The 107,824-nt window shown below is 40.9% G+C and overlaps 4 protein-coding genes across 10 annotated transcripts; 2 read left to right on the forward strand and 2 right to left on the reverse strand.

Moving 5' to 3' along the window:
* Window positions 1-8,649: 8,649 nt before the first annotated feature.
* Window positions 8,650-19,263, reverse strand: cnih2 (cornichon family AMPA receptor auxiliary protein 2). The gene is made up of 6 exons (XM_082549706.1): window positions 18,341-19,263; window positions 16,355-16,423; window positions 12,569-12,616; window positions 9,045-9,157; window positions 8,823-8,966; window positions 8,650-8,697 (listed from the first exon to the last, which is right to left on the reverse strand). Exons 1-6 carry the CDS (start codon window positions 18,419-18,421, stop codon window positions 8,670-8,672), a joined length of 483 nt encoding a protein of 160 aa, XP_082405832.1. The 5' UTR covers window positions 18,422-19,263; the 3' UTR covers window positions 8,650-8,669.
* A 14,604-nt stretch (window positions 19,264-33,867) lies between these two features.
* slc8a4a (solute carrier family 8 member 4a) lies at window positions 33,868-61,514 on the forward strand. 5 transcript variants are annotated; one of them, XM_082548059.1, is made up of 9 exons: window positions 33,868-34,341; window positions 34,705-34,780; window positions 37,292-38,707; window positions 38,854-39,371; window positions 48,073-48,179; window positions 49,946-50,064; window positions 54,506-54,605; window positions 55,986-56,258; window positions 59,713-61,514. In XM_082548059.1, exons 3-9 carry the CDS (start codon window positions 37,367-37,369, stop codon window positions 60,090-60,092), a joined length of 2,838 nt encoding a protein of 945 aa, XP_082404185.1. In that variant the 5' UTR covers window positions 33,868-34,341; window positions 34,705-34,780; window positions 37,292-37,366; the 3' UTR covers window positions 60,093-61,514. The 5 variants fall into 5 exon arrangements, with proteins under 5 accessions (XP_082404185.1, XP_082404186.1, XP_082404189.1 ...); XM_082548060.1 differs by having other exon boundaries at window positions 34,710-34,780; XM_082548063.1 differs by lacking the exons at window positions 33,868-34,341; window positions 37,292-38,707; window positions 38,854-39,371 and having other exon boundaries at window positions 34,724-34,780.
* Window positions 61,515-66,894: 5,380 nt separating this feature from the next.
* On the reverse strand, window positions 66,895-70,524 carry LOC309716350 (zinc finger MYM-type protein 1-like). The gene is made up of 3 exons (XM_082550095.1): window positions 70,220-70,524; window positions 69,915-69,968; window positions 66,895-69,486 (listed from the first exon to the last, which is right to left on the reverse strand). The coding sequence occupies exons 1-3, from the start codon at window positions 70,244-70,246 to the stop codon at window positions 67,183-67,185; spliced, it is 2,385 nt and encodes a 794-aa protein (XP_082406221.1). The 5' UTR covers window positions 70,247-70,524; the 3' UTR covers window positions 66,895-67,182.
* A 2,237-nt stretch (window positions 70,525-72,761) lies between these two features.
* On the forward strand, window positions 72,762-99,576 carry LOC309715559 (uncharacterized protein). 3 transcript variants are annotated; one of them, XM_082548770.1, is made up of 6 exons: window positions 72,762-72,916; window positions 73,007-73,158; window positions 88,247-90,369; window positions 90,726-91,028; window positions 96,130-96,389; window positions 96,720-99,576. In XM_082548770.1, exons 3-6 carry the CDS (start codon window positions 88,263-88,265, stop codon window positions 96,726-96,728), a joined length of 2,679 nt encoding a protein of 892 aa, XP_082404896.1. In that variant the 5' UTR covers window positions 72,762-72,916; window positions 73,007-73,158; window positions 88,247-88,262; the 3' UTR covers window positions 96,729-99,576. The 3 variants fall into 3 exon arrangements, with proteins under 3 accessions (XP_082404896.1, XP_082404898.1, XP_082404897.1); XM_082548772.1 differs by having other exon boundaries at window positions 72,764-72,916; window positions 96,130-99,576; XM_082548771.1 differs by lacking the exons at window positions 72,762-72,916; window positions 73,007-73,158 and adding an exon at window positions 76,304-76,348.
* The last annotated feature ends 8,248 nt before the right edge of the window (window positions 99,577-107,824 follow it).

The raw sequence follows: 107,824 nt of genomic DNA on the forward strand, positions 1-107,824 counted from the left end.
GATCTTAGCTCTGTGACGTTGCAGCATAGAAGTAGCCTTCAGAAGATTGGTCCACTGCGGTCATAAAGGGATGGACATGGTCGGCAACAATACCCAGGGAGGCTGTGTGCTATGAACCCCCCCACCAGAGTGGATCCACATTGTTTCACACCAAATTCAGATGCTACAATCCAAGTGTAGCAGCAGAAATCCAGACTCATCAGACAAGACAACATTTCTCCAATGTTTTTGCAATCTTCTGTTCACCTTTGTTCAGCCTGTGTAAACTGTAGCCTGTTTCCTGTTCTCAACTCAGCGGAGAGGTGCTCGGTCTGCTCTTCTGCTGCTGTAGTCCATTTGCATCAATCTGGCCCTTCTTCTCAGACTTTCCTCCACATTTTCTTCCAGAGAACTGCCGCTCGCTGGAGATTTTCTGACCGTTGTTTGCAAACCACGGAGATGGTTGTGTGGGGGAAATCAAAGCATATCAGTGGTTTCTAAAATACTCAGACCAGCCCATCTGGCACCAACAACCTTTCTTCGCCATTCTGATGCTCAGTTTGAATTTCACTAGCTCTTCTTAATCATGTCTAAATGCACTTAATTGGGGCCAAGTGATTGGTTGATGAGATATTTGTATTGATGCGCAGTTGTAGAGGTGTACCTAATGAAGTGGCCAGGGAGTGTAATTTTTAGTAGTAAAACCACAGCAGCTATTAGGAGCCACTTGCTATGAACATGTCTGTTTTTAGCTAGCTAACCTTTTAGAACCTGTTATCATCTTGTTCAAATGGATTCTCTTTCCAGGCTTCCAAGCTACAATAGCAGATGTTTGCCAAGCCTCTAGGCTTTTTAAACATTTGTTAGGCTTCATCTCTGAGCTCGCTCTGTTTCAAATTATTCTAAAGGAACAAGTACACGGCAGATATTAGTACCAGTAAATGCAATCAGAAGCTGCTGAAATGGCCTCTGTCAGCACTAAAGCAATAATTACTTCTTCTTGAGGTTTTGCATTAGAGTAGCTTCTTTTGCTGTGGAGGTGACAGGTGGCCACATTATTGCTGAACTGATGCATCACTTTGAGAAGAGGTTTTTTTGTTTAGGCAATCTCAAAATCTTTTATGACTGTGCGATGATCAGCAGTTTGGTTTTTATGGCGCTTCAATGCTTGAGCTTGTTTGTTGCCCTTTTTAAAAACAGATTGAGACGTCTATTCTATTAGGCTACGATGCAGATTCGTCTAAAAATAATGTTTGTATTATATTTGACCTATTCCATTATAAATCACCCTGCATTTACACTAGCAAATGATGTTTTTCTCACATGCAGTGAGGCGTGTGCGTACAAATGACAGAGCACTCTGCTGATGCACACCTTCGTTTTTCACCTTTTAAACCCATTTACAGTACTGTTGGCCTCTGGCCTCGCCTACACAAGCTATTTTGTGTTGTTTTTCAAATGCTAAGTGCTAATTAGGAACGGGCTTCTATACTGTGAATGCGTGTCTACATGGTGGCTAGACTCATGCTGAATTATTACATAAGCTTCTTAGCTTTTTATAGGATATGCGAATATTTGTGTGCATGTGCAGCATGTACTGTGCCTGTTGTTTTTGTTCTTTTTAAAATTTTATTACATATTTTGTTCATATGGTAATTATAAGGCTGGATTACACCACAGATACCTGTGCATGTGACACAAAATAATAACAAAATATAACTTCAAAAAGTAACTGTAGTCAACCGCAAAAAGTGTTCATACATAAACCAACGAAATGACAAATCTCACCTGGAATGTAAACTCTAGCTTTGAAGTCAGTAAGTTCAGGTGTGGCTATTACACCAAGCCGCTTCTTATTAATATATATCAGTAATAAATATGGCTGACACCTAATATAGTGGCTTATAAATTCAGATTCAGAACATTAAAAACCAGCCAAATATCTTTTATTTCCTTTTTTTTGTTGTTGTTGCAGTAGTTAGCCACACAATAAATGACAAAAGGTAATTAAACTACTTTAATCACTTAATATATGTCAGCTAGGTCTGTCACACAGGCACAGAGAGGCAAATAGTTGGTGTGTGCAGACAAATTGGCATCTTCCATGCAAACTGTGGGTGACTCCAGCAATCTGCTAATCTGATAATAACCACAGGGACCACCACAAGGTGCAGAACAGATTTCCCCTAGCGACTGCCAGCTGTCTCCAGCAACTGCTCCCCATCCTTTTGGGAAATACACTTTTTGTCCCCAGTGACCGGTCGTTGCCAAGGGGTTGCTGACCATTTTCTAGGTCAGTGTGACTGAGGACTACCAGCAAACTACTGCAATTAGCTAAATCCTAAATCCCACCTGTTTTAACTTCTGGTCAACACCATTTTGTATAATATAGTTGTTTATGGTCATTCAACCTGGAGTTCGAATGTAAATGCAATGTTTGTATTTAGCCAAGACTACTAGATATTAATGACACACCTCCATCTTTTATATACACTCTATTGTTCCAAGCATTATGTAATACAATACGATGTCTACTTTGCAAGTCATCATCACACTTGTGACTGACAAGTCTCTATACAAAATGAGTAATTAGCCCTTAGATTAGGTGTTCAGTTTTAATAAGAACTAAATGCTTAACTCTTTAAATCAGGACGTCACAAACCATCTCATGGCATTATTATATTACATTGTATCAGCTCATGATTTCTTTGACATGATGCCGTGCAAACACACTGCCATCTTTAATGAATATAATGACAACTGACATATGTGGGTAAAGACTTTGTCATTCTTCACTTCCCGTAGCGCCAAATTATTCTGTAAATGCTTGTCACTTTGATTCTGTATAATCTGTGAAAAGTTGCTTTCCCTGTGTATTAATTAAATGCTATATAGATATTTCAGGTGTTAAACTACACTATCAGCATTGCAGTAGTCATCAGGATTAAAATTAGACTGCCATTCTCATTACCAAAAGGAAAAAAAAACTCTCAGCCTGAGGGCTTCATCCATTTAAAATATTCAATTTGATCTGAAAATTGAAAATTAAAATTAGATATGAGCAGACGTGGCTGATTAAAAAGTCTGTTACAAGCGAGTAATACTCTGTTTATAAAGCGGCCTTAAACGTGACCCGGGAACTTTCAGACTCGTCTTAAAGCAGTCTCACATAACAGTGAAGAGGGGAAGACAACAGCAGCCAAGTCATGACTTTCTAAGGCCAGTTACTGAAAATGAAGTTAGTAGTTAGTTTGATGAAATTTATTTATATAAGTGAGACAGCAGCTGACAGAGTGAGTCACGCTCGTGTCTCTGTCTGGACAGACGATGCACAGTCCAAATAAAAACATAAGTGTGAACAGGTTTGACACATCCTTGGAAACAAAAAGAGACTGCTAAGACAGCACATCTGCTCCTTCCACAAACTTAGGACTTCAGAAAAAAATGCAAAAACATCATGCTAATTTTGTAATACATCCATGATATGCAGTGACAAATCTGGTTGATTGATTTTCATAAATTTCATGGGGGCTTATGTCAGGAAGGGCATCCGGTGTGAAAATCCTCCAAACCAAACATGCGGAGGTACCCGCTGTGGTAACCCCTTGTGTCTAAGGGAGCAGCTGGAAGTAGCTTACGTTTTCATTTGTTGTTTTGAGTTTTCAAACATATAAAAAGGTCTCACTGCATGCGCAGAGTGTTTATGATGAATGTCAAACCAAAATCATTTTGCATTTTACAGGAATCCGAGTGTGCATTCAAAAAAGGGACAGTCAGTAACTACATATTTTTTATTCTTCTCCTTTTTTCTTTAATTTTTCTTAAATTAACCCCCACCCCCCTTAAATTTGGTGTGCACCCCTTCACCATACCTATCGTTTCCTTATGCATGCATGCCTATAGAGCCAGAATAACATGCACCAAGCTTGAATTGTATAATAATGAATGTGCACAATATGTATGTGTGTGTTTGTGCATGCACCTCCGAGCGCGCGCGTGCTTGCCAATCGTGCATGCCAATCCTGACGTTTTCAAGCCCATCAGTTGTTAGCCAGTTTCCATGGTAACGCCTGGCTGAGAGGTGCACAGACGTAGGAGAGAGGGGAAAGGAGTTGAGACAATTATGGTGGTGGAGGGTGCTGAAAAAAGGAAGAGCCCGAGATGATGAGTGTGAAACAGTGTGAATCGTGGGATGAGAGGGAACGAGAAACAGATGCATGTGCTGTGAGTGAGCGGGTTCAGTGTGTGTGTGAATGTTGTATATATGCGCGCGTGTCAGTGTCTGTGTCTTGGTGTAAGCAAGTGTCATAACTGCTTATATGAAAGTGATATGTATGTAGTGGATGTAATAAATATAAATGCACTGGGCAGTGAAGCAGTGCTGCCAGGCATGTGCACCAACTTCTATTGGATTTTTCTGTGTTTTCAGCTTCAGAGTGAGTCAACAGGAATTTCTAATACAGTTTAGTTTCCATGGTGACAGCGGAGAATGATCTGTCCTCTTCAAACAGAGGGGAAAACGCCAACTTGAAGCCTTGTTGTTTCTCTGTTTTCTGTCTGAATCATTATTTAAACAAGTGATAACCTGGCAAACCTTTCAGACTCTACAAATGAGCCCCAGAGCCAGTTTAGACCCACACTCAGTGTTTTAGGTTGTGTGTCTTTTTTCTCTCCCCCTCTCTCTCTGAGGAATCACAACTTGTGAATTTTAAATGTTATATAGCTACAGTGACATTTTCAGAAGTGATGATGTCTCTCTGTGGAGACGAACTCTGTCAGCTTCATTTTATTATGTAATCTAATAGGCATCCAGAGCTCTATAATTTGAAATGTTAGTATTCTGAAGGTGCAGACGTTAATGAAAGGCTTTAATCCTCTCTCTGCTGCCCTCCAGTAGAAGCTTTTTCCACATCAGTATTGGTATTTAGTTATTCTGGTGCCTTTAGAGAGGTTGGCTGAATGTCTCTGGAACCACTTCTAAATGCAGCTGTTTTTCAACAGCTTCTCAATGAGGCAGTTCGTCTCCTATCCCTCAGTCTAATGCACCACTCAGTGTCCCCATCATCCTTCAGTTTTATTTTTTCTCTTCTAGCACATCTTCGGAAGAAACATCGCATTTCTGTGACAACTCTTCACAGATGGACAAATAAATTCTGACCCTCAACAGGCAGGAAATGATCGACATAGAAATGGACATTTTGGCATCGTTGTTTTATTAGAATACGGCATGGCACGGCTGTACATCATAGTGTAGCCTAATATCTATATATATAAAGTCATCCACCAAATTTACTGTAGCGTACGTTGATGAGAAATGTATAAAAGACAGATACAAATAATTATACTCAAATACAGTTTTCTAAAAGGCTTTGTTCACAGCAACTACATGACATTCAACCAAGCTGTATGTCTCCTCCCCCCTTTTTTTCCTCCTCGTGTTCCTGTGCTTTAGAAGCGATTGTCCAGACTCTACACGCTCACACTGTAGTTTTGAGGTCTCAGTGTCCTGTGATTACTTTTGACATTATTTGGAACAGCATACACCGTCTTGTCTTCAGACACACTGACAGCCTACTGAAATTGCTTCAGTGCTTGCGATTCAGATCACACAGGCAGTTTGATTTGCTCTGCGTGCCTTGATTTCAGACTTAGATAAGGCTTTGTTTATATTTATGTATGTGTATGTCCTGAACATCTACAGTGCAGCTACATTAACGACACGGGTTATTAATGGTTATAAAACATGTTTTTTTCTCCTTTAAGACTAATATATGATATATTTTTTGAAGAAATTAGGCTTCCTGTAATGTAGAGCATACTGTATGTCAGTCAATGAAGGTGATTTTAGAACTGTAAGTACGTTCTGGACACTTCATGGATTTATATTAATTATTATTAATTTCTGCTTTTCTTCCACAACCTTCCTCCCCTCATCCCAAAAAGTCACGGCAGATGGCCGCCCCTCCCTACACCTGGTTCTGCTGGAGGTTTCTTCCTGTTAAAAGGGAGTTTTTCCTTTTCACCGTCACCAAAGCGCTTGCTCACTGAGGGTCATATGATTGCTGGGATTTTCACTGTTTTCTTTTTACTATTGAAGGGTCTTTACCTTCCACCTATAAAGCACCTTGAGGCCACTGTTGTTGTGATTTTGAGCTATATAAATAAAACTGAATTGAATTGAATATTAGGAATTAAAGTCATCCTTTCCAAATTGCCAACACATTTTGTGAAAATTAACAAACCACAATTCAGCTGATGTGAGTATTCCAGTTGTAGCAAAGGCTTGGTACATTTCGTTCCCCCCAGTGTTTCAGCTTGACAAATGTGCATGGGGCTAATGTTTTATGAATCTGATAAACACAGTGCTGTTGCCGGAAAAAGTGCTGATGCAAAAATGTTTCTTTCTATAAGAAATATTGCATTTATTCCTGTTTTGAGGGACATTTGCTAAAACTACAGTGAAAAATATAGGCTTGTGGCTAAGTAATACAGGCAGGGCAAGAAAGCGTGAAATGCTGATGTACACAAACATTTGTATTGAATTTGCTGAGCTTAGCAAAACAGCCTCAAGCACTGGTATACAGTGCAGTGTGGGCGTTTTCTAAGGAAAACATAGTTTTCATTAGAAATAAATTTCATATATTGCTAACACACACTGGAAAATTATACTGTTACTTTTATCACTGATCGAATGATCAGGGAGTTTTTACTTCCCACTGTTGCCAAGTGCTTGCTCATAGGGGGTCGTTTGATTGTTGGGGTTTTGTTTCTATTATTGTAGGGTCTTTACTTTGTAATATAAATGTGACTTCTTGTGATTTTGTGCTATCAAAATAAAATGTAATTAAATTTATTTAAACAGATCTACTATTTAATTATTGGATAAATGTCATGACAGTTTGTCAATTTTTGCTGTGAATCCTTCTACGTAACAAGAACTTCAGTAGGCTGCAGCAGCTGAGACCATTATTTTAAGTGGGCATTCCTTGACAGTAAGACGTGGTTAGTCAGGGCTGGGGGCAAGGTAACTGATTACAGCCAGCCATGTCTAGCAGCTGAGAAATGCCCACCCGTGTTCTCCGGAGACTCCTTACCTCATTTTTTCCTATCTGAGCCCACAGTTTGTCTATCAAACACCACCATTTAGTACACCTGGAGTTGGTGTATGGCAAATATCACAGCTTGTTCTCAGGCCCCCAGAGTTTCTGTTTTCCTACTGATATCACACATCTGAACCATCACTTATCTGCAAACAGATCCATCTAATGAACACATGGCGGCAAAGGCCAGCCGAGGAAAGGCTTTACTGTTTATAAATCTTGGTCATCAGCAAGATTGTGTGTCTCTTACGTCTGTTGCCTTTGCAGCTGTATGTTTGTCGATGTATTGCGATGCTGTCGTTGCACTCCTTAAACAGCTGAAACACTGTCATAGAGTCGTTATTGTCTCATCTGCCACTTTTGTCCCACTCACTGTTACAAACACTGAATAACACTGGATCGATATGTCTCATGACTCAATTTACATTGCTAGATTACTGTTATTAATTGCTTTTTTGTACATGAGATGACTATGCTATGCTATTCTACCTCGAATCAGAGAAGAGTTGCTGTGCTAAGATGGCTATAGTATAAATGCAGATGAATAAGAGTAAACATCACTGGAAAGAGGAATAAGGTGCTTCCTGCACACTAAAAAACACAACAAAACTAAAGTTTTTTTCTTTTTTCTTTTTTTTGAGGAAAAACAATATTGTGCCAAAGAAAGTAGAATTAAAGATAAGGTTTGAGAGCACAAAATACTGCAACTACTTTCTAGTCTCATCATTTTTCTTTTGACCTTGATTTTATATTTGGCACAATGATTTTCAGCGGTAACATTTTGGCATGTTTGAGCTGAACGCTCTTTGGAAAGCATGAACCTAGCATATAGCGTAAAATATGCCCTCTGGACACACCTATTTTGAATGCACAACACAAGCATTGACCCTTAAAGTCAAACTTATTTAAGTCAACCCTGGATAATTCCTTGCTTTTTTCTCATTTCATTTTATTTTCGTTTTACCAATGTCTGATTTGACTTTGCATTTGGCAGAGACTGGCATCAGGCAAATCTTTATCCTCTGTCCTGGTTAAAGGTGTCTGTGCAGACTCCAGCTCATGCCAGGTTCGTTAAACCTCTTACACTGCTAACCCATTTCCTGCAACACGATCAGAGTAACGGTTTGATGTCAGAGTTTCCATATGCAAAACAATCCTGCTTTTAGTACATTGTCAAAGTCAAAGAATACAGACATAATTTTTCATTTTCCAGTCCCCAAGTGTTTGGAGATTCACAGTGAGTTGAGCGACTGGATTATTAAGAGCAGCGTGGGGAAAATCCAGCCCTTCAGAAATATTGTTAAATTGTATAATGGGTCAAAGGCAACACAAACACCTGCGTTTCAGTCCTTCAAGATTTCATCCGGTTGTCCGACGGCAGTATCGGGTGTACAATGATACAATCGAAAAGAGGCTTTTTCGAAAAAATTCACATTCACTCAAATTGTTCTTCGTGCTTAGTCCAAGGTTAGACTTCCAAAGCCCAAAGCCAGAAAGGTCAGAATACATGGAGAAAGTAAAGGTTTGTGTCTCCGTTTGTTCTCCAATTTTTCTTTTACAGTTATTTTATTTCTTCATCTCTCCTGTTTGTTAGAAGCTCACCAAGGCGTAGACCATACTACAAGAAATAGTGTAGGATGATAAATTAAAATTAATTTTACAAATTTATGAATCGTAACACACGTCTAAGGATTCCTTGAAGTGTCATTATGAAATGAGAAACATTGTAAATCTCCCACTTACCTGTAGAGATAATAGAAAAATGAGAGAAGATAAAAGCCCAGCTTACACCAGGACTCTTTCTGACAGTAGTTGAGAATGTCGGCGTTCATCACGCTGACAGGATCATACATGACCTCTGAGCCATCAGCGGGCCGATGAAAAAACCTGAAAAAAGCAGGAGGTTTGGCTCACTCACCCATCAGACCAACACAAACTAGTTACACATCTGCTGTGGGACCATACCTCCACAGATGGTAGAAGAGCAGCGGGATATTTAGGCCAAGTGTGACCCACTCTCCAGCACACATGAACATCAGGCAGAAGAGACCGTGGATGGAGTACTCTGGTACCACCAACTAATAAGAAATATAAGAAGGACGGAAACTGAAATGATTAAGTGATAACACTCCAACAACTCTTTAGAAAACACTGATGTGATAGAATTACAGTGTACAAGACCACACTGCAGGGCAAACACTTTCACACGGAAGGTGTTGCTGTTAGTCAGGGCTAGCTGCTGTTACGGGTGCAAATATATGTTCACTTGCATGTGGACTCTTTTTTATACATTAGTAGAAGGTGATGTAAGTTGCTGACCTTTTTTTCTTGTGATGTAAAGTCTAGCGTTTGGTTGTTAAAATACTATTTGGGAAAATCTGAGATGGGGTTAAGACTCAAGATGGCAACAGGATAGCAACAAAGATGATAAAACTACATTTACTGTGAAAGGACAAAAACTTTTGGGGGGCAACTTGAGGGCAGCAGAAACAAGCTCTGAACACTTACTTATCAACATTTTAGTGTTTCATGCTGGGCAGGGAGTGTGTTACCACTTTTCAGAACTTTTCTCTGAAAATAGCTGCCTGTAGCAGCCAAAAGCAGTGCAATGAGAGCACTGAGAATGAACCGACGCTGTAATGTCTAGGCTAAATGAGGCCAGCTTGCAAGCACCAGAAAGTTCCTTAAGTGGCCACTTGAAAGTTGTTCTACAAGTCAGTGAGTAACCATATAATCCTACGTTAAAGAGCTTTCTTGTTCCAAAAAAGAGTTTTGGTTGCTATAACTAATATACCCCTACAAAATGACTACAGGAGGTGAATTTTTCTTTATTTGGCTTTTCACCTTAAATCTTTTAAGCTTTCACCTGCGCTAATTCAGATGTCAGACTCGGGCTTCAGTGTGCGGGAACATTTTAATAGAACTGTTTTACAGATAATGCTGTGGCTTTGTACTTCAGTTTTGGTGAGTGAAATTCTAGTATTTCATATTTGTTAGAAGGTTTGTGTATCTGTGTTTCTCATTTTAACTCATACAGTCTGTGGATGTGCCTTGCTAACCGTGCTAACAAGCTAGCATGGTTAGCCCCACCAGTAACCCCTAGTAGGCTTCTTGGTAGTGATGTGCGATACCACTGATTTCCTTTCCGATCCGATACAAAGTAATATTCAGGGTGGTATCGACGATACTGATCCGATACCGATACTTTGTACAAAAACTTATTTTATTTATTGTAGCTCAAATTATAGCGTCATAATGATTACAGGACATCAGAGTACTTGTTTCCAACAATGCTTAGTTTTAATATTACTCTTATTTCTCTTTCTGGGTCGCAAAAAAACTTTTAACATATTTTCAGGTGAGAATGTAGCTGTGTAAACTTCAAATATCTGAGCCCATCGACACATTGTTTTCAAACCCCTGCGGTCTTTCGCTACTCGGGTTAAACATGATATATAAGTCACTTAGATAACTTAAAAATGTTATTGTTTGGCTTTTTCAGTGTTTTATTTGTTTGTGAGTAAATCAGTTTGGCTGAGATTAAAGTTATTAGATTAGATTAAATAAAATGTAACTTTATTAATCCCTCAGGAGGGTTCCTCGGGGTTTTCACACAGCTGAATAAACGTCAAACAGAAAACTGATTAAACAGAAGTGTGAGACGGTCGAGAGTTTACGCCAGTGCCCGGTTATATTTTAGATAGCAAGGAGCAGACGGCAGTTTCACTCCACCGAGGGAGCTCGTGCCGTACTACCTGGCTTTCTTTAGACCGCGAAGGCCGGGCCCTCAGGTGGAAGCAGCCTCTGAATTTGGACACCCCCACTGTTTCCGGACATTTAACGTATTTTATCCGATAAATAAACACTGTAAAATGTATTTATTCCCCCAATAGCCTTTGTCTCCCTAGTGTGGCCACAACACCTCACGTTTTTGCCACATGTATCGCAAACCACGTCTCAGTTTTTGTGGAGGTAAAATAGGTTCGCACATGACTCCAATTACGCTCAGCCATTGTTGTGAGTGCGCACGCCAAGGGGCTGCAAGACAGACAGCCTATTTCGCAAATGACTATGAAAGGCGGAAGAGGAAGTAGTTCCTTTGAGTGTAGACAATCCGAATGTTAGAGTTTCTTTCCACTGTGTTCCTGTTAATGATAAACTACAAATTTACCCTAAATTACTAAAATATCGATATTTTAATGTGAGAATCGATTCTAGAACATAAATGATTGGTATCGGAGGAATTGATATTTCAGGATCGATCCGCACATCACTACTTCTTGGTTGTGGGGTGACCTGCCTGCAGCATTCAGGGTAGTTTTGCCAGTGTCTTCTTTTAGTGTTTTACTGCTAAAGACCTGTTTCTTGCAAATTTTATTATAACATTTTTATCTTTAAGATTCTTAGCTTAACACCAAGTTTTGTTTTAACTTTTAATTATGTTCATTTCAATTTATTCTTTACACATTATCGCTTTTATAAAGTCTTGCATGGTCTATTTTAAGTGATTAATAGTTTAATTTTTATAAAAATCTATTGTTTGTTTATTCTGTTTTTGGGAAGTACTTTGTAGTGCTATACAAATGAACCTTATTTAATGTGAACTTAATGTAATAAGAACTATCACATCACATACACGTAGCAATTTGATCTCGATGCTAGTTCAAAAATATGGCTGCAAAATAACAACTTACATTTCTTTGACTGACATCATAACCCTTAGCTGGCTCCATCAATCATTACAATCTGTTTCAATATTATTTGAATATTTTTAGTGGAACCAATTTCAGCAGTGATTGGTTGGAGCAAATATCACTAATACATATGTAGTCTAATTACCACGCTAGATTAAACCTGTGTAGCAGTTAAGGGTAATTGAAATTATATTTCCACTGCAGCAATAAGAGTTCCTTTTCAATAACATGGTGGTATTGTAATTATGCATCAGTGGCATTTTATTTTCTTGCACTGAGCAGCTATATAAAGAAAAACGTAAAAAAAACCCGAGAAAATGGTAACAATTTGAACCCAGGGCAAACCTTCTCAGAAAATGCTCTTTACTACATTAGCATATAGACCCTAATACTACAATTAGTAGTAGTAGTAGTATTAAATTAAACTCTTGTAATTTTATATATTTTTATTTATTTATCCATTAACTTTGAATCAAAAAAACCCAATGGCACTGGCCATCTTCAAGCACAAGCATGTTTAAAATGGCCTCCACAGTGTGTGATCTTTCACGGACACAAAGTTCTTTTTCTGAAAGCCTTGAAATAAAAAGCTGACAACATCTGGGCTGTATCAGTGCTCTCCATCACTGTGTGCCTGTAAAGAGGTAATGGCGTGTTGTGGGGACGGGCTACATGTGAAATGAATCAGTGTGTGTCATGGTCCTCACAATGAAAAAAGACAAACGGTCATGGCTCTGTGAAGCCCCTCTGCTTTAGTCATCCACCACCAGCAGATGAAAAACAGCTATTACTCACCCTGCGAAGCAGGTTGCAGATCCTTTCAATGTTGAGAATCCTTTCTCTCTGTGGAGAGGATATAAAGAAAGTCCGGTCAACAATATTACTGTCAATGCCTAACAGAAATAGCTGTCTCATAGCAGAAACAATAGACGATCATAGACTGGAGTGAATATTTATTATTATTATTTTGGAGGATTTTTTAAACTGGACAGATATTAAATATAGTGATAAAATCTAAAAACTGGACCTGATGGCTAGTTTTATGTTAGCATTCCTGCTTAAATATCAGTATTATGGGTATAGTGATACTGTAATATGCAGCTGTATATTACATTAGATCACCAGGCCAACAATAGTACCATGGAAAAATACACTTACCAACTGATAGTAATTAATTAACTACCTTCTTTTTTAAAAAACTAAAACTCCCGAGTTTGTTTTCATCATACGTCTAAAATACATATTTTTACACTTTGGTGCAGTTTTATCATAGATCTGTTTTTTAAATTTTTATTTAAGTTAGTTTCCAGAGTGAGTTTGCTCATTTCACTTTAGTTTCTATTGTTTAATAATTTTAAGTTTAATACAGTTTTTCGGTTCTTTTTTTTAGCCGCAGCTTTTTGTTGTTATACATGTGGTGTCTGTCAGAAGTTCAACACAATACGATACAAAACAGTATTACAATATTAAAATACACAGACCCACACACACAGTTGCGTAGACATCCCTGTTCTAATAAACACACACACGCAAGTACTTCTTCATTCTGGTATTGTTGGTTAATTTGACCAAAATGATACATTCATATGGATTTTTTTAGTGTATTTTAGTTTTATTTATTTATTTATTTTTGTTTTTTAGGCCAGTCTTTTATTTTTATTTATAATAACCTTGGTTTGGTGCAGACAGGACTTTTCATTTGGCTGTGGACTATAAGGCCATAACCATGATCTGGGCACATACAACAGGTACAACTTTTGCATGAAATATGAGTTAAATATAGGTTTTATTAATGACACTAGTGACAGTCCTGATCTAGAGCCTTAATGAATGTCATTAATCATACCTGTGCCCACCTATGGCAGAAATCAGACTTGTTCTTTTTTATGAAATTTGAGAAACACAAACTGTATATTATACTTGAATAAATTCATTTTCAGTTAATAATAATAATAAAATACTTACAATGGTGTTGATTTGTTTTTCATTTATGTGGCTGAAACCTATTTGAGAAGTAAATCTCATATTGCAGGGAAAAAACCCTGTGCGCACATCTCCCACCTTATCTTGTAAAGCTATCAGCTCAGAGTCTCTGAGCCATTATAGAAAGCTCAATTATCAGTTTTAAAATTAAAGCCATCCGTCTTTGAGTACATGAGCCTGACATCAGATATTCGGCTCATGCAGATGTTTTCTTTGGTTGTCCATTGATTAGTCAGCAAGGCAAATTAGATGTTTTGCTCTACTTCATTTGCCCCGTTTATCCGTTTCCATCAACAGAAAGTTATTGCTTTATTGTGTAACCATAATGTCTATAGTCAGATAATTATCACAGGGCTGTTAATTTGCTTGGCTTCATTTATTTTGTTAAATATAATACATCAAGTGGATAAGCATGTCTAGTCATTCTGACATATTGAGGCATCTATCTTGGCTACCAACCGGTGATATCGGCTTAGTGTAGCTGGAGCAACATCCAGCTTTTATGAGTCTGTGGACATAAATTAAAACTGGTGACCTGAAAGGGAAAAGTGGATTTTGCCCTGAATTAGACACAGGCACTCTACCTTCACTGTTGTTAGTATGCTCAGTGTAATTTCCTGCCTTCTTTCTTTCTTTCGTTCTTTCTTTCTAGTCCTTCCTCCACAGTGCTGTTATTTAAGGAGCGAAAGTGCCAGCCTAGCTTCTGTGCATCATATGGTTTATTGTTGTCGGTGTAAATCATTGCGCTGCTCAGATTTTACAGCTCGTAGCCTCCCCGAGGTGGCCCTATTTGTGTCAGGTCATCCAATTTGCTCTGAATATTTAATAGTTCCAATAAAGAAACATGACTGAGGATGTTAATCAAAGGCAGCGGAGACATTTCACAATATACACAATATACAGAAGAGATAAAGGAGCAACAATTACAGGGCAAAGAGTGCTGTAGTTAGATTGGTAATCTAATTAAGCCGTTATTATCAGAGACGCAAATGAGTGATCTCCCTGACAATCTGCCTCATAACTTTTCTAGAGCTACTGGCATAAAAGGAGGCCTGAAAAGGAATAAATTTTACCACTATGATGTGTTTAATTTTGTTGTTTTAACGGGGGAAGTAGCCATAGAAGGGCTCTTTATGGATGGGGTGGTTCTCCCTCTGAGTGTTACTGTGATTAAAGGCTTTACGCAGAAACCTGATTCAAAAACAGATGTCTAGCTTCTTCCGCTCTGTCTTTCTATCATTTCTTTCTCTCTCTTCCCGACAAATATTGACTGCTTTTGTCCTTTTTTGTACACAACCGCACTCTAGTGAACATGTGTTGCTCTCAGCTAACCACAAATATAATTGCTGTTTATCTTCCATGGCTGTTGCCTTCGCTTGTCTTCTGTTTGTGCAGCTTATTGATTTTGGGGAGAGACCGGCAGTGTCGCGTCCTGCCAGATCCAGTTATTTCTGAACACATTTGAAACGGTGACATCAGACAGCGTGTTTAGGTTGTCACCAGTCCTACAGAGTGGCCTCAATACTTATCTCACTGCTGTGAAACCAGAAAAGTTCTAATGGGGATTGTTTGTCAGACAGCTCTCCATCGTTGTCCCGAGGAAAGTAAAAGATCCACTGTGGCTTTTGTGCTCCATTGTATTTGACTGCATTATAATTTACAGGTGTTGCAGTTATTGTGTCCACCCCCTTGTAGCTGGCATTCCTTCACACTCCTACAGTCTGCTTTCACAGTTTCCTCTCCCACTCCTCATCACTCTCACTTTGCAGTTCAGATGCAGGTTCACATGATTGCTAGAACATTAGCTATCCTGTGAAAACGATAATCACAGCTGCTGTTAACTTGCTAAGCGAATAATAGCTCGAACTACTGACTCATGATAATGTTATTTCATCTTCAGAAGAAAACTTATACATACTGTAAGCAAACAGCTCTGCAACATGAGAGGATAAATAGTTGTGCTAACTTTCAATCAGCAATTATTTATCTGTCACTTTGGATCGAGTGAATGCGTTTGTTCTCGTTACGGTAAGGTGAAAACTCCAAATTGCACTCCTATTGTGGCGACACTACAGTATCTCATTGTCTAAAAAGCAACTTCATTTGCATGAATCTCTGTAACTGATTAAGCCAACGAGCCGTGGTCTTTGTAGGAGGCTGATTGCTTCAATCTGCATACAAATGAGCATTCAGGGAAACACTGCCTGGGTGTTACTGTAGCAATCACCTGGAAGCTTGGATTAGTGTTTTCAAAGTAGGGCAAATATTTGATTTAGAAATATTAATGAATAAGGCTAAATGTAGCCGAATTAAATATATGAAAGCTTTCGCTCCAAAAACCCCAAACTCTCATTTACATAACATGATGATTTCATTTTTTTTGGTGATTGCAGGCTTGGAAAAAAGCGTTTGCTGTGTTTATTTATGAAATGAACGTGAAACTTTGTGAACTGTGCTCGGAAAATATGCAGCATAGGCAATATTTGGGGGGCAAAACCTTAAATGTATAGTCTCCTTGAAAGTACAAAGAAGGGATTTCTCTGTGTGCACATGAAGGTTTGATCATTCTTGCAAGAAGTGAAACAGCAGGGTTCTTACCGCTCTGGTGGGATTGCTCTGATCGATGGGGTTTTTGAAGTCTGTGCGAAGCTCATCAAACGCAATGATCTGAAAAAAATAATAAAATAAAATAATAATATTGGACACGTGAGCTTGTTTTTGTTTCACCACCACTACGCTGCAACTGTAATGCAAATGTAGCTGTTGTCTTCTCGCCACTCGTAAATTTGGTTCGGCTGAGTCGGCTGAACACTGTTGCGATCCCTACATCCACAGCTGCAGCTGCTTTCAGATCACTTTGAGTACATATGGTGAGTTAGTGGCATATGTAAATGCAGACATTTGCTATTGCCCTTTATGCTGTTAGGAAGGTCATGTTATGTTGACATCATGTGTGATTATGTAGTAGTGCTTGTGCTAAAGGATTTTTGATTGAAATTTGTCCCTGAATAAGAACAGCTTGGATGGTTAATTCACCCCATACAGCTTTGCATTATCCAATTCCTGTAAAAAAAAAACGATGAAAAGCTGCAGGAGTAGATAAATGCATTGCACTAAGAAATTACATAAGGGTTGATTCTTACGTTGAGACCAGTAATTAAGTTCACATTGGAAGATTAATATTAAGACACAAATGCCAGGAGTCGTCCAAGAAGTGCTTGAGAAATTTAAAATGCAAGAAGCTCTTTGACTGAGCATTTTTTAGCTGGGTTGATATTTAAGAGCATTGCGGTACATTTCTGGTACATACACTGTCTTGAGTGTCTCTCTGCATATTGAAATATAATATACTGAGGGCACTTGTTCAGATACACCAATACACTCTAACTGCCTCCAGTGAGGCGAGTATAAGTGACAATTATTCTCACTAGCTCCCTGATTAATAGCTCTATAAAAACACGAATAATTCGGAGTGTAAAGGCCACCTGCTGTGCTTATCATCGGCTCAGGTTTTAAAGAGCTAAGCTTCCCTTTGACGGCTCATTGAAAAGCCATAACAAGCAGACATCATTTGCAGAAAAGTGAACATCAGCAGTGACTGATGGCACGAAGGGGAGAGCACCTTCCACATACTGTACGAGCCTATATGGCTCGCCCTCGTCTTCGTTCACAATTAGCTCTGTTGTAAACAGATGCAGTTTCCATGGCGACATGATGAGCCCCTCAGTGGGCACCATGGTTACTATACCAGTGAACCGAGGTTCTGATTGGTCGACGGCCACATACAGTTGGGGTGCTGTGCCCGTGGGTGGAAGCAGACTGGGGGAAGGGGTGAACAAAATCATAGGTTGATAAGCGTTTCGGTCACATGCTCGAGAGCCGAGCCAGACGCAGGCTTCTCGCTGTCTCTTTCACACACAGACACACTCACTGAGTCATATGTAGTCTCACCCACTTAGTCAATTGGTACGTTAGTCATTTCAAGTCCTATATTCATAATGATGCGTTTTTGTGCTTCGCCGTGTTCCTGCCTCCACGGAGGGAATGTTAAAGGTGAGAGATCAAAGCTGCGGTGTTTGTTGAGTCTGTGTAACAGGCAAACCGAGTGCACTGGTCTCCAGCGATAGCTGTGCAAATTCCACTGAAAATGCCTGCGGGCAGACAGATTCACAACAGTCTGGTGGTGAGATTTATGATCACTGTGTTTTGCTGACTGTCTGTACTCATTATCTGGAGTTTGCTGAAGCCCGAACGCCTTACGTGGAAATGTTTATCATCAGTTCTCTGGGATCATAAGTTGCTTTTATGTGGAGGGATGAAGCCAGCAGGAATCTGTGTTTTTTGTCAAAGTGTCATCGGGTGGCTCTTAGGAGATCATTTGAAGTGTCTGATAAGTACAATTACACCTTTAATGCATATCATTATCTCTAGAGGGGCTGAAGTGTGTATGTTATGTTGCCAGCAGCTCTGTACACCTGTGTGTAGGCGGCCGCGCTAGTCTGCCTGTGTGGGATGCTACAGTGAGGATGCTGCAGGCCCTACGTGTGTCAGTCTTAGTTCTGGTGTGTTCACCGTGCCACTCACCTGCCATATGACAAAGAAGATGAGAGCTGCACACAGTACCAAGGTGAGCATGTAGCAGAAGGCCGCAAAGGTGAACGCCATGGCTGCACCAGCCAGCCTGACAAGGACACGGGTGAAGGGAGAGAAAGGAAACTGGTTCCCTGCTCTCTGCCTCTCTCTGGCTACTGGTCACTCCCCCTCCTCCTTTTACTGTGGTAGAGGCTATTGTTGGTTTCCCCCTTTGATGCAAGCTGAGTCTATATTGTCCAGGTGGGTAAAGCACTCAGTTTTAGAAACAATCAATAATCAGCTGACGTCGCAGCTCCACTGCTTACTTGCTTTCTGTCTTTGTCTCTTCTTGTAAATCTGACAGCAGGACAGCTCCTTCCTTGCTTTGATCTAGGAAGCACTTGTGTGTCTGTTCACAGCCACAGTAGTCTGCCGCTGGCCCAGTGCTCCTCTTTTCAGTCTCTGACAGGGAAAATGTCTGTCTCCTCCTTGTCCTTCCTGCAGTTTCTCTTTAGAGAAAGCCTACACATCATGGTTTTTTTTTTCTTTTTTGTTTTTACTGACGAACCACCAAGAGTCTGACTGACACGCCGACAACAGAAGCACAGGTTACTAGTCGATACTAAGAGCAGTAAAAACAGCGAGAATTATTGTCCCAGTCGGTTATGGCTTTTTGTAGTTTTTGTAGTTTGTTGTATGGCTTTCTGTTCATCTGTTGCTTCGGGATCCAGAACAATTAATGACGCATATATTTCCATATCATAGTTAACAGGTTTACATCTGTGAGTTATTATTTACAGAGTCTTTACTTATAATGATGGCTAAACTGCTGAGTAATTATTTACATCCTAGCTGAGATTCAAGGTATTGCTTTGCATGTTACACAGTTATATTCTGACAAAGCAAATCACAACTTGCCACTGCTGATTTCACAAAGTGAGAAGGGTGAATCACTGAGGCAGCAGATATTCTAATTGAATCGAAAGATTAGTTAGCACTTCAAGAGGGCTTAAAGATGCGACATCACGATACATTATTGATAGTTTCAGTTAGCATGGATCGACATCTTGACTGACCTTAATATCGAGTAGCGAATACCTGTGCCTGGTAGGAGACGTGTCTGCATCTGAACAGTCCACTCTTTCCTCTTCTCTGTCAATTTGGGTCGACACCATGTCAGAACTGTCTGCTCTGCATGTTTGTCTCAAGCGCATCCCTCAGTTATCTCCAAAAAACAAAAAGAAAGACGTGAAGCCTTGTCTCTGCTGATGTGCAGGTTAAATAGTTAAATTCTAGCAGGGAAATATTTACACAGAAGCCTGCAGAGTGTCTACATGTTGAAACCCATTCGTGCTGATTTAAAAGAAAAATAAAGCGCTTCTGTTCTTAAGTAAAAAAAAAATCTCCACAGCCCTCAGGAGTCATAAGTTAGTCCACCTTACTATCATCTCTCCTGCTCCTCGTGTACCCTGCTTTCTTTTTCCTTTCTTTCTTTCTTCTTTAACTCCCCCTTCTTTTCATCCCTTTCAAAGATTTTGAAAACAGACCTGAATGTTCTTCCTGAGTCTACTGTCTCTGGCTGTCTCTTCCTCTATTTCTTAGACTGCGAGAGAAATATTTCCATCACGGTTGATGTTATAACGGTCAGCCAATAGCATCGCTCTGTCTCCCTCCCGCTCTTGTTTGCTCTCCCCTCTGCCTTTCTCTCTTCCTCTCTGTCTGTCAGACTCCCCCTCTCTTGCATTTATACATTTCCATAATCCCTTGTTCCCGTGAGACTGATGAGGGGGCAGGGAAGGCTGCAAATGTCTGGTGTGCCCCCCCCTTCCTTATTAGCCCCTTTCGCCCACGCTTTCAGTCATCTGTCATGCCATAAAATATAGCTCTGTCTGTTACAGGGTGTTGTTCTCAGTCATTTGTCATTTCCTTCAATTCTCTCAGTGCATTCATTAAATACCTCAATCTCACTTTTTGATTATTCTCTCACTCTATTAATGAACAGAATCCACTAGTGCCACCTAATGTAAGTGTTGATACTCGTATTATTTGTGTGGCCAATGTAGGCTTATTCAGAAAAGTAATTCCTCTGTTAGAGGGATCTATGCCATGGCCCAACCTTTTTTAGCTGCCCCACATTAACAGTGTTGGTATTTATCTTTTATGTTTCTGTGATGGTTACTCCTCCAGTCAGCGTAGGCTCTTTCATCAATATGATATTTTTAATGCTTGTATATAACTATTCTATCCATGAATGTTCAAATTCACTATTTTATTAAAGAACAATTTAATAAAAAACTAGAAAGGCACATTATTTTTGATTAAGAGGCCAAATTAAAGATCATACCTGCTATCCATGATTAGTATCGGACTTATCCGAGGTGTCCAGTGTGCCAGCTCAAATTCTGGTATAAAAATTTTGATATTTGTTTATTGTTTGCCTAATAAATAACAATGGATAGATTTCAATGTTTGTGTTTTCGTGTGTTTATGGCAATTGGTCTATTAAAGGATTAAGTTCAATTCAATTCAATTTTATTTATACAATGACAAATCATGACAACAGTCGCCTCAAATCACTTTATATTGTAAGGTAGACCCTACAATAATACAGAGAAATACACAACAATCATACGACCACCTATGAGCAAGCACTTTGGCGACGGTGGGAAGGAAAAACTCCCTTTTAACAGGAAGAAACCTCCAGCAGAACCAGGCTCAGGGAGGAGGGGCCATCTGCTGCGACCAGTTGGGGTGAGAGAAGGAAGACAGGATAAAAGACATGCTGTGGAAGAGAGGCAAAGATTAATAAATAGTATGACTAAGTTAAGTTAAGCACTGTATAAACAATATCTCTCTATATACTGTAGATATACTCTGTAGAAATACTTTCTATATACAGTATATTTTGCCAGACCGAGAAGCTTGATTGAGTCCACTGGCAGCGTTCTTTGCACAATTGCATCCAATGCTTTGCACTGCTGACGTAAGACTTGAATGAATGGAGCTGCTCAGGCATGCATCTCCATTCCATGAAGCTCTCTGTGCACTGTTCTTGAACTAATCTGAAGGCCACAAGAAGGTTGATGGTCTGTACCGACTGACCCTACAGAAAGTTTGTGACCTCATCATCCACTGACTCCACTCTGGGATTTTACATTGGCTACCACTTCATGGCTGAGTTGCTGTCATTCCCAATCACTTCCAATTAGATTTTTGACTGTGGAATATTTCGTAGTGAGGAAAGTTCATGACTGGACCTGTTGCACAGGTGGCGTCCTACCACGGTACCATGCTGACATTCACTGAGCTCCTGAGAGCGACCCATTCTTTAATAAATGTTTTTCGAAGTAGTCTGCATGCCTACGTGCTTGAGTTCATACACCTGTGGCCATGGGAGGGATTGGAACACCTGAATTCAGGGATTTGGATGGGTGAGGGAATAATTTTGGCAATATAATGTATTTAGCACCTTTCTACTCTGTTGAACACTTAAAGTACTTTCTACTACAAGTCACATTCACGCATTCAATTCATACAGCCTAACATTCATACACTCTCACAGGTGCTTGGGGGTAACTTGAAGTTCAGTAGCTCAAGGAGTCAGGGATTGATCCACTAACATTCATTCATAAAACCTGAGCCACAGCCTCCCCAAACGAGTGCTTAATGTGAGTTGCTGTCACCTTCCTATCAGCCTGAAGCAATCTGGTTGTTCTTCTCTGACATCAGCGAGATATTTTCTCTTTTTCAGACCATCCTCTGTAAATCCTAGTTACAGTTGTGTGGAAAAATCTCAGTAGATCAGCAGTTTCTGAAATACTCAGACCCGCCCATCTGGCACCAACCGACATTAAAATTAAAAACACTCTTCTTCTTTTTTTTCTAAAGAAAAAAACCCCCAGAACAGAACAGACATTTTATCACAAAATGTATGTGCCACAACATTTTACAGTATACTGTAAATGTTCAGTCACACTGACAACTGAAATGGCAGAGTTTTCTTTTTTAACTATTCAAATCAACCAGTTTTCATTACTCAGACAAATCACATTTAATTTTATTGTTGTTATAATAGAGATTCTCTTATTACTGCAATAACCAGACGCGCTCTGTTTATTACTTTCCATGTTTCTGTACTGCAAGATATACAGCAGTGAGCAACATTGCTTTCATGCTGATATTATTGTTATGCTTCATTAATAATAAGTACAGCCTAAATATTAAGAGGTATTGTAAATGTCTGTTATTTCTGATCGTAAGGAAAGAATGAAGAAAAGTCATTACATAGATTTCAATCCTGCAACATTTCTGTTGTAACATTTTCTGTTAGAGAAAACACTCAGACTGATATTCTTGTTCATCTTCCATAAAACTATAGTTCCATTTGGCTGTGTAACTTTATCACATTGGGTGACACATTGATCAGTGCTTTGTGAGCATCTCCAGATCCGGTTAGCTCATAAAGACACTAACAGCTGCTTCTCAGCCCAATCTTAATTAAAAAAAAACAAACAAAAACAGATCTTTAAGAGCGTATTGCAATGACTGACACTGACACACCACAGATTCGCAAATTGGAGTTGGATGATGGTTTGTTTAAAAGGTTAGAGGTGTTTTGTTGTTGCTGTTTGTTTGTTGTTTGCCAGTCTGGGTAAGTGTGCTAGCCATCTGACAGCCGAGGAAAGCAGAGGTTGCTGGTCTATTTTGGGTTACTGTGTTGTCGGCAGTGGGGGTTCCCTGCAGTCTGATCAAACTGTGTCAAGATGTTATTTTTAATCAAAATTACTTTCTGTCCTTCAGCCTCCTTATCCCGATGTCATTTATTTTGGTAAACCAGGGAGCACAGTGAACAATCAATAAAAAAGTATCACAGATATCTCACACAGTTCGCTTGTTCAATTCACAATCAGCATCCTTTGAGTGTTTTTGTGTTGAAAGACTGATGGAGGTCACACTGGATATGAGCTCCAGTTAAATGCCACAGGTCCTAAAGGCTGCCAAATGAGGTTTTGGCTCCATCTTGAGCCAGTAGCTCAGAACTCATAGCATGAAATGAGTGTTTCTGGCCCAGAAACCATAGGACAAAGTCCAAAAAGGTTAGTCCTCTGGCCCTCAGAGTGAACATTTCCTGAGTTTCTCTGATTAAAATGACCTCACTTGATCTTAAGGCTGGTATTACATCTATATTTGCATGTATGTATAAATGCAGGAAAGCGTATTTAATGTACTGTGGGTGTACGTCTATGGTAAAAGGAAAACAAGCCCCATATTTTTTCACCTCACAGAACTCTAAGGCCACCACTTGGCTTTGGTGTCACCGACTAACCTGTGTCAAAATAAAGGTCAGATTTGAAGGGCTTGTCTTTTTTACCCTCTCTGCCTGTCTGTATGTATTGATGTTTTCGTGGGTTTTTATTTGACACGTTTTTCAAAAACAAGCTTGAACAGAATCCAAATCTTGCAGCACAAGCAAAATCATTTAAACCATGAAAGACTTGCTCTTATCTTATTAGTGGCTTTAGGCTTCCCACTAGTGGCAGTAATCAGTGACTGCAGCACCTCATGTATGTGCATGGTCCCAAAAGCATCACAAGAGTACCCACACACATGTGCAAAGGAATGAAAAAGAACAGATACATAACTATTTACGGTTTATCGCATGTGCCTTATTGGCATGATATTGATATTGAGCATCTAATAACAGATAGAAGGCGGACGAAAAGAGAAGGAATAACCAAAATGGATATTGGGGACAAAAGCTTTAGGTGCTTATTGAAAAACTATTTGAATGGAGGATGCTTTCAATGCCGTGATTTGTATTTTTTATTGTGAGTTAGACAAAACAAAAAACTAATTAGTATTTGGTGTGAGCACCCTTTGCTCATTAAAAATGCAAAAATTCTACACTTGCTCCCTTATTTGAGCTGCTCAGCAGGAAGGCTGGACCAAACTATCATGAAAATAAAAGTGAGAATCATTCAGGGACCTGGATTCATTCAGGATTTTGCCTGAAACTAAAAACTTTGCTGATTGTCATTAGCACATTGAGTCTAATTGTTTGATCAGGCTGCAGATTCCATGCCAGTAAATTTCATGTATTTATTTATTCATTTATTACACAGGTGTTGAACTCCAGGCCTCGAGGGCCACTGTCCTGCTTGTTTTCCAACTAACCTGCCCTTGTAACTTCTTATTGGCAAAGCACACCTGATCCAGGTAATCAGCAGCAGGTAGGGCAAGGATATCTCAAAAACAAGCAGGATACTGGCCCTCGAGGACTGGAGTTTGACACCCCTGATTTTTTAGCTCTACAGGACAGTAGTCTGTCAAATTGTTATATGTAAATCTAATATAATTCCAAATGGCAAGCAAATACAGAGGAAATAAATCAGCTATGCTTTAACGCACAAGGTTGAGCAGGAAAGCCACGTGCCACAGGGCATTGTACAGTTCATGCTGCCTGCTGTCGTTCCCTTCTTTTGTTTTTGCTTCACAGTCCTACCCAGCAACAAAATGCCCATTAATAAATCTTAAAAGAAAGAAAGAAATTAATTATATAAGTCAACCACATTTATGAGTATTATTTCCCCTCATTATGGTAATGTAAATGTAATGAACGCAGACACAAGAAGAATAGAACAGAATAGAATAGAACAGACTAGAATAGCCACTTTATTGTCAGTCAGAACTTACACCAGACAGTGCACATCAGTGCTTTTATTCACCATCAGACTCTACAATAAACATACATACAAGTATAAATATATCAAATGTCCAAATGTATAAAAAATGTGTTGTTGGTGGTGTTGTTTTCTTATTATCATATACTAACACTGTCATTCATTTAGCCTTCCTCAGACCATTTTAATGTTTTAACTCGGTGCATTAATACAAATGAGGACTGGCAGATTTTAAATTGTCCACAAGATGGCAACATATGAGAGGCAGAGTCAGCAACAGATGGTCGCATTAGGTGCCTAACAGCAGTATTGACTTAGGAATGACTCACTAAAGCAGAATTCGTAACCTGACTATATAAGTGCCCTGAGATGACTAATGATGTGGAGCTAAATAAAGAACCCTAAAGTGAATTCTGCAGTCCTGCAACTTTGTGTTTGCTGTACATTTGAGGAATCCATGCTTGGTAGTCTCAGGGAGAGAAAGCAACCTCGCTGAGAAATCAGAGAAAACAAATCAAGCAGTTCAGTCCGCCCCTGAATTTAGAGATGTGCATGCTTTATTAGCTCATTATCCCCGGTCACATGACCTCGGGGAGTATCATGGCACAAACTGGTCTCAGTTGTTTCAGCACAATGATGTCGAAGGTGTTTAGTGAGGTGATGTAAAAGAACATCCCGAGAGTACTAAAGAGTGAGGAAATCATCAGCTATTGATATGCCGTAAATCAAGACTCATGACCTTCTGACCTCTGGTCCCAAATAAAATGTCAGTTTTATTGATTGCTGTAAGCAGAAAAAACAATCAGAGTCAACTGCCAGGAAGTCGGAGAGTCGTACATACACTTTACAATCCTAACGCATATATTTGACCTTACCACAGCTAAGTGGTACATTTGTTGTTAGTTTGCAACACAAAACAGCTTCATGCTGCTGTCAGGAAGCTGTCTTGGGCATCAAAGCTGCCAGTGGAAAAGCTCAAGGAGGTTCTTGTATAGAAGACAACATAAAATCCTGACAAGACTCTGTGCAGCACAGTGATTAAAATGCATTTTTAACCCTTCATGCTGGACAAAAACGTGCATATGTAACAATATGATGGATTTGTAAGTCTCCGGGAAATGCTAAGCTGTTTTGTGTGTGTGTGTGTCAAATACAAGAAACTTTTTGTGGGGTTGGCTGTGATAGGTACAGTAAAAGCAACAGTGACAGTTGATGCGGATATTATCACATTTTTAATACACTCAATACAAGTTGAAAACAATTTACAAGTGTCTGCCAAAAAAATTAAATCGCTCAGCATGACCACCGTGATGAAAAACGTCTTTAACATCCATGGATACACAGGAGCAGCAACAGTTGCTATAGCAACTGAAACAAACCCTGGAAGGTTGCTTTTTAGTCTCTTTGCTATAATCAAATGTTTTGTGCCCTTTCGGTTGTTCTGATCATCCTGAGAGTGTTGATTTGAGAAGAAGTGTACAAAGATGATTTGGGAGATGTTGTTTAATGTGAAACACGTGTCTCATATTTCACAATCCAATTCTTTTTGTTTTAAACACCACTGTAATTACTAATCTGGAATAAAAGCCTGTCCTTCAAAGAATACACCCCATCCATCCGTCTGTCCATGCGTCCATTTATTTTCCTTATTGAAATCAGGATTACAGCAGGACAGAAGCATTTTCTAGCTGTCGTGGAGTGAGCAGCAGAGAACACCCTGGACAGATAACTAGTCCAAGATGTCATCACAGAGAAAACAATGCAAGCTTTATTGTCTTCTGTAGGGTTTGGAAGATTTTTGATATTTTGTGTCTTTCTTTGAGGGGATAAAGTTATGTCTCCATGTAAAACTAAGACAGATGCATTGACTTGTAAGCCACCTATTGCTATTCTTGTAATTACTTTGTGCTTTTATTGTCTCAGGAATCCCCTTCCCTTTACCTTTTCCATAGAGCACAACGAGCAAAGCAGCAGCCTTCAAAGCAGCAGCATATACTGACACAAGGATTCAAGTCAGTTCAATTGTATTTGTACAGCACCAAATCACAACAACTGTCGCCTCAAGGTGCTTTATATTGTAAGGTAGACCCTACAATAATACATTCAGAGAAAAAAAAACAACAATCATATGACCCCCTATCAGCAAGCACTTTGGCGACAGTGGGAAGGAAAAACTCCCTTTTAACAGGAAGAAACCTCCGGCAGAACCAGGCTCAGGGAGGGGCGGGGCCATAAGCTGCGGCCGGTTGGGTGAGAGAAGGAAGACAGGATGAAAGACATGCTGTGGAAGAGACCCAGAGAGCCAGGGATGTTGAGATGCCTCAAGATGTGAAAAAAGTGAAAAAACAATCATGGCAACAGTGGGAAAGAAAAACTCTCTTTTAACAGGAAGAAGCCTCCACCAGAACCAGGCTTAGGGAGAAGCAGCCATCTTTTGCTACCAGTTGGGGTTGAGGGGAGGAAGACAGGACAAAAGACACGCTGTGGAAAAGAACCAGAGATGAGTGACTCCTGATTAAATGCAGAGTGGTGTATAAACACATGGAGAGTGAAAAATGTGAGTGAAGAAGAAACACTTGGTGCATCATGGGAAGCCCCTTTCAGCCTGGCCCAATTCAGCGTAACTAAGAGAGCATTCAGGGTCACCTGATCCAACTATAACTATATGCTTTAGCAAACAGAAAAGTTTTAAGACGCACTTTAAAAGCAGAGAGGGCGTCTGTTTCTCAAATCCAAGCTCAGCACTGGAAATGAGAAACTCACAAATACATAAGCATCCAAGCACTCACCAGTAAAATGATAACTGCTACAAGGAGACCTTATGAATAAACACTTTTGCATTTTAACCATAATCATCTTGCAATAGTCCATGGCCACAGGGCACATGAGTGGAAATAACTCAAGATACTGTATCTGCTCTCTAAACCATAACTCCCTTCTACAATAACATGAATGTCTTTTGCATCATATCAGGAAACTGGGGTTTAAATGCTGCAACAGTTATTGGATGCTAAGATATAAGAAATCTTTTCCATGAGGATAATGATACACTACTGTTGAGAAGGGAATTGGAGAAGGGAGAGATATTACTTTATTACTCAGTGAGATTTTACTGTTTTTCCTTTAACTGTGTTTTTCTGTCTCGTATTTCCAACCAGTCTGACTATTAAGAAACACAGACTATTGTTATTATTCGGCTATCAATCACCTCTTTTACATTATTGGCCTGTCTGGGCCACCTATTTAAGTTGATTGGTGGGGCTGTTGGACAACTAGGGCACTGCTTTGGCTGGCCACAGTGGGACAGAGTAAATGATGCTGGACACCAGTGGTGTGGACCAGTCCCGTCGTATGCAAATCATCTGTGAGACTCAGTTTGATTCACTTATTTATTCACCTATCATTAAAAACAATAAAATGAATTAATATTGTTAAAAGAAAAATAAATTAAAGTAAATTAAAAAAGGACCAACTGCTCTCCCTTGTCAATGATATTTCTTTGCACCTTGCTGCAGGTGAGAAAAAGAACCTGTACAGATGCAAAAAAATTAGGTGAGTTATGACAATATTATTATGCGTTTTAAGCTTTATTGAGCAGAAAGAAAATCTTCCAAGTATCCTTTAAATCCAGGTTCTCACTAATGAAGACAATGGGGAATCCTTTGCCAAGCAACAGATAATGCCTGAGCTAGCTCTAATTTAGGGTTGATTTTTTTTTCTTTTTTTTTTGGGGGGGGGGGGGGGTGGGGGGGGGGGGTGCACATCATAATGCATCATAATTCATTTCCAAATATTTACCTCATCTTTTTTTAAATTTAGGCTCCATGTCTTTAATACTGAAAATACTTACTGATACTTAAAATCTAGTTATGGCATAATAAAAGAGAGTTGTCAGGAGCAGGTTATACTTTAAGAGAAACTGTTTCCCCCTCTCATGTTATATTTTCACTGTATCATTATGGGGTTTGGACTATATTATAGAGTATCCTTACCCCCCTCCTTATACTGAGACTACACATTACTATTATGAATGTTGGTTGTATTAGAACGTACTATAACCACCTCTTTCTCACATTGTAACCATGCAAAAATGTTGGTGTGCAGACTGTGATACATTTAAATTATTGTGTTTGTCACTTTAGGGAAGTCACACCCTTAGTTGCATGTTGTATTGTGAAATGTTACCTTGATTTTAATCACAGAAGCACACCCACATTATTAAAGGGCAAGAAAGCAGACATTCTTTCATGCTATCTAGTCCATTAATGCCTGTGGTTTTGATGTTCTTTTATTATTATTATTATCCGTCTCAGTGTCAAACCAGAGTTCCTTCAATTCTATATTTTAGCCGTGCAATCGCTGCATTATATTAAGAGTTGTTTCTAAACACCCTGCTATAAATTGTGGGATGCAGCTTAATAGTTAAATAGGAAAGACACCTCTTTGTAAAATCTATTCCTGTAAAGCAACATTTAACTATGATCTTATAATACATATTTCAACAAAAGCATATTTGACCTCAGCCCGATAGAAGACCTTTGGGATGAATTAGAGTGGAGCCAAGCCAGGTCAGGCTTCCCGTACAACCACAGTGTCTGACCTCACAATGCGCTTTTGAAACAGTGGTCAAAAATTCCCATAAACACATTTGCAAACATTGTGGAAAGCCTTCCCAGAAGAGTTGAAGCTGTTATAGCTGCATAGGGTGGGCCCACATTTTATTTAAAAATATGGGGATTAAGAATGGGCTGTCACTCAAGTTCATATGTGTGAAGCCACACCAGCGAATACTTTTGGCACATATAGTGTATCAAAAGAGGCTCTGTCCATGGTGCTGAACAACAGCAACATTACTCAAGCTAACCGAAATGTGACAAGCATACCAGCTAATCTGAACACGTTGAAGAATGTAATAGTATATATGTGTGTGCTTTCAGGGGAAAGCAGCAGTATCATTTGCATCAGAGTCACGGTTTTGTCTGAGCAACACCTTTTTCTCTGAAGGCGCATACATCACCATCTGCTCCCACCTACAATGAATGAATAAACTGGATACAATGTTGCGATTCAGTATTTCATAAGATTTGTTCTGCCAAGGCAAAAGGGAGAGCAGTGTGTTGTTCTTAGAGTAGGTCAGTGTTTTCAATTTAAAGATCCCATTTAGGCATTCTTATCCAGGCTTGTGTGTAATGCGATTATTTGTGTTTGAATACACTGCTTCCTCTTTTTATTAAAAAAAGAGGTGCATTCAAAGACATATAAATGGCTGCCCTCAGCCTTCTGTAGTTAAGTAAAATTTCTCTTGCCACTTAAACATCACAAATGTGTATGTCATAAACTGGAGCCTTCACCACTTCATGAGTAATTAGAATTTCTCTTTAGTTCAAGGTCAGTGTTGACATAGGCAGACATGTTTTACAGGAAATATGCAGGGTGTGATGGATTAAATATGGGTGTCTTAAGTGACTTTTTAAAGAGAGATGTCTCTGCAGCTGACCGTGCAACCTTTCCACTGTCATCAGCAAGGTGTTTTAAACGGATTCCTCTTTCCAGGAAGAGAAGCCACATGGTATTTGGGTTGTTTCCCTTCTTTGGTGTTTTCTGCCCACCACTCACTGTCTAATCTCTTTTATTTCTCTCCAAGGTTTCCTGTAATCACCCCTTCAAGCCTCCATTCCATGATCATCGCAAGCAATCATTCACCAGTGAAGAGTAAATGAATGTTATTCAAATGAAAGCTGTGTTTTTAGGTTTCCGCTGAGTTGCTGTGGAGGTGGCAGTACCTCAGATACAGGCATTGATTGACATGCTTGATTACTGATGCTGGTGCTCACCAGACAGGTAGGTTAATGACTGAATACCTCACCTGTATAATTTGAAGTGAAGCAAGCTAGTATGCTATAAATTAAATAAAGTGAGCTATGACCCTTACACATGCTAGCATTTGTACATTAAGAATGGAACAGCTGTCCTCAAAGTAGATCTTTAAGGCTCATCTTCAGCACCATATTTTTATTACTGCATTCTATTAGCTTTGCTTGATTCATCTTTGAAAATCATCCTGATTTATTTGAAGTAGGCCTGTGCCTGAGTTTCACTGTCTTAAACAAGTTAATTTAGGGCCTTCCCCTAAACTTTAACTTAACCTTCTTCTGATTGGCTGGCCCCTGCAATCAGAAGGTTTTATTTATTGAATTAAAATATTATTATAAGCCGGTTTTATTCTTTAAGTCTACATAAAGTCAACAAGGTGCCAGAAAGATTCCTCAGAGATTTTTCTCCATATTGGCACGATAGCATCACACATGAGAATATCCTGTTCCACCAATTTAATTTAACTTTGTTTTATTTTATTTTATTTATACATATGCCTTTGAAACATGCCTGTAGTTTAACTAGTTCATATGTGTCATCTAGCTTCATGGAAAGATAAAGCTGGACACCATTTACAAAGCAGTAAAAATGTATGCTATGCCTTCTAATGATACTGCCTAAGGGGAACATGTATAATGTAAACAGAACTGGTCCTAGCACAGAACCCTGTGGAACTCCATTATTAATTAATCTATTAATCTTAGCATGTGAAGAGGACTCTGCATGAAATGAACAAACAGAAATGTATTAGATGGATACGATTCAAACAACTGTAATGGAGTGCAGTAAAATATTGTGATCAGTGTTAACAAATGCTGCATGGAGGTCTAACAGGACAAGCACAGAGATGAGTACACTGTAAGACGGTCATTATTAACCTTGACTAATGCTGTTTCTGCACCGTGACGAATTCTGAATCCTTCCATCGCAAAGGCGTTCTGTTGAGATTTGGTGAATGTGGAGACATCCCAAGTACACTTAATTCATTGTCATGTTGAAGAAATCAATTTCAGATGAGTTTTGAACTTTGTGTCACAGCATGTTGTCCTACTTGAAGAAGCCATCAAAAGATAGGTAAGATAGGCATAGATATCAGCAACAATAGTCAGCTAGGCTTTGACTTTTAAACGATACTCAGTTGGTACCCAGATCCCAAAAGTGTCTAACTTGTATCTAACTGTTGATACAAATCAAGCTTTCATATGATTTCAAATACTGACCCTACCATCTGTTGCAGCAGAAACCAAGATTCATCAGACCAGACAATGTTTTTCCAATCTTCTGGTAAGCCTGTGAGAAGCTTCTTTGTAGCTTCAGTTTTCTGTTCTTGCTTGACATAAGTGGGTCTTGGCGTTGTGAGTTCAGAGATGCTCTGCTGTATACGTTGGTTGGAATGAGTGTCTCCATTCTCTCTCTGACCACTCAAAGAACTGCTGCTCACTGGATATATCCTTCTTTTGGACCACTCTCTGTAAACCTTCCAGATGGTTGTGTGGGAAAAATCCCAGGAGACCAGCAATTTCTGAAAGATTCATACTAGCCTGTCTGGCACCAATAGTCAAAGTCACTTAAATCACCTCTGATGCTTGGTTTGAACTTCAGCAGGTCATCTTGACCATGTCTACACATCTAAATGGATTGAACTGATGCCATGTGATTGGCAGATCAGGTATTTTTCTTAAAAATCTGTTGAACAGTTTTACCTGAATACCTGGTGAGTACATAGGTATATGTTTTTCTCTCTCACACAAGTAGCCACATGTATTTAAAAAAAAATCATCTGAAGATTTAGAGATTTAGACTGAGCCGCTCCTCACAGGGATTTCTTGCCCAGAAAGCGACATCCTTATTTTTAACTTATTTTCTCATTGTGTAATGTGAGCTTCCATCATTTTAACAGTATACACATGATAGGAAAGGAAAAGCATAACAGAACCGCTTTAAACACGGCTAGGATTAGTAATGGTTAAAAAAAACCCAAAATATACTTTTTATGAAACATAATCATCCTTGGCTGCTAAATGCCCTGTTTCCAGTTTCTTATGAAACCCAAACCTGACAGAATAAGCCCATCACTGTGGCAGAGTGTCCAGAGAAACACAAAATATCATCTTCCACACATTAAGCTTTAAAATTGCTGGCTTTTACCCTGGCACCACACCAAAGCCCGTCATGTTCTTTGGCCCAGTGGTGGTACAGATCACAATGACAAAGCACTCAGTTTTCTCTCTCTAGGATTTCGATTTGTTGACCAGATAGAAGCAACATGAGATGGTGGTGTCTTATTTCTCTCAAATGAAAGTCTAATTTACTTTGTTTTGTCTTCCCCCAACAGTAGATCAACCACATGGCTCCCATCTTTTAAAGTGATGTTAGGCTAAATTCACATGTCAGAAGAAAAACTATTGAGACTATGTGCTTTTTTTCTTCTTCTTTTTTTGTCTCTAAGTAACCATCCAGACTACAACAACGGCAGCCCACAGCAGGCGTACGGGCAGATACATCTGGGATTTCGGAGTGTCAAAAACGAAGATCAGCTCTCTATCTTCTAGCTTACAGCAGGTTTTTTTGTGCTGATGGGCAACCAAGATAATGAGCAAACATTCTAAAGGGTTTCTGATGGAAATGATCATTAATCCTGGTCTCCTGATGCGCAGTCAGGAGGACCAGCCGTGCGTGTAGCGCTGCTTCTGAACGTCTCCCCTCCCCTGTTTCTGCAGTGTTACTGTTTTCCCTTTCTCGCTCGTCGTTTCTTGTGCCAGTGCTGCCCACCGCGAGAGTAAGACAAGACTTCCATTCCACACCACACTCACACTCCTCTTTCTTGTGTGCCACCATCCCTCTGCTTGATATCCATCTTGTCCTGATCCGCGTACTGTGTGGTTTGCGTCCTCTCAATCCTTCACCATTCATTCACGCCCACTCTCATGTGCAGCCCTGTTTGGTTCCTTGCGTTATCCAGCTCAGGCAGAAGAGCGAGGGAATTTTTTGCACTCAGTTTATTTTTCGGAAATAGAAAATACAATTAAATTCTCTCTTTTTTAAATTAATACTTTCTAAGATTTTGTTGTTGTTTTTTTTGGACTGGTGTAATTTAATTTATTATTTTACGCATCAACACGCAGTCAGGAAAGGATAAAGCTGAAAGCGCCTTGTGGTTTTTGAATAATTTACTTAGCTTTGCGGAGGGTGTCGCGGTGGTGGAACAATGGGAATTTAATGAGGGGAACTATTCCGGCTGTGTTAAGTTTGCTGAGGTAGGGTACTTGTCAAAGAAAAAGGAGAGAGAAAGAAAACAAGCACCGGGGAAAACTACGCGTCATTTCCAAGACACCAGCAACAAGCCAACACCATTACACCAGCCTGCCGTGTGAATGGCACACGGGGTGTCTTCCTCTGTTGAACTGGTGCAGGGTAGCCACGCTGTGACCAGGATCCAACTGAGATTCTGGGCTTTCCGTGAGTATCAGTGGGGCAGCTGTGCGCACCAAATGGACCGGTCTGTTTGTCCCTCATGCTCAGCGTACTGATCATTTAATAGGCTCTATCTTTTTTTCTTTTTCCCTTTTTATTCTACCTCTGTAATATCACTTACCTAGCCGTCTCAGAATCTGTTTCTAACTTAGCGTTTTGAATTGTTTCGAATCTGCAACAGCGGTGTTTTGTGTTTTTGTGCTGCTACTGGCTCACATTTATGGCTTTGTTTTTCTTTTTTTTTAAAGCTTCTCAAAATTCTCCGATGTGGAACACTCGTTACTTTCATGATGGTTTTAAAAACGGACTTTGTGGTATGCTCGTTTAAGATAAGCTGTATTTCCACAGAGCAGCATGAAAGATAAGTTCATCTCCTGAGGCTAGAACTTCCACTCTGGGTTGACTCACTGACAGCTGCATCCAGGTGAGTAATATAGTTTCTCACAATGTTTAAAATAGGAACTATAACTATAAGCTAAACAAAAAAAAAAAGAAAGAAAGAAAAGAAAGAAAAGAAACTAAGCAAGCCCCTGCATGAGAATTTTTCTTGCCCCCCATTATACTAGACTCTTAGACTAACAGCTGCATGTAAATCCAGTAACACTTGTCTTAGTGCTTAGACTGATGAGTGTGCTTTGAGCTCAAAACAACATCTCGAGAAACTCCGGTTTCTTTTCATTTTCTTCCATGTTTCTGTTCTGTTTTCCTTTTGTTTATGAATTCTAATGACTTTTCCTTCCCTAAATAGCAGAGATGACATTTATGAGGCGTCTCAATACAAACTGAGTGTGCCACCATTTGAAAAGCGCACACGCTTACACACAAAACAAGTGCAGGCATCAAAGTGTGAGTCATTATGTGTTTACTTGCCAACCCTGGACCTTTGCTTAGCAAACAAGAACATGTTTGAGGATTAATTTAATTTGGGTCTGCTTTTTTTTTAAAGGCTTGGATAATTATAGAATTATTGAAGGTTAGTAACTCTGTTAGATGGAAAGTGGCATCATGCTGGGTTTGCCAGTAGTTGGTAAAGTCTTCATGTTGCACTCGGGCTTTTAATTGCAAACATGTTAGAAATCAGCAGATCAGAGAACTGTAGTTTTGCACTGGATACTTGCACACTTTGAATAGATGTAATGTGACGAAGGTGAGGAGATTTCAGAGTGTGTGCTTGTGTTGACTAAAAAATTAAAACATCTGTATTCTTAAGGGGAAATGAATAATGTGCTTCAGTATCTCATTTACTTGTTGCTGCCTGGCGACTTTAGTGAGGAAAACATATCACTAAATACTGCACAGAACAGAAAGAGACATTTTTTCTCTATAGTTTTCCTGCATTTCCACCAGTCGGAGGTCTTGCTTTTGCCATAGAAACATCACCCACTCAAAATTTGTGCAGGATTGTGTGCCAGATGAAAGCAACGTATTAATTAAATCTGCTTTCGAAAGTGAAGGAATCAGTGATGATATCAATATGTGATTTCACATAACAGTAATGAGGGATATTTCATTCAGTCCGAAAAAAAGACTGTTTCATTGTCCCTGATTGGAGCTGCCTGTTGCAGGAGTCGCTGTCCATGGTGCTGATCTCACTCGCTCAATCTGATCAGCAGACAGGTGTCGGGCTGTTGCTGTTGTTGTTGCACAAATACAATCTGTTAGTCACTTATTTATGAGCTAACAGCAGAAAGAAAGAAAAAAAACTGACGGCTTAATTCCTGCATCTGTGCTGCACCACTTCACCCTGAAATGTAGCCTTGATCGAAACCGTGCTCTACTGTTATGCAGGTCAGATTGGAGAATGCTGCCTTTCACTGCTGCATGTCAATGAGAGCAGGTGCCAAACATGCAGCTTTGCCAGACTGCTTCTGCTGTAGGTGTGCAACCTATTTCTGAGACAAGGATGGTCTTTAAATTTTCATTAGAAAACACCAGACACATTACTAGACATCTTTCCCTCTCCTCTTTTTTCACAGATGTTAATCCTTTGAAGAGTTTAGCACAGTACTCCCTGAAATGTCTATTCAGGCCATTAAGATACTGCTGGTGGGGGGGGGGGCACTGGGGAATTGTTTTTACTTGTCCCCTGATGCCGTTTCCATTGCTTATGTAAAATTTTAAACTAAATTAAACTAAGCTAAACGGCAGATTGGCTGATCTCAGTGGTAGCCCGCATCTGTGGATTTCTCAGCTGATACCCATCTAAGCGTCAGTCTGGTTAATTTCATATAACACATGGTATTAAAGCTGCTTCAGCCAGCCCACGAGTTGCTGTGCATATGCATGCTGCTTTGCAACCCCACTCCACCCTGTCATGCTCTGTCTGACTTAATCAGAGAAACTATGTTGGCAAATATAAATTACTGCATGTGGAATGGATTCTTTTAGGTAAGGTGGTGATGATTGAATTGCACTCAGGCATCCAGCTTTATATTTCATACTAGACCTGAGAAGTGTGTTGGACTCTCTAGACACTAGAGCTGTTCCTCCTTTAAATCATCCTATAATATATGTACCAGTAGGGCTACCTAAGAACAACTGCTCCTTTCTTGTTATTCTCGTTGCCAGTGGATATTATTTTTGGACTCCCATCTAACTCGACAGTACCGGGTGGACTGAGTCAGTTTTTCCCTCGATACTACAGGTGCAAAGGGTAACATTTTCACTGCGGTTTAGCACAGAATGACCACATTATATGTGTGGGAGTCGTACAGGGTAGTTCAATACCAGTGACTCAACGATTAGTAGGTGCCAATATTTCTGGCTCTCTAAACTCGGACCAACGAAACTGATGGATCCCACATCATTTGCATACAAAAGAGCACTTTTGTGGTGCCATATTGGGGTTATTTTGAGAATATAACTGAATAATGAACATCTGACATGTGGCTTTCTCATCCACCAGGCAAATTTCTTTTTTTTTCCTGTCTTTCAGAGGTTCATGCGAACCTTCACATGTCACGTGCACTGATCTCTAGCATTAGAAGACTCAAAGCATCACCACACCATCATGTTTCTACACAAGCGTATCTTGAACTGCTCTCCACCTGCCACCCCATGCATGTTCATCTCTCTTCTGCTGGTTCTCCTCCCGGGAGTCACCCGGTTCTCCTACGGCAGCAGGGATGATGACATCGGCAGCAGCCCAGGCAACTGCTCCAGTGATGACAACTGCTCTGAGGGCGTGGTGCTGCCCATGTGGAATCCCCAGAACCCCGCAGTGGGTGACAAGGTGGCACGTGCCATTGTTTACTTTGCCGCTCTCATATACATGTTCCTGGGCATGTCCATCATCGCCGACCGGTTCATGTCTTCTATCGAGGTCATCACCTCTCAAGAAAAGGAGATCACCATCAAGAAGCCTAATGGTGAGACAACAACAACCACTGTGCGCATCTGGAATGAAACGGTCTCCAACCTGACCCTGATGGCCCTGGGCTCCTCGGCACCAGAGATCCTGCTGTCTGTCATCGAAGTGGTCGGCCATAACTTTGAAGCGGGAGCTCTGGGTCCCAGCACCATCGTGGGCAGTGCTGCTTTCAACATGTTCATCATCATTGCTCTCTGTGTCTATGTGGTGCCAGAAAATGAAACCCGCAAGATAAAACACCTGCGGGTGTTTTTTGTCACCGCAGCCTGGAGCATATTCGCCTACATCTGGCTGTATCTCATCCTGTCAGTGTTTTCCCCCGGAGAAGTGCAAGTCTGGGAAGCAGTCCTGACCTTCCTCTTCTTCCCCCTGTGCGTTCTGCAAGCCTGGATCGCAGACCGCCGCCTGCTCTTCTACAAGTACGTCCACAAGCGCTACCGAGCCGACAAGACCCGCGGCATTATCATCGAGTCAGAGGGAGATGCCATGTTCACTAAAATGGACTTGGAGATGGATGGACAGGGTGTGAACTCTCACACTCACCCCAAAGAGGCTCTGGATGGGATGCTGGAGGGCGTGGAGGATAGTGGTGGGATGAGCGCGGAACAAGATCAAGAAGAAGAGGCCCGCAGGGAGATGGCTCGTACTCTAAAAGAGCTAAAACAGAGGCACCCAGATAAGGACATGGAGCAGCTCATCGAGATGGCCAACTATCAAGTGCTGGTCCAGCAGCAGAAGAGCAGGGCCTTTTATCGCATTCAAGCTACGCGCATGATGATCGGAGCGGGGAACATCCTGAAAAAGCATGCAGCTGACCAGGCCAGGAAGGTGGTGAGCTGTCACGAGGCCAGCGGGCAAGAGGAAGATCCTAACACTATCTACCTGCAGTTTGAAGACTCTCATTATCAGTGCTTTGAGAACTGCGGCTCACTAAAGCTGACCGTGAGTCGGCACGGAGGAGAAAGTGGCTGCACTGTCAAGGTGAGGGGGGAAAGCACAGAGATTGCAAATGCTCAAGGTCAATTTTAAATCACCTTTAACTGCCTGAGGCATAAAGTATTAATATTAATATTTTTATTACAACTCCAGCCACTACATATTTGATGACATTTTTTTTCCCTGCACAGGTGGAATACCGGACGGAGGACGGGACTGCCAATGCAGGTTCAGACTACGAGTTTGCTGAGGGCACGTTGGTCTTCAAGCCTGGCGAGACAACCAAAGAGTTCACTGTTGGCGTGATCGACGATGACATTTTTGAAGAGGACGAGCACTTCTACGTACGCCTCAGCAACCCGCGCATCGTGCACAGAGCCGAGGTCTCAGTCCTGGAGCCGAGCTCCATCACCTCCAGCAACAGCATGGTGGGCCTTCCCTCCCATGTTCCTCCAAAGGCGGCACTGGGCAATCCTCACATCGCCACCGTCACCATCTATGACGACGACCACGCTGGCATCTTTACGTTTGAGAGCAACTCCACAAGGGTCAGCGAGAGCGTTGGCAACATGCAGGTGAAGGTTCACAGGACATCCGGGGCACGGGGAAAAGTGGCTGTGCCCTACCACACTGTCGAGGGGACCGCCAAAGCAGGGGAGGACTACGAAGAGGTGTCCGGCAAGCTGGAGTTTCAGAACGATGAGACCATGTGAGTGCCAGTTCCTCTTGTTCATCACTTGATTAAACATCACCGCCCACACATTGGTACATTAAACTGTCCTGCTAGATTACTGTAAGTTATCTATTCTGGTAACGAATGAAAGGCCTATTTTTATGACTCACAGATACGTTTGCTCGGCGAAGTTTAGCTCTTTTCGCAGGGACGATGTGGGAGGATAAGAGGATATAATTGTGCGGCAGATAATGAAAGATCGTGGAGATTTAAAAGAACAAGAAAAAGGAGGAGAAGAGGAAGATGAAACCCAGAAACAGTTTCCTGTGAATGAATTAAATGCAGCCTGTTGGGATTTCTGTGGAAGTTCTGTTGAAGCTCATTGTAATGCACAACACTAAAGACTTCCCTGTGGAAAACAAAGGAAGCCCACACGAGCAACAGAGTAGAAGAGGGGGGAAAAATCAGACAGGTGACTTGCACGGCAGCTACTAAAACAGGTGCATGCACTGGAGCCCGTGTGGTTATTTTAGTTAAAGCATTCGTGGATGCACCAGCAGAGATGAGGAGAGAAAAAGATGAGGGAGGCAGAGTGCAGAGAGCGAGGGAGTGAGAGAGCGCTGGAAGAGTGATGTTTTTCCAGCTTTTCTTTCTTTCTTTTTTTTTTCACTTGAACGCTGTTTGAAAGGGCTGGCTGAATGATGAGTACACTTGTAGTGTTTGCTTTATGACGAGATGAGCAAAAGACCTGGCAGTTACACAGAATGGTTATGTTTTGTTTTTTTTAATTTCTTACTTTAAAAAAAGAAAGAAAATGCCCTCAACCGTACCGAGCTCATTACAAAATGATTTACTGCACGGCAAAGGACGAAACAAAGGAATCAAATGTGTCAGATGCATCCGTCTGCGCGAGGCTCGTGTGTAGGTGTATTGTGTAGGTTGGCCGAGTGGGAGGAAAGGCAGGTGAATACATGGTGTCAAAGAAAACGCAGATCTCCCTATTTGTCTTTCTTCTTTTTTTTGCCTCGCAGCGCAGGTGAAATTTGAATATACTGCTCTGTTTTTAGCAGTTTCCTCGCGCACAATCTATGCTTTTTCTCCTTTTTATGCATTAGTCTATGTGTATAATTAAGGCCGTATTAGAGTGCTGAATCTGCTTTAAACCCACATCAAGCAACATGTCGCTCCAAAGGGGAACTAAAAAGAGCTTCTTGAGCATCCAAAGCAATTAAAGAGAGTGAAGAGGGGTTAAAGGGGTCCCAAAAGTTCCCCTCATAGCGCAGTCAGCTACAGAGGCTGCAGTTAATGAGTCAATAGTGTATAACAATGTGAAATGAGAGGCAGGCAGCTGGCATCTGCATTCAAATAGAGACCGAGCAGTAGATACAGTCCTCACCTACTGAGCTAAGACTGTGCTCATTCGACTGTAGAAAGCTGACAGTGAAAGTACACTTCATAATATCTGGAGTCATGCTTCCCTTAACAGTCGATGTGCAGCAGTGGAGAGGACTGGGGGTGTGACTGTGGAGAGTGGGATCCAGTGGGGCAGGACAGTTTGTTATCAGAAAACAGATGAAAAGAAAACCCAGACCCAGCAGAAAAAAAATGCCAAAGCAGTGTTCAGCTACTCCTGTCCTCCTCGGAATAGCAAGCGAGGACTTAAAGGGGAATGCGGGAGTACTTTGATCATAGGTGGGAAAGGTTTGACTCAGATCTTGAATCGAAATTGCCAGGTCGAGCAGCTGACTTATCTTTTAAGCTGAATCTAAATGAGTTTTCTAATATTGCTGCTGGAAATGCGCTCATCTCTGCGTGCCACCCGAAGGTGTTAATGTTTGACTCTGATGCCGAGCCAAAAGTTCACCACTTTTGGAGAGTTTAAGTCGAAGACTGCCAGGCCAGATTGTGCTCCTCTTTACGCAGCGTGTGAATTCTTTATGCCAGTCAGTCCTGTTAAAAGATGTAGGTGAAATGGCATCATCTTGAAGCGTCGCTGTCGTTGTATGCGTCTATTTGTTTCTCCGAGACTATAAACTCACACCCTCTCTGTGTTAAATGCACGTCTGCGCTCATTACTGCTCAGCAGGCTGCCAAAGTTCATCGTTCAAAACCGAGCTGGCTTTTCATACCCGAGTGTTTCCCCGCTTGTTCGCGACAAAGAGATGACACTCGGCGACGGTCCTCTGGGCACCTCTGTGTTTGCGTGTTTGTTACAGGGTCTCAAGCTTTGTGTGTCTTTGTGCTCACGTACATCTGTCTTCCCCCGTCAATATTTGAGCATGCAGAGGAGCAAAAGAGGAAGCCAAGTTTTTAAGCTTTTGATGCGGAGCCAGGAGGAGCAGTTTAAAATCTAGGCATGCATATAAATAATAATTTACCATTGAAATTCTGCTCTGCAGTAAATAAATTATGATGTACAGACACAAACCTGAGCCAAAATAAACAAGCTGACATCAAGCGCCATTTTACATTCTGTGTTTATGGATTAGAGGAAGATCTGCAATAGACCCTTTGATGCTCATATGTAGCATAATCTCATATCTGTTCTCGTTAGTGCCTCAAATATGCGCCTCTATGCACTAGTTGAGTCTGAAGTGGATAATGGGGGCAGTTACATAAGCTAAGATAAAACAGATAGAAGGGGATCACTTTTGAAAAGAAAATCAATACACTGATATTCTTTATCGCTCACGCCTGAGGTGCTCGAGCTCGATGACATACAGAACTTCCTGAAAGACAAACAGATTCAGGGCTTGGTAACATTAACACAAAACATTTGCAGACCAATGTTTACATATTATAGCTGTTTAATGTAACTTGGAGGTAGTCTCAAAAATATGTGGAAAAACCAGCAATGTAGGCTACTCTTGTTTATGTTTGGGCTGTTAGCCTTTAGCTTAGCAACTGCTGCAAAGAAGACAGAAGCTATAACTAAATAACTTTTTTATGGCATTTTTCCTTTATTGATAAGAAAGTGTAGACAGCATACAGGAAAACAGGAATTGCTTTGGGCAGACTCAGACCCCTGGCGTAACCTCTGGCATGCAGCTTCTTTATAAATCCTCATTAAAAAGAATGAAAACATCCAACTGCAGTTATTGCGTATCCTGTCCCTTCAAATCAACTTTTCAAGTAGCCACAGAGCTAATCACATATTAGCCTTCCTGCTTCCATGTCACAAAGGACGGCACTGTTTGTCAATCAGTGCACCACCATAATTCACTGTGAAATTTCTTGACTTTTAATGGATAATAGACATTTGTGATCCCCAGTGGATGAAACATCTCAATGTGTTTTGTACTGGGGTCAAATATTGTACAGACAAACAGTCATGGTTCTCGGAGGATGGATCCTAATGTCTTTGATGGCCTAACGTTTTCTCTTGTGCTGATATGAGGTTAACATTTGTATCTCTGAGCGTAATATCTCTGCAATTAGTGCTACGAAATTAGGTCCACCAGTTAATGCTCACCTCTAGAGGAACAGTAATGAAGTGATAGCATCCCTCTGGTCAAAATCCTTCCCAAAGCCAACCGTGCTTTACATTTATTGCAAATTAGCAAGTGAACATACTAAATTGAGATAGTGAACATGTTACACAGTACACCTGAGGAGAATCAGCGTGTTGTCCTGCTGACATTAAAATTTACCACTGAGCTTAAATTCAGGGGAGCAGCTAACACGGCTGCAGGGTAGAAATGAATTTCAAATTCTCCTCGTCCCACTTGTCTCTCCCTGTGCTTATTAGTTCAGACCATTCTCCATTATGTTGCCACACATTTTTGCAAGTACAAGTTATCAGTGGTGGAATAATTTGTTATTATCAATGTCAAAACGGGTTTCTTTCTGTAGAAATTTTCTCTACATAATAACCCAACAACACAGTGGAGACACAGTAATGTAATGTAATGCAGCTGCTTTCTGTTTATAATAAGCTACACTGCAGCCTCTCTGGAGCTGGCTGAGATTCAATATCTTGCTCAAGGACACTTCAGCACTGTAGGCAGATGCTGACATGCCACTTTGATTCATGGCTCTTTAAATGAACGGAGGTGCTAGGTCCAGCTGTGGATTTTGACACACTGTCATGCATTCACTCGGTCTCCCTGCCGGCTTAATTTTTGTCAGGGTCTCGGGAGGGCAGAAGCTTTCTTTTTTTTTTCTTTGCAGCAGGCAGAGGGTAGAAATTAGAGACACTCTCTCTGGCTACAGAGTGAACACAGTCATACCTGTGGGCAGTTTGGAGTCTCCGGGCCTCATGCCTTACTGTATATGCCTCTGGATTGTGGGAGGAAACTGGAGCATCCTTAAGGAACCGACAAAAAATGTGGAGGAGAGGGAACCTCCAAATAAAAACAGAACTACTTTAAGAGTCACAGACGATATGTATGATGCTTTCTTTCTGTAGGTGACAATTATGACCAACCTCCTTTTTCTCATTTCTCTGGTTAAGTCAAACTAATCCTGATAATTAATTTACAAACAAGGCATACTTTTTTTAGCATTCAACATACTCTCAGTAAATGTAAGACAACTGCAAAAAGAGCCAGGCAGATGGAGAACAGATTACGGTTGTTGCAGATAGAGCAGAGATCAATCTTTAGAATGCATGCAATATTGTCTGTGTGACAGATGCAATTGGAGGTTTATACCACTGCAGCTACTCAGAAACTTTCCCAGGAATTGAGCCAACCGGGCAGCAGAGATGGCTGATGGCTCCGCAGTGTAATGTGATATGGAGCAAGCCAAGGATTTACAGTGTTGATAAAATCCAATTGTGTCTGTAATAATCAGAGTTTACATTGACTTGCAGCGACAGGGCTCATAAAGCAGGACTGTGTGCTGTTTAGAAAATGTATTTTTAAACTGAACATTTTAAACCCAAGCGTACGAAGGAAATTATAAAGGACCACAAATTTTAAAAGATAACTTTACATTTTGGGAAATGTGCTAAAATAAAAAAGAACAACTATGATTTTGCAGGGAGTTCTATTCGTTGTAAATAACTGGCTCAGCATGAATATTGTACAGCTGTGGTCAAAGGTTTACATACTTACCATGACAAAAATGAGGACTATGATTAAAAGCCCAGACAAACATCAGACAGAATTATGTCAGAATTAGGCCAGAAGCTTGTTAATGGTTACCAAAAAAAATCTTGTTGATGTGCAACTTGCTAAGGGACATTTAACCAAATGTTAACGGGGGATATGATGCTTTTGACACTGTGTGGTTTAAAAAATATCTAATACTAATATAAATTCAAACTTGTGGACCCAATTCTTTTTTCTTTTGTTTTTTCAAACTCATTATAGATGTGTGCTGTATAATCATTTCACTATGAACAAAGAACAGTTTAAAAAAATCATCAAAAGCCCAAAAGTATAATGAAGTTCATATAAAATGATGAGTATCTGTAACTTTAAGATGAAATCCACAAACTTACATTTTTACATCATCTAAACTGACCTGCGAGAGCTGTGTTGTTAGCTGTAGACTGGGCTCAGCTAGGCTAGCTGTTTCCCTCCATCCAGACTACATGCTAAGCTAAGTCGACTGCTTGCTATTCTACTTTAATAATTTGAGTGCAGACATTAAACTGTCATCAATTTTCATTTTCAGCAAGAACACAAAATTGCGTATTTTTTTAAAATGTGAGACTATTCCTTTAACGTATTTAGCTAGTTAGCAGGTGTCTGACTTAGTTTACTTTAGCTAACTTTTTTAGCTAAATCAGCTAAATTGTGATTATTTTTACTTACAGTGAAGATGAAGGCAGAACTTCATTGATTTCATATTTTGATTAGTTTACATGCTTTCGTTGGTAGTCATTTACGTGCTGGAAACATTTAAAATTAAAAATGCATCACTTCATCATCTGAACTGCTTTTGGGTGGTGATGAGAGACAAAACCACTCACACTCTCAACCATAGACAGTTTAGAACCAGTCAGTCTAACAAGCGTGTCTTTGGATTGAGGGAGAAAACTGCATCACCAGGACTAAAACTCAGTAGGCACAGGGGGGAAAAACGCAAATTCTACGCAGAAATGTGGCAGCATACATTCTTGCTGCAGGTCAGAGTCTCTAACGACAGAACCACTGTGCGCATGAAAATTAAAAATGTGAAATATGTTCTTAAGCTTTGGGCTTTTAAGGCGTTTGAAAAGAATCTGCAACTTTCAAACTCTGGTGGTACGATTTTCTTTGAAGAATTGAAGCATAAATTCAGCTTGAATAGATTTTATTTTGTGTGTGAGTATTGCAAGCTGCCCTGTTGTCATCCGTTCTCGTAAAGTATAACCAAACTTTTGAGCGTTTGAGCCGCTTACGTGCCGTGTTTCCTGCCAGGTAAATGACGCTCCGCAACGTGGTGACGTCATTCGGGGCGACTGGAATCGATAAGAGAATCGTTTGCAAAAATGGCAAAGAATTCCAAGGAATTGAAACAGTGGGAACCGGTTCTCAACAAGAACCGGTTTTCGATACCCATCCCTAGTTAAGAATGACAAGAGTGACATCCTGTTCATCAGAGGCTTCACATTATAAGCAAGCTGCATAGAAAAAAAGATCTGGAAAGTGAAATCTCAGCAGAGAATGTTAAGTGACGGCTGTGTGCAGACAGGAATAGGACCCAAGGTGCAGACTCCAGAGACAAACTTAAACCGAAACAGCTTTAATGCTGAACTCAAACATAACATAACTGGAAAAAATCAAAATAAACTAACACCGGTGGACTGACAAAACACACAAACGGTAGATTGCAACACGGACACAGAGAAACACAGGGCTTAAATACACAGAGGGAGCAATCAGGGAAAGGGCAACAGGAGTGAGACACAGCTGGGGCAAATCAGGCCTAACGAGACAAAGGAAGCAAAACTAGACACATTAACATGAGACATGGACTTTCAAAGTAAAACAGGAAACATAACAGAGACTGAACAAAAGACACAGACTCACATGCAGTCACTACAACAGAGGTAGCTTTTATATCAGAACATTCTCCTCATCTCTGCCTCCAGTGGCTTTTGAGATTGCTGTGTGTTAGGCCTCAGTTACACCAACCTAATACAGACTGTGAAGCAGCACTTTGCCACCAGTTTCTCCTAGCGACAGCAAACAACCTACCACACGCACCAACCAGCCAGGGGAATACACATTTTTCTCTGGTGACCAGTGGTTTCCAGATGGTTGCAGACTAGTGTGCAGGACTGGAGTGTAGCAATAATTAAATCATCCGTTCTTCCATTCGTAACTGTCTTTTCTTTAGCAAGCACTGCTTGTCTTTAGCCACTCAGTTTTGCTTGGTTTATTTGCGCTGCTAATGCTTTTGAAATACTAACAAAGGTATTACTGATTCAAGTAAAATATATTTTTTTAAAAAGAGGGATGGAACTACTTTACGTGAAGGACCAACTCACCGAAACTAAGAAAGCAGGAGAACTAATCTCACCACAGCTGTTTTTTAGTCTGTTTTGAAAAGTCACTTTTGATTTTCTCGCGTTTTGCATTATCACCCACCTCTTTTTGTCTGAAATCAGTGCAAATGAGCTTCAAACTGTGGCAGCAGTTTAGAGTTAGACTGCCAGCTAATCAGCCCGATGCATTAAATGAACCCGGGCCCCTGCTGCTTCTCGACAGCCTTTAATTTCTCGTTTGGATTTTAGTGGAAAATGTAAATGTTCGTCTGTATATTCTGCTTATCTAGGTACGCTACGGCAAGACAAACAGTGTCTGCCTAAAATGTGATGTAATGTCAAAATGGCTGCTACATTAGCACAATCCACAGCAGCAGAGCCTTCACATTTTATTTCAAGGCCCCGGCACGGCGATTCAAAGCAAATATACCATGCACACAAACTCTTTTGTTCCTGTTGCGAGGTCTCCAGGCTGCGCTTCACGTTGCTCCCACTGGCATGACTTAGCCTGACATTAGACAGCCAGTGACGTATCGTTGCTGTTTAAAATAAACTTCTTCTTCCTCAGCAAGCAAAAGCTCTTCATGCGTGTTGTCAAACCCTGAGTGTATATGTGTAGACAGAAATAGACAGCCACCCACATATCATTAGGGAAATGGAGGGAGAGGGAGAGAGAGAGACTGGCTGTGACAGTGTGGGCGAACGAAGAGGGCTGAAGAAAATATGTCGGTCACAGTTTGACAAAGCAGCCTCACGTTTTTGAGCTCTCGGATTTAAGAGCACAAACTATATATATATGTCTTATCATGAGTCCCTGTGTAGATAGGTGACATAATTTCCACAGAGACAAAGGTAATAATTCAATTCCTCATGACTTCTAACTTGAGTGTGTGGGAGGGGTGTGGGCTATTTCGCTTTAGTTGTGCTCTAATGGAATTAATGGTGCAGAAGGAGTCCGCCCTCTTGTGGGGTGTTAGGAAAATTTATATTTTAGTCTTTTTTTTCTTCGTAGTGTTCGGCAGCGCATGATATTTGTCAATTTGGGGGAAATGTTGAGCTTCCACCTTCTTATCTAACAGATCTGTTTCATGATTCACTGTGTAGGCAGTCTACCTCTTAGCTACTCTGGTTTTATTTGAATGTGTACGAAAGCATAGTCTCAGCATTGGAAGCTGCTCTTACCTGCCTGGGATCTATTTTGAGCGTGTTTAGATAACAGAGGGTTACTGCAGGTTGACTCATACGGGCAGCTACTTTTATTTCCCCTAAACAAAGCTAATCCGCTTCTCCTTGTTCCCCTGACCCCTCGACCTTTAGGAAATTGCTGAATGTGAAGATCATTGATGATGAGGAGTACGAGAAAAACAAGACATTCACAATTGTGTTGGAGGAGCCCATACTGCTGGAGGTGGGACAGAGACACGGTGAGTGGATGACATCACTGTGTGCTACATGTGCAGAGTGATATGTCACTCTATTTGGTGGCTTGAGATAAATGTGTGCACTAAATGCTTGGATTAATGCAGATTAAACCTTACAGCACAACTAATCTCAAACTTCCTCATCAGGCCTTATTCATGAAGACTGAAAGTCTAATTGATGTACTTAAAATTGCTCAGGGTTAGAGTAAAAATGTCATTGTATTTCATCAATGTTATTTTTGAGAGCTTTTACAGTCAACCGTGGCTCAGGGGGTTGGGAAGCGTATCTGTAACCGGAAGGTCGCCGGTTCGATCCCTGGGCTCTCTGTCCTGGTCGTTGTGTCCTTGGGCAAGACACTTTACCCTACTGCCTACTGGTGTTGGCCAGAGGGGCCGATGGCGCGAAATGGCAGCCTCGCTTCTGTCAGTCTGCCCCAGGGCAGCTGTGGCTACAACCGTAGCTTGCCTCCACCAGTGTATGAATGCGAGAGTGAATGAATAGTGGCATTGTAAAGCGCTTTGGGTTCCTTGAAAAGCGCTATATAAATCCAATCCATTATTATTATTAATCATTCAATTCAGTTCAATTTTATTTATATAGTGCAACAACGGCTGCTTCAAGGAGCTTTATACTGTAATAATACAGAAAAAAACAATCAGATGACCCCTATAAGCAAGCACTTGGCGACAGTAATGGTAAATGGCCTGCATTTGTATAGCGCTTTTCTAGCCCCTAAGGACCCCAAAGCGCTTCACACTACATTCAGTCATTCACCCATTCACACACACATTCACGCACTGGCGATGGCAAGCTACATTGTAGCCACAGCTGCCCTGGGGCACTGACAGAGGCGAGGCTGCCGGACACTGGCGCCACCAGGCCCTCTGACCACCACCAGTAGGCAAACATGGGGTTAGTATCTTGCCCAAGGATATTTGGCATGCAGCCAGGGTGCAGCCTGGGATCGAACCACCGACCTTCTGATTAGTGGCTGACCTGCTCTGCCACCTGAGCTACAGCCACCCCAGGAAAAGCTCCCTTTTAACAGGAAGGAGAAAAGACACACTGTGGAAGAGAGCTGTAATTACTGTGCAATAGCTGCTTTTGCAATTGCATGTTAAATTAAACTAACTAACATCAAAAAAGTACTTGTAATACAACTGTGCTCATATCAATACTCACTCAGACTCTTTGCTAAATGTGATCATATTTTAATGACTGATGATTTGCAACCTAAAAGTACTGTGGATATATTAAAAATGTGACGTGTAGTCAGAAAATGTTTGGGAAAGTCCTGTTTATGAGACCTATTTATATTAATAACATACGATTCTGCTTATTATTTATTAAACATAATGACAATAAACACATACAAGAAATGATAAGCCAGTAATGAATGCAGAAAGAATATATCCCTGAAGTAAATTACTAAGTAGAGAATTCAAAACATAAATAACAGAATACATATTCACATAATCCACTATTATAAATAAAACCACTGACATAAATAAACCTAAATCCTCTATTCCAAGTACTTTTTATGCTCTTGATTAAATTTTGAGTATCAATATGCAGACTGCCGTGTTTTATTTATTTCAATACGTGTCTCCCCAACATCTCTCGCGTTGGGTTTACCAATTATGATTGGCTGATCTGTCACTCAGAGTCACTGTAATGGACCGTAGCACACACAGAGGACTGACTTTCATTATCATCCAAGCACCATGTAGGAAATCCTGGATGATAGTTTATTCTTGTGCTGCCCTAGGTGACACTAATGACAACAAGACAGCAGTGGGTCCGGAGGACGTGTCAAAGATGGGCTGCCCATGTCTGGGAGAGCACACCAGGCTGGAGGTGGTCATTGAGGAGTCTTATGAATTCAAGGTAACACAAAATCAGCAGCTTCGTAACTCAGAGCCGACATGGACTGACTTTACAACATTAACCTGGAAAAATGCAGCAATTTCACTAATGTCACAGTATTTTGGGTTAATATATATTTTACTTTTGATGTGTGATAAATTATGCAACTCATTAATCTTCCAGTAGATGTGTTCACGCATCATTCAGCTTGAATAGTCAGAGTTAAAGAATTTGTATCATTTGCCATAATGCAGAATTTATAGCAGTACTCCATCTGTTTTGTATTGATAAGTTGGGTGTTTTACAAGAGACAATAAATGGTAAATGAACCGGTACTTAAATAGCACCTTTCTACTCGGTTTGAGCACTCAGAGCACTTTTTATTACAAGTTTTATTCACCCAGTTCCACACATATTCATACAACACTTTCATCTAAGCACTTTATCTAACGTCCACAGACACACTCACATGCCGATGGATGTGTTGAGAGCAACTCAGGGTTTAGTATCTTGCTGAAGGATACTTTGACATTTGGACTGGATGAGCAGTGGATCGATCTCAACTCAGGAAAAAGTACAAATTTTTAAAAAAGAAAGAAACTTCAGTTACCTTAACACAACATGATATTAGGCCCAAGTGGCAACCTCAGAAGCTGGACAAGGAAGCAAGCCAAAAACGTAGTGGAAAAAAAATGCTGCTAATTCTGAAAACAAGCTCATTTCCAGAAACTCTCTTTAGAACAGAATTAAACAAATTTGCAGCCCGGTAAGAAAAGGCACTGGGATTGCTACTGCTAATTTTGGTATTCATGAAAAATGTGCTGAGGATGACTATTTATTTAATTCACTTTAAGTTATATCCAGACTTTAAGTTATGTTTTATTAGAGGCACGGTGTCTTCTGTGACGGGTAGGTGCTGACACATAGGAAAAGTCACTGAACTCTGCCTGTGAGCTAAATTTGTGGTGCCAGTGCCACTTGGAGCTGAAAATCTGATTGATGAGAGAGTGGTGTGCTAACATACTAGCTAACGCTAGCAACCTTGGTTAGCAAGTAGCATCCATAGATTATATGGCAGCAACAAAATGACCTGCTGATTATTTGTCCTGCTAATAAAATACTAATACGTCACTCACCAAATCTGGAGTTCTTGGATGAGCTGTAATAAACAACAGACCATATTCTTTATCACATAGTTGTACACAAACATCAATATCGGCACAACTGTCAATCAACAAATGTTTGTGCTCCGCTGTAAGCCCTGCAGGTAGAATAATGCTCTTTTTACCTTGAAGGTCGAAGCTAGGCATGGCTAGCCGAATGCATTTCAGTAGTAGTCAAAAAAGCAGGTGCTTCCTAACACAGAGAGAAGATTCATCCATCAATAGACTCTGTTCATGAATAGAGCCTAATCAGTGTTTATCTAGTGAGTCATAAATGCACAACAGTAGTGGTATAGATTACATGTTCCATCATTTACTACTATTTAGTAAGTAAGTACTGCCTATTTACAAGATGCCATGTTGGTGTTTTGAAACCACAAGTGGTGAGGAAGGGGCATATCTGACTAGGGTTGCCAACTCCCTGAAAAATAAATAAGGGACACCTCGTGGCCAGTTCACCCTTCCCAGTGTGGTGAATTTTGTAGCTCTTTTTTTTTGTGTGAAATTATTTTTTAACCATTTGACTTGAATTTGATTTAAGTAGATGCATATTCTTTGTGATATGACCATATGGGAAACAAATGATCATTTAGCCATTTGTTTTTAGCTCAAAATGACAACATTAACACAGTAAAACAGGTCTCTTTCTTAAACAGAAGCCTGTCATGCTTAACTTTTGAGAATATAAGTAAATCTTTCTTTAAAAGAACTCTGTCCTGCTTAACTTAAAATTATATAAATTAATAGAAAACAATAGAACGAAAAATATTCTTGTAACAGTGCACATATAGTGCATTTAGTACAATTGGCTTCAGCTGAGGTATTATTTCAGCTTTTCTAATGCTAATCAGCTGCTCCTGTTTGTAAACCGGCTTGTTCCCATGATTACGCATCTTAACTCATCATCATTATTAATCTATGTATTACTTTTATGTATTAGTGATCTATTTGTTGTAATCATCTATCCTTGCAGTTGTTTATTACACAAAATAAATTATATTATCACACTTCTGGCCACATAGCGCTGATATTCACTGCACATGCCCATATTAACCTTAACCAGAGGGTTTAAAAAAAACAAACCAGTGTTTACATACCATATCTGCTTCTGCCGTGGCCTGGTGGACAAAAAATTGGTTAAGGGTTCCCCGAGCTTTCACGCCCCTCATGTTCTTCATGTGCCCACCACTAGAAGCATGCCTATGGAAAAAGTGCGCCGGCACACAGTGCAGTGCGCTTTAAAGGTGTTATCGTGCATTTTCCCAGCCAGGTGTTTTCCTTTTCCCATTCCTCCCTGTACTTTTGCAGCCTTTTTTTTCTTTCTCTGAGCAACAAACATTGCTGCTCTAATGCTGGGCTTACACTGTGCGATTTTTGGCCCATTTTGAGACGATTTTTGAGTCGTGCGACCGATTTGGTGATCGGCCCGATTTTGGCCTTCATCGTGCATCGTGTAGTATACGTGGGGTAACGAGAAGCGATTAACACCTCAAGACCAGCTCCCGATCATCAATCGCTCGTGAGGGTGTCACCACAGCCGCTCACACTGCTCACGTGCAAACACGTAAACGTCGGTGAAAAAGATGGAGCAGCACGGCTGTGCAGCGTGTGATCTGGACACAAGCGATGGAGGCGCAACTTGTAGAACTTTGGAAAGCTCATCCGAGCCTTTTCGATGTGGCATCACAAAATTATCACGACCACAACAACCGTGAAAATAGTTGGATTTACACTGCTGCTCAATCACAGCTGCCTGATCATGTTTTACATTAGCAATTTAGCAAAGTTGATGGTGGTGGTGTGTGTGTGTGTGAGTGAGTGAAAGACAGAGAGAGAGAGCGAGCGACAGATTTTCTGTTATAACCTTCATGTTATGGAGGCACAGTGTGAGCTCTCAGGTCGCATCAGAGCATCGGGCGGTATAGTGTGAGACCCTGCATTGTGACCCACCAACTTCTAACCCCTGCGAGTCAATCGTGCAGTTTGAGCAGGAGCTGAATAACGTGACTGAAAAAATCGCAGTGTCTGCCCAGCTTTAGGTGTACTGTCGTCCGAGACTTGCGCCGCAGTGTCGGCGTTTGTTTCCTTGTTGGCCATGCTTGTTGTTGTGGATCTGTTGTCTTCCGGTATTTTCTCCGTAAGCGACCTTTCCTCGACCAATGAGATGAGCGGTAATCTGAATTGTCATACTCGAATTGTCATAAGTGTGCTGTCAGCTCATTGGTCACAAAGCAGGAGAGGGGCTGGGAATTATGTTTTCAAACAAAGCGTTAATTCCATAAACATTTATAGACTACTTTTGATTCTCACTGTATTACGGGACAAAGTGCGTCCCTTATTAGCTCAATACGGGACGTGTACTTTTGTTTCTAAATACGGGACCATTCCGTTTTTTAAAGGACGGTTGGCAACCCTATCTGACTGCGCCTTCACATGCTCATTAGCTAACAGCTATGAGCTGTATACAAGTGGCTAATCACTTTTTTTCAGTCCTGGAAAAGAAGTCTGTGTTAGCATTTTGTTTTTGTTTTTTTCATTACGGGAAATAATATTATGGTTCTAGGAACCTGTGGCTGTGCAATACACCTGTACAGCTAATAAATGTGTCATGCTATCATGCTAACAAAGCTAGCTAGCATCGGGTCTCCACTTTAAGGTCACCTCTGGCAAATATAATTAAATAAATAAAGAATGTGACCTGTCCACTCAACTTAAGGCTTTAAAACAATAATCCAAAAAAACAATGACTGACATGTAGTGATGGCATTTTATTTTTGTGATCATGAAATAAATAACCCCCTGTTTGATGTGTAGTCTCCAGTCACAATCTGAGCTAACCCTTATCAGATAACTATGACATTATCGCCATTATACTTGTGCTGGAGCTACACAGATACCACAGATTCATACTGCAATCCTCTGCGCAAGTAAACTGATCCTTCAGCTTAAAATGGGTGGTGCAGCACTCTGAGACAATTTAGGAACATTTAAGCTGTAACATGATACTGCAGTGATATTAACAGCTGCAGTTTTATGAGTTGGCTTGTGTTTCTTCACTGCTTTAAAGCAGCTTTATGCTCGCACACTCCCTTGCACACTCCCTTTCTCCTGGGGGCTACTGGGATTTTGTGCTCGCATCTGTTTTGGTGACTCACCATTGCTTCACACTGGGAGGACAGAAGCTGGTAATTGTATCTTGATTCACCACATCAGTGTCCCCAGTGTCATACAGCACTAAGATTGTACTGAGTATGTTATTCAGTGTGTGTTAATGCACCTTTCTTCTGCTTTCCTTGCAGAGCACAGTGGACAAGCTGATCAAGAAAACGAACCTGGCTCTTGTTGTAGGGAGCAGCAGCTGGAGAGAGCAGTTTGTTAGTGCCGTCACTGTCAGTGCAGGTAAGTCGCGGCGTCCTGAAATGTCTCATCTGTTCATCCCTCTGAAGGCAGTCCTGAAGAAGATTGAGCCTGCAGGCTGGATCCGGTCCGCCTGTTGTGCAGCGCTCACTTAGATATGTCTTTAAAATAAAATTTAAAATGCTCCGTTTAAGATTGCATAAAGAAAAAAACATCCCCAGTTTAACGGAAAGGGTTGAAAGAGCGTACAAAAACAAATGCTATTTTAATTCATTTTTGATCATTCTGAGCTTATTTGCTTCATCCATTTAAATCCAGACAGTTTATTAAAAATGCATGATGAGGCTCATCATAAAAACTAAAAGGGCCGGCTCTTCCTCAACAATTAATGGTTCTGAAGAATTTATGACGATGTTTGTGGTATGGTGAATCTTTTTTGGGGGGTCTTTCCAAAGCTGTCTGTGAACCTTTTAGATCTGCACTAGTGCACAAATCATTGGGCTAAAAGCTCACTTAGACTCCCGTGATGTGTCATTTGGTTAACGTACTCTTTTCTTTATTTTCTCTCTCTTGCTGGATGGAGAAACTCAGATTTGCATTTGTAATGTGCATATTTAAGATAGAAAGTACACTTCCAGCATGTCTCTGATTTGAAAAGGATTGCTCAAAGATGCTGAAGGTTTTACTGATCTAAAATATGAAGATGAATATGATGACAAATTGGCACAAAATTTCTGAAAAGTCAGGATTTTTTAGTGCTCATTCACTTCCACAGTTTGGGTCTGAGCTGTATTATGAAAAATATGATGATATTATAAATTATAATGTAATCTCCTGCCCTCAGCGATGGCTGTCACTGGAATGGTAGCTCTACTAATTGCTGTGCTTTGGTCGCACGATGACACATTTGTTTTTAAATGGTGTGACACTAACTACGAGCCCCCCGCATGTGTGTAGTGCACTGAATTGTGACAACTGCGATGACTGCTGTATTGAAGCCACTGTATTCCTGTCCTCCTGTGGTGTATTTGTTGCACGTCTTTCTTATCTAAGCACAACTGGTCCAAATCCCATTTGGCTTTAACAATGATTTCTTGGCTGTAGATAACAGGAGCAGTATAGAGCAGTCACAGAATGACTATGATAACAACGTGAATGGCCACATACCACAAAAGCAGCCATTGTCCAAACAATATCCACATTCACAGTTTCATCCAACAGCAGTGCATATTAAATCTTCTCTCCATTTTACAGTATCTGTAGAACATTTCCCAAAACTGCCAGTGTCTGAACAAACACAGTAACTGAAACTAAAATTATATCAATTTCATGGTGGCTTTACGGTGCTCTGTAAAGCCAAACAGTGGTCTAAATGAAGGTTGTGTTTCGCAGGCTTTCATGCATCTTTTCTGTCTTTGGTAGGTGACGACGATGAGGAGGAGAGCGGGGAGGAACGCTTGCCGTCCTGCTTTGATTACATTATGCACTTCCTGACAGTTTTCTGGAAGGTCCTCTTTGCTTTCGTCCCACCGACTGAATACTGGAACGGCTGGGCCTGCTTCTTTGTCTCTATTTCCCTCATTGGCGTTCTGACAGCTGTGACCGGGGACCTGGCCTCACATTTCGGCTGCACAGTCGGTCTCAAAGACTCGGTCACCGCAGTGGTGTTTGTGGCCCTCGGCACTTCTGTTCCAGGTGGGCATCTGTGCTTGTCGTTCAGTCCTACCAGCGGCCTTGTCCTGTGTCTCCTCTGGGCTTTTCCCCTGTGGCAGAAGCAGCTGCTTGCGTAACCTTTTCCCCCACCTGTGCTGTCAGAGGGATTCTCTCCAAAGCTCATGTCTTGGATATTAACAAGTTGTAAACAGAAAAAAAAAACCTTGTTTCGCTTGTTAGTTTCGCCCTAATTATAGTCCCATTTTGCTATTTCGTAAACACTAACACTGAACACAAAAAATGACTATGAAAATTAGGTTTTGGTTTAATAAACAAGGGTTGCCAACTCTCACGCTTTGAGACTCCTTCTTATCCTCTCATGCTTCCCTAAAAAATCCCGTGCCAAATAAGAGAAAGCCATGAAGCCCCCCTTTTTGAAAAAGTCACCATTAATGAATGTAAACTAGGTCTTAATATAAGAGTCAAATTCTCGTGTTTTCAGTTGTTCAATGATCCCTGAACTTGACTTCAGTAATTAGCCAGCTTAAAAATAATTATTCTTGACAGTCAGAAAACAACATTGTGCTTTTTTACACTGCAGACAAGTGATCTGTCACATACAGAGTCACAGTTTATTAGCTACACATATATTATTTGATACATAACGGCATTTCTCTTGAGTCCTGAACTCCTTGACAGCTGGGGGCCCATTTTTATTTTACTGTGAGTAAAAGTCAGATCTGTTTACGAGCCAAACAATGTTTCATCAATGAGAGAAAGTTTTCTATTTTGCAGTTTCACAGTAGGCTATTGGCTGTATTCCCATAACCACATATAGGATGTGGTCCTTCTAATCATTAATGCAGGGCCACAAGACTACAACAGCCTAATAACAATTAACGTACACACAGAGCACCATGGGTGGCTATTGTTTTATGAGAACAATATTACACAAAAACTGTGTTATTTTCAGCTTTAAATAACTGAGTTTCACAAAAATCTGGGTTGATTCTGTTCATCTGGACGCAGCATTTTCAGTGGGAGAAACGTTTCGTCACTCATCCAAGTGACTTCTTCAGTCTCAGCTGACTGCAGGTTTCCCCAGCTTTATAAACAGTACATCGCACAATGACTGAAATTAGCCCACTGGACAAGGGGCTGTGAGGTTGCTAATCATTAATATGCAAATTGTCATGACCACTGATCAACAAACAGTGTTGGGAAGGTTACTTTTAAAATATTTTCCACTACAGATTACAGGATACATGGCCCAAAATGTAGTTTGTAATGAATTCCGTTAAGTTATTCAATGTGAGTAACGTATTCTGAATACTTTGGATTACCTAATATATTGTCTTGCTTTTTACAACTACATGAATGTAATATTGCTGTGTGATTTATTACTGAAGGCTACTCGCCACCGAGCTAACATTGTTAGCTAGCATTAGCTGAGGTTAGACTTGATGGATAGCATTAACAACCTGCTGGCTGCAAATAATCATGTGCAGTTCTGAAAGCAATACCAACTAGATTTTAAAATCTTAATATAAAATGAGTAACAGTAGGGTGGACATTAGGTAAGGCTGCAGTTTTTGCAGTGATCTCGTGTAGAAAACTATTTCTGTATCAGTAATATGTTTTCTTTCTGTCTGCTTTCAGAACTGCACGTGATTATTTGCAGCTAGCAGGTTGTAATGCAGCCTTCATTAATAGTAATAAATCACACAGCAATAGTACATCAAAGATACTGAAGTGGCACATAGCCCAGGTAGCTACCACAACTAATTTCGACGAATTTCCAAGTAAGAAATGAATTCTTGCCCGTGCACCGCTGGCTCTGTTGTGCTGGCTTTCGGTCCATTGTGTAACTGACGCCCCACCAACATTAACAGGACGCTTAGATAAAGCCTCTTATTGCGTGTGCTGTTTGGGTTTTCGGCAATGTGTGGAATTATGAACATTAGACCAAAATTAGACCATTGATCAAAGCCCACTGATCAATGGCCAGGAGTACCATTCACAGAGAGTTGGGGAATGGCTGCAATCACGGCATTTTAAGATGGTGAAAGATGTACCCTTAGCCCCCCCCCCCCTTCAATTCAGAGATGGTCTTTCCTTTTTTCACGTAAATGGCCTCCTTGACTCCGCGCTCAAACTAGCGTTCCTCCCTGTCCAGGATATGTACATCCTCATCATTAAAAGAGTGTCCACTGGCCTCTAGGTGTAAATAGACTGCGGAGTCCTGGCTTGACGAGGTTGTGCCATCCACTTCCCCAGAGGTTGTTTGCCATGTATAAATCATGGCAATCCTCCAGGTACTTAACAGAGTACACTACACTACTCTGCTTGTGTCAGGGGACCCAATCCTTGAGGTGGACCAGTTTTTGGCGCAACATGTTTAAAAGCCAAGGAGATGTGGTGTTTAGAAAAAATGTGTCTCAACCCTTTGGGATTTACTTACCTGGATGATTGAGCATGCATCAAGACAATAACTGTTTACGACAATTTTGAAACACAACTAACATCACTTTAAATGTAAGTGTTGTTTTTAATACTTGAATGAAAACCCTTTTTAGTCAACGACTGGAAACATGGACATCACCTAATCCTGTGTTTCTTCCTTTGCATTATTCTGGCAGGCCTTTACTCCAGCCATCTCCAGCTGCTGCTTGTTTTTGAGTCTCTCTTTTTGAGGGAGTTTGTATCAGTAGTGATTCAAATGACGATCTTAATACAATGTTAATTTTATTATCTATTTATATATTTATATTTATATCTGAGTATGATTTTTGTTTTCTTTGACAACCCTTTTTTCCAGGAAAGCCTAATCAGACTTTCATGTTTTTAAGTGTAACCAGAGGTTTGCACCTTGTTATTCTTGTCTTTGTATTTCCATTCCAAAAAGCATGTCTTGATTGTAGATTCATAAAATAATCCAGTTTTATACCTCCTATTGAGTGTTCTTGACAGAATCGATGAAACCAACCAAGAAATAACTTCTGCAATCATACACTTTAGTCTTCTGTAGTCTTTTGGGATGTGTGGTATTGCTGAGCTGAACAGTCCATTTATTCGTTGTAACCATGATCTAGTTTGTTGATTTGGCCACTCTTACAGCTTAGGCTGTGTTCCTAAGTTTTTCCTTTGAACTTTCAGCCTAATCATGGCCTCGTTGCACTTGCACGGACACTTTGGACTTACATGCTAAGAGTTCCAGTCACAACTACTAAATCAACTCCAGATCTTTAATGGCTTAATTTGGTAAATATGCCTCATCTGGCCATGAAATTACTTGTAAGTCAATTATTTTTGAGCCTTTGAAATTGGGAAACTATATACAGTATAATAATGGCGGTACTTCCTAAATTAAGGCTTGAATTTCCTTAAATACATGTAGTGCTTATTGTACAGTCCCTGGTGTTTGTGGCACCTGTACTCAGTCTGTGCACATTACTGATTACTTATATATATTTGCCTATTTCTCTCTCTTTTACAGACACTTTTGCAAGTAAGGTGGCTGCCATCCAGGATCAATATGCTGACGCCTCTATTGGAAATGTGACGGGCAGCAATGCGGTCAACGTGTTCTTAGGCATCGGAGTGGCGTGGACCATTGCAGCAGTTTACTGGTACACCAAAGGCAAGGTGTTCAAAGTGAACCCGGGGTCCCTGGCCTTCTCTGTCACCCTCTTCACCATCATGGCGCTGGTGTGCGTGCTGGTGCTGCTCTACCGCCGACGTCCCACCGTGTCTGGAGGAGAGCTCGGTGGCCCACGGACAGCCAAGCTTCTCACCTTCTTCCTCTTCCTCTCTCTCTGGTTCATCTACATCCTGTTGTCCTCCTTGGAGGCGTACTGCCACGTGCCTGGCTTCTGAGACAGAGGGAAAGGCACAGACACAAGCCCTTTCCTTGTTTTTACAATTTACTGAACGTGTTTTCTCTCCGTTTTTGTCTATTTTCACAAAGGTTTATAACTATTTGTATCATTAGTTATTATTAATACGGCACAGTATCTGACTGACTCTGATTCTTTGGACTTTGGTACTTTGCTCCCACCTATGCTGTGAAGGATAGCTTTAGCCACTGAAAATGAAGCTCTCTTGACTTTATTCCTTTTTTGAAATATTATATCACATGACACATTTATCTAATCATTTCTATCACCATAAATTATATTCTGCCACTTGATGCATACAGACAGCTTTTGGCATTGGATCCTTTCTCTCTCTGTTTGTAGATGTTAAGAAAGCACAAGATTGAAGAAAACGTCTAGAAGAATTCTCCTTTTTGGCCTTTGTTATATAGCGGAAACTTAAAGATGGTGCATGGGACGGCATTACATAGTACTTGGCATTTACATTAAGTGGAAGACAGAAGTGACCAGTAAAACATATTTGTGAGATGATATTTATTACTTAGTCTGTACAATTATTCATTGTATATCATGTAAAAGATGAACATTGTGCGTGAGAGTGTTGTGAAAGGTGTGCTTAGTTTTGCACGTTATCAGATAACAACAGTTTCTTAGTAATATATTTTAAAGTACCGTATGTAATATTTTGACATGGGTGTTGATGTGTTGATGTGTTTGTGTACATGTGAATCACAGCTGTATCATACTCTATTCACTGCCTGGTGCACTGTCATGTTTGACATAGCCAAGATTTTTTTGGAAAAATAGCCTTTTTTTTAAGCCAACCTGGAGCAGAGTGCCTGCTTTTAATTGTACAAATACTTTAAGCACATTTATGATTTTTGTGTATGCGTGTGTGTAGGTGGTGAGTGTGTGCTCCTTTGCACTCCAGCACAAATTGTCAAAAAGCATGGCACTGTCTCCATTTTGACTCCACAAAATGGTACGGGGTGGTTTGTTGGTAACAGAAGAGAAACAGAATTTGAATATGGATATTAAAAGGACTGCAGTTTTCTTATCTGTCATGCTGACACTGTGAACATTATTCAACAATATCTCTTTTAGGAAAAGCACAGCAGAGAGCAAACGGGCTCTTTTAAATGAGAGTGGAGTACACTGTATCATATCGCAATCACCAAACAAGTCCATCATTTGACATGGAAAATGTGCTAAAAGAGAAGACATGTACAGTGTGTCCCGAGAGTGTCTCCTTGTGTTGCACCGCAGTTGATACTGAAATCTGTTTTTTATTTAACCTAGAATCTGTAGAGCCATATTTATTGTAACACTATAATAGTAGAGGTATTTATATGATCGATTTTAGTTTTATTGATATGCACGTTTAATGTATAAAAAAAGTGGAAATAAATGTTGCTCATTTATTATGCCGTTAGACGCCTTGTCATCTTAATTTAACTTTTTGAACGATGGTTTAGATTATACAAACCAGGTCGTCAATGACTCTCACAAACTACTCTTAATAAAGTTAAAAGTACAGTCAGCTAGAGACTAGCCAAAGAGTTAGCATGCTAAAGTAAAGGCATTCATGTGCTGTGGAGAGAAATTTTAATTCATGTCTGTACAGTCAGGCTCCAATTATGAGGGATGACACCTGTGTTTTATCATCGGAGAAGTGGAGTCTATCACCATTTAAAGCAAAAATGCAAATAAGAAAGACAAGACAGCTAGCATCTGGAAAAAATAATCATTCCTGACTTCTAGCTTCATCTCCTGAACTAAAGTGAGGGCTTTAAAACATGAAACCATGCACAAACATGCTTATTTATTCCTGATATTGTCAACAGATTAAACATATAACCATCCTTTCTCTGGACAGCTGACAACAAGAACAAACCAAACAACAACAAATGGTTATAAGCTAACATGATGCCAGCTAATGTTAGGTTCCTAAAAATCACGCTTTGAATCTGATAAACAGTATAATTATATTCTTACATTGTATGACAGTTTATTCACTAAGTGTCCAAGTCCAACAATGTTTGGTGTTTTACTGTGTTTTACAATGTTTTACTGATGCCAACTAACAGCAGCTAACAGCGGCATAAACAACAGTGTTTACCAACAGAAAAGCACAGAATATCTTCAACTCACCTTAGTGTGGTTGTTATTGGTCAGTTTCATTGACTCATCAACTCATATTGAAACTTTTTTTTCCAGATTTTTGCAGCTTCCTCCAGAGTAAATACATGTGGACACCCAGCATATTGAGAAGCTACACTCACTACAGATGAATTGTTTGTCCTACAGAGGCCGCCAACAGAACTCAGTTGACAGCAATCTACAATTGACTAAAATATGGTGGTGAGATTTTACACACTATAACTTTAAGACATTACCTTTAGACAATGAGCGTAGATGTATTCAGAACTTTCCAGTTAGCATCAATTTTAAAAAGGCCCCTGCATGTTTTTCATATGTGCTAAACTACATGTCGGGACACAGTCTGCAAGTACATGACTGGCCTGTTTGGCATTGTTGACGTCCTACTGTGCATGTCTAACTACTTTTTCACTGCAATTCCTGAATTTATCAATGAGAGAATAACTATTATAGCCTCAGTATAACAGTAAAAATCAAAGCATCAATATAAAGACTCACAAATGTCGGCAGATTCCTGGAAGGTGGCAAATAAATATGAGAGAATGTAGTGTCTGACAGGTTAGGCGCATTTTAAAAGTGATTTAGGTTTCATCATGTTGATAATTGCCTGATAAATAGCAGCAGCAAAAACAGAAAATCATTTCAAAGAGAGGAAAAATGGAGAATAATTTCATCATTTTCCCTCGCTGCAGCATATGCTGTGTCTTAATAACTGTTTTTTTATTGCAGGCAGAAGAATGTACTAATTGCAAACACATTAACTGGGAAACGAGCCCCTGCTGAGGTAAAAGGAGAATATTATCATTTCTTGTAGGCGCATACATTCCACTTTTCACACTTTTGTGACTGTAAAATGTGAGTGCTAGTGCTCTGCTTTATAACTCAAAGGAATGAATTTTTCATTTTCTGGCAAAATTCATTCCTTTGAATTATAGAAAAGGAGTCCCACGCTCTGTCAACTCTCTGGCACGTTCTGCATTGAAGGTCCAAGGTGCCGTACATGTTGAAGGGCTGCGGTCTGAAACAGTTTTGAATGGGAATGCTTGGGAGCTGACGAGACATGCAGAACATCACGTTCTTTTGATCCCCCCTCCCCAGGTTGTTCACCAGGATCAGCCCTGCAATAGCACTGAGAGCAATTTCGAAAGAAGACCTAAAACAGGAATGTCAGAAGGAGAATGTTGCAGAATGGCATTCATTTGATTTATATTGGATGGGTCTAGCATTATTGAATAGAAAATGAGTGACTGACTTAATATGCATACATACATACATACATACATACATACATACGCTTGATGCTAAAAGCTTGCTGGATATGTGCTAGCTGTCTAAATAAGCAGGTACAGGAAAAGGTTTTTAAAAAGTGTGCAGTAGTAGCAGCAGCACGGAATTAAAGACGTGGATATATGAACATAGCGAAGCATTCAGTAGCTAAAGAGACAGATGTTTCCCCCAGGAGTTTGAGGAGCTTAAACCCAGGAATAACAGGACACCAGGTGGCAAATAACATGAAAGTAATGGTGCTAATAATTTTCTGTCCTCTGGTTGTGTGAGTAGGAAGCTGTTTGCTAACAAGTTCAAACAAATTCAATGGGAGACAGTGTCTGTGTTACAACTACCCTGTGGTCAAAAAATAAGTTTTGGAAACTAAGGCGTCCACATTTTAATTTCCTTGGACAGCGGTTCTTAGCTTATGTGTCCAACAATCATCCATTCTGCTTATCCAATTCTTGTTCCCCGCTGTCATTGGGCGAGAGGCAGGGTACACCATGGACAGGTTGCTTTGTTGCAGGGCTAACACAGAGAAACAGACAGTCATTCAAGCCTACAAAGAATTTAAAATGGCCAGTGAACCTAACCACACTAACTGCATGTCTTTGGACTGTGGGAAGAACATGGAAACTCCACACAGAAAAGCTCCGGTTTGATGGTGGATTCAGACCCAGGACTTTCTTCCTGTGAGGCAACAGAACTAACCACCACACCACTGTACTGCTCTCCTCAAACACTCCCAATAGTTAAAAAAAAAAATTTTTAATTCCTCATATCACCCCCTCTAGTTTATTCCTGCACTTTCCATACCTTAAGGCTGTCCCGTTGTCAACAAATGAAGTGAACGACGACTCTCAGACCCTTTTATCCCTTTAAAGCCTGAACCCTGAATTAATTGCCAGAAAATTCAAATCTTTTGAAAATGGAATGTTTATTGAATCTTCTGACATTTTTTTCAAAAAGACACCGAAATATAAATTGGCAGATATGAGTTTAATTTGTATCATATTTGCTATCTCGCTTTTTTGGGCAATTTATTGCTTAAAAATGCAATGCAATTTATTTAGATTTTACAGGAGGGAAACACTCTGATGATATAAGCCTCAAAAACTCACACAAAGTGTGTCAAATACATACATGGCCCATTAGGGGCTTATTTTAACCCTTTCATATAAATTTTAGCTACTTCAAGTATATTTTGCAGCAAGCAACGTGAAGCAGTGTGTGCTTTATTACTCTGCAGTTTGGGTTTTTTTGATGATCCTTTTTTATTACATTTCTATGTTTTGACAAAATTGAGAAAATTTCCTGTCTTTAAAGGAAAGAGCATGGGAGAAGATCAGACTCTCGGTCCCTCAAGTTCCTTTGGCTGTGCAGAAAGTAAAAAATGCAAAATAAATAGTCCCGAACTGACGACAGCTAGACGCATTTTTTTATGCTGTCAAGTTTCTATTCACACCATTTTGAACCTGTATAAACCCAAATTCTTAAACACTGCTGCTAAAAACACAAATTTTATAGCAGTCTTTGGAGGGTTTGGTGCGTAAGCCTTTCGGTGGACTGGGCCGAGACACACCTTATTAAAAGAACAGTTTGCCATTTTTGCTTTCTGGCCAAGACTTTAACAAGAACAGGTAGGAAGATTTTGTTTCCTCTGGATGGAGCGAAACCCACATATTTCCAGTATCTGTGCTAAACTAAGCCAACGAGCTGCCGGCAGGAACTAATTATGCCATCAATCTTCACATCAGACTCTCAGTAAGAGCGTATAAACATGATCAACTTGTTCCTTCAAGGTTAAGACAAGATCCTGACGGTTTCATCATCAACAAATTCACAAAGAAACTCCGCACAGCCAGATACATTTCCTCCTAACAGGTACTGCAGGTGGAACTGAAACCTCCTGCGCTATTTTATTGTTATACCTTACGGGGCTTCCTGCAGCGTTTAGTTGACACATTAGAAATAGACACATTATCTAATTTACATTGCACCTGCAAAACTTGATAATTCACATTATAAGATTTACTCATCATTATATAACCACATGCAGCAAGGGGGGAAAAAAGATCACCCTCACTCATCCAGTAGGATGTAAACTATTGTGTGGCCCATGCTGTTACAGTGATAGCTGTGAATGGGCCTGAATTAAGTCAGCTATGTGAAGCGACTCTAGTGCTGGCAGGGTGAGATCAATCTCTCAGCAATTAGTATCATTTTGGAGAAGCACAGACCGATTGTGTTTTGGGAATCACTGCAGAAATGCACAGCATGAGTGAAGATAACATCAGACAGACAGTGTAATGCTTTTGTATTGCTCCAGTGATAATTCTGCTGCAGAAGTGTCAATACAGAGATTAGGTTGAGGTGGGCCAATCAACCCTCAGGGTTTTTATTTTTTACTCCAAGGCTTCAAAGAAGCACAGGAAGACAAGTGTGTGTTGATTAGGATACAGTTTGTGGCAAATACATGTTTGGCAAAACTAATAGCTGAAAATTATAGTAAATGTGATGCTATGTGTAAACAAACAACATAGGTCAAGTGTGTCATAGCTACAGGCTGTTCTACTCCCAGATATGTTAAAAACAAGAGTAATAGGAGCCGGTGGACCCAGATCCCAGCCAAAGTGAGAAACACATAAAAGTCAGTTCATTTTAAAGAGTGAGTGCCGCTTCCGCAACATCTAAATGTCTCCATTTTCAGTGTGTCTCAGCAGCCTAAACTGCTTAAAATGTTAAAATTAGCTTGTGGCTACATTCTACTTCATGATTTCACACAAAGAGAAGATCATTTCCTAATCAGCACGACACGCATGTCAATCATCTCCCTTCCTCCCGAAGAAAGAAATCTGGCTTCCCTCTGTTCAAGCTGAGATCAAAAATATCATACTGACATAGCTAATGGTGTGTGAGCAGGAGTGCAGATTTAAATTTTTATTTTTACGATACTTCAAATCAAACCTACAGAGAAAAACAACCAATCATGCATATTTGACAGACTTTATAAGTTTTTAATGAAATGCATAATGGGTGATAATGTAATTTGTCAGTTAGCTATTGGACTGGATTAATGTTTTCTTTTTATTTATTCGTTTGTTGCTGATCAGATCAAATGTAACTATCAAATCTAATTTATTTATATTACATACTCAGCATGAGGCTGAGGCATGAGAAAACAAAGTGAGCCTCTATTGGTTGATACAAAAAGGTACAAAATTAACAAAGGTGATGAAAAAAGCAAGACTGTAACAATATTGTAATTTGATTGGGGATGACAAACGGGGGAGTGAGGAGACATGGGTATGAGCAATCAGTAAATCAGGAAAAGGCAGATGGGGAAGTAAAACTAATTCAGGACCAGGGGCGTCACTAGGTTTTAAGGACAGGGGGGGCTTAGCCCCCAAGAGATGCACACGACATGAACGAACGTAGTGAATGAGCACAAAATTTCACAAACAGAAAACAAAGACTGAGAAATTGTTTTCCTACTTTTTTGGACAGATTAAACATCCTAGGCCACCAATAGATCTATTGTTTTATTTCAGTCTGCTTTATAATACAGTACAACAAAAAAACAGAGGAAATGTGTTTGCCGCATCAATAACAAGAAAAAAACTGAAAATAAAAAAGTACATTTTTCTGGCTGCAATCACCAGTTACTTGGTGGGTGGAAGCATCAAAGAATGACGTCTGTTTTTAAGAGTGGCAAATCGGTCAATCACTCTGTTGTGACTCAGATGCTGAAGCGTGTCTTTTTCAATAGACATGACTGCAAGACTGTGAAGTCTTTTCTGACCCATTGTTTGACGCAGCCAGGAGTGCAGCCGACGCAGTGCACTAAAGGACCGTTCGCACGAGCAGCTGCTGACAGGCACTGTTAGGGCAACTTGGATGGTTGCCTTCAGAGAGGGAAACATGTCTGAATCAAGGAGGTTGTACACAGACAACATATTTTTGGGTGGACATCCAGCCTCTGTTTTCCGGGTAAGAAAGTTTCTGGCCACCAGAACCTCCTCTTTTTTCAGGTCAAGTCTGTAGTGCTTTGCAAGTTCATTCAAGTGTGGTTCACTCAAGAAGTTCTCAGATTTAGGACTGCATGCCTGGACGCCTTTTAGCAGCCCTGCATCTACACTGCAAAATCTTTGATCAAGCTCGCCAACCATCCGATCCACACAAGGGAAAAGTAACTCTCTTTTCAATGTGTCTGAGTTGTTCAATTCAGTGCGTGAACCCACAGTTGCCTCCAGGACAAAATCCTCCATTTTCCTCTGTTTGTGCCTTGTCTTGGCACCTGTTTCAGGGATACTGTGGGTGTTACACAGGGCCTTGGTTTTCTCATACAGCTCTGTAGCAAATGCATCTGAGTGTTTGCCCTTAAGTGTGTCACACACAGCTTGTTTGCAGATAAAAGCTTCTGCCAGGTCTAAAGTCTCTTTCTGCAGGAATTTGTGGAGTCCTTCGGTTACAGACAGAATCGACTGAAACATCAGTAGTGCATAGACTGCTGAGAACTTGTAGAGCTTTGCTCTGAGACCAACAGCTATGGGGGATCCAATTGCAGATAGGCACTCCAAAATGGCAGGCAATGTCTCAAGAACTGCACTGATTGATCGCAACTGACATGCCCAGCGAGTGTTTGAAAGTTGCACAAGCTCAGTTTTTGTCAATCCAAGCTTTGCCTGAGTCTCCATGAACTTATGATGATTGACTAGGGAGGTGCTGAAGAAAGAATACACACACTCCAACAAGCTGAAAAGCTCCACAGCCTCTGGGACAGCCTTGCAAGTATTGCACAAAACCAGGTTGAGTTGATGAGCATAACAATGCACATAGATAGCCTCAGGATGGAGCCTTCTAAAATGTGCTTGTACACCTCCAGTGGAGCCACTCATAACGGCTGCACCATCATATGTTTGTGCTACACACTTAAGCTCTGCAAGACCATAGTTTTGGATCTGCTGCTGAATCTCATTTGCAATGGACTGGGCATCAAATGATTTTATCTCTGCAAGTGCAAGGAAACGCTCCTTCACTGCCCCCTCTGACACGTACCTGACACAAACAGCTAACTGCTCTGCCTTTTTATCCCTTGCCTCATCCACCATGATGGAATAGACTTTAGACTTTGTCATTTCAGATACAATGACACTAGTAACTTCCTGGGCACAACAGTCAATCATGTCATTCTGGGATGTTGGTGAGATATACTGTGCATTTGATGGGGGATTATGTTTTTGAAGAAAAGGATCAAACTCCTTCAAAAGCTCCATGCATGCAAGAAAATTCCCTCTGTTTGGGCTGTCTTCACCTTCATCATGGCCACGAAAAGGGAGTCCCTGTCTCCCTAACATAGAGGTGACTGCAACAATTCGTCTGAGATACTCTCTTCTTTCGACTATCTCACTCACATTTGCAGTTGCTATCACCTGTGCAACGTTTCCCTGTTTGCTAGTTCCCTGGTAGCTTTTCCATGTAACAACACTGTCCTTATGTGTTTGTGCCATCTCATGCTTGCCAAAGATGACTAAAGCTTTCTTCCAGTTCTTGCAACCGTTACTGACCAAACTATCATGTTTGATGTTTTTGCCAAACACTCTACATGGGAAGCAGAAAGCTGCACTCTGGTTGACTGAATATTCTAACCAGTTGTGCTTTTCAAACCAGCTGTGGTTAAATGCTCGCTTCTGTGTACCAAACGTATCATGTGGATAGCTCTTCAGCTTCACCTGTCTGGGCCTTGTGTCTTTGTCACCTAAATCAAACCCTGTAGTAGAATGAGTTGCTGCAGCTGCTTCATCATTTTCCCTCTCTTGGCCTGTTTGCTCTCCTCTCTCTGTAATAACTTGATCTTCCTCTGCCTCTCGATCCATTTGCTGCAGCTCCTCTGTCTCTCCTTGCTCTCTCTGACTTGAACTTGCCTGTTGACCTTTTTCTCCCTCAGCCACTCCTTCTGCCTCACCCTTCAAGATACATTAAAACATACTGAATTGTAATGTAAATTGCTAATATCATGACTTCTGCTCCCGCTCCACAGTAATTTGTTGCTCCCAAATATTTTGAAGTTACAAACATTATATTTTGAGCACGCATGTGACTAAAATGGTTGCAATTTAAAGCCCTGAAAAATATTACTAAATTACTTGAATTGAAGTAATATTAAAATAGAACCCTCAAAAATATGTGAGTCAGGCTAATTTGACTTATATATATCTCTCTCTCTTTGCTCTCTCCACTTTCTAACCTTGACTCTCCTAAATAAAAGCTCAAGTTAAACAGGTCTTATATGTTGTACCGTGACTGAAATGTTTCATATTTCATATCCATATTGAGTCCCATAAAATTCTAATCAGACTGTCTGCATCACAAATGACTCCATCCTTTGACTCACCTCTCCAGCAGACGTCTCTCCCCTCTGCCTCTCTGTGCTCCTCTGCCCTGACTCCTACAGGTTAATGGGGATGGAGTGATTATTATTATTTCCACTGATGATAACCATACCTGAATGAGCTCAGCTGGATTTTTCAGAGCTAAAACGAGTGACAGAAATTAAAATTATGCTAACAATTTAACTTAGTGCGCTAGCCAGGTTTTTATTTACAAAATGGGGAACACCTGGTTCATTATTTACATGGGATTCTCTGCTGTTAGCTGGAGCTAACTAATTGTTACTACCAGCCAGTGATGAAGACTTACTTTCTTGAAAAACTTGAGTATATCCATGATTTCTTGCCGTTTGCCACATGCACGCTAGTGTTTCTGCAGGTGTATACGAGCGGAGTGTAAAGTAGCAGTGAAAACGAGGACTGGATTTTCAGTCATGTGGATGTCCCCTGTGAACAACTGGAACGGATTGGATAACGAAGCACTGACGCTACCTTAACAATGTAAAGCGAAAGGGACCAACCGAGTTATGATCATATTTGTGTGAATAGCGACAGGTTTATATTATTATTTCTTTAAACTCATATTCCTGCATCTTTATATTGAATTTGTCTGCAAGTTCTGTAAAAAAAAAATCGAATAAGTTAAAAAAAAACAAAACCCCAAAAAAAAACCCACCAAATTATTTAGGGGGGCTTAAGAATATTTTAGGGAGGCTTCAGCACCCCTAAAATAGGCCTAACGACGCCACTGTTCAGGACAGAAAAGAAAATCAGGACATAACAACCTGAATACTAACACTAACAAGAATATGGTACAAAGGGATCAATGCATAAGCGCAAGAGGAGACAGAGGGAGGCACAAATAGAAACAATGGGGAGACTGCTACAAATAATAACACTAATAAACGAGATGTGAACCAGAGTACAAGATATCACAAAAACTGAACTCATCACTAGTAAAAAAAAAAACTAAAAAGAGACTCAGAGATATCACAAAACGAAAGGCCGCTAAACGGGTAAATAATCACACTCACCAGAACTATAAAAGCACAAAATGTTAGAGATCAAACAGAAATGAAAGAGAAACCCAAGCTAACAAGAACAGAAGTGAGGCCACACAGAACACATTAACAGAGATGAAGAATCTTTAAACCCCAACTCCCATGACCCAAACCCTGCACCATGACAGATAGGAAACAGTGTGCAAGAAAAAAGCAAAGGACAGACAGAAGGTTGTGGAAAAGGTGAATATTTACATTTTGTCTGAACTTAAAAGGTCCTCGTTATTGCAGATATGTGAAGTGCTTTCACTGTACTTTCTCTGAAAGCATACATTTCACTGGAGGCTGAACATTCTGATAATAACTGTGGTAGCAACAATAGTTGGAATCCAAATAGCTGTTTCTCCACAATCATCTTATTGAAGCCCAAAGACTAGAATATCAGAAAATAATGCATAACTGCTGGCGTAAATTATGACTATTGACACAATGACCTGTTCAAACTACCTTTTGAGCCAAACATCTGGATTTATTGTTTGTTTCTCTATATCATTCTAGTGATGCAGGATGATGGAGGTCAAAAATGGCAAGTTAAAGTGAAACCGCTGCAGCCAGCTCATCGCTAAGAGCGGATACAGGCATAGATTCAGGAATCGAGCGGCCATCAGCCACCTCCTGTAAATGGATGATATCAAGCTGTATGCCAGGATTGAGCGAGACATCAAGTCACTGATCCACCTCACCAGGATATACAGCGAGGACATCAGGATGTCATTCGGTCTGGATGAGTGTGGCCAAATGGTTGCAAAGAGAGCTCCCAGTGGTAACAGGAGCATTAGGAGCTGTAACCCTGAAACTGGAGAGTTGGCTCCAGCAGATTCCAGGCACATCAGAGGTCTCAGTCTCTGTAAACTTTTTTTTTGTCATATATATATTTCTATTCTATTTCCTTTATTGTGCTTACTGTAGTTCTTTATAATTGTCTTTATTGTTTTTTAATTATTATTAGTTCAATTTATACGTTTTATAAACAAACTTTGACATTTGAAACAGAAGGGTGCAGTCCTGGGAATCGCAAATAGGCTATACAGTACTGCACAACCCTCAAACCTGAGCTTGGGATATATACTGTACAGAGCCTGTGCTGCCAGTTTCAGGACAAAATCTGCTAAAGAACAAATTCTGAATAAAATATGCAACATTCAGGAGCTAGAAAACATTTTTAGTCTTCATCTTAAACCTGTAATCAGCTCTGCCAAAAGAAACAGATGTAGCTTTTACGTATTTATTTCATTTCATTTTGATTTTATTTTATTTTTAATCACTTAATTAATGAATTATTGTGGGAAATGTTTTGATTGGAGAGAGTTCCACGTAGAAGTGGGCAAATCAATCAAAAAAGCCACAGTGTCCATATCAGTGCTGGTACTGGTATCAGACCGATACTATAGATAGCATTGATACTTTGTTTCTATCCTCTTAAGTTCAGTATGTAGCCCACTGAATTGTGTTACATTTTTTAATGAAAAAATATACCTCAAAAATGCAATATCTCTGTGGCTTTTTGTGTTGTCTGTCCTTCTGTTTAATTTATAGCTTATAACTTAAATGACAGAAGTGGACCCAAAGTGCCGTAAAGACAGGGACATTTACGTTCCAGGTCTCCAAAAGTATCGGTAACGGTATTGGTATCGGCACTACTTGGTATCCGATCGATACCAAAATTCGCAGTACTGCACACCACCAGCTTTACATTATCCCCTCACTTTTTCACGTCCTCCTCCTCCAGCCCGCACGTGCTGCGTGCTCGCCCCTGAGTCCTTCCTCTCGTGCGTGTAGCCATTGGTTTGGGATGATGTCATCCGCAGTAGAGACAATAGAGCCCTCCTCCCCCGTCACTGTCTCCTCACACACGCTTCGCAGCTCAGAGTGACACACGCTCAGACGTGACGCCAGCTGAGTTAGCCAAGCACCCCTGATGACATTTCCTAATTTATCTGTTTACTGTGAGTCCGGCAGAGCTGTGCATCGTCTAGTCAAAGCAGTTTTTTTTTAAAGAAATTATTCTTATTTGTGATTTTCCTTTTTCTAATAAGCTTCACCTACAAACGAGCAGGCAGGGGAAGGTGTTACACAGCTGGATCATACCAACACATCGGGTCGTGCTATTCGGGCCACTGCAGACATGAGGAGCTCTCATTCCGCTGCGCATAAATGATGAAAACACTACGGGACTGCCACTCTTGATGTAAGTGATGTTATCTTTTATTTAAATTTATTATTAAGTAAGTCGTCGTAGTGCACGGTCCGGTCGGCCTGCAGCCTGTGATAGTCCCCCATCAGCATCTGCTTTCAAACGGTTTATCTCACAGCACAGATCTGCTCCTGAACGCCGTCATTGTGCAGTCATGTGAATGCAAGAGAGAGAAACAAGAAGAAGAAGGCAAAGCATGATCGTGCATTTCAGCGCTGGCTGCCGGATGCCATCAGTCATCTGTGTTTGCAGTGATAAGCGGCGTGTGCCATTTATTGTGATAAATAACTGCAGCCCCGTGGAGGGGCTAAGCAAAGAACGACACGTGAACTCTTAATTATGCACGTCCACGCTACATCAGAGGCAGGAAGTGAAGGTACAGGCCTGCTGGCCCGGGCCCGCATTAGCTTCATTTCTCGTCATAGTAAAGGTTAAAAGACCGTGCCACGGTGATGCGATTAAAATACGGAGAAATTAGACGGTGCGCCATCTACCGACTGCACAAACAGCAAGTAAAAGATTGGCAATTACTGGCCTTTAGTAAACATGAGTGCAGAGGAAGAATGCGACTGTTTATTTTCGCTTGTAGTGGTGCTGATGAGATGAGGAGAGCTTGTTGTTTTAAATAGCAGGATCCAGAGATTTTGATGCCATTTACAGAGAGATGAAGGTGCAGACACACATAAATATGCCAGCCTATGTAAGTGACTGATGACCTGTACCTCCACCATACACAGGAGGCTGGTGGATTACAGTTAGGCTGTGGTCAGAGTGAAGCATGCAGGTTGCTTAGCAGCTTCACTAACTTTACCAATGACACAAATCTGCAGGAGAATCACTGCAGTGGCATCGCATAGACACAAAACAGTTTCAGATGTAAACCTGCCCTAGGCTCCATTGTAACTATTAATATGGCTCTTTAACCTGACACAGTCAGTTGTGGGTTTAGTGATCACCCCGCTGAGAATAATCGTTCAGCTCTGCTGTTCAGTGTTGACTCAGTGCTTCGGTCAACCTGTCCAGGTGAAAGCACGAGCAGTTCTGCTGATGGTCCAACGCTTCTGTCAGACAATGCTAAAAACCTCCATCTATTAAACCAAGGGAAGAGGCATCAAGGTGGCATTTAAAAAGTGGTTAAACTGATTAACAGCAGCTGATTAACTCTGAAATATTTTCAACCTATGTATAAAACACAGGAACATGAGCATCACTTGAGATTACTTTTAAAAAATGATCACATCAGAGTGATGTAGTACCTTGAAGGACATGAAGGTTAACACCCTCATCTTTCCTGTGATGAGTATGCATATTCTTTATGTGCTTGAGTTTAATGTCAGAAGGCACACACATCAGGAAACCATAGAAACAATGTTACAGCCACGTAGGTGTCCAAAATCACTCTCTATGTTCTACTTTCACACTATATATAATGATAATGTGTGTGTCTGCAGTATTTCAGTGTCCTTAGAAAGTTCCTCATGGAAAAGTACAGTAGGTACATTGCATCATACAGATCCAACAATAATCACTGGGCAAGATATAAAATGGCAATGATAACTTGGCATCTTAAATATAAATCTAGTGTTGACTGAAGAGTAAACACTTAGTACCGTAGTAGCATTTTTCTCCATGTGGATGTGCATAATCCTCTGTAAATGGACAAAGGCCTCAAACAGGTCTTCTGTTGTCACACCCAAAGTCAGAGTCAGCAGACTAGTCAGGATGACTGTTAAGTGATCACAGGGTTTGATTGTTACCTGAAATGAATCAGCAAACTCAGTAGCTTCTCCAGAGTGGAGCTGGCTCGTTCTTCTCTGTTTCATGGGAAATTGAATATGTTTGAGTTTAAAACTTTTCGTGCTCTCTGACGTGTTATAGGCCACAGGAGATTAACTGATCACATTTGCAACCCTGCTGTGAGGAGAAGTGAACGATTCAGAGTCAGATAACTTTATTTATCCTAATGGGGGCAAGTGAGAGAGGAGAGAGCGTTCTATAGTGTGAAAGAGTGCAAGGAAGTAAAATAAAATAATATAAAACAACATAACATATACATTGAAGTATTGGTAATGATGGTAAGGAATGAAGGGTTGGTTTAGAGACTGCTGGACTGTATGACTGACTGAAACGGGAGCACTGAATTGGTGGCAAGCAGTTAAAAGTAGATGATTTAATTTGGATTACGAGCTGGTACTTAAAAAAAGGAAAACTAATGTGTGTTGTCATCTGCATGCTCAAATACAGGAAGTCACTGCTTTTCATACATGGATCCTAAATCATTTATAACAAGACGTCTTACGAATGCGAAACGAACACTAAAGTGGTTGCTATGCAAGTGAAGTTCTGAAACATTACTAGTTTATTTAAAGGCAAACATACACTAAATATGGCCAAGTGAGTAATAACGCACAGGATTACCTTGATTTCTTTTTAAAGAAACAGCCAATGACAGCCTGTCTGATTAATGTGAAATAATACACTGAAACATGTGATCCGGCTCCATATAGGGCTCCAGACCTCAAATGAATCCTCCCAACATGACCTCAGAATCGCTCCCACTGTTAGTAATGATTAAATCATTAAGCGTTCCTCCTTCTAAATGTTGACGCCGTCGGCCAGCCTTGGCGCTGAGAGAGATGCCGCGACAGCCCCGGGGTGTCCTGTATTATTATTTTCATGCACACTCATACTTTCTTAGGGGAGGGGGTTTCTTTTCGAGGATATGAGGGAAAAATAGAAACCGAGTGTTGTTACCACGCTGCAACTAACAGATGCTGCTGTTGACTTTTTTTTTTTCCTTTTTTCTGTTCTAGTTGAGCGACTCTCTGTCAAATAGCATAAGGTTTCGGTGTTACCCGCAAGAGACAAAATGATTTGGGACCCAGTGGAGCTTTTCTGCTCTGCTCCTCCAAAGGTTCTCGTGTGTGTGAGGTCTTTAAACTAGATTTAAAGCCTTCCTGCCCGCCAGTTAAACCTTCCCCCTTCACTGGTTTAGATCAGGCTTGTAACAAATGATCACACACAGTCACTCAGAGGGCTTCGCTACGCGTTGTTACATCTTGTTTGACAGTTAATCTTTAAGACTTTTTTTTTACCTTTGTTTGTAAGAGTCGACATGTCAGAAAGTTACAGTGTGAGCTGAAATCCGGTGGATGGAAACGAGAACATTTCAAGAGTTTTAAAGGTAATTGAGACGGCGTTCTTTTTACAGAGATTATATATTCAAAGAATATTTCTCTTCTTATCTTTACTTGACAGAGGGCTCAAGTCCCAACCAACCACAAAACCTCTTCCTGAGCTCCTTTTGTCACTGTCTATTCTTAGATTTCTATTTTAGGATTGTCATTTCTTTGGCGTTCCGATAAAACTGCACAGAGCTTAAAACGCCTTCCTCATTGTGCTGTTACACCCCACAGCATCATTGTTTTTTGCGAGGTTTAAGAATACAGCATATAAACAGCAACGAATTAAAATACACTGACAATTAATGGCCTTTAAAATGTCCATGTGAACAAGAGTCCAGAGGAAGACCGTGAGTGTTTATTTGTGCTTGTGGTGATGCTGATGAGACGACGGTGAGAGGCAAAACAGAGTGCTAGCTAGATTCGCTAACCTGACTTTACAACCAAAGCACATCTGCAGCGTCATAACACAGAGGCAAACCAGTTGCAAACATAAACGTGCCCTGGGCTGCGTTTGTCCTGTTAATATGGCTCTTTAAATGTGACACGGTCAGTTGTGGGCTTATTGATCACCCTGCTGAGGCTAATCATTCAGCTGTGCTGTTCAGAGTTTGAACAGTTGACCCAGTGCTTTGATGAACCTGCCCAGGTAAAAGCACAAGCCGGTGATTAGCACTGGTTTTCTCCTCGGTTGGTAGTTGGTATTTGGCATTTTTGTTAAATTCAGAAAAGGAGAAGAAGAAGAAGAACTGCACAGATGTGCGAGGGTTATAACACCACACGTCCTATCACTTCTTTTTCTAGGTGTTAATTGTTAAATTATTTGCATGGCTTTTTGATAATCTTTCTTGCGGTGCAGCACTTTGGTCAACGTCTGTTGTGTTTAAATGTGCTATGTTCATAAACTGAGTTGACTTAATGCTCACTGATTGGCCAGCTTGTGCTGTTGCTTCCATCACTTTCTGTCTGCTGACTGTGGCGATTAGGTGATGTAATTATTTTGACTTTGCCTCCCTAGCCCGTAGTGGTGGAAGCTGTGTTGAGACCGATTGCTGTTAAAAATTAAAGCATGCAAAGAACTAACGCACACCAGCAGAGAGCATAAATGCCTTTTGAGCCAAACAGCAGGACATTTTATTTGAGATGTTGGATATTTAAGAATGGCCGTAAACGATCCTCGTGTGTCATTATTGTAACATTATCATGCCTTTGTTGGCAAAATACTCTGATTTGGGCATCTGAGTCACAACGAAGTCATCACATACAAGTGAGTTGCCAGACATTTCCTTTGTCTCAAGTAGAGATGGACCGATCCGATATTACGTATCGGTATCGGTCCGATACTGACCTAAATTACTGGATCGGATATCGGAGAAAAATAAAAAATGTAATCCGATCCATTAAATATCACGAAAGCACCTCACAAAACTTGCAACACACCGTAACTCACCTCAGGTTAGCACGTCGGAGCAGTATGCATCACGTGATAGAGCGGCTGTGGCATGCGGGACCTGTCAGTGGTCTGGATAGCATGTGGAGCTTCGCTAGCAACCCGGCATTTCATCTCCGACAAAGTTATCCCGAGAGAAGTAAAGCAAGTGTGTAAGTCCATCTCTGAATGTTTGTAAAGCATTCCTGCGTTAAGCTTAACAAGCGACTGCCTCTTCTTGCTGCTACTTCAATCATGAAACTGCTTAACGATCAGCTGATCGGCTTTTCTGTCGCGAGTCTGTCTCTAGTTTGCTTTTGGCCCACTTTGCACCAGAAAGAGGAAACCAGCGGCTGAACAACAGCAGCACGTTTAAGCTTGATCAGCTATTGTTAGAATGTATTTAATATTACTTTCTACTCGAGGATCTTTTTCTACGTAGCTGACGGCTGGTAACTGTGCAGGGGCGGATCTAGCAAAGTTTAGCCAGGGGGGCCGATAGGGCATTAACAGGGAAAAGGGGGGCACAAAGACATACTTTTCTTTCTTATTCTCATTTAAAATGTCTAGCTTTTAATAAATAATTATCTGACAGCCAAAGTTTTAATTTGATGCAAAATGAATAGAAGTCCATTACTGTATATAGTAACTATTAAGTCTAATATATATACCCTAGTAAGCTATAGTACTTTTTCCTTTGGGAAGGTACCATCTGTGCAGTCTGCAATTTTGTTGAAGAAAGATGTTGAATCTATTTAATATTTCTTGAAAAATAATTGATTTCTGTGCATTTTTTTTCACACTGCATCAAATTAAGGTTGATTACGTCGATTAAGCATCATGAGGTGGAGCGTGAGGGGTGGTTCCCTATTTTTTATTTATTTATTTTTGTTGTTGCTGGGAGTTGGAACCCTATTAGTTAGGTTGCTTAATATTTATGCTAAGTACTCTTTAAAATACCAGAATAGGGAGGATGGTGTAGGTTTAAGTTTATTAGATTGATCAGTATTGCTGTACTATGAAATATTTTTTTTTGCATACAAGTATAACAGAATAGCTTTAGTGTAGTTGTTGTTTTAAACTTGAGTATGAACTTATACAAAATGCAGCAAGATATTTAAAAAACAGTTTTGTTGATTAAAAAACACCATATCGGATTCATATCGGTATCGGCAGATATCCAAATTTATGATATCGGTATCGGTATCGGACATAAAAAAGTGGTATCGTGCCATCTCTAGTCTCAAGTGAATGCATCATTAGATGTGCGACTAAGGTCTGATTAGAGTGTGACTCACAATGACTTGCGCACATCTCTGTGCCGTTCTTACGCACACAATAACCAAACTTTTTTAAAAACTAGTTTCTTTATCTTGTCTAACTTCACTTAGTCTGAGGTGTCAGTAGTTGTCACTTGATGTCATTACAGAAAAGCCTGACGTTGATAACGCATTATTTATGCTGTTTTAAATGCGCTTCCAAAGCTTTGTTACAAATAATATACTACTGCAATCCAATCCCTTTTTTTCTGACACACATTAATGTAAAACAGTGTTGTAGATGTTAATTTTCTTGCACAAAAGGACAAGAACGTGACGGTAAAGTTTACTACGAAAAAACTGAGTCGACAAGGAGCGATGGTGAGCTGTTCCTGATGTTTCTATACAAGAAAAGGAAGAAAATGAGATTCTGGGTTCTCACAATAAGGCAACAGAAGGGAGAATTTCATGGTTTGATTCAGGAGTTGAAGCTGTATCACGCCGGCTTTCATACATATTTCAGGATTTCAGTGGGGCAGTTTGAGCTCACATCTGAGGTGGTAGAGAAATACTTTCAGAGATAGTCAGATTGTATATTCAGTAACGGTGCACGTTTTGTTGCCAATTGCAGGATTCTGATTGGTCAATATTGTTTATTTGCATTAGAAAAATTTGAAAATCGAGTTTGCTCCAAAGAAATAATTGCCAGAAATTTGTCCTACGAAACACAGTCGCTGTGAACGGTCACATTCACATTAAGCATAGGTGAGTCCGAAAAACATTTATAGTGCGTGAACGAGTTTCACATGTCTTAAAAATGATGTTAAAGCTGAGTGTACACCTAGAACAGCCAAAACTTAATTTACTAATACATAGAGTAGTGTAATTAATTACTATGTAATATGTAATACACAATCATACCTCAGTCGGTCAATAACACCTGACACTGACACATTAACCTACTTGTTTCTGTGTCAAAATGTTATTCACATCTGATTCTGACCCACTTTGGCAACCAGCTATCTGTGCTGGGTGCTTTATTAGTCATTATCATTCATATCATACTTAAGATGGGCAGGCGGAGCCTCGCTCCCTGCTCCCTTTTCCTATCTGCAACCCACTGCTGTCACAATTAACATTTCTACCCTGGGGCGTGTTGAAGGGGGGACTACATACTGCCGTGACTCCACTGTCAAGGCACCCAATGATGATGGGCAGAGTATGTGTTTTGCTTACATGTAGAACAAATTTTGTGCGCTTGGTACTTGGCTGCTTCTGGACTGGATGTTTCCCATAATGCTTTGGTGGTCAGCCAAGTGTATTATCAGTGTTTAGCAGTACAACAGAGGAGGAGTTTTCTGCTGCTTGGCTTGTTGAAGCTTAACGCCAAGTCACGCTCGAGTGTTTAAGTCCTGACAGGTCCTGATGATTGGTGCATTATTCTCTGCCATCAACATCCATGCAAGTAAAGGAAACTTGCTCTGTTTACTCTTTAATGAAGACATAGAGGTACATAGAGTAATTGGTCTAATTCACTAAGCCACTAAAATCACTAAGTCATATATGTAGAAAAAAAATTAGCTTTTATTTTAAGCTAGAATTTTAAAGGATTAGTCTGCACTTTTTTGCAAAGAGGGGCAGATTTTGCAGGCTGACTGAGCAGGTTGCAACTCCACCAGCTACCATTAGAGTTCAGAGACTCACCAGACGCTATGATGCTATCACAATACTTCACTCACAATAAGATAATATTGCGATTTTGCAATGTGTTTAGCATTGCAGTAGTGTATATTTTGATTTATCACCTTTTTTTCAGCTACAAATCACAATCTTCAAAGTTAAGTTTTGACAATATGTATTTTATCCAAAGTTATATCCCATCAGTTACTTATGATTTTAAATGGGAGTCATCCAGCGTCATAACATTACATGATGACATAATTTTCACCAAACGGTAATACATAGGCATAAAGAGCTTACTTTATTCATTTTATTATTATATGTTATTAGTGAGCATCCATCAATAATTTGAATCAACACATTTCCTTTACATTTGACACTTTACACTACAGAAATCTGTTAACTAACTTTCACACCAGCTTGTGTCCAGTGCCCATAACTCTTTCTTTCCATCTGTCCGTTTGCTTATGTGTGCGGAAGAGCAAAGAGAGCAGCAGACCGCCTCTTGTCATTTTGTGCCCACTGTCAGCTCAACACAAGCAAAAATGTGGAAATGTGGATCGTCCTCTGACAGAAACAGCCTGTTCATCAGCCTCTGGAAACAAGTGACTCAAGATGACAAAGTTTCCTGCCATCCTCATGCTCAAGAACCCTTACTGTTATATATAAAAAAAGAAGCATGACAAAAAAAACACATGCAGTGGAAGAGATTCTTTAAATCAACCCATTTAGAGTTATTGAGCATCCTCAAAGTGGTGTTTGCTCTGCTGCTGTCTGCTCTGTGTTTGCTGTAAGGTGCATTGTGATGAAGTAGCTACTTAAAACGGGGGTGGGGTGAGAGAGAGCAGAAATATCGCTATCAATCTTGCAAAACCAGACAACCATCTGCTCCCAAAAAACACCAGCTCCCTCCCCTCAACAGCTTGTCCCCAAAAACACTCACTGCAATGCCTCTGCAGCTGGAAATGGACCACACTGCCTAAATCAGCACTGCGACTGATCACTGTGGGGTTATGCAGCGATGGCCCTCCCACTGTAAGCTTTACACTGTCCTCCTGTCATGCATATGAGGGCCTTATTGTGTAATGCATATCAGGATGCACTTCTTTTGTTCTCGAAAAAAAATTGTTGGATTTCTTTAAAATTGCCTGGTTGACATGGGAAATCACTTAATGCTTCATTCAAGGAAATTATAATTTTATTGCAGATATTTCTTTGCTGTGGGAGAGTTCAGTCGTATGGAAAAACATTAGGAAGTCTACCTTTTCTTTCTGGTTCTCGCCTGTGACTGTAAAGCCGTTATCTCTGCTCTGCTGGTGGAATATGAGCCGAGGGAGGGCGTCATGATCTCCCCCGCAGGATCATGCAGCTCTTACTAACAGAAACTGAGTGGCACTCTTTTTTTTTTTTCCTCCCCCCTTAAATATTGCTTTTAAAGTGCAAAAGTTTGTATTTCAAATCATTTTACTTTTATGTGCTCTAATTCAGAAGCAGCTAATGTGATTTAAAAGCTTAGCAGAGTATAGATATTTTTCCTGAAGTATTCACACATGAGCGTGTGTGTGTGTGCGTTTGTGTGTGTGTGCGTGCGTGCGTGTGTGTGTGTGTGTGTGTGTGTGTCATTCATCCTGCGGTGCTTGTTTATTCAGTTTCATGTAGCCTGCTGTCAAATGTTTCATACAGAATCCTCAGAAAAGTGCTCAAAACATATTGAAAATATACAGTTAGCTTTGTGCACATACTGATATGAATTATGAGACTAATACACTTTACGTATTACATACAACAGCATTATTTACCATTACTGAAATGTTGTGTGAAGAGTCAGAGTTAGTAACACATTAATTTGGCCCATTAAAATGCTGAAAGGGTTTCTTTTCTAACTTTCTTTAATATCTCAGTGAGCGATAAGCCAGTCCCTTTTGTGCCCATGCTCTGCCAATATGCAATAACAGACTGCTCTTTGTTGTGCATCTGTGTGCGTGCGTGTGTGTTTTGGATGCAATTAGAGACAGCCTAGGATCTGTCAACTTCAGCTATTAACAAGGCGCCAGCAATGAAAAACTGTCAAATCCTAAATTTAAAATAACAAGCCTGTTTCTGTGATCACAAAACAATGAGTTTGCCCTTTTAAAAAGGCTTCAAACAAACCCTGTACACTTTGTACCCTCACTATTATTTAAAAAAAAAAATACAATTACTGGAAATGCGTCAGCCCTCGGCATGTACAGCATGTTGGCAGAGCAGGTAGCTTGCAGACTTTTATCAGATTCCATTAGACGAGCAGGTTAATTAGGACCAACCGACTGCAGTGATTTTACATAAACACAGCTAATTAAACACAAATTTGATTACCGTATTTCCCGGACTACAAAGCGCACCTGAATATTAGCCGCACAAGCTAAAATCAGGGGAAAATCCTGTTTTGTACATACATTAGCCGCACCTGACCAAAAGCCGCAGGTGTTTCAATGTTGACTTATCATATGTAAGAGAATATGCACAAAGGGAATTGTCAGGAAAGAGATGGCTGTTTGGAGACATCACTTTTATTAATATTTTGAAAAACAAGTTATAGGTACATATTTGCACATGTAGTACATAACAGTAACCTATAGCACACCAGAAAAATAGATTCGGACTACCTTTTAGGCTCAGGTGCAGTGACACAGCTTTAACAAGAAGAAAAGTCAGTCATTCACCATCTTTCTCTTCTTCCTGCGCACTAAAACCACCAAAGTCCTCTTCTCCAGTGTCGGATACAAACAGGCTCAGGATGGCTTCGTCATCCACTCTCAGCTTCTCTCCTTCGTTGTCACTTTCAAAACCAAAGAAATCCTCATTGTCAGTGTCAGAGTCGAACACCCTCAGAAGGGCCGTGGCGGTGTCCTCCTCTCCATCATGCAGCAGTCCAGCCCTTCAAATCCGTTGGTGATCGTGGATGTTTTCACACTTTTCCACGCTGTCAGAATCCACCGGTGGAGTTGGGCATAACTTGCTTTTTGGGCATAACTTGCAAGTTTATCGCCGCTCATCATCCACGACTCCCGCTGAACGCGTACCGCTACTTTGAAGTTTGTTTTTCGCGCTACTTCGTACGGCACTACGTTGCCTGGCGGACGGACATGTGACTAACATACCACTCTTGAACCCCGATCCTTCCGCCAGGCAACGTAGTGCCGTACAACAGCGGAACACACAAAACAAATCGTCTTACGATATCACAAAAATCATGGACAATCCATAGAAAAGCCGCACCTGACTAAAAGCCGCAGGGTTCAAAGCTTGTGCAAAAAGTAGCGGCTTATAGCCCGACATTTACGGTAATCGTTTTATCAACAGCTCTCATACCCTTGTTTTATTCTCGCGTACTAACAACCCAATGTGCTTAAAGTATTAGCATAAAAAGTACTTGTTCTGCTGGGGTTTGTTAACCGTCCTCCAAGTACAGGATTTTCTGTGCTGCACAAATATGGCTCTTTTTCTGTTGTTTCATATTGCATACACACATTTACATGTTGTTAAATGTTGTGTAATTTGAGGAGTTATTTGAATAAGAGAAATAAAAAACTAAAGAACATCTCAAATGTAACTAGGGCCTTTAAACTTTTTTTATATAACTGCTTAAAAAAAGTTTGGAGCCACTGCTCTTTAATTCTTGGACATTCTTACTTTGTGATATTTTCTTGAAAACATCAAGTTTTTCTTATTTCAATTTTAATTAAATGCTCTATCTCACAGTTATAAATAATTTTAAGAAATCCTGGAGAAATCCTTTTGGTTTGGTCCATTTTGGCCAAACCTGACCTCTGAAATCCATCTAACCCTGCCAACCAGACCAATCACATCCAATCTCCTTGGCAGATGTGAAAATAGGATCTTTTATCAATCTTTAATGTTGCCTTTGAAGCACCGAATGGGCTTAATTTAGAAGATTAGGCAGAATTCCTAATTGAAACTTTAAAAGCTGTGGTGTCTTTTGTTCTTGCTGTGAAACAACATCCTAACATCACTGGTGTGCTTTGAGTGTTTTCCTTTTTTCTCTGTAGCTGAGTGAAAATGCCACTAACCAGCCTGCACTTTACAGCATGTGACAGAAAAGTAATCAGAGTGATAGAGACTTCCACCATGACAAAACTGGGTCATTGTAACACCCACCCCCTTCACCACAGGCAAGGCTGAAAGAGGAAAAAAAGATGAGGATGTCATCACCAGACTCTGTGCGTGGATATAAGCATGGGGACGCTGGAGCGCGGTTTGCTTTCTCTATGGGTTGGTAACTGTGTTGTGGTGGGACCGAAGGCATCCCCAGATCACTTTGACGTGTCCCTTCCTTCCCCGTAGTCTGTGGTTTATAGTGTCACGTTATAATCTGCCTCCCTGTATTTTATCTCTACCCTCTTTTGTTTCTGTCAGCCGGTGTCGTCCCGAGCTATCTGTTCCTCCCAGCACCCACTTTAACCTGTTAGTCTCCCATTGTGCTGAGAGACTTTTGAATGTTGCTTCACAGTTGTAAGCTTAAAAAAGAAAATCCACTCTCAACAATCACTCTCTAAAAACAGCTCTATGTAATTTACCAGGTGGATTGATGGTCTTCTAGTTTGCTAGATCTGCTAATATAAAAAGATCAGTATAGGGAGTGCCTTTATGCTTTTAGGCTGAGGGTTAAATTGAAAGAAGTAAACACCGAGGGTCAGTCTGTGAAACCCAGCCACTGCAAGTGCCTGGTTAGCAGCAGTCAGTGTGATCAAATACCGAAAATTAAAATTACAGCTAGGAAGGCGTCTGAGATGACAACATTCAAAAGATGGTTAGAAGTTAATATAATCCTGTGAGGTTTATTTTACTACAAAAAGGTTCATTTCTAAACCATCTTAGTTTGTGATTCATTTTTGAAGTATTAAAGTATTAAAGTAGTGAGTATCTAAAAGCTTAGCCTAAAGGTGTTCTACACATGAACAGTGCTAATAAAAAGCTGTGGAGGGGCAGAATGACAAATTAAACATTAATTTAGGTCTTTTACCAAAAAAATGCTAAAAACAATGAGAGCCCCAGTGACACAGGCCTAGAGACTGGTCAGCAACTGCCTGGCAACCACTGGTCGACTTCTCCAACTGGTCGGCAAATGGTTGCTGGTAGGTGAAAATGGTCAGAACGAGGTGTACAGGGTTGCATTAGAAACCTCCTTAAGATAGCATCATTGCTCATTTGCACAATCGCCATGGACACCCATAGAGGGCACCAACTTATCTGCAGTCACTAACTTCTGGCTGTGTGGTAGTGAAACAGAAAAGTGTGGCACATAATGGAAATGGATACTGTTTCCCTTCAAAGTAAAAGTTGAAAGGTTCTGTTTGTAGTAGCAAGGCACAACTTTAACTTTGAAGAAGATTTGCATTGTTTCAGTGCCACTGGGCAACCAGTTGGTGAATGTTTGCAGACAAGTCAACATCTTCCATGTAAATGTTTAGCAACCAATGAGGTTTTTGGTGTAGCAGATTTCATCTGGCAACTGTCAACAAACCAACCGGACAGAAAATACACATTTTTCTTAACAAACGTCAGTTGCACAGCTCTGGGCTTGTGAGACTGATGCATACAGAAAAGGCTTAGGTCCAGAAATCAATTTTCAGTGACTGAAATCAGTTGCCCCTTTCACACTTCACTAGTTTATACCAAATTTTCAATCCCAAAGCATTAAACATTAAACAAGCAGACATTAAAACAGCCTCCCACGGCTATAAGGTTAACCAGGCTGTACACCTTTTATGGCTGAAGTAAAGGCAGGAGTTAACGAATAGTTTTTATTTTCTTTGTCAGAGAAAACTGTGTTTAGAGCTCAACGCGAACATTAGCATCCTAATATCCTCCCAGCTGACCAGCCCTGGCACCAGTGCAACCATGTCTGCTAGTGTGGCAAAAAGGAAATTAAAGCAGTCCATCAACCAAACAACTCACGGCACAGTGAACATCACAGACAGAGTATACGTGCCAATGGGTGGATTTCACCTCAACGACAATAATATGTCATTTTAACCTTTCAAAGCAGACCTAGTTTATAATGAATGTACCAAAAAAAAGTAAAAATTTCAACTCTGACATTGTGAAGTAACTGCAGCGACCTGTTATTAGAAGCATTACTCATTCAGACAGTTTAATGCTATAGAGACACTTCAATGTGTGTTTTATTATTACACTGACTTCATCTCTTTTTGCTGCGTCATGATGTGAAAACTTTCTCTCCAGCTGAGCCGTGTTGTTGTCTACGTGGTGACCTTCTGTTTATACCATGGCCTGGACAAATGCTTGTTTTTAATTGGCCCAAAGGATGTGGTTAAATTAGTTGCTACCAAAGACAGGGTGAACGGCCTAATGGCTGTGGGCAGGAAGTCTTTCATCTCAGATAATCACAAAGTGAAGAATCTCACTGAGCCATTAGCTAACTGTGAGTCACTAGGATGTTCCGCAGTGAAAATGCACTGCAGAGACGGAAATACAAAAAGACATTTTGTGCCGAATTCAACAGATTGAAAAACGTTAAGTGCCCAAATCAGCTTGGCATCCACATACATATTTCAGCATACAAACAAAATAAAGGCTACATAATGTTAACATCCAGAACATACTATGTTCAGCAGTATATTCAGCTGCTTTTAACATGGTCTGTTATTTCATGTTCACACATCTTGTTGGGGACCTCTCAGAGGGATGAAGGTTACTGAAGCTTGTTTGATGCAGCTTTTGCAACAGAGCTGCTAAGAAGCCTCACTGCTATCAGGATTAGCTAGGATTATTTGCTGCTAACAGCAAACAGGTACACACTCTTGAACCTTTGGATTCAGAATCTCACAGTTGAATGCCAACAGGATTACCCGGGAGCAGTTTCAAACTGAATGTCAGATTCCTATAAATACAGATGAAGGTTAAAGCGTCTGTCCACTGGCCCTGGTATAAGCAGACTGAGATTGTGCAGTGCATGTTTAAATGGATTCCTTAAAATTCATTACTCCTGTGATATCCATTCACCTTAAACATGCACCTCTATGGGTCTTCACTTCATAGAATTTCTCTTTCATTTGCAGCAAGTATGAAGAGAAATACCACCAAGTTAATAAAGGTCAAAACAGAGATTGTTGGTCGGTTGTTTTGTATTTACTCTTGGCATGGTTTGTCACGAGGAAGACACCTTTACAGGTGACTTACAAAAATATACAAAACCTAAAAATCTGTTGATGTTGTGAAAATAGTTGTCATTATTGTTGAGGATTTGGAGCTTTACATTTCACAAATAATTTTGCTCTTCAAAAAAATCCACTGAAAGCTGTAATTACAAAAAATCTTTCATTTGCATCTGTGTACATCATACAACTCAGGAGCTGCAAGGCAATGTTCATAATCTTTTATGAGCACGTGCTGTTTGCATCTAAACTGAAGGAATGTAAAATGTGCCCCTCATTTCCAGTGTATATGTGAACTAAGACTAAATCCCTGACTATTTTCTCTATCTCTCTTTTTCCCCTTTCACTGGACAGCTTTGCATAAACCCAGATGCCTCCCCTCCCTCTTGACGAACGCATAGTGGTCATTCAGCGCCCCAAAAATTTAGCCCTTTGCGAGGCTTCCCCACAGACTATCCCGCAGCACTCCTCTCATCTTACAGCCTCCTCCAATGGACAAGTCGCTCAACCTGCTCATCTCCATCCTTCTCAGTCCCAATTTTATTCACCCACCTGTAAATCTCTGACTCTGGAATGCAAGCGCAGGTCCTCTCGTGTGCAGAAATTCAAGGGCGACCAACCTGTCCTCCCGGCGGCCGTCAGACACATCCCTAGCCACTGCCACAGCAATGGCACGGTAACTCTCGGCCCGCGTCTGCCCTCACACACGCATACTATTGATATCAGAGTGACATTGGACAAAGGAGGAAGAGGTGGTGGAGGAGGCGGAGGATTCAGCAACTCATTAGGGCGTAGCGGGAGTATAAAAAGTGGCAGAGGGAAATGTGTCTCTTCAGGGTTCGAACAAGGACAGTGTGAGAGAAAAACCGGAACTGCAGGGAGGCCAGGTGGCGTCGAACACAGGCCACAGCGAATTCGTCAGCTGTCATCAGCCCCTGGTGGGGTCCTACAGTTTGTCCCCGCCCAGGCGCAGCAGCATAAGTTTAGGAGTGAAAAGGAGAAGGAAAACACTGGTTTTCTTAACAGATGTGACCACGAGTTTTCCTCTATAGGTCACAGGACAAGCACCAAACTGGGACCGGTCCATCAAAGCCTAAATAGTCACAGTCTGACCCACCACCACAACTCTGTCCCTTTGCCCCATGCTGCCATCCTAAACTCCACCTACCCCCCGTCTCCTTCCTCCCAACCCACCTATGTCGCAGCCTCTCTTCAGCAACGTAGACAGCCTCACCCAGCCTCTCAACCCAGGGATCACCGCCCTCACCTTCTTCATGGTTTACCCCTCTCTCCTTGCTCCTCCCACGCTGGAGGGTTCCCCAGCCCTGACCACACCTGCACCATCGACTGCGCGCACCCATTCAGTTGTGGCTGCTGGAGGTTGGTAAGATGCAGAGGGTGTAAAGGGCACTCGGCTAGCTTTCAAGGAGGTGGTGGAAGCACTTCCACCTCATTTTCCTGTGGTCACAATGTTGGAGCAGTAAAGAGAGGAGGTAAAGAAATGGGCCTGAGAAATCTGGGTGGGTGTCTCTCCAACGCCTCCACCTCTAACACCTCATCTTCTAACAGCACTGCTTCTGAGTGTCGCGCGGGCCTGTTCAAACCTCTCCGCTGTGCCTCCTGCTCTGGTGAGGCTGGAAACTTTGAGAGTCCTGCTATTCTTCGCAAAAAACTTGTAGGAGGATGTCTTCCCTGCACCCCGCTGTCCTCTTCTGCCCCTCTGCGGGCAATACAGAGCTGCGTCACAGGCTGCAACCCCAAAGCTTCCCAAACGGGCAGTTCCACCTGCAGCTACTGCAGCAGCGACCCCATAGTGGTCACATACAACCCTCGCAGAGGCAAACCCCCAGGAAGAAGCATTCCAGCAGCTCATCCGATGTCTGTGTATCAAGCCGATGATGACGACTACAGCGTGCGCACCATCTGGCCCGAAGAATTGGCCAAGAAGATGACCCACTCTAAAGCTCAAAAAAATCACTGTGCTGGGGGAGGTGTAGGAGTCGCGAAAACCTGTGCGAGTCAGACCCAGAATGGCAGTAATGGAACAGGGCTCGTTCTCCTGGACTGTCAAAACCTCAAGGAGTACGCACAGACGCAGCTCACAGACCACGCTGGACGGAGGCGGCTTCAGCAGGGCAAAATGGCAGCCCTCGATTTTATGGGCTGCAGGTCAGGACCGGAGTACGACGACGGTCGGAGCTCGCTGAAGAGGCTTTTGAATAAAGCCGAGGATGCGGGAATGAGCGATGGGCCTGACCATGACGAAGACGCAGCATATCCCTCCTCCCCCTCTCCCCGCTCTGCCTCCCCACCGTCACCTGTGTCCTTTTCCCCTCCACCATCCGCCCCCACTACGCTAATCAAACCCAAGCCTTGGCAGAGAGACAGGGAGGGAGGACACACTCTGTCGTCGGCTCAGTCACTTCACCTGGCCTTGAACTCCCTGAACAGAGAGCAAGATGAGGAGAACAACAGAAGTAAGAACAGCTTAAAATCCAATTGTGCTGAGGCCATTGCGGTCAGTGATGTAAACCTGGGTCATAATAGCTGGTGTCAGGTTGTTTTGATCACAGCTGTTGATCAAAAATCTTTTGGTTAGCTTCATTTTATGACAGTGTTAATGCTCTAGTGCAACCTGCTTTTATAATCTACCAATAATGCACACAGAATAATATGACCCACTTTTGCATCAGGGACAGAATTGCAGATTCACTTTAGTTTTTGTCGTTGCATTGTATTGATTTTTTAAGTATTCTCTTGATTTGGTGCTTTGTTGTAGCAGCTACTTGTTAACTCGCAGTTAACACCACCTCTCGACACTATCATTTCCCAGTGCGCCTCTCTCTGCCGCTCTCCTCTTCCTTGCCGGCTTCTCTTTCCGATGAGTCTGTGATGACTCCTGATGCGGAGAACGCTGTGGTCAGTCCCATCCTGCCCTTCCTGTATCTGGGAAATGAGAGAGATGCTCAGGACCTGGACCTGCTCCTACGCCTCAACATCGGCTACGTGGTCAACGTGACCACACACCTGCCTCTCTACCACGTCAGCTCTGGACTGCGCTACAAAAGGATCCCAGCCACTGACAACAGCAAGCAAAACCTTCGACAGTACTTCGAGGAGGTTTTTGAGTTTATTGGTGAGTGCTCCACCTCTTGTACATTGATGTGTGCAGTGTTGGGCACTGTGGTGGGATTACTTTATTAGGTAATAAGTAGGGGTGCAACGATACTCGTATCGATATTGAACCATTCGATACAGTGCTTTCGGTTCTGTACGCATATGTATCAAACAATACAAAATAAAATTTTAATTTATTTTATCAACTTTCCTTCTGACGATGCTGTCTGTGTTGAGCGCTCAGTGGATCTGCGCTTGACAGTGCAGCCTAGACGGAGTAGTCGAACGCAGATTCACTGAGCGCAGGGCAAGCTAGCAAGACAGAAGTTAAGCTCTCCTTGCAACATGGCAAATTGAACCTCCCCCACCCTCATTCAGATCTGGCGTTTGGAACTATTTTGGTTTTCATGTGACGTATGACCCTGAAGGTAAGCGAGTCATGGACTAAAGTAAAACAGTATGTTGGATGTGCCATGCAATGCTCAATTACATGGGTGGGAACTAGTGTGTTAGCGCAGTTAGCTCGTTAACGTGTTGGCACGGAGATTTGCCGTGTTGTGGCGTTAACGTCATTTCAACGAGATTTACGCTGACAGCACTAGTGGGAACACAACAAATATGACTGCACATTTACACCGACATCATCCTAGTGCAAAGACAAGTGGAAGCAGACAAAAACAACAAGCACGCATGCTACAAACTTTACCCTAGTCATTTAGACAGCCGTTAGCACATGATTCTCCTTATGGGGACCTGATATGTTTAATATGCTGCTGAGAATATAGCCCAGAAGAAGCGGATAGTATAGCTTTTATTTTGGAAAGAGCCATTTCTCTGTAATAAACTCTCTTTTCCAAAGATGAGTGATTCCTCAATCAGATACAGGGCTCGCAAAATCGGCTGCCCGACGTCCTGGGGCTAGCGATTTTTCCAGTTGGGCTACCAAAATCTATCTCTGCCCTGTCCGTCGGGCTATCGTAGGACGGAAAAATATATGTCAATGCTTTTGCATTCTTTCGGAAATGTAGCTGGGTAATTATGTCATTGGCATCGATGAGCCACTGTCAGTATGTGACATATTGAAATCGTGTTTGAATTTGCGCTTGTTTTTTGCTTTCACTTGTTTCACTTTGCAATCGGGCGAACTGTGTATAGAGAGCGACAGCACTGATTGGTGAGTGATGATAATTTGCGCACCAATTCCTCTGACATCGTCTTATCAATCGTTAGCTTACTATGCAAAAATGACAGGTGAAATCTCCCGCAACAAGCTTAAACATGTGAGAGGTTGATCGCGCAGAGAATCGATGAGCGTTATGTGAGTGCGTGTGCAAAAGCAGCAGGATATATATTGTAGCGGATCAGGGCTGTTCGGGGTTCTGTTTGTACAGTTATGTTTTGTTTATTCAATTCAATTTTATTTATATAGCGCCAAATCACAACAAAAGTCGCCTCAAGGCGCTTCATAGATACAGAGAAAAACCCAACAATCATATGACCCCCTATGAGCAAGCACTTTGGCGACAGTGGGAAGGAAAAACTCCCTTTTAACAGGAAGAAACCTCCGGCAGAACCAGGCTCAGGGAGGGGCGGCCATCTGCTGCGACCGGTTGGGGTGAGAGAAGGAAGACAGGATAAAGACATGCTGTGGAAGAGAGACAGAGGTTAATAACAGATATGATTCAATGCAGAGAGGTCTATGTTGCCATAGTGACGGGTGACGCCCTCTCGCTGCGACGGTGTGTCCTTCCGGGGTCAGAGGGCGCCCTGTGTGTTGTTGTCGTTGCTGTGCTGCTGCCGCGCTGAGCAGTTAGCTAGCGGCAGTGTTCTTCTGCAGATGTTAATAAACGGCTGTGCTCCCTGGCTAGCTCACGGGAAGCAAGACCAAACGATACCCCCGTCTCCTCCTTGTCTGAGCTCGCCACATTGGTGTCAGAAGTGGGATGATGGTGGCACCCCATGTTCTGACCCGAGTGACTTTTCCCCTGCCAGTCGTGACCGGCCGGTGCGCCAAAAGAAGGCACCTGGACATTTGCAGGACTTTGTGTGAGGTAATGGGGTCGTTGAGGACGACTGACCCCTTAGGTGGGGGCTATGTAGCGGGTCAGGGCTGTTCGGGGTTCTGTTTGTACAGTTATGTTTTGTTTATGTTGCCATAGTGACGGGTGACGCCCTCTCGCTGCGACGGTGTGTCCTTCCGGGGTCAGAGGGCGCCCTGTGTGTTGTTGTTGTTGTTGTTGCTGTTGTTGTTGTTGCTGTGCTGTTGCCGCGCTGAGCAGTTAGCTAGCGGCAGTGTTCTTCTGCAGATGTTAATAAACGGCTGTGCTCCCTGGCTAGCTCACGGGAAGCAAGACCAAACGATACCTCCGTCTCCTCCTTGTCTGAGCTCGCCACAATATTTTAGTTCTGCTGAGCCAAATAAGACAGGTCAGGGTGAAGAAGTGACAGCCAAAGAAAAGCTTACCACAAAACGGAAAAGTTATGACAAATCAGACTATAAGGCAAAAAGAAAGTTCAGCTTTATGGTTTCATGGACAAAACAATTTCTGTGGCTGCAATATGACAAGCGAAATAACCAGGGCTGCACATAAGTGGTCCGCAGGTGCGCATTCGCTGTCAAAATAAAAAACGGGCACAAGATAAGAAGTTGCAACGCGTGTTTGCATACATAAGATTTTCAGGAGGAGGACAGACATTTGTTTAGAACTCTTAAAGATGTCGAAGAAGCAAGCTCCTTTAATCAATTACTGTGATGTTCCTCCACCTCCAAAGAAATGTCAGGAGTCCGAACCACAAAAGAAGCACGTATTCTCGGAAAAGTAGTTGCAGGAGGTGAGCTGGCTTCAAACAAATGATGAACGCACAGAGATGTGGTGCGGAATGTGCCGTGAAAATTTAATAAATGACAAATTAAAAAGGCATGAGCATTTTTTTTTTTTGTATCGGAAAAATATCGAACCATGACACCAAAGTATCGAACCGAACCGTGAATTTTGTGTATTGTTGCACCCCTAGTAATAAGGGGTTAAAAGTTCTACTTTAGTAATTACTAGTGCTGTCAGCGTTAATCTCGCTAAAATGATGTTAACACCATAACCACATTAATGCCGCAAATCTCCTTTAGCGAGTTAACGTGAATCGCCCCGTGCGAGGGCTACACAGCGTCAACGTGTTAGCGCGGTTTGGCGTTAACGTCATTTTAACGAGATTAACGCTGACACCACTAGTAATTACATTTTAAATACTAATCCAAATAATGGGAGGCTTAGCTTGTTTGTGGACCTACCAGCATTTATATAGAAGCTTGATATCAGTTTCTGCATTACGTAGAGACAGACGTAGTACATGCTATCTTAGCTATCTTTCAGATGTAAAAAGGGCTTTTACCAAAAATGTCAGCTTAGGTGCTAACTAGTAGCTGTGTCAGCACTGAAATGGTAAACCTACTGCCAAGAATTAGCAGTTTTGTTGTGAGTGGAAGCTAGCATGCTAACATCAGAGCAATGCTAATTTTTAACTGTGCTAATTTATGTGTTATGTACAGAATGCATTGCATTTGGGCATGAAGAAGCATCAAATTACTTCATTAACCAAGAAACATTATTGAGAAGCAAATCTAGACAAAAAATGTCAATCTGGGCCAATCTAAAAACCACGATATGATTATGACACAGATGACCAGAGTGGGCATCTATAACCAATATTTCCCCGAGTCATGCCCTCTCTTCTAATATTGTTTTGAATAAGCACATGTGTGTGCAGGCACCCACATAGCATCTTAAATACACTGATCAGTCACCTTATTAGGTGAACCTTGCTGGGACCCCGTTTGCCTTAGAACGATCCAGAACTTTAAACAATGCTCAGTTGGTACTAAGGGGGCCAAGCGTGCCAAGAATTTACCCCCCACACCATTACGACACCACCAGCAATATGAACTATCGATAAAATGTAGCATAACACTTCAGCAATCTTCTTTTGGCTTATTTTGATGAGCCCATGTGGATTGTAGCTCCAGTTGGCATCTGGTGTGGTCTTCTGCCATGTGATTATTGTGTTAACAAGCATTTAGCAAGGCGGTGATAATCCTGTTTTATTAAGAAACTTTATTTGAAAGAGAGAGGGGCCAAAGAAGACGTAGAAGTCTGGAAGAAGAAAAATTCTAATTTTTAAAATAAAATTTTGTGTCCTAGTCAGCAAACCTTTTAGAGTGTTTTAGTAGATTTCACTGTTGATTCTATAAATGTAGTTTTTATGTACTAGGAACAATGAAATTAAAACTAATTAAGGTAATACATCAATTTGTCCAAATAAGTGCCTGAATGACTTCCAAGTGGCATACTTCTAGGAGGACACTGGTCTGAACTGGTGAACTTATTTGTACCAGCATTTCAACTGTCACGGTCCCACTGCTCTTCAAATACAAAAACAAGCCTCTGTCTCATTACTGCGACAGCTAGTGAGCTCAATTAGTGATGCATGGTATGCAGGTAGGACCCGCAGTTGGTCTTGTTGATAAAAGGATAGTGTAGCAAAATTAAGGTTAACAAGCTTCCCCTTACCAGAAGATATAGGAATGACATCGAGCATATGTTTATTAAGACGTCGAGCAGATAGCTGTTACTGTCACTTTTATTTTTCAATGATGAGCTAATGTTCAAACAGTGGTTACTCAGTGTCAGAGTGTTTGCGGGATGCTTTATTACTCCTTGCTGTGACTTCAGGAGTCAGGAGACTACTGAAGTCAGTATTCTGCGATAACTGTTGCCTGGTAACCTGCTTTTTCTTTTTGTACTGAAAGAGAGAGGAAAGGCAGTGACTTGCAATGTGATCGTTAGTTCCTTTGTTTCCTTTAAAAGCTATTGTGTTAGTGTCTATGAAGTGAATTGCTGACTCTGTGCCATGCACTCTGTGATTCATCTGCAAGTTTATTTAATAGCTGGTAAAACTTTTTCTTTAAAGTTACAAATGAAATGAATTATTAAAAGCAAGTGCTGATGATGTACATGTTGCTAAATGTGTGTTACTTGTGTTTAGAAAAAAACTGATGCAGTGTTAGGTCATTTTTTTACTTCTTGAATGAAAACTGAGCTCATCCGTTATGTTGCTCTCATCCACAGAGGAGGCATATCAGAGTGGACAGGGAGTGCTGGTACACTGCCAGGCAGGCGTGTCCCGTTCTGCAACCATTGTCATCGCCTACCTTATGAAGCACACCCTCATGACAATGACAGATGCCTACAAATACGTGCGGAGCCGCCGTCCTGTGGTGTCGCCGAATCTCAACTTCATGGGCCAGCTTTTGGAGTTCGAGAGGGACCTCAACTCTGGGGTGACTCCTCGCATCTTGATGCCTAAGCTTAACGGTGTGGAGACGCAGGTGTGAGAAAGGTCAGGGGTCGCGAGTGTATGGAGGGAGTTAGCGCAGGTGAAAGAGAGAGCAGGACTGAAGTGGCATTGATGAGGCATGAAGGGAGGACTGGAAAATGCTGTTGTGTTTGGCAGTTAGTGCACTTTTCATACTGTGAGACAAAAGACTGGACGGTTCAGTTGTTTAAGTAGTCGTTCTTAGACAACTTGATCTCCATCCAGCGTCTTGTTTTTAAGATAATGTGCCAATATTTTGTATATATCTAACATCACTCAGATATCTCAACACGTTTTTCTTTTTCGTCTAATGCCTCTTCCTTTCCATTCCCATTGTTTACAGTCACAGTAACACATTGGAAGATACTGACTCTGTTGCCATGAATCATAAATGCATGCAGAAATGGAAAGGAGGGACTTTAATACTGCTTCCACTGAACCGCTTGGATGCTTCCACCATATGTAGCAACACAGAGGTCATTTCGATGCACTTTATTTCCCGTGCGTTTGTTTTAGTATCACCAACTGAATTGTCACAAAGATGAGAAGAATTTGTCATGCAGACCTCAAACAGTGTTTTTGGTTCATATTAACATTTTTCTTTTTGTTGTTGTTGTTTTTTACTAATTTAAACACTGTACAATAGAGCATTATGGAGCCAGGAGGGAAACGTATCACAAAACGTGACAAACAGAGCTTGATGCTGGTAATGGCAGTTTTTATTTGAGTGAAGCAGCCTGTGTAGTAGAAAAGAATAGCAGTGCAGTATTGAACATTACACTTATTATGCAGGTTAATACACTAAAAGAAGCTTGTAATGAAAGTGGGAATGAGAGCGCAACACCTTTTTTTTACACTCTATGATTTCAAAAAATATTTAAAGGTTTTTCTGCTACGATGACACTGTGCAGTGTGCGTTGTTTCTTTTGTGGTTACTTTATAAGAGAGATGTTTTTTTTAAGCATGGATTTGTCCTGTTAGGGGGCGTGGCCCAATATTTTTTCAAATTAAAGAGCACACAATAGTTTGATATAACATTAACATTTGTTTAATGTTAGCGTAGCCTATCTGGTTGGAAACTGTGAGCTAAATTGTTTTATTTCTGTGTTTGTGGGGAATTTGTGTTGTTTTTGTTTTTCTAAACAGCAATGCGAAAAATAGATGCTTTTATTTTGTACCGTTTTTTAATTGCGACCTAGGCGTCGTTTCATAAATGGGATCGCCAGAACGGGGCTGAAGTTATTTTTTTCATGAACTTTACTACTTTACAAGTCCTCGAGACAAATATACTTTAATATTTTCATACCTTTGTGAACAAGTTGGAGGTTTTTAGCTGATGCTAAGGTTGTTAGCCCCTGTTCTTTCGCCTTGCTTTCCATACTGAATTTCTTCCTCGTGCGCGTCATGACTATGCATTCTCTTTCATTATGAAGGCTTTGGTTTGATTAGAAAAGGGCATTTGATTCACTGTGAATTAGTCCAAATGTAAATCCTATTCAGGTTTAAGGTGTAACATACTAAAACAATGAGACTTGCGTTTGAAAACGATCTCATTGCAAAGTATAGTTACCTGACTTCCCCTTAAGTTGCTTACAAACTAGTTGCTAATAAAAGTGGTTGCCTAATAAATAAACCTCTAGGCAACCACTTTGAATCACAAGGAAATTGCACCCAACTGACTGCAACTGTTTAAAGACAGGTTGCCTCCCGCCAGGCAGCCTGTCTCTAAACAGTTGCAGTCCAGTTTGAACTGACTGCAATCACTCTCAGTCACATTGATTGCCATCATGTTGCATTCAATTATAGTCAGTCTGCGTCGATGAGAGAAACCTGTCTGTGATGCATCTCTTTGCAATAGGACTCGAATCAACTTGTTGTCTGCTGGTTGGATTCTGGCCGTTTTCCTACAGAAAAGCAACAGTGCTGAATTCCTGTATCATTTTGCAGTAAAATTGCTGTTCCTGCAGCAGCTATGTCACTATTTCAGAATAAATAGATCTATTTCAGAGATTCTGACTGAACTCTGAATGGAAGTCGTCTATGGTTATGTCGAGACTGCAGCAGGCTTTGACTTCTTACTGATTTTTTACAGTTAGTCATGTATTATCACAAACAGACTGCATGCCGATACCAGACCGATAGCAGACTACCTCTGTCTCACTGCTTCTTCGCATTGGGCCAAAGTCATTTTAAAGACAGCTGACTGCGAGTGGTTGCATATCGGGTTGTCGTTTCCAGAGCAACAATTTCAAAGACAAGATCGCAAATTCATTGCACATGGTTGCAGTAATTTGGGTTGTGCAGTGGTGGTCTGTCTGTAGCATTAATGTGAGGCTTTAAATGAGGCATAACTCATCTGTGAACTGATTAGAGCTGCTGTTTTGAAATCTGCTAAGGTAGAAAATTAGTTTATACATTTTCTAGTCTGATATCATATGTGACATACAGTATGTGGAGTACTCTTCCCAGCCTCAGTTTAACAGGCACAGAAATAAAGACTCAGTCCGTCAAAGAAAGGTCTACAAATAGGGGACATTTGTGCTTGTTTTCCATTAATCCAACCATTCTGTTTATCCTGAATCGCAGGGGGGCTGTAGCCTCCCAGCTGTCATAGGCTGTGCTCTCGCCTCTTAGTCCTTTAAAGACAGAAGAAAGAAGTGGTAGTGCAGACTTGCCAATGACTGTAAAGTTCAAGGATTTGGAACATGTTTCTTAATAATCTCATAGCTGACCACAATGTGACAATATGTCAGGTTACAGGTGGAAGCTACGACCCAAATAAATCCAGATTTGCAGACAAATTCACAAAATTCAAAGCTTTTAAATTAATTTTACAATATATTAACCAAATCCTAGTTGTTGCTTCTTCCATATTTTTTAACTAGTAATTTAAAAAAAATCCCCTGATACAATTTTCTAAAACCAAAATGCCTTCAGGTTAAGCAGTTTGAATAAGACTTTAAGAAGTTATCCTGAAACTTTTTTGGATTTAAGTGACTTTAAGAAAAGGTCTATATTTTTCTACCGTCTTCATCATGTTGGAGTGCCCGTTGTTGTTGTTTTTCTGTTTTTTACATGACTCTTTGTTTTGTATACGAAAGACCGTCTGTACGGAATGACATCTTCCTACTCTGCTGTGATAATGTGGATCGGATCTTCTTTGAGTTGCAATGCATCCACTGTTATCAGACCTCTGTAAACTTGGGAGTGGGTGGGTGGGTGTTTTTTTTTTTTTTTGTTTGTTTTTTTTTTGGGGGGGGGGGGGGGTCAACTCGCCGTATTCCTGTTTTTACCTCTCGCCTTTATTTCAGCTGGAGAAACATCAACCAAACGTGCAGTTCGCTCCTCCTGTCTCTCCAGCTCAGCTCGCAGTTAGGAGAAGGGGTAACGTTTGAAGAGGGCCTCTTACTATTGCTCCTTTTATACAGACTTTATATGCAAAGTGGCTGCCGAAGCAATTTCTTTGAATTCTACACTGTATGGACTTGCTGTGCAGTCGAGTCGTTGCTGACCTCAGATGTTTGTACTCGAGAGACAAATCGAAAGGAAGTTTCTCTTTAATTGTCATGAACTGAAGGGCCAGTGTCTCTGTGAGTGTCCGTATGTGCGTACAGTTTTTTCTTCTTTTTTTTTTTGTTCTCTTTTTTTGCACTTGAAAAGAGGAAAGTTGTTACTGTGTGTAAACCAGTGCATTGCTTATTTGTGGGAACTGGATTAACCTGGTTTGTATTTTACTGCTTCTTTTTAGATATTGTGTTACTCCCTGTACCAAATACTGAGTTTAAGGATATTGATTCATTGGTGTGATGATGATGATGATGATGATGATGATGATGATGGGGTAACTCAAGAGAAAAAGTAGACCACCCCGTTCCTAAAGGGGGTAAGAACTCTTCAGGTTTGCCTATCAGAGTAATGCTGTGCTGATTCGCTGTCCTTCTTCCTCCAGAGACCTAAAAAAAACCTCATGTTATCGAACCTGTGATGCTCTTCTGTGCCCCCCTTCCCACCCTTTTCATAATGGATTGTTAATCTTAAGCAAATGTAATATTTTCATATTGTAATAACTGGTCCTCGTATTTAGAAAACATTTTTACCTTCATGTACCGACTATACTCTTCATAATTCTTTGAGGTGCACTGTGACAAATACAATGCTGCTATATCACAAAGACTATTATTCTGCACGTCACATTTAGCCGATGCCAGAAGCTAAAGGTGACAGATACAAAGTGGGCTCGAATACAGAGGCCCTGCTTCCATTGTTTGAATTCAATCCAGGCTTCTTTGTGCTGCCTCGGTGCGGTGTATTAATCTCAAAGCGACTTCGTGCACAACTGTAGGATCTGTAGCTGTCCTGTTGGTCTTCCTTTACAAGCATGACTGGATGGAAAGAAAGAGTCAAATGTAGCAGTTTCTAAAAGCTCATCTCATTCCTGACAGTGGTTAAAAAGTCTGTGATGTCTTTTTCTGCAGATTAAATCTATTCCAAACACAGAAGAAACAATTTATGGGTGAATTCTAATTAGCTGATTATTCCTAACCGATTTTGAACCATCGTGAGGTTTTTTTCAGCAGGTGATGGTGCAGATGTGGAAGCAGTTCTGCTTCAGTGTTCTTTGCAAATAAGCCCACATTTTGACTTGTTTGAGAGGCAGTTGTTACGTAGCATTACTAGCAGAAGAAAATCCTGGCAGACAAAAACTGGGGGACAGCATCTAACAACCATTGGGGAATTTTGCAGCAGTTGCACCTACAGCCACTAAATTCAGTGGTTTCAGTTTTGTGTTGCCATTGTTGTAACAAGCACATTTTTATTAAATAGAGTCAAAATAACTACTGAATGAATTGCCATGAAATTACATTTTAAGTCTTCATCAGTAGATGACGAGTTATTAAAACATTGCTGCCTGTGAGCTTCAGCTGTGCTTTGATGTTCATCACTAGCTAAACTTCATCATGCATGCTCACAGTAACAGTGGTTAGCACAGTGATCTTTAACTGTTTTTATACACACATGTGAGTCCAGATGCGCTATCAATGCTAAGAAGTTGGCACCAGACATGCTGGCTCCAAAGCTACTGGACAGCTACTGATGGACTACCGATGTTAGTAATTATGAGAGAAGTAAACACAAGAAATGTACCAATGGTTTGCAGATGCAGCCCACAGATACTGTCTCCCATGATTTTCTTCAGATGGAAATCAGTAAAAGTCATCTACGTAAGACTTTGGAACATTTTATTCCCGAAATGTGGGCTTGTTCTCAGAAAGCCGAAATATCTCTGCACCAGCACTGGCTTCAGTACAGCGTCAGTGGTAAATGATAGCCCAAACCAGCACTGTTGTCATGGTGCAGTGCTGTTCTAGACATAATACGAACTTTTGGGGGGGGGGGGGTTGTTTTTAAGTGCATTACAGAAATGTGGTATGCCTCAAAACAGAAGTGTATTGCGCATAAACCTTCATAGTTTTAGCTGCTAGAGTTTCTGCGGATTTTTTTTTTTATCTCCATGAGATCAAGAACAAGTTGCCCAAAGTGATTTTTGTTGGGGGTTTTTTGTTTTTTTATTTTGTTTATTGGTCGACAAGTTGAAGCCTGAGCTATAATAATGCCTAAGGAAAAAGTTCCTTCAACTGAAGAAAAACTCTTTACCTGACTTTCACATTCAGGCATTTTGCCTGAATATATTTAGACCTGGTTTCATTTCTATCCGTGTAAAACAGAATATATTCTTAGCATAAACATGCTTTGAGTCTTATAAACTCTGAGAATATTGAGTAGACCTCAGAAATAGTCCAAAACAATACATCAAAAAATTATAGTGTAGCACAAAACAATATGCAAAAAAAACTAGTGGTGTTATTCTTAAATATTCTTCAGAGAATCTGTAACTAGCAAATCAGCCAGTGTCAGCCTTCTGATATATATCTCTGATGTACACCGGCCTTCATTGAGGCTTCCGGGACCTGCCAGAGAGAAATGAAGTTTGGAAGCTTAAAGTTTTGAAATGTAAATGATGAAAAAAGTGATGTGGGTTCAAATTCTTATCCAGGCAGGAGTCTTGTGCAACACAAAAGCACACCAGCTGCAAATAAGGTTCTTTGTGGAAATGCTGTCTGGACAGTGGCTGCTAACAAACTCGTTCATTCATGTACTTTCTCTTCCATTTCTTACATGTTTGATTAGCAGCAGCTCTGATTACACGGGTTCCTGTGTTGGTGACATGACTGAAGATTTCCCATCAAGTGATTAAACTGCTGTCTTGTCTCTCTTTTGTTGGTTATAGCTGAATATGATAATGTTACCATAATAGCATCCCTAAAGTGTGTGGTGCAAAACCTGATGGCTGGATTGTGAAGTTGTTCTCCGTGTTTATTTCTAGTAACCACACTGGAACTGGCTCTTTTAATAAAGAAATTCTGAGAAATGATTATGTCTGGGAGTGTGTGTTGTACATTTAAAAACACAAACACAAACATCCAGTGCACTGTGATAGGCTGATGTGCGCCCTCTTGACCGATCACCAGCACTCTCTGAATGGAGTCAGTAGTGTCTGTTTGGAAAGTATTGAACGCTTAGGTTTCCGTCAATACAAATGACCAATTGCAATTGATGATTCTTATGATCACCCCACCCAGATCTGCTTTGCTCATCATTATATAAAACTGGTTTGGGATTCACAGCACTGCGATGGAGCACCCCGGGGCAGATCGATCAGAGACAGAGAGGTTAAAACCAACTCAGCATCTGCCTGGTAATAACCGCTTCAAATAAAAGCAATACTGCATCAACTATATGTAACTGTGGGGACCACATCACAATGAACCTTTTCCTTGTGCATCAGTCCATACTGAAATACAGTACCTTGCAAAATGTAGGCACCTAACATGTCTAGATCAATTTGTGAATTTTGTAGTCACAAATATCCATGAATTCATTTATTGAGGCTAGTCGCATGAAGTCACCTGACTTCCTGCACACATTGCTAGAACGTTGTCAGCCATATTGGATGTGACACAACCACCATTTCCTAGGGAAAAATATGTCTTCCCCAGCTGGTTGGCAGGGGTTTGGGACTGGACCAGTGATCACTTTGGTTGCTAGCCAGTTGCTATGGTTGCCTGTAACTTTTCATGTTTATCTGCAAATACTTGCTACTAACTATACTAACTACTATTTGGGCAGTAGAAAAACATAAATGGAGACTGTTCACCTTCAAAGTAAAAGTTGCAACTCAGCATTGCAGCTGACATGTTTCAAAAGTCACAACTTCTGCTTTGAAGGTGAACCTTGTGTTGCAGTTTTCATGGTTTCACGACAGATTGGAGAGTCCTGGACAGTGTTCGTAGACAAGTCTGTCACTTCACCGCAATTTGATTTATACAGCGCCAAATCAAAACACTAAACTCAAAGTGTTTTATCTTTTTAGGTAAGTACCCTACAATAATACAGAGAAAATCTCAAGCAAAAGTGAGAAGGAAAAACTCCCTTTTGACACAAAGAAATCTCGATCAGAATCAGGCGTGCATCTGCTGGAGAGGCATGCATCTGCTGCGACTGGTTCGGGGAGAGGGCAAAAGGAGAGAGCAGAGGGGTTCTGTTCAAACTATGACCATACAATGTCCTAGTGACCAAAGGAGCCACGAGGAGGTTTTTGCCAACCGGTTAGGGATTAAGCATGTTTCCATAGCAACAGATGGTTGCCAGGAGGTCACTGACAAGATGTAGACCTGCATGACTGGTGCTTTAGCAGCCAGCTTCCCAGCAACCACTTGCAACCAGTCAGGAAATACACATATTTGCTTGCCAGATGGTTGCAGACCAGTCCCTAGGCCTCCACGAGTGATACATTATTCACTTGATCCTACATTGTCACTATAATTGTCAAACAAATGGTGGACAAGTTAACATTGCATGGTTAGGGGTGATGTGTATGCAAAGCCTCGGTATAATAAATTTTGTTTCCTGGAAGATGAATCCCAATGACTGGGGTAATTCCCTGGCTCTTTTTTTTAGCACTATCATAAGACTCATGAAGTATTGGTTGGTTATGTTGATATTTGGTGCATACATTCATATTTCTCTGTAGACATAAACTTTATCATTGAGCCTTTCATTCTCCATCTAATCAACTTAGCAGCCATCTTGGATTGAATCCATGTATTTACTTTGCAGTCTGTATCTAAGTGAATGGGGAGAGCCATAAATTGAGAGTTATATCCAGTAAAGCAAGAAAAAAAAAGGTTTGGCAAAACGTTGCACCAAGTTAAGTTTTTTCCCCCATTAAGTTGTACTTGTACTACACGTGCACATGCATTGTTTCACATTACAGCTTTTAAAACCTTCCCATTTCAGCTGTTGATTGGACTACATGGGTGATAACTATCTTTCATGTTCAGAATTCTCCCATAAATTTCTATTCAGGATCCTTTGAGTGCCTTATCTAATGTCTTTGCTGCCACCTGCCAGCATTGTGAGCATGTTAGCAGTCTGATGTTGTACTGCCTAGCAAACACAGACAGTATAAAAGAAGCTCCCATGATGTCCTATTGTGAAGCATTAAGCTGAATATTTTTGGTGTTACCATCTGTGTGTTTTCGAACCAGATATGACGAGCGAGGGGTGGATCTGACTGTGGCTCTAATAATGACCATGATTCACACAGTGATCTTCATGTTTTATTCAGTACGACCTGAAACCAGCGTGTGAGCCCATTAAGTCATCAGGATAGCTTTTACTGAGGTTGTGGACCAAAGGAACCGAGAGCTGTTTTTCCATGGATTTCCAGAAAACTTATTGCAGTCAGAAGAGCCGTTTCCTCCTCCTCCTTATACTTTCACGTGCTCCCTTTAGGTCTCGCCACAGTGTATCATCTGCCTTGAACTCACCCTACGTCTAGCATCCTTTAACGTCACACCAACTCTCCATGAATCTTCTCCACTATACCTCCTCTGCACATGCCAAACCATCCCAGCCTTGCCTGGGATGGTTAAGACTTTGAAAGACTTTGAAAGTCTTAACATCTTTTAACTCTGTCACCTCCAGCTCAGCTTGCTGACATCATAGCAGGTCCCACTGTCGTCACGGAAACCTTTCCTCCCAGTCTTGCTGCCCTGGCGCTTATCTCCACTCACTCCACCCTGCCTTTACTCTCTTCTTCTCTCTTTTGCCTTGTCCTTTTCTTTGGATGGTTGACCCCAGGTTTCACTGTATCTGCTCCTTGCAGCTTTACTGTTACACCTGTCTCCTTCTCATTGGCACACATGTAATCTGTTGCGTTTCTACTGATGAATCTAAACCATTATGGTGAAGATGGTGACTGCTGTCTTTGAGGCGTCAGAATGTTCGCATCGTTGCAGTTTACTCCAAAACGTATCAGAGAAAACCACTATGTGATATTCAGGAAACTGCTTGTAGCGCATTCAAATATTACTCAATGGTGAATTTCCTGAATGTTTACATAGCGAAGCTTTTGTCGGACACATCTTTATCTCAGCTGCTTGCACATCTGTTGCCACCTTTAGTACAGTGTGTGGCGGTATGATGGCAACAATCTACTCGCTACAATTGCATCAGTCTCCTGAAACCAGCCTCCTATCAAAGTGTGGGCATTTTACAAGATAGCTCATCAACCAGTGATGTGTGATGACTCAGAGGCTATTGCAACGGATGCTTTAATGTGAAAATGTCCACACAGATTTTATTTAAAAGCGCCAGCTCTTTTTACAAGCTAGAAATCATCAGACATAAATGGTCCCACAGATAATGCATTAAGCATTTTGCTCTTCGATACGAGCATTTCACCGACTGTTGAGCTGACACACACCCAGCGTTTCAGCACCACAGCGGAATCAATGGCCCCAAATGGCTTAAAATGAAAGTCTTTTACCAACATTGTTTCAATATTTATTGACATCAACCTCGAGGCAGAGAAGTGCCCTGCGTGCTACATGCTTTCAGACAAAAGCAAGGCAGTGACTGGGTCACAAGAGTTTCTCTTGAAATTGCAGTGTGTTTGAGAGGAAAGTGATTATCCCTCTTTACTTATGCAGGGAGATAACAAGACAAGATCTTATCCTCGCTGCCATTTTTCTGCCTTGTTATTGAAAATGGTCCTAAATTTGTGTTTGCTAAAAATCATTTTCCTATCAGGTGCATAGAGTGAAGCTGCAGTAAAGACATAAGACTGGTTGTCTCTCAGCTTTGAGTCTCCAGATTCATAGGTCCCAGTGTGGCATGGCAGTAATTATGTTCAACTTAATTAAGCTTTGTTAATTATGTAAAAAGGAGTGTAATAAAAGGTCATTAAAGGCATCATTTAAAGGATGCAAAATGAAACACCGAGTTAACACCGGAAATTTTGCTAAACTGGATTTATGCACATTTTAAGTTGACCTTTCACCGAGCCACACCTCTATTTTCTCCTGCATTGTTTTCCCACTTACGCTTGACACCATTTTTTTTTTTTTCATTAGTATGGCATCAGATAATTAGCTGACTTATCTGTTGGATGTGCACCCACACTAATTATAACAGAGAATAACCTGCAGAGATGAAAGAGGAGCTCTGGTAGACCATCTGGTGAGTGCTTTAGACACGGCTCCTGCAGTCATGTAGTGGTTTGTACCTGCTGTCGTTGTTTTTTCAGAGTTTGTGCCAGCACAAAAAAACTATCATAGGGTTGAAACTGGTTCTCACAATACAAGTAATGTTACCAAATACCTGCTGGGTTCATTTCTCAGATGTGCTGCCTGAAATGGGTCTGCTCAGCAGAAAAATACACGACAGAAAAATGACCTGAAAAGCAGTGAACTTCTACAGCTTATATTGGTATATACTGTATTCTATACCATACATGTTAAGAATAAGAACATGAACTATTCCTCTAAGTCATATCACTAAAATTATATCAAAACAATATGGTGTGATGTGTGGTTTATTACATATATAGTGCACAGCAGATGTGTTCAATCCAACATTATATGTAACGTATTCCTGTTTCCTGTGTTCTTTGTTAATGTTTTATCAGTTAGCATTAAATAGATTAGAAAAGAGCAGCATTATCGTGCTAGAATTTTATAATTAGAAAGCCACTAATGACGACACATTTTTAGTGGCTTTCCTTTCAGGTTTTGATGTTGCTTCTTGCTGCTGAGATTTGATTAAATTCTGCCGGCACCATCCAGCAGATGGAGTACTTGAACCTCAGTAGCAGCTTATCTTTTCACCTTCCACCATTGTATGCGCTGCAGCAGAGTAATCAACAGTAGAATAAGTCATGTCTGCACCATATACAGTACAATAGTTAGTTGAAATTAAATTTGTGATTGTCTTCCTCCACTCTCTCTCTCCATGCTTTCCCATCCACGCTCCACCATTACACTGTCTAATAAAGGGAAAAGGCACGAAAATTATTATTTAAGAAGAAAACAAATAAATGAGCTA

This window comes from Aulonocara stuartgranti, assembly GCF_965226115.1.
Source record: "Aulonocara stuartgranti genome assembly, chromosome: 10".
NCBI lineage: Eukaryota > Metazoa > Chordata > Actinopteri > Cichliformes > Cichlidae > Aulonocara > Aulonocara stuartgranti.

Excerpts from the sequence above, each read along its gene's own strand:
- LOC309716350 (XM_082550095.1), bottom strand. The coding sequence starts at position 70,246 with ATGGATATACTCAAGTTTTTCAAGAAA. Across the intron at positions 69,969-70,219 it reads TACTCAAGTTTTTCAAGAAA|GAGTCAGGGCAGAGGAGCAC; the intron begins GTAAGTCTTCAT and ends ATTAACCTGTAG. Across the intron at positions 69,487-69,914 it reads GAGAGACGTCTGCTGGAGAG|GGTGAGGCAGAAGGAGTGGC; the intron begins GTGAGTCAAAGG and ends TGTATCTTGAAG.
- slc8a4a (XM_082548059.1), top strand. The coding sequence starts at position 37,367 with ATGTTTCTACACAAGCGTATCTTGAACTGCTCTCCACCTGCCACCCCA. Across the intron at positions 39,372-48,072 it reads TTTCAGAACGATGAGACCAT|GAAATTGCTGAATGTGAAGA; the intron begins GTGAGTGCCAGT and ends CTCGACCTTTAG. Across the intron at positions 48,180-49,945 it reads GGAGGTGGGACAGAGACACG|GTGACACTAATGACAACAAG; the intron begins GTGAGTGGATGA and ends GTGCTGCCCTAG.
- cnih2 (XM_082549706.1), bottom strand. The coding sequence starts at position 18,421 with ATGGCGTTCACCTTTGCGGCCTTCTGCTACATGCTCACCTTGGTACTG. Across the intron at positions 16,424-18,340 it reads TCTTCTTTGTCATATGGCAG|ATCATTGCGTTTGATGAGCT; the intron begins GTGAGTGGCACG and ends TATTTTTTTCAG. Across the intron at positions 8,698-8,822 it reads TTTTTCTATTATCTCTACAG|TATGGTCTACGCCTTGGTGA; the intron begins GTAAGTGGGAGA and ends TATTTCTTGTAG.
- LOC309715559 (XM_082548770.1), top strand. The coding sequence starts at position 88,263 with ATGCCTCCCCTCCCTCTTGACGAACGCATAGTGGTCATTCAGCGCCCC. Across the intron at positions 90,370-90,725 it reads AGATGAGGAGAACAACAGAA|TGCGCCTCTCTCTGCCGCTC; the intron begins GTAAGAACAGCT and ends ATCATTTCCCAG. Across the intron at positions 91,029-96,129 it reads GGAGGTTTTTGAGTTTATTG|AGGAGGCATATCAGAGTGGA; the intron begins GTGAGTGCTCCA and ends TCTCATCCACAG.